A 123,745-nucleotide genomic window follows, 5' to 3' on the forward strand; every position below is an offset into this window, starting at 1 on the left:
TGGGCCACTCTCACACCACACATATGGGCAGAGAAGACAAAGGAAACTCTGATAACACCCCATCCACAGAGATGGAAGATGCACCATGTCCTTGCTGAAATTCTCCTCGAGCAATGTATGCAGAAACTAGATAAATTAGGATGGAGGCACTCAGAAAAATAAGCAATTCCTACAGCTCCTATAAAATGTATATATTTGTTAGAGAATATTTAAATTATATATCTACAGAGAAGCTAAGATATCAGAAGAAAATATTTGGGTTTTAACTATAAAAATTTTCCAAATTAACTGTTTTGATATTTCCTAACAAAACTCTTACATTTTTCTACTTGGAAAAAACTTTGTTTTTAAATTAGACTTAATATAGTTGATCTAAGCACAATCATTTTCTTTAGATCTTTATGATTTTTTTTATAAATTAATGTAAAACATAATTTATTTGAGTCAAAGATGCTTTGGACTTCCAGCTTGCAAACTCTTGTGATGCTTTATTCTAATTTAAAATAGATTTATTTTGATTCTTAAATCTATTTTATTCTAATTTAAAATAGATTTATTTTGATTCTTAAATCCATTTTCAAGTAAAATGAGAGAAGTCCTCATTTCTTCCTGAGATTGTCCCTGCAGCTGCAATTTATAAAGAATTTTTATGTAAAAAATATCTCCATCTGTGTATTATTCAGGTTATGGCTACTGGAACAATCTTGTTTCAGATTTCAAGTTACTGAAAGATGTATTATTTTATTATGCAGACAGGAACTTTTACTGAGATGCGTGCTTCAATTTCTTTTTCAGTCTTTGAGAATGGCTGCTACATTGTGTGCAAACCTGGAAGAAAGGAAACAACATGTTATCAAAATAAATCTCACTCAGCTGAAAAGAGCCAAACAGAGGTTAATCCAATTACTTAATGGTTCTCTCCTTTGGTCTATTCCTTCAGGCAGCTGTGCTTTTGTATATTCCATTTCTGTCTGCTAACATGATTCTTTAAAGTTCTTCCCTTCATAAGGGAAGAAGTACTTCATTGTTCTCTCCAAACAAAATCTTTTTCCATTATGGAGGAATAGAAATATGGTCAAAAATTATGCATATAGTGTTGAAGTTACTCCTTTAAATCAAATACTTAATTTTCATTTAGAGTGAACAGACCACTGCTCTTAAATTTGTTTGACTTGTTCTTGAGGTCAGAACTCCTACTGAATTAAATATATGGTAGGAATAACACTCAAAATTTGATCAATAACATTAATTGATTTGATTGATGACATTAATGTTTGACTCCAGTAAATACTTTACTCCAGAGAAAGTGTGATAAATAGCAATAGCAGTCAAATATGCTTAATAGAATTCCAATTTAATGAGAACAAAATTTAATAAACTGCATGTAAAAGTTTTCAGCATTCCTGCTTCAAGGAAATTGAGCGTGCTGATTCCTGCTAAGATTATTCCTCTGCAAGTTTAATGCTTAATCAGTAACCTGCACAAAGTGATAACTGTCCTACAGGGAAGGAGGCAGCAAATGAGCAGTGAATGAGATGGCTGGGACAGTTAATCTTTGGCATCCACTTGTACCCTGTGAAATAATCATTCTGCTGCCTTTAGGACATGCCAGGATGTTCATAGCTAGAGCACTCAGAACTAGACCTCCTGTGCAGATGCACAGCACTCCTCTCTCATCTTCACAAACATCCTTGCAGTGATTTCTGGCACTAGCTGAGGTGGGCATTATTTATTACCCAGTCATCCTGACTCAGTATTTCTCTCTCCCTGTAATAACATTACAATATTTATGCTATAGACATTTTTCAGAACAGCTTCTGCTTGATAGTGTATTCAGACACAAAAATCACTCTTCTTCACTGACAAACGAAAAACTTGCTTTCCCTGTGTGTTTTTGCTGTCCTTCAATCAGAGAGCAAAAGTTTAAGTTATAGCAATGGAACTAGGAATACAGAAAACAAATTAAAAATAATCACCGTAAGATCTGGGATATGGACTGGATGAATAGGCTACAAGATGGGTAAATTACTTTCTGGACCAAAAACTAGCTCAAGGTTGGGATCAAAGATTCAGACTTCAACAAAGATCATTTTTAATGCCTTGGGACAGAAAAAGGAAGTACAACAGTACAGGGTAGTAACTGGCTGGCTGGGTACTGATTCTGCAGAAAAAACATGTTAGAAAACAAGTTAAATATGAGGCAGAAGTGCATCCCTGCAATGAGGAAGGCTAACAGCATGCTGTGCAGCATTAACATGCTTACAGTAAGGGAGTTATTCCCTTCTTTTTGACACTTTTGTGGAGGTATGTGCTGTCTTGTCCCCTGTTTTGCCATCCCAGTACAAGAGGTGTGACTGGCAGAGAGGCCTGAGCAGGGTCAGTCACATGGTTAAGGGCTTACCTGGGGAAAGGCTGAAGGAAGAGGCATTTTTTAGCCTGGAGAAGAATAAGTAGAGACTAACTGCAAATCTTCCACAACCTAGAGTGCAGTTATAATAAAGGCAAAACCAGGGTCTTCTCACAGACACAACAATCACAATTTCCAGTAAGGAAAAGAAAATCACCATCAGAATGGTAAGCACCAGAACAGGTGCCCAGAGATACTTCATAAGATCCATCCTCAGAGATTTTCAATATTTCACTGGTCAGCTCCTGAGTAAAATGATATGATTTGGAAAACAGTCCTGCTCTGTGCAGGAGGCCACCTACAGAGCTTCCTCCTACCCATAACCACCCTGGGAGTCCCCCAGCCTAAATTCCAGCCCTGGTCCTGCTCTATGTTGAATTAAGTTGCTACCAGATTAAATCATTATCAAGGTCATAAAAGCTGATCTATATGGCCTCCTACTCACTGCACAGGAGTTGTGAAACACATAAAATGGCAGATGTTCCTTCAAGGACCTAGCAAGGGTGATTTACCCAAGGTCATGCAAGTCTAGAGGAGATCTGGAAAGAGAACTAAACACAGCTTTCCAGCCAGCTCCCTGATTAATCAGCTATCCATTCACAGTATGGTAGCTGCAGCTTCTACAGAAACAGGCCTGTCAAAGTGATGCCTTCCATCTGCACACCAAAATTTTTTATGTCGAAAATGTAAATCTTCAGTTTCAGCAAACTGGAAGCTTTACAAAAGAAACCCTGATGCTATGTCCAGTTCTTCTTTGTCTTTGAGTATGTATTTTTGTTCTTGGCAAAAGGTCAGAAGCATAACAAAAATGCATTCATATCCCCTTCAGCAGAGATGTTATTTTGATTCATCAAACTTCTATGATCTTAGCTGCAAACAAAAGACCATGACCAAGTATGAGAGAAACAGTGATTAAAATGATGGGATGTTTTAGAAGGAAAGGAGCAATTTAATTATTATTATATTATTTTCTATTTCTGTCTTTGTCTTCATGCAAAAGTATCATAACTCCTGGTCTCTCTCATTAGAGCCTAATTAAAACTCTCGCAGATTCACATTGATTTGCAGATTTTTTTAAGCACCTTATATTGCATCAAATATTATGGACTTATTTATACAAAAGGGTGAATTCTATTACCATAGCAATCATGCCTCTGAGTTATAGATAATAAAATTGTAGATGTAGAAACACATCTTGTAAAGAGATCAGCCAGAAATCCTGTCTATATCCAACTTGGATCCAGAGTCCTCCACAGCCTTGGTGCATTACGGAATTTTTCCTTGTTTTTTAAAAACCCTTAAATGTAAGTTAGGGCAACAGGCAGGCTGTAGGGTGTGATGAGCCAGTGTTTTGATCTGATATAGCAATCCTATGTAACTTTGATGAAAAAAAATCCATACAGATACAAGAATCCTTTTCTGTAATCAACCACATTCCTCACAATATTGACACACTTGTTCCTATGTAATATGTTGATGTGGTGAAGAAAAATCAAAAGGCTCATGCCAACAATTATTTCTAAAGTACCCATCATTTTATAGCTTCAGAGAAAAATGTCATAGGAGAAGAGAGGCTTTAAAAATTCTGCATTGAGATCAGGTTAGCCATGCCCATCATTTTGCTTTTCCCTATGTCTGTTCAAATGTGAAGTGCTGAACACACAAATATCAGTAAGTGCAAGCTGTCCCTAAAAACCTGCCTCTCTTTCAAATATATGAGTTTTATTTGACCCATTTCCTTCTGAAAAGGATAGATAAAATGCCAGAAATCTCCCTTTGTGAGAGAAAATTCCTTAATCTGCACAGGTTTTCTGCAGTAGAGAAAATCATTGCTGGCAGGGTATGCAAACATATTTCAAAGAACACCTCCATAACCTGCAGTAACAGTTAGGCTTTAAAGACAACTTGTGTTCTGTGCAGGCAAATTTGAGTTTGCAAAGTCATTCACAAGGCTCCCAGAGGAGGAGGCTAAAAGAGGAGATTCACCTGACTAAACAGCTATCTTTGCTACAAGTCACCACAGGATTCATTTCTCATGAATGGAGAATTTGTCTGCATTGTCAAAGGTATACTTTATAAAACAAGCATCTGAAAGAGATGAACTGCAGTCTTCTATTGTCTGCTAAACAAGTTTATACTGTCTAGCCCAGCCAGACCCCTTACCTCTGCTTCTGCCCAGAACACATTTTTCCATTATTGATAGAACTGGTACAAAAGTGATTCTGGTAAATACTGTAATTGAAATTTTCTTGTATAAAAGTTTTTTAGGTTTTTTTATTGAGTATCATATATCCTTACACTGCAGTTCAATGGCTTAGGAAACTGATGCCATCTTTTTTGGGAAGGGATCTTTGGATATTCCTGCTCCAGTGCGCTCAGCACTGTGGTCAGAGGGAGTTGCTCAGGGCTGTGCTCCCTTAGGGCTGGAAACTCCCAGACCAGAGCTGACACAGCTTCCCTGGGCACCCCCACCCCTCTGGCCCCAGGGGAGTGTTGTTCTATTATTTCTAGAGTCCCATATTGTTGTTCTATCAGACTTCTAAAGGCCATACCTCTTTGGTGCATTCTCATGGCTGCAGATCTTCACAGACTCCTTCTTCTGCATGCTGTTCTCACTCAGGTCAGGGCTCCTCCAAGGCTCTCCCTGACTGGCTAACCCACCCCCTTTTATCCCAGTTATCTTCATTGGTTACAGCTGCAGCCCAGTTAAGGACATCACAGCTGAAGCCCATCAAGGACAACTGGGACCTCTGGGGCAAAGCCTCTATACAGATATTCTAATACATTTCCTCTACTACAGGGGAGAAGTACGTTTTCAGCTGCTGTAGAACTGAAAGGAGACAATGCATAAAAAAGAGCTGACTTTGTCTTTCCACGTTACCAAACTTCCTAGGAGACCTGCTGAGGTACCTGGCCAACAGCACTGCTCCACCAGGGCATGTGCTCTACGTCAGGACTCATTCCACTTTTCCTGTCCAGGAGGAGGTGACAGAGAATGTGGTGGCAGTAAATCCCCACCTCACTATGAATAAGAATTTAAGCTTTTTTTCTGGTCTGACAGTGACCAAATACTGCTGAGAATATAAAGTTAAGATAAGGTTAGAGATTAGTGTACAGCAGTAAAAGCTACTATCACTTACTGCTGGTTTAACTACAGAAAAAAGCAGAGCATTGAAGAAATGTTATTTTTGGTACACTCAGCCTTCAAAAAATATGATTTTTCAGGCTGGCTTTTGATAACAGGTCTGTTTCATGCCCATTTCCTACTTTATACTTGCAATCAAAAAAGAACAGATCACCATCAAATGTATAAAAATCCTCCAATTTTAAGTCTTAGAATTATGATTTCCAGACCTGTTTTTCTAATGTGATTTGGTTAGGTGAGCACAGCAAAGTCATAAACTCATGCTGTTTTGGAGTCTTTGGGATTTCTTTCCTGTCATATTAAATCATGGCAGGGAAATAATAAACGATATCTGAATGAGTGTCTTTTGGGCAATATTACATTTGAATAATTTTCTGAGCATTGTTTCTGAGTCTTTAAAGTCATAATTTCATATTATTTATTTAATATCATGCTGGAAATGAATATTTCATGTATGTCTTTTGTGATAATACAGTATTTGGTCTGGACAGTTATCAAAACCAATATTATATACACAAAATATTTTAGAAGATTCTACACTTATTAAACTACATTCAGGTTATTAAATTCCAAATATGATATTTAAGTTCAAAATCACTGTGGTCAGGGGAAAAATAATTGAAACCATGGTTGAAAAAAATCCACATCAGCTGAAAAAAACAAATTAATTCTAACAAGAACCAGTATCAGGTTGTTTTGTCCTTTCCTGTGAGCAGGTGGTGTAAATACATATGCATATTTCCAAAGCATCCTCTGGTACAAGTACATCAAGCTCTATGGTGATTAAATTCTGAATCAGACCTTCAGGACATATTTTATCACCTCTGAGATAATTTATTTTATGTCACTTGGAACCAGCTGTAGTTTTCTTGATTCCAGAGAAAGATATATTAGTTTACCAGAAGAATTTCACATCACTGAGGTTAAAATGAAAGAGTGGTATTACATTCCTGGCAAAGAAAGACACTAATTTAGAGCAGCCAGTGACAGGACTTGCAAGATACTAGATTGTAAAGTCATCTATTACAAGGCACATTTTGTTCAGATCTAACAATTCAATTGGTTCAAAAACCATGACCCAGGTTTCCAAAATCTCAATATCTTTAAAACTGTAAAGATTAGTTTTATCTAATTTAAATGAGGCTTCATCATTCTATCTGTCCATCAGTCTCCACAATTCACTGCCGCACATTCACTAATATTAATCACATTTTGACAGATGTACTGGGGTCTCACCAAGTTCCTGCAAGTGCAGGGAAAACCACGAGTCAGGTGGAGTGCCAGAGGTGCACCAGGGGATGGAAAGGCAGGGGCTGGTTGGCACTTCTCTTTCTTTCCCCACAGCAGCAGCAGCCAGCAGTCACCTTCTCAACAGTTTTGGATCAATTGGTGCCTGTCCAAGCACCATTGTAAAGAAACAGGGTTAGCAAATGGGGTTCCTGAGGAAGATCAGCACCTTTTGATCTGTCAGGAAAACAAAGTTCCTATTCTAACCAACTGAGAAGGATTTGTAGGAAAATGGGCGGTGTAATGGTAGGGAACACAGAATGGTTGCAGAGAGTTGGAATTATGATGGTGGAAGAGCAAGAAATGCTGTGCTAGGGTTCAAGGGAAGGTAGGGCTCCTCAGTTCTGCTGTTCACAAAGAATTGAGTTCTATTGTTAAATCCTCCTTGTGTTGTGTCCTCAGGCTATCTTGCAGTCAAGTATTCCAGCCTTTCTCTGAAAACAGGAAGTTACTTTTAAGTTTTCTCATTGACAGCTAATTCCATTCTCACAGTTCTGGAGGATGGAACTTGAAAGAAATAAAATAAAATTTTAAAAAGCCACTCAAAACCAAAAGAAAAAAAGACCAAACAAACAAAAAGAAAGAAAACACGATCCAGTTTGAGATATGTGGTAAAAATCAATGAATAACAGAAAATTAAACTGGAAGAAATCTTGAGTAGGTAAGATAAACTATGCCTAAATTATTGCAAAGAGATTTTTACCCGTCTTATTTTTTAATCCCTCCAGTGACAGAGATGTAAGTTTTCCTGGGTCCCTTGTTCCAGGGCTTCACTATCTCTGCATCAACCTTACCAACATCTCCTGCACCAGTAGCTGTCACTGTCATTGCTTATGCAGTACTTCAGAATAGCAGGAAACCTCTTACCAAAAAGGAACTGATGATCATTGTAGGCCCCTAAAAACTGGAATATTCTAAAAGTTTAGAGAAAGAGAGGGCATATGTTCCTTAGCCATAATACAAAGGTCAATGATCTTTTCCATTTACCTTTTGATGACATTGGGAAGAAAGGACCTCAGAAAACCATCCTGTCAGTGATACATTTTAATACAAACATGAGTCTAGCAAAATGAAGGAAGAAGAGAAAGTTTTGCTTGAAGTTCTTACCATCACATCTACAGCCACACAAGTTTTACAAATGTAATGTGCTAAAATTCTTATCAGCTGCCTGTAAGTAAAATACTTCCTTTAGTTGGAGATCTGCTTTACACCACTTTAATCTGGGAATAATTCACATTTAAAAAGCTTTAAATTTTAAGACAGCCATATTACTTACTTTGTATTTTAGACAGACACTCGTTGACATCCTTTTGTAGAAAACAAAGTAAAGGTTCCTTTAAAGAAAACTTCAAGATACCTCTTACCTGCAGCCTCCCAACTGACTTTGCTGCCTACTATTAAGAAATTTTAGAGGTCTCATGCTATGCCACTTCTTTGAATGACAAGAAACCTGACCCAGGATTTGGGCATGGGCATATAGATATATATGACAGATTGAGACATAAAAGTAAATGTAATTCATAGCAATAAGTCCTTGTTAAAATATTAGAAGTAAAGAGGCATCTTCATGTGTTTTCTAAAGATACAGAACCATTTTGTTCTCAGGTCTTCCTTAAACAATTAAGATTGCTGCAAGTAAAACTGAACTGTGACTACTATGAAACCACTGCATTGTGAATATTTCTCCACCTGCAGTATTCTGAAGGGGAAAACATCATTTAAATGTAATTACTTTAGCCTAGGGAAGAGAGGAACTTACAAGGAAAAATCCTGATAGCTGTAAATGGGTCTTGTAGCAACATTAAAATAAAACCAAATAAATACCAAAATACCAAATAAAAAGATCTTTCTCTCACAGAAATTACAAAACTGATTTTTAAACACCATTTTGTTTTGCTTCATATTTTGAAGAGAGCACTTGTGTATGTATGTCTCATTATTTAATAGTGCGGAGATCCTTAGAGTTTGCAAAAACAGCTAGAATAATATGGCTATGACTTTGAATCTGAATTTGCAAAGATCAGTGATCTTTTTTATTGTCCATATAAATGGTGAATGTGTCAACCTCCCTTACCCTCTCCCAAAGGAAGCAGTAGCCACAGTTCCTTCCAGTGAAGGAACCTGGTCTGTGCTGGGTTCTGCTGCACAGGCACCAGTGGGAAATTAGGAGTCACACTGGCACCTACTTGGTCTGACTGCACAAGAGCCTTTAGCGAGGCAAACGTCTGCAGAGCACCACTAATTTCTACTGACTCACATCATTCTCAAGGGTCACTGCTCCCAGCCTGTGCCATGCAGGTACACAGTGGTCAGCAGGTATGGCTCTGGGAGCCCAGGTTATGTAGCAGGCTGACAGGTATTTACTGTTGCCTAACTCCAGCAGACAGAGCTCCTCTTTATCACCTCCAGAGAAACCTCTTTCTGAGACTCAGAATACAAATATGCTTGCTAATACAAACTTCATCACCACTCCCTGCCCTGTCTGGCAGCCTGGTCCCTGGATGCCAACCACTCGAGCAAGTTGCCAGGAACTGGATGGAGATGCATGCCTCCAAGCTGCCAACACACCTTAGTCCATGCTCACTGTCTGCTTCTGTTACATCCAGTCCCCTTTGTTTCCTGCTTTCACTCAGACTCTTTTCACTCAGGCTTTTCTGTAAGACAAAGTTGAGTCTTATTTATCTGAGTCAGAGGCAGTGGATTCAGAAGCATAAATCTTCATTATTTTCTTTATTAAATCTTCATCAAAATAACCAAATTATTAAAAATAATTACACCAAGTAATTATTAAAATTCTTAAAACATGTCACACCCATTTTATCAAAATTTTGACTTTTGGTGTTCTTCCAGCTTTTTGCCTGATACTGCACATGGCTTTTATGGATACAACTTCAGAAAAGATGGGAGACTCTGCCTTTATGAGTACTGACTTGTGTTCCCTCCTCAGTACCTGTTCCAGCTTCCCAGTGTCTGGAGCAGAGCCAGAATGAGCTCCTATCAGAAATACAGCATATGAGTCTGGGGGTGAGCACCATTTCCACAGTTACCTGCCAGAAACACTCAGAGCTTAAAGTCAGGATAAGAAATGACAAAAAATAGACTGAAAGTCAGAGTCATTTTGTTCTTGAAAGACCTTGAAGATTATCCAACCCTGACAGCCCTGACTGCTTGGATTAGCCAACTTTCAGAGAGCTAAAGCCTTCATGATTGTTTCTCTCTTGGACACTGAAATTACCTGCAGACTGTCCTCAGGGACCCTCCAAAGGGACGAGCATATTAAGCCACTAAGCCACTGTTTTTCTGGAAAGAGACACTAAATAAAGAGGCCAGAGGACAAAGAGGAACTGTAAATATCTGTGAAACTATATCCTGCTGGCTCATTGAAATTTTTCAATTTTGATATTTTTAAAAGACAATGCAATTACTAAGAATCATAATTCTAAATACAACTATAAAATAGCAGCATTATATAAAGAACAGTTGGGAACAACCCTGAGAATATTAGTTAGCGCAGCTCTGACAGGATCAATTATCCCTGTGTCACTCATGAAAGACATATGGCTAAATTGTTTTTAATATCTCCAGCAATTAAGATTTTACAACCACTGCAGATGCCTGTTCATACGGAGCAAATCTATGACTAGCAGTGTCACTTTCTTTTATAAGGAGGAAGTGTTTCCTAATACCCAAATTGATCATTTCCTAATGAAAACAAACCTTATCACTGTTTCTTTATCTACCAAAAGCTCGGAAAACAATTTATCCTCTCCTTTTTTGTGGCACACTTTCATATGCCTAAATTCTACTACATTGTCCCAAATATCTTCTGTCTTATCCAGATCCTGTTTTTGTAATGTTTCCCAAAGGTCACTTTTTCTAGAGGTTCTCCTGGACTCTCTCATGCCTTTCTCAAAATGTAACAAAAACAGCAATGTAGCTTGGCAAGATAGGCCTGAGAAGAGCAGAAACCCTGTGGGCTGCATTGCTGATAATATGTCCCAGACATGATGTTCACAACTACACAACCCCATTAATTTATATTTAGCTTGTGGTCCACTCCACAACACATTCTGTCTTCAAAGAACAAGTATTTCATCCTGTTTCTGTTTGGACCATTTTTCATACCTGCCATTAAGCTTCAACTTTGTCTTTCAGACTACATTGGGAAGATCTGTCTACATACCTGCAGTGTTACTTCCCTGTTCTTTTTAGCTATTAACAAGAGACTTCTGGGTTATACTTTTCATTTTCAGTTCCCAAGTACATTATCTTGTATATGCAAGACAATACGTCTTTGCTTCTCCCTTATTTGTCCTCCCTGACCTTAGTATACCAATTTTTGTTCATATTATAGTCATGAGTTATCCCATCTCTATTATGCTGTTTATTTCACAGCAGTGATGAAATTAGGGTTTTGCATTAATATATAGATGCCTTTATAGTATCTATGGTATTTAGTCTAGAAAGCTTTGATGGGTTTGCCAACTGTTCCCATTTTTATGCTTTCTAAAAAAAAACCTTTAGGGACTTGGTGGCTGCTAGGAATAATATTTTTGTATGTAGAATCTTGTTGTTTGTATTTAGCTAGGATCTTGTCACGTATCACTGCTGATGCAGTCTGATACCCCTCCTTCCTAAATCAGAAAGAGAACAATTCAGGATTATCTAGGTTGGTGAGATAATTCTCCATTTTTCTGAGGTGAATTCAATTTGTCAGTGGATCACTGAACTTCATTTCCTGCTGAAAGGACCAAAGCTCATGCTCTTGATGAACATTAGGATAGTCAAAATTTGAGTCTCAGTTACAAAGAAAGTAATTACACATGCAAAATATGTCAATTACTTATGGAAATTGCAGGTTATATGGGTACCTGTTCATTTGCATGCACAATTACCCAAACTGAATAAGAAACCATGACAAATTTAATGGGCCAATTGGGTGTGCAGTCAGGCATTCAGCTGACTCATGCCTAATTGGGCACACTACATTTTGAAATTATTTTCCCAGGTGTGTGTTTACCTTTAGCATTTTGGGTGAAGGCTCTATAGTAATTCTTTCACAGCTATAAAATTGAACAAAGGGTAGTCACAGCTGTCCTCAAGGAACACACAGCAGCACTGCCTGTAAGCTTTTTTCTACTTTTCTTCCCAGTTCAATCTTTTCTGAAAAGTATACAAGGTCCAGGCCATGATGTTCATGTTGTGATTAATCCCTTCGCAGACTCCATTCCACAGAAATCTATTAAATTTTTTGAAAACAATTCAACATCAATAGCACCAACATGCAGAGGTTATAACTGACTTTTCTCTCAGTTTTGAGATTTAAGGATTGAACTACATACACCTAATGCTTGTTCACCAGGAAATTATGCTTCTAATGAGGATGACATTTAATTCACTGGGGACCAGAATTTTGGTGACAGGAAAATATAGATATTTGTGGATGCCTGATTTGTGTGCATAAATGTCAGTTGGGTCATTACAAATCAGATACCTGCACACATACCTACTTACATTGTGAGTGGCTCTGCACATAGGCAAACTGATAGAGGTACACAGATCCACTTGTAAGTCAGACAGGGGTTAATACCTGGGCTGCAGTACAGGCACATTCCTGTTAGTCACAGCTAATCTGGCTGAAATTAGCTGAAGAAGAGTCTCATAATAAAGCACAAAAGATTTCAGGAGGAAACAATAAATGTAAAGTAAGTCTCATGAAGGTAAGTAATTGTAATTCTGTATGTATAGCAGCAGCTTGCAATAAGATTTTATGACTCAAAAATGAGACTGTGTAGAAGATCCTGTGAACAATTCTTTGGGAATGTAAGCCCAGTACACAATATTAGTTACAAAAACAATTAGAACATGTGGATTATTTTTTAAATTAAAAATGTAATTAATTTTTAAATTTAAAAATTAAATATTTTAATCAAAAAAGTAACGGAAAATATGAATAAGAAAAGTATGGTATATTATTTTTATAGAATATAAGATAAAGGGTATAAAATGAAATTAGAGGCAGCAGGTTTAACATTAACAAAAGGAAGCAAGTTGTATGAGGTATACAATTAAACTGTGAAACCTTTTGCCACAGGATGATTTGGATAGCACAAATAATAACAGGTCCAGAGATTTTTTAATAAAACTTGGAAGTTACACTTAGGTATTCTAAAATATGATGCTGGAGATGTCCATCCACTAAGCTTCTAATCTCAAGTGCCAGAAGTGCAGAACATGTAAGGAGAGGCATTCTGTCCTTCCTGTATCTTGTAGTCTTTTCCTAAGCATGAATGTTCCTTGCTGTCAGACATAGACACTGTTGGACTGTTGACCTTGGTCCATATGGTTGTATTCATAATATAGCTCAATCCTTTCCTCGGGAACTTCTATGTGCCTTTTCCCTGTCTTGTGATCTGTTCTTTTTTTCAAATACAGTGTTTTTTCTCAGGCTTATTGAACTGCAACCTAGATTTTCTGACCATCTCCCCAACTTGTCAAGATCATGATATTTAAATCCATTTCCTCTCATCTTCTCTAGTAACAATGATTACATAAAGAAATGACGGAACACAGTAACACTAAACCTTTGAAGACCTGCACAATAAAATTACCTTAAAGATCATAAAATTGACTGATGCCATATACAAGGGAATTATAGCATTTTAAAATTGTGATATAGATGTCAGGATAGATCTGGAAGATGAAACGTTATGGTTCCCAAAAGTCTATATGATTTTCCTTCTATGCGGTTATTTTGCATAATATCACTATTAGTATGGAATATCCTAAGAGTTGTTTCTGGCTAATTAAAATTTATAAGATTGGTGCAGATACTGTTCTCAGTTTGTAGGCACAAGTTAAATTAAGACAAGTTTAAAATAAATGTCTAACGTGATGTTATTTTGAATGATTTCACATTACACTTTTTTTTACACATATTACACTACACAAGGTAGATTTTCCTTCTGTTACCAAATGGTGATACTTAGAGGCACAAAAACCTTAGTGCACTGAAAGCCTGTCCTTAGGCTGAAGACCCCAGAGCTCCTTATTTTCACTTCTGGCAGTAGGGCCGGGAAGACAAAGAGCTGCTATGTGCAACATAGTGTTCCTCCCTCTGAAAAATTAAAGTATATTAATGCTAGCAAAGCCTCATGCCAAATGACAGTTTGACCAGTGGAAACCTACATTTGCCAGGCTTAGCCAGGGGGCTGCACATGCACAGGGACAGACAGCAACCTGTGCAGATATCCTCTCAGATGTCCAAAAATGGATTGCACAAAGGCAGACTTGGGAGACATCTAAACTAATCATGCAGAAACAGAGATGGAAGGAAGGAGAGCAGGGAAGAATTTAGGCACTTTATCCTGTTTTGCGCCTCTTTCTTGTCCTGTTCTGCCATCTTTCTGTCAGAAGATAAGAAGAGCCAGTGTGTTTTTTTAAAGTATGTCTGGAACAGAGGGCCTGCATAGCCACTCAAGGTCCCATTCATTTTTTTTTCAACACCATGTTGTACTAAGACCTCTCTCACATTTGAGGAGCAATGTATTCAGGGAGGAAACTGCCAGAAAGAGAGGAGAGAAAGGTATTTTTATTCCCTTCTCCTGGAGATGCTAGACCTTATGCTAACTCACTTTTCATGAACTTAGCTGAAGGTGGATGGTACCTGGTTAGAGGTCACACTCATCATTCTAAATTCCCTCAGTGAAATTATCCCTAAAGAAATATTTTAGTACCTTTCTCTTAAAGGATATTTTGATTCAGATTCTGTAACTGAGTTCCCTAAGATGACTGTAGCTGTGATCTTTTTTCTGAGATTTCTAACTTGTTTGACAAAAGTAATTTGTAGAGTCTGCCTTTCATGAGGTGTTTGATTTAGTGACACATATGAATCTTATTACAAAATTAGTCTCTTATACACCAGTAGAGAACACATTAAATGGATTAAGAATGCACTAATTGGCAGATACCCAAATGCAGCTGTCAATGGAGAGTTATACTGAAGTGAGGAATATTCTAACAGGATGATCCCTGTACAGGGATTAATTCAATAATGTTTTATTAATGCTCTCTAATAATACACAATATCACTGTTGGTAAAATGTGTGGATGACACATAGATTGTCAGAATAATGGATAATAATGATATAGACATCTAACTTGTCAGTCTGGGCCCTCTCAAACAAATGATCTTTTTAAATGCCAAGTATCTCCAGGAAAAAGCATCTGGACCGTGCCTGGGAAACTAACTATTGCATATGAAACAGGGACTTGGTGAGAACCAGACAGAATTAGCAACTGAGCATGAGATTCCAGAGTAATGATGAGGTGAAAGGGGGTTAATGAAGACACTGTCAGTATGCAAATAGGGGAGCTGAGGCTGGGGACAAGAGTGTACTTTGTTATGTGACACTGGTGACAGCATGAATACTGGTGGAGAAATTTCCAACAATTGCCACTATCTTCATACACAAGCAGCGACCTTGCTCACAGTCTGTTACTCATCACATCCTGTTTTCCTGTGTCACATCCTTTGGACAAAGCCTCCAAGTTGGTTCAGGACTAGGAGAGTGCTGTGAGCACTGGGCAGCAAAGCATTGCTGTGCCTGTAGCCCCTTTCCCTCTGCCCCTGCTCCTTTGCTCTTGGTATCAGCTCTGCCCAGCACCCCATCCCAGCAGGATGAAGCAGCAGACTCAACCCCATATCCATGCTCCCCCACAGCCTGATAACTTTCTTCATTCTCATAAAAAAATGCAAGTATTTATCTCACCAGTGAGGCCTGATGTCTGGCTGCATGTTTTTGGACATTTGGACAGGCATAAATCAGATATGCATTTTTTTCAGTAAAATATATCTTTGCACATCCATCACATTCTTGATATTTTTAAAAATATTTATGTTTATATAGTAAAACAGTAAGATAAAAATTTTATAAATCTTCAAATAACAATAACAAATCTAGACCCACAAGGTTTCTCTTCTTACTACAAACAACATAAACAACATGTTACAGATTTATGCTATAAAGACCATTTCACCCATTCCCAATGTCTTCTTTTCATCAGATTACGAGGCTGAAATAGGCATATATAAACTACTATTGTTGATTAAGAACATAACAAGTTATTGAAAACAAATCTACCACCCTTGGAGTCACAGCGCTACTGGAGATTAACATTCAAGCTGCTTAGAAAACATAGAAATGTCTAATAAGGTTTTTGATATTAAAACTTCCCAATTAACTTCCCAATAGTTTAGACTGCTCACAATAACAATTCAGATTCATGCATAAATACATTATTAGATAAATTAGTCTTGTCACTCTCCTAACTGGAACCTTTTTTCCCACTGCATGAACTTATGCCCAATGCCCAAATACTGTCTTCAAAACTTTTAGGTACTCATCCAAAAGTATACCTGCTTTCTGCTTGAATATGTAATATTTAAAACACCCTTTAAAAATATCTTATTAACTATTGAAATATCAAATTTTGACAAATAAAATAGCATGATCAGTCCTTATACTCTCATACACTTGAATTTGACAGGAAGGTTCCTTCAGTTCATCCCTATATCAGAAAAGAAATCTGACCCCTCACCAGCCTATACCATATGTGAGAGTGGGCAGACATGTACATCACACTAAACACACACTCTTTTTCTCTTCCAAAAGCAGGCAGAGGAGAAGGACCTTCTCCACCCAGCTGAAAGCGTGCCTTGCCTTCACGTTCAAAGACAGAGACAAGCACATGCAATTTATAATCACAGTGAAAACTAAAGATATATGTGGAAATAGAATGTCTATCACTCCTTAAAAGAGATGTTTTGAGTTGTCCTTCATAGCCTCCCAGTTCTTCAAGAAGCTCCATGCCATCCAAAGTGAAGCCTCAAGCTCTAGCTGCTCTTCTCATTAATCACTTTTGGAGACACAATACAAGAGACCGTGGTCTGAAGCAGAGGATTGCAATGTCATAGGGGATAGGGAAAATAATGCAGACTTTGTCAAAGGAGGGCCTGAGGCTGTAGTCTGAAGTGCCAAAATCATCTAAATCTGATATCTCATAAATTCTTCCTTCCCTTACATTTACAGTTGCTTTCCTTTTGCTTTCTTTTTTTTTTCATGAATAATGCACCAATCCTCTGGCATGAAACCAAGCTAGCTCCAAATCACACTAGGCTGATTCCCCAGAATCCCAGAGGAAGACTATGATCAATATACAATGTCTTTTTGCAAGACTTTAAACACAGTAGGACTACAACCAATTAATGTATTTTAGAGAAGCCAGCTGTCCTAAATCATTGGTAAACACAAGTCCAGAAGATTAGACTGCTGGAAAACCTATCAGTGAGGTGCAATAGATTGCTATTATTAAAGTTTCTAATGGGTTCCCATGGAAGGAGTGATTGATTTCCAGTAAAAAGCATTGGATTCACAATAGGAAAGCTACCACCAGCTTCTGTTTAAAAAGAAGGTCTGAAATGTATAAAGTAGTTTGTGTACAGCATTCTCTTTTCCTGCTGTTAATCCTTTAAATTACCTTTTAACTGCTACTGACACCATTTCTTTTTCATTCATTAGTCTTAGGTGGCCCTAACACAGAATTCTCAACACAAACAAGAAAATATCCTTCAAACCTTTATAGACAACATTGTTACCATCCAACATTTCACAGAAATGTGACTGTATAATGAAACAACATGTACTTAGATGTATAGACAATTCCATGGCTGGAGCCAGAAGAACAAGAGGGTAAGAGTTATTCCATGTGTTACAAGCTCAGAAAGTTCATGGGAACACAGAGAGAAGGGTTTTTTTTAAATTGTTAAGAGGAGCATGTTGCTATTCTGAAATAAACTCAGGCCACAGAGTGTTCTGATTCCTATTGAGATGAATACTGTCAGGCCACACTTAGTTTTCAGGCTCTCAAATTTTCTGATGCTGCCCTCAGTCATTCAGGAAAAAATAGCCAGACTCAGATACACCAGCAATACACAGACTTAGGCTCTGGTTATGCATCCTGTCATTTTTGGAGAGCCATAACATGTTGGTCCATCTGCAGCTTCCTGTGTCTGCACAGCTACCAGTGCCTCTGGCTGCTTTCAATACCCCACGGAAAAGGGTGAGTGGCTGTGACATTCACATTCTCAGAACAGAGAGACATAATTCTCTCACTCTCTCAAGATTTTTTTCTAGACAAGCACAGAGAGAAGAAGGAAAAAACAATTCTTATCCCTACTTGCTGCTCCTGTTGTTTTGCGCATGTGGAATGTGTTAGGAAGATTGTTTACCTGCAGTGATTTGTCAGTTGGATTCTGCTGAGGATTGTTTTGTTTCCTTGGCCAATTGGAAAAAGCTGTGTCCTGACTGTTGGGAGACAGTCACAAGTTTTCCTTCGTATTCTTTAGCATTCTTTGTAGTATAGTTATAGTATAGTATAATGTAATATAATATAGTTTAATAAAGCACTTGTTCAGCATTCTGAATCAATGGAGTCAGATGCCAATCATTCCCTGCATCGGGGCACAGGGATTTTTTTTTATGATTTTACTATAGTAGGCTGTTTATAGAACTATTACATTTGAGAGCATTGGATTTCCAATACTGTTTCCAACATTGGATACGGTAAATCTCCAACAGACACATCAAGACAGACATCCTAATACATTAAAAACTTTGCTGCCATCCCTTCTCTCACTTCCCTTTTACTTTTTTGCCTGCTTTAAATCCTCCACATGCAGTTAGTTGTCTTTTTAAATTACAGAGCAAGTGAGTACCAAAATAACTTTTTCCTGACTGCTGCAGGCAGCAAATAACAATCCTTCCTTTGCTGACTGGTAGGTCAAGAGAACCAAAGCTGCATCTCCACTCCGTGTTCCCATATGAGTCAATGTTCAGCTAGTGCTCAAACACAAAAATTCATTGCTCAGAGTGAGGGTCTGAGTTATTGACATCTCCCAACCAAGTTACAGGTAACTGCAATCCCAAATGAGTATTCTGAAGATTTCCTTCTCTCTATGAAAAATAGAGTAATTTTTTATCTAAACATGTGGTAAGTTCCAACTGCTCCCTTGAAATAGCTGTGGATCTCTGGGTTATGATACCTCTCAGCAAAAGGACAGTGAGACCTTAGAGTGAAGCTTCTGAAAGAAGTCTTTGGGTCTCCATTGCTGTTTGAATAGAGGATGATTTTTTCAAGGACGATATTCAGATAACCACACAAGAAGTATTCTCCAGATTCATAGGCAATGAGTCTGGGGATCCAGCAGAGGACCCTATGATTTTTGGATGTTTTTATTTTTTAAGGGAAGAAGAAAAATTTCAAACTGTATGTCAAAACTGTCAAGATGTCACCCATCTCATAGGCTAGTTTGATGTTCATTATGTGTTGAATGTAAAGAGGCACAATTTTTTAAGAGACACTGCAGTGTCTTTTATTGATCCATCAGAATGCAGATCAGTTGTTCAGGAAGCCTGAACTTATATTACTCACACTTCTGGGGACTTGAATATTCACCATAACGAAGATCAATGCAGAAAGGTTTCCTGCCACATCACAGTCCATTCCTTTTCCCTTGTCTCTCAGAAGAGTAGCTGAAGCACATTTCAGTACTTCCAGTGTGAGCTGATACATCTTCTGAAGGAGGTGAAGGAGAGGTCAGATGTGTGTGCAGCAGGGCCTCTGATGATGCAAGCCTTATTAAATGCATTTTATTAAGCAAGTATTATCCTTTAGAGACCTACCTCTTAATTACTCATAAAAGGTGAAAAAACAGTTTCTTTCATTGCTTAATAACTTGTAAAGAAACAATTCTCTTCTCCTGCTTCTGTGCAGTGCACAAGCTGTTTCAGGTTCCCATTATGCCTCCCCTGCCAGTCATACCAACAGCTTCCCCTAGCTAAGATTTCTGCTTTGGGATAGGATGAGTAGTGCTTTAGAAGTGACTGTTCCTCTTTATTGATGAGGGTGCATAGAGTTAGGTCACATGTAAATGAAGGTTGGTCAAATGAATGCCACCCATTTTGACTCAAGTATTTATTTTGCAGCTGCTCTTATTGCACGTTCTCCTTCATGTAAGTGTCCTGCAGCTGTAATTTTGCATCAAAACATCATAACAGCAAGCAATTCCCTACAGATTAACAATGCAAAACATAGCATTTGGAGCATAAATTATATGAAGAACTCTGGCTTAAGGCAGATGGAGTACCTTCCATTGTGGTACATTTAATTTGTCTGAAGAAGGAGTGGTGAGCAACTTAAGTGTCATCATGAAGAAACAATGACCTATTACAGATGCAGATCAGCAAGAGAATGATTTTCAGCTTTGAAAATAATATACAGATATTTAAAGGTGTAGGTATAATTGTAAGTATAGTCACAGATATTTGGGAACTTGTTTTTCACTGGTGATAGGAAAAACATTGATGTAACAAACTTTTTCCATATGGCAGAAAGACAGATGATTTTATCTTGAACACAGAAACAATACCCAAAATAATATGTCATACATCTGATACAATTCTGCTGTGGATGAATTCAACCACCAGGAACTACAGTCCAGCTCCTCTGAACTCAAGTGATGGCAGCCCACTCCTCCTTGTGCCACCCTTCAGATGCTCTGCTCTGTGTTCACCTCCTGTCTGATATGATTTTTAGGCAGTTTCATTTCCATCGTACAGCTTTTTAGAGTCAGGAGTGATTTAAATGCATTTTTCTCATTCCTAGCTAGCCCTCTGAATCCTAGAACTGGGATTTTGGAGAAAATAGATGACAATCAGGCAATTAACATGTTTTTTTGAGTCAAATTTATCTTTTGCGGATGTTTTACACTCAAAAGGAAGAATAGGATCTTTCTGGATAACAAAAGATGTCTTTAACATCTTTGTGGACACCAAAATTGGTTGAAGTCTGTATGCCAGAGAGATTTTCCAGATGACTTGTCCTTGCACTCTTGTTTTTGAAAATACACCACTCTCTCCTTGAAAAAAAATTTAAAAGCCACCTTTCCTGCTTTTTTTTTTACAATGTGCTCCATGAAGGAGTAAGCAGAACCAGAATACAACTCTCTACTTACTTCCCTTTCTCACCAGTTCTCCCCTCACATTTTCTCCAATGTGGATGCCAGTCAAGGGCAGTGAGAGTTAATCTCTTGGCTGCCCTTACAGAGAGCTCTGTGTTTCATAGTGCACAGCTTATCTCCTGGGGAGACGACAATAACCATGAATTCTCTTCTCCACTGATCAGAGCAGGGATTCAGGTGATTACATCACACGTAGATGTCTAAAGTCAGGTAATGTGAACTTCCCACATCTATCTTAATGATAGCAAGCCCCTGCAGCACAACAGTCTTTGAAGAATCCCAAAAGAGGACAGCTCTTACAACCAGCAAATCTCAAATCCATCACAGTGTTGGATACTTAATAAGCCTGTAGCATACAAGCTATTTTAGTGAAGGTAGGAAAAGCCATACTGGGGAAGACTAAAGGTCTGCCCAGTCCTGTCTCTGACAGTGGGCAGCAGCTGATGCCCAGGAAAGATATGAGAATACTGCAAGCAGGAACCAACGTTCCCCTGGTGAACGTTCAGAATACTTGGAGCCCTGTGTCTCAAGAGACAGTGGACATACTCCTTTTGTGTTTAATGACCCTAAATAAATAATCCTTTTATGAATATCTTTTTGGAAGTCATATATATTTTCAGCATCTACAGTGCTCTGTGGTAATGGTGAAAATATTTTAATTAGAGGGTGAATGAAGACTCATTTTTTCTTATGCATCCTGAATGGTCAGCCTAATAGTTTCATGTCTCTCATTTCTCTCTTTGCAGCCTGATAATTTCATGCCTCTTATGTTACTCTTTTCTCATGTAAGGAAAAAAAAAACAAAACATAAGACTAAAAACCACTCATGAGTTTTTAGGCTTTTATCATACTTCAAACCCCACTGGCTATTTTCAGGGCTGACCTGTCTTAGCACATTTCCTCTTCATGTGCAAATACCATTACATCATCTTTGTTATCACTCTATTAAAAACTTTTAGCTTTATTATATCCTCTCTGTGCAAGCAAGCTAAATACTTTCTAGGCTGACTATTGGTGGTAGTCAACAATGCTGCAAAGAGAATACAAATTTTAATAAATAACAAAATAACATGATGTTCTCTCTGCTAAAGTAAATTGATTTTTAGTTGAGAGCTGATCAGAAAGGAAAGGGAACCATTACATGCTGGAATAATACTTTGAGCATGACATTATTTATCCTAATGCTTTAGTTCCTCGCTATCACTGTCACTCTAGATCTTCACTTTTCCCCCTCTCTTATCTACCCCTCCATAGGGGGTAGATGGAGAGGTAGATTGGTAGATTTAGTTCCTCTCATAAATTGAGAAATTTGCTGGTTTTCACATGTGAAAGTGAAAAAATTAGAAAGTGATTCTGACACCCATATCAGAATTGTAGGATTTTGAAGAGAAAGATGCAAAGCCACAAACTTATTTATTTAACATGCACCTCAAAAGATCTGAGGTTGAGATCTTTGGCTGTCATCAGGTGACAGGGGATTTGGGAGGATGGATGAAGAGAGAAGGAAAAAAAAAACTAACCTTTGAATGGATGAAGATGGTTCTGAAGGACTGGAGGCACATACTGATCAAGTCATGACCTTCCTGAAAGGCACCTACAGCAAACAAGAGATGCTGATCCAAACAAAAGATAAAAAAGGAAATTTAGTTCATGAGAAAAGTATATGGATTTTGAAATTATACTTGCCTCATAACCAATTGTAAAAATCCCAAAGTTTTCAACACAATAAAATATACAAGTTGAAGCAGAAGTATTTTATGCCCTTGTTTTAGCAAAAACATCACTAAAAGAATAATTTTATCAAAACAAATGTATTTAAACTGTTTTAAAAAAATAAGTCTAAAATGTAGATGTCATCTACATGCTGAAATGTTTTACAACTTCAACTTTGCTGTATCCAAAATCTTCAGTAGAAAAGAGCTTTTTACACAGATTCTGACCAGACTCACTCAGGAAAATAGAGAAAGATGGGAAAAATTCATAGCTTAAAACTGTTCCTTCCTGTGCAGCCTGACTCATCTCACAGATGCAGGAATGCAAACAGGGTGGCATTAATCATCTGTGCCCTGGAATTATGGACCTCACTATCTGAGGATGGAAGCAATAAAGTTGAGCAGTGCGTTGCTTAAATTTATAGAGCAGGTGCAAGCACTAACTAAACTTTTCAGAAGACTAGTCTTGCATTTTAAGATGGGAGTTAATGACATTATTATTTTCTAGTTCAGTAAATCAGAAAGTTAATGACTTTTAGTGTCCTCTTAGGCTCTCTAATCTTATTTCAGTTCATTTGGTAAAGGAACCAATATATATTTGCAACTTATGACTTTATATGACAGAAATCAAGCAATGGAGCACATTCAATTTAAGATCTTCTCTTCCACGAGAAATTGTGGTAGTTTTGGCACAAAAGATATGAAATCAAAAAGGACATGAGAACAAAACTTCCTTTAAAAAGTGCAATGCTAATCATTCAGACTTATGATATCACTTTCATAATTAGAATAGCAGGCTTGATTTTAAAAAAATACATTGTTTTAATTTAGTTATAGATTATAAACAGACAGAAAATCAATTTTAAAATCAAAGACATTTTGAGAAGGAAAATCAAAGTCGGGTCATTTTAATCAAAATGCTCTTGCAAATAATGACTGCAAACTTGAACATTAAAATCAATACCAGTACTGCTACTAGCCTCTGGTAGTTTTCCTCACAAAATAAAAAGTCCCTTGGGAAACTCTCTCAGCTTGAAAAAGCTGACAGTTTTATTCTCTGCCTTCCCAAAATTAGTTCTCTGATGGCACTGATGCTTTTCTCCCTAGGGTGCAGCAGTTCTGTTCAGTGAAGCTATGTGACAAAAAACCCCATGGAAACTAAAACCCATATAAAGTACCACTTATAAAGAGGAGGTTTCCATATCTGAAATGCAAACCAAGGAGCTGTACTGTAACTGGTCTCTATGGCCCCTCATTATTTAATGACTTCAGTCAAACACAAACTTAATTCTGCAGTCTGAAACCCACAAATATCACTCTGCAAAGAAGCAGCAATAAAAGGCAGCAGGTAGGTGCCTTTTCATTATGTCGTGCCCAACCAGTACACAACTTTCCCTGATAGCCTTGTGTAGTAGATAAATTCTTACCTGAGCTTTAAAATGTAAATAAATAAATAATTAAACAGGAGTCATCTTATAAGTGTTTTTTTTTTCATGTGTGAGTATAAAGATAAAATTATTTTTTTTTCCAGCAGAAAATACTCAAGACAAACTGCGTTATTTGCATTTTATTGTCTCTGCAGAGGTGTAAATTGCTGTCATCTTTGGCTTTATATGGCATTTTTAAGGTGCTTATATTTAATCATTTAAACCAGCAAATATTTGAATAATGAACTGGTGGGAATAGACAGTCAAAAATAAATGTTTGTAGCTGCAGGACTGTGAAAACATCATTTGATGAATTACCTTGAAAGAGAAGAAAGGACTCATCACCTCCCTTCAAAAAAAAAAAAAAAAAAAAAAACCAAAGAAACAACAACCAAAAAAATGAAAAACCCTCACACAAAAATCACCTCATTATCAATAAAACTGGAAGACAGGAAAATAGCAACAAATGAAGATTAAAGAAATTCTTCTCTACTAGATCCATCTGCTTCCTTTCATAATTCAGGACATTAGTAGAGAAATTTAAAGGCAATGAACTTGAGAAAAAAAGCAATGATACCAAGTCACATTCCCAGCTTCCCTGAAAACCTCTGCAAGATCTTCCACCAAACATCAAGTGGCAGAGGATGTTACTCACGGGACTTGTGGCTTCAGGTCAATCTCAGTTAATGACTGAATTTTAATTAATCCACACTGCACTGCAGTTGCCTCTGTATTTTACTAAATTCTTATAATAAGGCAGTTTTATCATAGTGAGAAATTACCAGTAGGCTAAATCTTAGAATCACAAAATGGTTTGGGTCAGAAGGAACCTTAAAGATAATTTAGTTCCAAGCCCCCTGCCATGGGCAGGGACACCTTCCCCTAGATCAGGTTGCTCAGAGCCCCATCCATCCTGGCCTTGAACACTTCCAGGGATGGAGCATCCTCACCACCCTCTGAGTAAAGAATTTCTTCCTTACATCTAACCTAAATCTCTCTTCTTTTAGTTTTAAACAGTTCCCTCTTGTACAGTCACTATCTGCTCATGTAGAAAGTTGTATTCCTAGAAGATATATTCCTTTTCCCTTGTCTTTAATTCTGGAGGTTGAAGACCATCCTTCCCTAAAGTGACTGCAAACCACATCTCTTTAAGAGACTGTGTATCTGACAGATAACTTTGCAAGCATTTTTTCAAACACTCTCCTGAGAGCAGCATCATTATTCCATTATTAACTTCAGTGTGTAATTTTTTTTCAAAAGACACTATATGTGAAATGGTTTTAATGACACTAGAACAACTTAGGAGACTATTGTGGTTTAGCCTGCTTGCACAGGGGTGCACCAACTTGATGCAGCACATGTACTGAGATCCATGGCTACAGTTTTCTTAAAGAAGAAAAGAAAGTCGCATGAACAAGAAATTAAATCAAAAAAGATAAGGTGTGATGTGCCAGGACCATATTTCCTAACAAGATTATTTGTTTCTCCTTGAGGTCTTTGCTATAAGAGCATTAAAAGGATCTAATAATGATAATATAGAGCCTTAACAGAAAAAATCTAGTTGATTGTATAATGCACAGTTGTGCCTCATACTTTATTTGGAGCACTTGCAGATTTCAGGGTATATTCTTGGTTTGTGGTCACTTGATCTGAACTTTAAAAGGATACATGCATTAAAGAAAAAGAAAAAATTGTAAAGCTTTGAATATGTTATTTTCCACTATTGTATTTATTCAGAAATTAACTCAAGGCTTCATATTTCACATTCAAATTTTATAAATTTCGGTTTATGCATCAAAATCTAAAAAAAAAATTTCACTAAGATCAGCATCCCAACTGCTTCTTCATCAGGGTTAGACTTTATTTGGTGATTCTAGGATTGGGATACAGTTAAAATCAGTCTCATTTTTACTTCATTGCTCCATGAAGAAGAAATTACATGTCTGTTAAAAAAGCAGACATGTAATTTCTGTTTTCAGAGACTGAACTGAAAATTAATGCTATCAAACCATATGATTATCTGTTTTCTGTAGCATTACCACTGCTGGAGATAAAATTTAAACAGTCATATTTAAATATTATTTTTTCATTAATATTTTTTCTATAAATTTAATGGTGAAAGTTGCAAAGTTGTATATCTGAATAAAAGAGAATGATAGTGTAAAAATAATATTATCTCCATTTTGACCAGTGTGACATATTTTTGCTACACAGGCACTTTCTCAGTTGCTAATCTCCAGGGGTTTCAGCAGTTAAGCTGATGGATGATGGGAAGAGGATTTCTTGACAGCCCAGTAATCTGTCCAGAGGGGAAAGGATGCTGTTGGTCAGGGTTCAGGTACTGGAAGGGCTTTTGACTAGCCAACCATCTGGACACATCTGGAAAGGCCAAGGGCTGTTTTCCCCCAGTACTCCACTCATGGGAATGAAAATAGCACTGCCAGGAATCATGCAGGTAATGCAACAAAATACTTGATTTGCTACTGACACAAAGAATTTTGGCTTTGTGAACACTTTGTTTATATTGTGGTCAACAGACAGAGATGTGTGTAAAAACTGCCAGTACTATTGAAATTATTAGCACAGCTCCCAATTTCACTATCCACTCCTCTACCCTTCATCACTGCTGTACTACTGGGGGCTGCACCAGAGCTGTGGTAGCATGATAGGTAATTAACTCCACAGACAAAGCTTCCCTACTCCTGCACATCCTCCTGGCCATGCCACTACACTGATGGGAGTTACACTGACTCCAGTCTCCTTTTGACTGGAGGTCATGTATGAACTCCTGCCTACAGGGAGCAAAAGCATTCCTCTGCCCACCTACCTACTTTTATGGTGCTACACATCTAAAATGTCTGTGTAGCCCCAGTGTAGGTCCCCATTGCCTCCCAGGTCCCTCAGAACAAAGGCAGGTCTGGCACTCTTTCCCCCATCCTCCCCCACAGGCTGGGGTCTTCTGGTAGGAGCTGAAGGTACTGGAGTTGCTCATGAACTGCAGGATGCTCCAGCCAGCTGCATATCAGAGCCAGGCAACCTGAGCATGCCACAACATGCTGACATGTGGCAGCACAAGACGCCAGCTTTGAGGCCTCTTTTTCCCACAGAAAACCAACATTAGGGAAAGAGGTCCAGCATAGAAGGTGGGGTGGGACAAGCAGACACGCACACACACACACAAAGGTCTCACACTGAGATCACGTTGTTTGCAGGGAAAAGCAGCCTGGGAACATACAACTGGGTAGGGGTTATAACTCAGAACACTGGCATTGCAAACCACACCATTATAGGGGCTTCAACTCTGCTGTCAGAGGGATGCAAGTGAGGGATTTCCAAGGGAACAGAGAGCTGTATTGGCATGTAGCTTGTATAGTTATGTCATGATGAAATGTACCATTGTGCAGCAATGGCTTACATACTGTGTACAGCCATGCAGCACCTGGGAGCTGAGGGACTATATTCCCACATAGATGAGAACCCATCAACATTTTTTCAACATGTCGATGTAAGGAATGCATCTGCATACAGCACTGAAATTGTGTGTGAAACAGGAAGGTACTGCAGCCTATTTTTTTTTAATCTATATAAACCAAAGAAAAGATACAGAAAATGTACAGAAGAGGTGAATAAGTGTCCTTGTGTCTAAAGCAAGGCATACTACAAAAATGACATTAAAGAAGCACATAAACACATTACTGTAATTTACTGGGCCTCGCCTCTCATGGGAAAATAAAAATCTAGAATGAAATACGGTCATTCAGCAGGCAGTGCTCCAATGTCACACAGCCTGCTCTATCCTACCCTGGTTAATCTCTCCTGAGAACAGAAACATTTTGCTGAAGAAAGGGACATCTCTGTGAAGAGCTAATACCACTTCTCCCTGATGTGGCATCAAAAGAAAAGTCAATGAACACGAGACGGTGCCAGGGAACACACTACACACGAAGCTTAGAGGCAGGAGAGTAGGAATTATCTTGGAGGGGGAAATGAGCTTTTCTTGTGTTGCACCCCTGGTGATCTTCACCTGTGAGATAAGAGAGACTTCCAAGTGACAGTTCAAAATGGTATTGTAAATGTGAAATATGTTAACTCTCTAAAACTTACTGATGAGTGGAAAGCAACATTCAGTGTTACCAGACTTTCATGCTGACATGCCACTCAGTATTTTTCTTTCAATATCTTGGTAAAAAAAATCAGTTCACACAGTTAAAGTATGCCTTCCATATATGTTTTACCACAAGGAAGCCAGACAAACACTCCCATGTACAAACACGAAAATATATATGTATTTTAATTTTCATTTGGTCATATTTTATTTAACAGAATGTCATTCTTCCTCAATAACCAATGATGATTCAAAGTAGTAGCACTCTCCAAAGCAGCCCATTGATCACAGAGAACTGATGATATTTCAATATACAATATAAAGAGTGATGTTTCACAAAGTTGCTTTATCTTCAGACTTTAGGTTAGAACACAACAGACCAAAATTAACCATTTCACTAGGTCCAAGAATAAAATTTAAACTGACAGCAAGTTGTGAAAAGAGAACAGTTATTGAAACTTTGCAGAGAAAGAACATGATTAATAAACTTGTCCTGGCTTTACAAGTCTCAGACCCCCTGAGTCCTAAAAATACTAAACTGAGAAACAAACAAATTTTATCCTGAGGATACAAGCATTGTTTGTAAATTACTCCTGCAATTTAATTTTGAATTTTGATATGGTGCTTTAATATTTTCCATAAGGCTCCAAAGTAGTGCATGCAAAAAGAACATTATTCAGTAGTTACTGCTATGCAAGTACTACAGATCACAGGAGCCTTAAGGCACAGATTGCCAATCTGCAATTTTAGATGCCACCACGACTAGCTGTTAATCATTATTGTCATAACAGAGCTGTATTAACAGATTATGTGAGTGCTTTTGTATTTGCATGAGTGCAGAAGCAACAGAGTTAACATGATTTGCGCACGGCTTTCACTGGGACACGAGTACTTCCGTAATATGTTGTTGATTAAAAGTTGGGGCAGTAGTTCCTATGTGAAGAGTGACAACTAACAGTCAGGGAAGGTAACATCTTAAATCACAAGAGTTGTTTCACCTACACTTCTAGCCAGACTCTTTCTGGCTAGAAGTTTTGTATTCCTTTATGATGTGGTTGGTCTTGGTCTCATTTTCCAGCTCACTCTGTTAACTAGAGATTTATAGAAGGGAAATATTTCAAATACTGATCCTCAAGATCTACTCTGCAGATTATCAGTATGTTTGGGTTTTTTTACAGTTTTCTTCAGTTATTCATAGAATAAAGCACACACAGAAGACAGGATGCTGTTGAACACAAGAGGGTAGGAGAAGGGATAAAAAGCTGGGAATATTTTGCAGAGCACATTTCACACAGCAATGCTTAGGGTGAAAGAGCTAGAGAAGCAAATGATTTAAAAGAGCCATTATTCTCAACTTGAACACTAGAAAACTGCAAAATAATTTTTCTTATTATTGTCAGGTAATCTAAATGTGTCCCTCTGAATATATTCATAGCTTTAGAAAATTTTCATTTTCTACTGTTTAATTCCTTTTACCATTGCTGCATCAAAAATGCATGTGAAAGTCAGGGACAACCATACTTAAAGAAAAGTGATTTTACACTAAGTCCTATCAAGGATACAATGCAACCAAACCCTGGAAGTCTTTAAGTTATCATAATCTTATGCATTACTTGTAACAATCACCGATTTAATATTCTTAGGCATTAAGTGTAATGCTTAAAGTTGTCAGTTTCCTTTAAATCATCTCTGCTCTGAGTGACTAATGGCTACAATTAACATCACCAGCAGCACTGTTCAAAGACACAGGACACAGATCACCAGCTACAGCTTGAAGGCTGCATAATTAGCACAAGACACAGAGGTTTGCAGGGGAGATTCCCACACCACTTCCACTCACACCTTTCCACAGAGTAGGTGATGATACTGATGTCAGGGCAAGGCAAGCTGCAACTTGAGCAAGCGCTAAATTCTCCTAAAAATTTTTCTCTGCAGCAGGGTTTTACAGAATACGTCCCTCTCTTCTCTTCCTATGGACAGGTTGGGGGGCTCTGCCCTTCCAGCTCCTGCATGCTACATGATACCCACATCCTGAGAGCTACTGTGGAAACAGCAGCACCAGAGGCACTTCAGGTTTAGCATATGCATCAGCTTTAAACATATCCAACTGAGTTTGTGTGGGAAAGTGAGAAACATGTTATGTCTCCTTCCTGATAACAGATGTGTCATGGGGTTTGTAAGTCCTCTCTAATATTACTGAACAGGTGAAAGCCTCCCTCATAATTAAAAAGGTTAGCCAGTTCACTCCAAATACCTAATGTTGCTTTCTCCCTAGGCCTGCCACCTTTCCTTACAGCCATAGGGCTCTTGTCATTATCTCCTTCCATTACTTCTTCACTCAGGCAGGACACAGCACTTCTCATAATCCTGGGACCCATCTACAGGTGTCTCTGCTGTCTTGTTCTGACCCCTAAAATTATATTTGCAAGCTCAGCTACAGCACCTACTAATTTACGTGGTAACTCATTTTCTAAAGATTTGGGAAACTCCATTGTGGCCATACATGGTAGACCATGTGAAAAATGGAAACTCTGATCATAATGTAGAGGGGGGGACTCATGATAGGCTACTGATTAATTACTTGGAAGTGTTAATGCAAATTCTATCACATAATTTTGCCATTCCTATGGCTTTCCACTGCAAGCTTGCTTCTTTCTGTTTTTTTTTTTTTTTTAATTATTGTGTTTTATCATCTTCTATTATCTCTCCCCTTGATTTTTTCTACTCTTAAATTTTTATGAACCAAGGGACCTGATTTGAGATGCCTGCCTTTAGGCACTGCTGTTTGTTGCTGATGATGCGACAGCCTCTTTAAGGAATCACAGCCGCATTTCCATATCAAATAAAAATCCTAATTAACTCCTGCCGTTTGTCTACTGCAAATTGACAGATATGTCAATTCCCTGGAAGTGAATTCTCTACAAAAGGAAGCTTTGTCAAACCTTTATTTGAGAGGACCTAATGTGAGCCAGTGGTTCAGAGAGAACAGATCTGGCTGACCACAATCTCTGCAGACAAAATACTTTGGCCACATTTTAAAAAATGTGTACCATAAGGAATTGCCATCATCTTCCTTTGGAGGTCTCTCTATTTCCCCTGTGTGCAGTGCTTCCCCCCGGCTTTGGATTCCACAGCAATAGCTGATCAATTCATATTTTGAACTCACTGCAGAAACTTCTTTTTTCTCTAGTTTTAAATTCATACCACGCAAGTGTTAACATGTCTTTTATCAATCAAAGCAGTTTACACGCACAAAACACTGGAGGAGGAGTGACAAAAGAGTGGGAACTTCTCACCCATGTTTCAACTTCACCACTGCCCAGCACTGCACAAGTTGTTATTTTTTAACAACAAAAAAAAACCACTTTGCAAATTATGCAATCCAACAGGGGTCAATGCAGTTTTGTGTCAACAGACACCTAGGAAAGAAATAAATTATGATCCCAAAAGCTGATAGAAAAAATTTCTACACAACTGAAAGCTGAAATGCAGACTGAAAGGAATGTCCAAAGCAATCTGCTAAATACAGATTTTGACACAGGATTATTCAAAGTTACAAGGCAATATAGGACATGGGATTCTATCTACCTAGCTTGCACTTTCATTTGGGGTCACCTGAGCATGCCTCTAAACAAAATGTTGATGTTCCTTGTATAGTTAATGGAAGATAAGTAGCTTGTTTTGTCTCTGACAGATTTCTTTATGAGGAAAATTTCAAAATTCCACTTTGTAGGAGTCTTTGGATTGAACTACCTTTTTTCCCAAGAATGAGACAGAGAAGAAAGGGATTTCATTTGGAGGACATACACCCTCTTTGCCATTTTCTCAGCAGTAATGCTTAAATCTACACTCAGATTTAACTCCACAGGAAAGCAGATCACCCCTGGTTTGCAAAGGTCTCTTGGTAAGGTGTTTAAAGAAACTAGACATGAGTGAATCATCAACAAGACCTTCTTACACAGAACAGGGACACATCTCCTGTTAAAATCAGACTGGGTGATCAGTGTAATCTTTTCCACACAGAAAAATGTTTTCCATTGAGATATGTCTCTAACTCGCTGTGCTCCTGTTTTACTACCTGAGAAACGGGATGGCGATTATTTTCTCAATTTCATAGAGTGTTTTGAAGTTTGTGGACAAAAGAGCTATTCTCACCACCAGAAGTACACACTCCCATGCTACTTGCAAAATACCTTTCTTTAGAGGGACCTGATCCAGCTAGCAATGTGATTGTTTTCTTCAGTACAATGCTTTGAGACCTTTGCTGTTGTCTTTCACATTGATATTTATCTTCCAAATTTATCTTGGAACCCAATGCTGCTAATAGCTCAGCAGGACATTCCCCAGACGCAATTTAAGATTATAAAATCCAAACTCCCCTTAAAATCCCATTTTAATATTCTAAATAAAATCCTGAAGCCTGATTGGTTTTGCTTTTTTCTCTCTTGCATGCTCTTTCAAACATGACTTTATCAAAAAACTTGACAAATACATACATCAATAAACATAACAGAAACAATATAATAACAGGGATATGACCAAAACTTATTGCAAGGTGTTTTCCAAGTAATGCTAAATGGTAGTTCTTATGATGCTTGACTTTAATTTCCCAAACAGAACAGGAAAATAATAAAAGACATGAACAAAATACTGTCAGGTTACAATTTTGTCAGGTAATATGCTTAGGCTTGGCTGTGACTGTGATTAAATAATACAAAGAGCATTCCATGCAAGGTACTGAGCTAAAACATTTGAGAGCGACATTAAAGTGAATCTGCTCCTCCACATATCAGTGACCTCTTGAGGTCCCTTTTACTCTTCTTTTCTTTAATTCTGTTTTCAGTTTGTGACTAGGCATAGCATGTTTGTAGAGTGCAAAACATCTTCTTAAATATGCTATACAGTAAATTTACATTTCTGTAAAGACATCTCAAACTATTTTACAACTAATAACTATTGAGAGGAAGTCTGTGTATTTGTTGGAGCTTAGTGGGTCTGGTTACCTGTCTCTATAAAGCCAAGAGTTTATTGACATCTCTAATTACAAGTAGATTTTGGTCATGGAAGTTTCCATAATTTTTCCATATATTTTTAAACATTTGTGTCTTGGAAGAGTCATTATGTAAGAGGATATTTTTAGATCATCAAAAGCCCAAAACTATCAATTTTTACACTTTTTTTTAATTCTCCTTTTTTTTACATAGTTGGACAGGTATATCCAGTTTCTCCACTAAGTTCCTTATATTGCAGGATATTTTTATATGCATATCAGCATGCATAATTACAACAAGTTTTTATTCTACCCAATACACAAGAAAGGTAAGAAATTAAGAGGAGTTCCTCCCAAGCATGTGCATTCTGGTTTTAGCACTTCAATTCTGCTATAAAAATTAGACAGCAATTCCTATGATAATAAAGATTGGAAAAAGTTTTCAGTCCAAATTCATCTAATAAAAATTGAACAACCTATAAAGATTTTCTACAAGAAAGGTGGAACCCTTTATGTACCCTGATATGTAAAAGAGAAATGCCTTCAAAGAATAGTGAGAGCAGGTAAAATATATTTATTTCTTTTACCCATTTCCATATTCTTTTTCAATGTCACAATTGCAATTACCACTGTCAGAATTTGATTCAGCGAAATAAAAGCTGCAGCCAAGATGACCTGTAGCCCAACTCTTCAAGAGAGAGGATCTTATTGAAAAAGCAATTTTGTTCTTACTGAAAGATGAGGTCCCAGTTACACAAAATTATAATATATCCTACTTCAACTTTCTGAAAAAATGTATTCATACTCATTACCTTAAATTGGAATCAGACACCAGAAAATATTACATAAATTACAGTTAAGTGCACAAATAAAAGATTTTCAAACAAAAATTTATAAGCTTCAAAACAAATTTCAAACTTCATACAGTGGAACAGATTTGCATTTTGTGATTAGACAGGTGGTGTACTCTGAAATCAGCATTCTGCTGTCTTATACCAGTCTGGCCCATGTATGTAAAAGGATCCGTGAAGATTTTTACACATTGTGTCACAGCTTGTGTAAATGTGGAGTACTGACTAAATCCTGAAGCCCTTATAAGGAGAACATTTCTACTGATGTTTTAGTTTTATCTGATAAGAATTTTTAAATCATAACCATGGCAATACACTATTCCACTAACCAGAAGTGTGGAAATATATAACATACATTCAAAAATGGCACTTATGCGAATACTGGAGACACATCTCACTTTTACAGCATGATTTTACAAGGAATGTGAAAAATGAAACTGAATAAAAGAGTACATAAGAACTGATCATTTTTTCAAGTCTCTCAAACCACAGAAGTAGTATTAGGACAGTTTTTACTACTGACAGCTTTTAGAACAGACTGATAAGAAGTTCAGGCTCCATATCTTTCCTCTCTGCATTTCCTAACACATACCATGAAAACAGAATTAGGAAAGCAGAAAGGCAATGAGTTGTTCAGACAAGTTCCTGCAAGCTGATGGCATATTAGGGCATGCACTATTTATCAGTGCTGCTAATGACCTGTGAAGTAGGAAAACTTTATCTGTGATTTGCCTGGGCTAATCAAGGGTGATGCTGGAAGAGTCAGGGTCGTCTCAGCCCTGAGAAAAGCTGGAGCTGCCACCACAGGAGTTACAGCTCAACTCGAGACGACAGACTTTCAAGTTCTCACTCTCTGCTCTTAACCCATCTCAGCCTACCAAATCTTACAGCTGTAATCATCCCAGATGAGAAGAGGTGACCTACAACCAGTAACTTGGAAACTCCACCTATCACTGGAGTGATGGAAGAAATGTTTTAAACTCTAGCACTCGGGAGGCAGGGTTGCTGTGAACGATCACCTCCAGTGTGGTCAGTGTTTTCATAACTAATCCCTGCACTGCCTGAACATGCTCTTTCAATACCTTTAGTTATTCAGATTTCTTGCTGGGCACCCTGTGTGTCTTCCCACTCTGACAGTCAATTTAAGCCCTAATAAGAAATTACATTCTCGCCTCAGCACGCCGCTGGCTGCACACACATCAGCCAGCGCACAGAGATGACACAGCTCCTATGTTTCAGCAGATTTACCCAATCACTAGTGAAAACTGTTGCCCTTTTGAGGTAAAATGTATTTCTCTATTATGGCACATGTTCAGTATATACAGTTGCACTACAACCAAAACAAAGGTGTCCCAAACTATAGGCTGAGATGTTTGACTAAAACTTATTCATATTAATCTTTGCTTGGAGTGGGATGCTGTTGATCTATGGAAAGTTTTACTATAGTAATAATGACAGTGTCTCAATATACAATCTATAATATATCTAAGTACATTGAACAGGTATGATTTCTTGTATAAACCTTCAATGAAATATACTTATCTAACAATGTCACCTCATATGCTTGTCAGAGATTGGTAAAAATATATATATATATATGTATCCAGTCTCCCAGTGCACAGGATTCAGTGACTAACTTCTGCTGCCAGGCTTTACTTTCAGGTACTGGTTATTCCACTGTAGTTAGAGGACTAATGTCTCACTCCAAGGGAGAACAGAGTTCTGGAAAGATTCTTGATGTGCACCCAAAATGCAAGAGAAGTAACTCCAATGTGTCCCACATGACAACACCCAGATTAGGGTACTAAGCCAGGTTACTTGTGTAAATGAAAAGTTAGGGATGAAACCTCAGAGACCCATACAGCTAAATGACAAAGCTATCCAAGAGTTGGTTCCAGTTCACCTGTGATCTTTCTCACAATGCACATTGTTTATGCTAAATAGCAGTCCTAGACCCCAGTGTTATTTGAGAAACCAATTCCCACAGTTCTGAAACATTGCACTGATTACAGCATCTCCCAAGCACGTCTATTCCCTCTTTATCTTAGCACACTATGTGATCATTGCAGAAAAAAATCCAGTAGCCAATGTACTAGTTGGCTTCCCATAGGAAGGACAACTCTTAATTACCTTGGATGTTTTTCTTTGTTCAGTATGTTTCTCTCTGTGCCATCTGTGTGTGTGCATGTGAGAACACATACGTTTTCTTCTCTTTTTTATGGTGCACTTCACAGACATATTTAATAGTCACTCATTTCCATAGCACTTGTTTATCATAACTTACAAAGTAAAATTGGAGGATTATATTGTATTTACAAACAAGTTGGCACTTACAGAATAAATTATTGATTCCTTTTTTTTAATTTTATTTCATTTTCTTTTTTTTTCTCCACTTTTTCACCAAAGGGCTTCCAGAATTCAGGCAGAATAGTAACACCTGCTGCCAATATGCTACATTAACATCAGTAAATAGGATTCCAGCTGTTACACTCTTTCCCAGTGATTTTCTTGTTGCTGAGAGGCAGTGCCTTCCACCTCAGTTCATGTCCAATGCCCAAAAACTGTTAGTCAAGTGAAAGCAAGGGCTGCATGTTTTCTTCCTCATTCTTATCCATGCGTTTCAGCACCCCAGGATCCACAACTGACTGAGACCTGCAGAGGGACAACATGTTTATGTGACATTTCTAGATCAAGACAAATGAGGGTAAACCTCAGCTTTCTTTTGTTTATTTTAATTTCTGTCAGGGTTTAAAAATAAGGGTACAGCATTACCCAAGCATCTGATTATTGCAAATCATCAGGAAATACCCTCATAGAGGGATAACAGAGCTCAGTGCTGATCTGTAAATATGAGAGCAAAAGGTGGAATAAAGTAGATTCTCTCTTCAGTGAAATTTTTAAGCAGGGAGTATCCTCCACCCACAAGAGCAAACTAAGCTGTCCTCTGTAGTGACTTAAGCACTGACTGTCTCTCCAGAAGGTTATAGAGCAGTGGGCTGGCAAAGAAGGTACAATTCAGCCACCCAGCTAGCTAATCACACATTGCAATTAGCAGGATGTGTTAGCTGGAAGCACAGGTTGCTCCTTACCTGAATAGCATCTTAATTCAACAGTGCGAGATCCTAAGTCAAACCTAGGAATGGTGCCATGGTTAGCAGGATTTCTGAAGCAGCAGACAAATATATTAAACTCACTTTTCAGCTCAACTGAACAGGGCAGGGCAAATTCACTGATTATTGTAAAATTTCTCTAGATTCTCTGATTCAGTCCGGAAGCATAACATGATACCCGTGCCCTGCAACAGCCATATGTGAGAGGCAAAGAGGAAAACTGAGTCTCCAGCAAAATCAAAATGTTCCATTGAAAACAAAGCCTGGAGTGTTAAGATGGGGTCTCACACCAGCCATTGCTCAGCTCATCCAAAAGCAGCCACTTTTGGATGAGCTGAGTAACTGCAACCCTGGTTAGATGTTTCCTTTAGTGAGAAAAATCTCAAGCAGGAAATGCCTACTTCTCTTTCCTTCTGTAAAGATTTGAGATGACTAAAGAGCATGCGTACATCTCTACAATGCAGGCATTTATTTTTGATCAGTGGAAGCACACTGTGCCTGCAGCATTGCTGCAGATTTGCCCATTTAGAGGTCTACAGTGCAGAGAAAAACCTTTACAAATTCTAACCTTTCCTAAGATAAGCATATGGAGTCAATTCCCCCCCCCCCCCTTAAAAACTGACATCCTCCAGTGAAACCAATGAATAAGGCTGATGAGGTCTTTCTCAAAAAAATTTAAAGAAAGCTCACAAAAACACAAGAAAAACATCTGAATTAAAGCTTGGGTGAAAACTTTAGACTCAAGGATATTTTCTAATAATATTTATCCCATTCTCATACTAATAGCTAAAATCAAGAAAATTAAATCATTTAAAAATATTATCATCTCTCTTGTGCATAATTTAAACTTTTTAATTAAGAGTGTACAATAATACTTATCCTGAACACTAGTCAGTTCCTCAGGCAGAAAACTAAACCAGTGAATTAAAAATGCTTTTTTAAAAATCTTCACAAGGTACTGTGCCAATGCAAAGTTGATTGAAAATTTGCTGGTGGAAAGCTGCACTCATGGAAAATCCAGTTCATCATGATAAGAATTGCTGTAGAAGCAACTTAACTTCAAAGGTTTGCCAGCTAAGTGCTAAAACTGAGCCTTTTCCTTGCCTGCCAGTGACTGAGCAGACAAGGTTTCCAGTTCTCATCTGGGGAGAACTGAAGGGCAGCTGGAATGGCTGCAAACCTGGCCTCCATTCCCAGTGAGGAAGCTTTGGCCATAAATTCCCAGGGCCTCCAAAGCCCCCAGTGCCAAGGCAGGTGTGAAAATCCAACTGCACAAATCCTGATCTATGTTTTGTAAACTCAGATGCCCAAAAGCCTTGAAGAAGAAGGAGATATAGTTTGCACTCAGTTTTAAACAGAAATTTACTGTCATGCTTCATCAGCAGCAATTCACAAATGAAGGTACATGAAAGAAAAAACATTTGTTTAAGTCTATAGCTCCTTCTCTTCTGCCTACATCTCCAGATAAATTTACAGACATTACTGAATACATTCTGAGAAAACAGAGTGGGCCTGAGTCATACTACAAAGTGCCATTGCAGAGGTGAGGAACCAAACCACAGATCCTCTGCAAAGTTTATCAACACAGACACCTGCCCTGCTGGGTTAGGTGAGAAGAGGATGCAGGTCTCCAGCTAGGTGCCCCAGGATGACAGCCACGGGTGAACACAGCCACAGGCTAAACCTGATTGCTGAGGCTGCTGCAATGTTGCCAGATGACAAAAACAAGTTTTCCCCAGAGGTCTGTGCTACAGGTGGCATTAATTCCTCCTTATATCCATCATCCTCCCCCAGTCAACCTTTCATTCAAGGTGAGGGCATCCAATTCACCAAAAATTCAAGGAGATCTGGAGGAATGTCAGTGGTTCACACTGGGGGCAAAAAGAAATGGGGCATAAGAAAGAAATGAATTCTCAATAGCAGTTTGGTTTTAAAAAGACATCCTTTCAGGAAGTAAACTAATTTTTAAATGGTAAGCCAAATTAAACAAGATAATTGTTGGAGAGCTGCTAGATGCTTGTAAAATTTGTTCTAAGCTAAGTACTTTTCTTTGCCTTAGTCAACATTTTTTTGTATGTTAAAAATTTTATGGACTAACATATACTGACTGTGGGTTTAAACTGAGAGAAACAACCCATCAGCTGCTGAATACAAGTTAAATTTAATGTTTAATAAAATAGAGTTTATCTGTTTTATTGTAACTTTTCTATTCCTGCCTTAGCAGAGTCTGTGCACTTAGTACATTGAAGTCTTGGGACTTTCTGTCAGTCTTAGTATTAGCACAGTAAGTCTACTTAGTACTTTTTACATCCAGCAGCAGGGAACAAGGATTCCAGCGGATGCTGGAGGCTTACTAACTGAGAAGGAATACATACAAGGTGAAGAAATTTTAGCATATTATATAGATACAGATTTCAACATGTTTATTTTCTGCACTAGGTCTCCTACTGTGTTAGTTCAACCAGAATGAAAGAATATCAATTTGAAGCTTATACTGAAGTGTAATACTGTATGAAAAGAGTTTTCAAGAACAAGTTAAATGAGAATAAAAATTATTTGAGAAAGAATGAAGAATCTGGTCAACTCACTGGTTTTCCACTTAGTAATATTCTTGCCCAGGACAATCTGGAAAACTCTGCTACAAACAGGATACTTCAAAAAGACTTGTCACAGGCCTTGTCATATTTTATTTTGTTGCACCCTTGGATGAAGTTATTTACTCTCCCAACATTATTTTACAGCAGAAAGACTTTTGCATTTCAGTTCCTTAATTCCATCCTTCTGTCTAAGACAGCTTCTGTTGTCTCATAATTCTTGTATTATGTGCAAATCATATATAAGTGCATTGCTCACCTTTCCCCTCTCCTGGCTCTTTTTCTCTGTCCCATTTTCTCCATTAATTGTGTTAGTTACACATTTCTAGCTTCCTATATTTGGGCATTGGGGATTTTGGAGGCTCTGGGAACTTAGGGACAAAGCTCCCTTACTGGGAATTTGAGACCAGGTTTGCAGCCGTTCCAGCAGCCCTGTCGTACAGTTTCAGAACCTTTTTTAACTTCTTATCTTAGCTCATTCCTATCCAGTTTCTTGCCATTTCCCACTTTCAATAAAGTAGAGGCTTTTTCAACACAAAATCCTTAAACTTTATTGGCTTTTTTTCTTTTTTTTTTAATTTCCTATAGCAATCTTATGTTTTCTCCTCTGTTTCCACAAAAATAACTCCCTTTTAAACCACACTGTCCTTCCCAGTCTAGGCAATATTTTCCAGCCAAAATAATCTTCCTGGCTGAGAAATCTGAAAATACTTTATCCTGCTTGATTTTTCTCCAAGAGTTTCTTTCCCTTCTGTATCACATGCTGTCTCCTGAAACTGGGTTCTCAGCCTAGCATATCCTAACTTAATTTTAATAACTTTATATATTGGTTTCTACCTTGTTTGTTATTTTCTGATCCATTTCTAGGCCTGTCCCTTATAAGCTGCACTCTGACTTTTGCTGCCCTTTCTGCTACCTTTTCTATCACAGTTGTAATCTTTACTCTTTTCTCTCCTACTGCCCTGGCAAGCTTGGATCAGATTCACTCCTTCCAAGTTAATGACCTCACTGCTCCCATAGCTACTAAAGAGGTAACTAAGCTCTTCCTATACTTCATTATGAATGGTAAAATGCAGCAAGCAATTACACCGTACCTTCTCAAAGAGAAGAATATCAGCATGCCACAATCTTTACCAGACTTGAGTATAACAATTGGCACTGATTTTGATCCTGGTTTTCCTCATATTTTCTCAGGCATGCACTCACTATGACTGATGGTTCAGATGCCATAAATGTCCTGGCACCTACAGGCTGGTAGATAAGATACCAGGCAGTGGCCTATGAGGTAGAGGAAGATAAGAGCTAACATCACCACCCAGAAAGATAATTGACCCAAATTTACCCTCTGCACAGAGGCTCACTCCAGCTAGCATTGTTTCTCTAATAAGTACTGTAGGCTGAGGTGAGATAGCAGCTTATTCCAAAGACAGTGCTGCATATACAACCTATATGGCACCTCAGAAAAAAATCAACTGCACTGAGTTCACAAGTCACATGTGTAATAATCACAGCCATGATCTCTCATCAACACTGACCATTTTAAGAAAGGGGAAAAAAACCCCAATTTTCTTCCTATATGATAGACTGAACTACCTACAGCTTCATAAAGGATGAAGAAGGCAAATGTTAACCTTATGGCAATACTAGAAGACAACAGTACCTTTAACTCACCTTTTCATGGATTTGGGAGAGAGGTCCTTTTCTATGTCCTTTGCAGGAGTGTTGTAGGAGTCCGCATTGCATTCACTGTCATCGTCGTATTCATGGTCGAGCAGTGTTCTTGCCCACGTGCCCATGTCATAGGGGGGCAACATTCCTCCAAACTCTGAAGGCAGGATCTCAGGGTGTATGAGCTGATGCAGGCTGTTGAGGTTGTTACCATGCAGGAATATCTGTATGTAGGCATGCAGGTAAAAACACAAGGGTATCACCAAAACACATCAAAGTCCAAATGACATCGTCATTATTAGGAGGATGCTGTACAATTTAAACATTCTGGTTGTGTTGGGCTGGCAGAAGAAGGCACACATCATCTCTGCCTTAAGCATGGTCGTACTATGTTCATAAATCTCCAAAGTGATTAAAGCATAAATAACTTAAAATGTATTCAGGGAAAGGGACTCGGGGAGGGTAAGAACTGGTGTCTGGTAGCTAGATGGACAGAATATTAGATTAGCAAGACAAACTGCCTTGTTAATCTCTTGTCAATTGCTCTCCCTAATCCTGTAAATTAAGTTAATAAATTAAGATTATAACAAATGAATAAAAATAATATTCACCATATACAACAAGGAATATATATTGACTTTCAGCATGTAGCCATGAGTTCTATAAATAGATAAATTGTGTAGTGTAATGATAACAATGCAGGAAATATTTTCCTCCTTAATCTAGTCTTACCAATAACTTGCCAATATATGAAGTAAGTAATAAGAGCCAACCAGTGTGACTACACTGAGGGAATAGCTGATGGACTATTTGATATTTTCCATCAATGTTTTGGTAGACTGATATTCATATAAACTTTGCACTTATATATCTGTCTATTAATATGGTGTGATATGAATACTCATATTTATGTTTACGTTTAACTTTAGTGTTTCCCCTCAGAGATCTTTCATGTTCCACTTCACCTTGCAGGGACTCCTCTGGGCAGCTACACCCTTAGCATGATTTATAAGAGTTAAATTCAAAAGGCAGAAAGACAAAGACCAAATATATGCTTGTCTTTTATTGCTTACTTAAGACCACCTTCCAGTCAGCTGTGGACCCAGGAAAGTTAATATGACCATGCAAAACCAGTGATTTTCTTCCATCTCAGGAATGGATGGATAAAGGAATTTATCCTTTTGTGAAAGAACATTTATTAATGGTGAAAGTTATTTGCTTTATGGTGCCTTTACAGCTAAGTGTTTCACTTCTTAGCAGTTGTTTTATATATGCCTAGTACTGTATTTATCTGAATTTAGCTATCACTTGCAAATCTATGTGACAAATTAAAAAAATACATAATAATTCAGGATAAAAACAACGGATAAATAATAAGCCTGATAAAAAAAATATAAAGAGAATTCTTTTGGATTTGAAGGGTTTTTTTCCCAATCATTTGTTCTGCATCTAATAATTTTTTTTAAGGCTGATTTTAAATTTTATGTGCTGGTCATAACTTTCACATTTTGACACTAAGTTTAGAACTGTAAATCAATATTTAACCACCTGACTACTTTTTATAGGTATTTGCTATTGACAAAAAACGGTTGTAAAAAGTCTGAATTTCTGAAAATATATGCCATTGATTCAGGTGTCTAAATAAAAATTTAGATGCTAACTGATAAGCCTCCATGTTCAACTGCCTTGTCACTTATTTTTAATGCTGTAGCCCTCTCATGAGCTGCACTTTACTCACTAGTTATGCATATGCAGCACTTGAGTTGAAAAGGCCTCAGACATATCTGGCGCTACAATGTTCTTTGCAGAAGCTGCAGTCAACTGAGTGCAACTGAATCCTGCAAAATGGGGCTTCATTTGCATATGTATAACAGATATTACATAAAAGGCTTTGTGATCTATAGTTCAAAATCTGTAAATACCAGAGGCCTCTCAAGCATAATCTGTCAGCAAAAAACAGCTCAACACCAAGGATCATTGTGGCCTTGCAGAGTGTGTTTGAGGAGAAAAAATACTGAGCTGCTTAAGGAGCTGATTCCATTGAAAAAAAAAATCATCATGTTCTTTGTGGTGCTGTTGTACATGATGTTGATTGTATTTTCCTGGATGACAAATTTCCTGTTACAGAAATAATATCATTCTATACGCTATCACCACCAAGCTCTAATTTAATTGCACTGATGCAAATGGTACAAATTCAGTAACATCTCGGAGGCTGCTCATGCTTATGCACAGATGCATGCACACAAATTCCCTTTTATTGGTTTTCATTCAAATTAGTATTTGCAAACTAATACTACTAGATGCCAGCTGGGTATTTTAGCTCATGCTAATGTCAAGCAAAGCACACTAGGAAAGGACTATGTAGTCACTAACTCTGTTTTTAAAAGAAAGACACAAATAATTTTAACAGAAATTGAACAGAACTGAATTGAATGCAATCTTAATAGAAACTGTAATGTTGGCAGTATTTTTTTATATAACCCCCAGGAGCAAGTATACGCTTGCATTTTAAAATACATTTAAGTGCGCTGCTTGACTGTGTCCTTAAAGGATAAGGTTGTATAAGTTTCTAAAACAGTTGAAGGTACCCTGTACAACACAGATATATTTAAACATTTTCCACCAACAGCAAGCTGATATCTCATGTTAATCTACTTGACTAGAGTATGATGCATCTGCTGATGACGACTGCCAGGAAATGGACAGTTAAAAAGAAGAATACCCTTTTTCGTGTCTTCTCCTTCAGAAAGGGCCGGATAACTGTGTAGAGGGCATGGATATACCATGGCTGATTGACGAAATGTATTCCTCCAAACCGAGCTGGAAAGCTGTCCTGTGTGCCACAAAACAAATACACAAAATTTGAGCTGATTCTTAACATATGTAGCACATGCATCTAATACCTTTTTTTTTTTTTCTGAATGCCTTCATCTTAATAATAAACCTTTAACAAGAAGAAAGATTATTCAAAACGGCATCCTCTCAGTTGAGCTCCAACTTTCCACACCAAGGAGCAACACACCTTGGACAGGGTAAGTGTGGAGGAAGTGTGCTGAGATAGCTTTGCTATTCAAATAAAGGCACAGCATTTCTAATCTCCAGAAATGGTTGAAACATTTATGATTTGCCCATAATCCATCTATACAATGTATTTTTCTCTTTTCCACTTCTATGGATTTTATTCATTTTTAATAGTAACAGTCTCAACTCTTCCAATGTCATTGAAGAGTGCTAAAAATGTCCCTTGTCTCCTCCTTAAAAAGAAAGTGTAAATCTAAGCTACTATTCAGAATGTCTCCAATATTATTCATATTTCATAAAACTGAGGCTGCATTAAATATTATGCACAAACCCTTATGCAATATCCACGACAGTAATTCTTGTCACATAGTCTGAGGCCTTCTGGGAACATAAATGTAAGGATAGCATATCTGTATTGAAGCAATGGCTTTTCTTTTTTACTTGCTGAAAATCACAAGGGGCAGATAACTCACAAGGAAAAGATTCTGATATGCATTTTCAATTTCTAAGTCAAGAGAATATGCCACAGGGTTTGGCAGTTTCAGGAGGGCAGCCATTCTGTCCTGGAATACAATTGCTAAATTCCTTGTGTTGTCCTCATTTTGTCTTTGCCTGGTTGATCATATGCACAAACAATGCAATAAGTCAGCTCCTATGTTTCCTAGAGTTGCACTACTGAGGAAGGAGGAAAGAGGTGCAAACAAGTGCAGTTGATGCATGCTCCCTTTTGTTTTCATGGCTTATGTCAGAACCTTCTCAGTGAAGAACCTTCTCCTAGTTATACAGACTCCCTAAATTAATGGCTTTCATTTGAAGCTTAATTCAACAGGTGACACAGCATAGGCAGCCATGGCAGTCACTTGGATCACAGCCAGGTTCCTCACTGCAGCAGCAGCAGCTCCTGTTTGACCATACAGGTAACAAACAAGGACATCCTTTCCAGCTACACCCCCTCCTCTTCCTCCTCCTATGTGGATGCAAAAAAGGCGAATTCAGGTCTGTGCCACTGGGATCAAAGACTTAAAAGGAGGCAATCAAAGGGTCTGACATAGTGCTTTGTGCTAACAGACCTATTTTGCCTCCTCTGAAGACAAGAGAGGAGGCCCTATAGAAGCACCCAGCAGCCTCGATGTAATCTGCAAAGCACCACTTGAAGCATAGGGTCATAGGGCACACACCAACAAAATGGCCAAGAAAAGAATTATAAACCATTCCAGCCAATCAAGAACTGCCACAAAAGAAAAGCAGAAATTGCAGGAAGGAAATCTTCCATATTCCAGATAGGAATATACTTTGAAGAAGTGCAACTGCCTGCATATCCACAGAACCTCTTTAGTTCTGTGAATGTGCTTAGCCCTGTGGGAATAACAAAGTAACGAGTCACTTACTCCTCTCCAAGGATCCATCCACATCCTGTCAGGCATGCCTAACCCAGGGGCTCTTTACAGCAAGGTACACCTTGCCTTCAAATTGTAACAGCTTGCTGGATTTTCCATCAAGGAGGCAGCACCTTGACAATAACTTACAGGGAGGATGACAACCACAACACACACTATTCACATCTGGCTGGTCAGAGCACAAGTCAATACAATCAATGGTCGGTTTTGCAGCCTTTTCCCAGAAACTTTTGATTAACAGCAGCTCTGAAAGAAAACAATCCTATCAAAAGATTGCTGCAGAAGCCTCATTCTGCTAAATGCACAATTCCTGTCAGCACTAACTAAATGTCAAACAGGATGGTTAGTAATTTGACACATAATTCACCCTGATCAGTATTGTAAATCCCCAAACACCATTCTGAGGACACAGCTATGATGTGCAAAAGGTAGTAAATTATGTTCGTATCATAGTGAGCCAACAAATCCATTTGGGAAGGATAAATCACCAGATGACACCTTAACCTTTAGTTACAGGAGATAAAATTCATCTACAGAAGGTTGTGTTTATTTGGATTATCACAGCTGGTTCTCCAGTAAAGAAAACAGGTGCTCCATGCTGCATACCATGCACAAAAGAGCACACACTTAGAGCTGCAGAAATCTCAGCAGAGCTGAGAGTCACACAGAAACTGAGGATAATTTGTGAAGAACATCTCAATAGGCAAACTGGCATGTACAAACACAGATTCAGAGCAGACTGCCAACAGCATTTGTATTCTAATGTGGCCTCAGAATGCTCTGTATCTTTTTAAAGATATAAAATTTCCAGCAGACAAAAGATTATCCTTAAAAACTACCACTTTGACGCATCTACTATATTTTCTTGCATCTTGGAAACCATTTACAAGGAGGATCACAAATATATGTGGAATGATCCTCAAACAGAAGATGCCACTTGATCTTAAAAGACAGTTTATTTCAGTGTTTCTCAGAAATTCTGAAAGCATTTTCTGGAACTAAAGAAGATGGGTATTTATCAGTCTCTGTGACTGAACCAAGGTGCCAAGATTCAGAAGCAGTTCCTCAGGTGTAATTAGGACCCCCAAAAATTTGTGCCAAAAACTGGAAAGGGTGATTTGGTCAGAATGATTCTGCACTGTATACAGTGCTTAAACTAGTATTCAAAAGCTGCTGAAAGTAGATCCAAAAGCAAATCTCAAAAGCACCTGCTGAAAAATATAAGCAACTACATCTGATGGAGAAACAGGTGTCAGAAGGTTGTCTTGCTTTTCTCAGATGTACCTGATTTCCACATGGGGATTTGCCAGACAGATGGTCATCCTTACATAAACAGCAGGTAGGAATTTCTTTCAAATCAGTGATTCTTCTGGGGATTTATGTAGATTAGGTTACAAGCACAGTGGCAGTCACAACTTCCTCTGCAGACACACAGTACTTCAACAGATGAGCCTGTAACCCATGAATCACATGAATTCTAAGTAAAAGGAATCTCTTGCCAGAAAACAGTAAGAAATGGAGATCAGATAAAGTGAGCTGTGCTTCTGACTGGAAAAGTAATAAATCTGATGGGGTATTGTCAAACTGCAAAAAAGAGCTAATTATGTCTACACAGTGGGTGGATTTTTCTTCACATTCACTGTAACCTCTGCTTCAGCGGCAGAATGTAACTTTTTCTTTTCTCTGGTGAGCACAGCCTGTGACATGGCTATGCCAGAGACACAGACAAGCAGGCAGTTTTTATCAGAGACCACACACCCCCATGACACAAGGCTTGCAAGTGACAATTAACAGCTAAGGAAGAGGCACACCCCTACACTACTGTCTGCAGCACTGGGGGACTACCAGTGCACTGGCAGCACTGCAGAACGATCCCTCACTGGGTTTGCGACTCTTGTGAAATGGTTCTGTTCACTCACCGCACACCAATTCTACCCTCTCTGCCAGACATAATTTATACAAACTATCTTTACAAGCTTTCTCTCCAAGGGCCCAGCTGCTATTGCCTGCTACCACCCTTGCCACATACAATGAAGCCAGGTTCCCACTTGCCAAAACACTGCACATTCCACACATTCCACCCTGTGCTCAGCCATCGCCTGAGCCAGCTCTCAGGGTTTCACTGAGGGTCCCCTGCTCTGCTCTGGCCTTAAGGAACTCTTATGGCGCAGGCAGTAACAGCAAAACCAGTATAGGACATTTTCAACAGTACTTATGAGAAGAAAGTGCCAAATTCCTACTGAAAACCAATGTGAGTCTTAATGGTATCAGGACTGTTATCATAAAAATGACCCATCTTTACCAAATGCAAAAGATCAAAGAACTTCTTAAAGGCCACAGCATTCTTCACTCCTTGAGCATAACATCAACATTTAAATCTCTGAAGTCTAGTTTAAATGAAGCAGCCCTCCTAGGTGAACTCAGTACTGTAACCAAATTTGTTTGCACAGCTTTTAGAAGTGTAGTCTCAGAAACTGCTGAGTCCACTGTGTGACCAAAGGTGCTTTGGCAGCCCATTGTCATCACAGCCTTAAAAGTATACTGCACATCTACAGCAAACAGACTGTCTGGACACACCTTGCCACATATTAACACGAAGAGACTGCTTGGGCATGTGTGCTCTGGGGTTATTTTTGAGGGTTTCCTGTCCTTTTGTGCAGTGAAACTGTTTTTGCAGACAGTCTAGAGACATCCTTCAAAGGACAGTCTAGACAAACATAATGAATATGCTCACACCCTTTACTTAAGGCTGCACTTGAGCACCCTGATGAATTCAGGCTGTTGCATCTGCAGACAACAAGAGGTTACAAAGTCAAAACTCCAATAGCTGTATCTTCATAACAAAAATTGCAAGTTCAAAGAAAGCATACAAAACTGTTAATGTCTTAACTGTGACTTAAGACTTACTCCTCAAGATAATACATTAGTCCTCTTTTAGCTTTTCTGCTAAGTCAAGCACTTCAGGGAGAAAAAAAGATACTACCAAAATAGTATCTTAATAATGGAAAGCTCCACTAGAAAGAAACTGAAACACTCTGTCTTCTGCAAAATGCATCACAACTAAGCTTCATTTTTAGCATGTTAAAGAGAAAACTATGGAAACTCATGGAAAGAAAAGACTCTGACTAGAAGGAATAGTTCACATCCTTATCCAAGAGGTGAACTATGAGAGGAACCAAGAGTCACTGCCATCTACATCAGGAAAGGACACCCATCTTCCTACCAAACTGCAACTTCCACCAAAAGTAGGAGAGAAAAAGACATTCCTAATACCAGACTTCCTGCCAGCATCCATCCATGAGGACTTGCAATGCCTCAAACAACAAACTTTATGTCAAGACTGATCACCTACGCTCAAGACACGACAGGAACCAGTGGTGAGATTGGATGATTAGGAGACTGGAAAGTGAATATTTGGCATCTGAAAGAATTTGGGTTGGATTTTTTTAAGGAAACAGATGCTAAACACACCAGGAAGAATAAATAACAGGTGAGGAAAGAACCTTTCAAAACAAAGGACAGTGTTGACACTGAAACAAAGGAGAGAAAGCTGACCAGGAACACAACTAGATTGGAAGCTGGTAGACAGCTTTGAATCACCAAACATGCAACAAGACTGGCACCCTAACTCATTTTGAGAAAATTACTAAACTCTCAAGAATCTAAGCTTCACCTTGTCTAACAACAGGAGACATTCCTTTTGTACGTCTCTGTTAAGGTGCTTTTAAGGTTCAGATCCAAAAAAAGAAGACTCAGGTGGTGAAATTTTGCTTGACCCTGGAACAGCTGCACTAGTGATTTCCCTCTGTAAGACTAACATGCTGTTTTCTACTAGTCTGAGCTTTTCATTTTTATTACACAATGTTGAGCCATTTCTAAGACAAACAAAAAGTGCCCAAATAAATTTTTGTTACTGTGTTCAACCAAAAGGACAGTACCTAAAGGCAAATTGCATCATTCAGTGATATTCCTACAAGAAGCTAAGAAGCTTCCAATGAAGCAATTTGACTTTTGGCAGTCCTTTTCATTTCTATTAGTCATTTTATCTTACAACTCATATAGAAATATGTTAAGTTGAATGAAAAGAGAAGAGAGATGGTATCCATCCAGTAAGAATATTGCTTTTTTTATTGAAGTATCTGTTTTAATTTCAAATAGTCTTCCACCTTTCATTTCAATATGCTACTCATAAAAATTATATATTGTTTAAATTAATTAGGTGGGATTTAAAATTCATTGGACTGTATGTGTCTGCAGGCTTATATATAAATATAATTTAAAACCTACACAGATTTTGTGTTTTCACTGTTTGGATAAAGGGATTATATCACTCCAATTTTTAATTAGGTAGGCTCGATAAAGAAAGTGCTTTATGCAAAACCTTCACTTTAATTAGATATTGCTTTATTTCTTTACAAATTACCTTCAAGAGGTTTTGACCTTACTTAAGTTTTAATTAGAAATTGGAAACTCTTTTAGAAATTTTTCTTCATTTTGACAGGGGACTTGGGGTTTTGAACATTGGTCCTTGCCCTATTTGTTTAGTTTAAACCTTGAAGATTAAGGCTTTAATTTTAAAGAAGAAATTTAAAATGCTGTTTTTCAAGGACAATACTGTTTTCAACAATCAACACTGCCTCTTTTCTAACACTTAATTTGGAATGTGAGATATTAAAAACAGGGAAAGGAATGCAAACATTTTAACAGGCTAATGCTATTTTCCAAATAAGCAAAGCCAGAAAGAGAGTAAGAAGGAGGGTAGAAGTAGGTTCTTCTGTTCTGTTTTCTACCCTGTGATGAAAATTATTCCTTACAATAGACAATTATCAGATGGTGATTTCTTCTATGGAAATTCCCATAGGGAAAAAAAAAAGTCTGTTTTCCAGGCAGCTTGTGAGTGTCTTATTAGATTAAGATTACAGACAAAGAGAAAAAAAAAACACTATACTGCAAATTGCTGTGCCTAAATACAGTAGCAATACTTTCATAATACTGGTGGAATAAAAATAATGTGGAAAATTACTGTCCATAAAGGATTCCATACTCCAGTTCCTGAAGGCAGAACTCTTTGGCCAGGGACTGCATAGCAAGAGCTGAAACGCCACACCAGCATCTCGGCTTGTACCACCCCCGTCCTGAAGTTGCCCTCTTTTTGTCAGTGACACTGTCCAAACTGCCCCTGGTCTCTGCCAAACTGCTGACCACAGGATTACTGTCAGGATGCTTTTCATCAAGCAGAAAGCTTCACACAGGCCTGAGGACACATCAAAGAGGAGCATTAGTAGCTATCAGATACCACCCCCCTTCCTTGTACCTGACCACTTTCAAATATGAGCAGGTTAAAGAGCACCTGGGAACAAAGGGATATTTTAGGATAATGTTAAGATGGGGATTGAAAGAAACCAGGCAAGGCAGAAACCATAGAAATAAGATAAACGTGAGGAGCAGAAGAAATTAGCTAAAAAAGCAATTCAGGGAGAGATATCAAGATACTACTATGATCCACGAGAGAAAAACATTCATCTTGTTCCTTCTCTAGCCCCTTTTCAAAATTTTCACAGGAAGGTAGGGAAAGAGAAATAGAAAGTATTCCTGCATGGAGGACCCATATTTTACAGTCACATGTCAAGACTGATTTTAGGTGCAAACCTGAACTCAAACAGGGTAAATAAACACCAAATCCTGTATCTTCCATGTAATTTCATAGATCATTCCAGCTGACAATTTCCTAGGACTGGACCCAGCCTAAGGATTTTCAGTTCAGGATTGACTTCTGTCAAAATCTGCAAGAAGTTAATCTGAACCTGTCCAAGCAATAGGGCACACAGGTCTGCTGATGCATAAGATGAAGAAAGATCCTGCACAGAGGCAAAAATGCATGTTTTCAAATAGCACTGCATAGCTATTCAGTACCAGTAAGTTACCGAGTTAAAAGATACCATTTTTCCTACCATAATATCCACTTTTTCTCCCCTAGAAATGGAGAACTTCTAAACTGGTGCCTACAAATTTATTATTCAAAGCTCCTCCAAAAATGCAACTCTCAGTTTCAGACAAGATGCATTAAAATTGGATTAGCCCTTTGTAAGTTTCAATTTACAACAATACAATAAACTAAAAACTATAGTGTTTCAAGAGTTATTTAATGAGCCATGTGTTTCCTCATAGTATGAGGAATCAATCTCCATCACTGCAGTAAGCACTAGGAGCCATAATCATTTTAGCCATCCAATTTTAATCTGTCACTCCATGCAAATGACAGTCCTGAGAATTGAACTGAACCGTAAAATTGGAGTTATAGTGATTTGAGAAAAATCAGCTGAGGACAGCCACTGAGATCTAGAATGCAGCATAATTAAGCTTTAAATTACTGAGGAAATTGAATAACTGACTTGAGATCCATTAATAAGTATTATATTTTATTAAGAGTAGAGGTATCATGAACTATGCAGCATACACAGTTTCAAGAGGTCAGTTCCCCACAGGACAAATCTAATTTGAGTTCCATAAAGAGTTCCAATATCTTTCTCATAGTACAGAATGAAGATTTATTTCAGCCTTTCAGCTTTAAAGAAAGCCTTAGTCTGAACTGCTCAGCTACACTTTATCTTTACAAAGGTGCTTGAAAAAATATGGCTTCCTGCATGCTAACTCCAGCTTCCCTCTTCTTCTGCACTCCTGAACAACTGCTGATGGCGCACACATGCAATATGTGCCTGGGAGTCCAGGGAGTTGGAATATTGTTTGAGGGAGAACTGTCCTTCAAGTTATTACTCTAGAGGACCATAAATCATTGTTGTTGAATTCTAACTTCAGACATCAGCCCCCTGTCTTTGTAAAGCCAAAAAAGCATGGGTGTCTCTGGAGGGCAGAGACGTCCTTTCTATGGAGGAAATCTTCCAGTAAAACCAGAGATTCACAACAACTGGGAAAATAAATAGTTACATGTTTTACCATACATATCTAGGACAAGGCTAATGTGTGTGCTAAGCTATCAGGATATGCCAGTAATGAAGAAATGTGATGGCTGAATCTCTCTTAAAATCACACTTTGGAAACTCTTGAAAATTCATGTGCAAGGAATTGGGAGTTCAAAACCAGAAATGCAGATGTCTTCTTGCTAAGATAAAAGTGGAACCCATGTGAATGTATTCTCAGCAAGAGACAACAACAATAGCCTCAGCTCACATCACATGGATACCCACAGAGAAAAGAACACAACTCTGAAACTGTCTGGAATGTGGGATCTAGTGCTGGGCTTCCCAGTACACAGCAGACAGAGACATACTGGACACAGTCCAGCCAAGGGCCTGGAAGATGACTCAGGGATTGAAGCATCTCTGCTATGGACAGAGACTGAGAGCTGGGAATGTCCAGCCTGGAGAAGAGAAAACTCTGGGGAATCCCAGCAATGTACATAAACACCTGAAGGGAGGGTCTAAGAAGCTGGAGACAGGTTCTTTTCAGTGGTGCCCAATGACAGGATCAGAGGCCATGGGAACAAACTGAAACACAGAAGGGTCCTTCTGAATATAAGGAAACCATATAAGAGCACACAGTTCTAAACAACACTGATGAAAAACAAAATTACTGAAGTTAAATAGTCTTTTTACCTGGTATTTTTCAAACCACTTACTACAATTGTGGTATTTTCGAAATTCCTCACCAGCAGAAGTAACCAGTGTGATGACAGACTCCTCAAAGGCAATTAAAAAATTATTTGCTGGTAGATGTTAATACTTACACTATGCAAGTTACTCAAGCTTCTTGGCTTGGCTGAGGTCACTCATCTTAACAAGTTACTGTCAAAAATGTGCTTTGTTTAGGTGCTTTCTCCACCTAAACAAAGGCTTACCTTACCTGCAAACCATGATATTTCATGCATCACACTCTTTGAAACAGGATTACAAAACATAGCCAAAGCTGTCTGCCCAACACTAAACAAGTTCAGTTTCCAAAGGCTGGGAATGAGCTGCCTCCCCAGTTCTGGCACCCACCAGTGAGCCCACCTTTTCTGAAATCTCAGAGGGCAACACAGGCAGCTCACGGACCAGGGAAAGTCAGCAACAGTCAAATTAACTCCATTCATGAACCACACCTCGAGGAAAGAAGTTCAATTTCCTTTTTGAAACTGACAATTTGCTGCTCTGCTCTTAGCTCTAGCAACATAACAAAGAGTGGTTGCATTTGAAAATATGTCTTTTTTTTAAGTATAGCATTATTTACAAAGATATTGCTTATGCATATGTAACATCTTCAGATGTTTATAACTGGAGATTGCAAAATGTTTCTTGCTCTACTGCTAAAACCTTATTCAAATTGTAGCATCTTAAGGGCAATGCAATATACTAGAGCAGTGTAACCTACTTTTTCCACGAAGCGTAAGAATGTATGCAAAAAAGATCCTCCCTCTCTTATTGTATTTGCGGGGTTCCCAGACAAAGGAAGGAATGATAAATCTGACTCCATGTTCTTAGAAGGCTAATTTATTATTTTAAGATACTATATTAAATAATGCTATACTAAACTATACTAAAGAATACAGAAAGGATACTTACAGTAGGCTAAAAAGATAATAATGAAAACCCGTGACTCCTTCCAGTCTTGACACAGCTTGGCACTGATTGGCCAATAAGTCAAAACAATTCACATGAAACCAATGAAGTGATCATCTGTTGGTAAACAATGTCCAAACATGTTCCAAAGCAGCAAAACACAGCAGAAGCGAATCAGGTAATTGTTTTCCGTTTTCTCTGAGGCTTCTCAGCTTCCCAGGAGAAGAATCCTGGGCAAAGGGATTTTTCCAGAAAATATGACAGTGACACTCCCTCACCTTCCACTCTACTTTTCTGATTTAGCCACATTCTGATTTGCAGCCCTCTTCTACAGCATGGCTTAAATATTCCGCTTTCCTCTACTCCTGTCTCTCCAGTGCTAGCGGTTGGTGCTACCCAGAGAATTAAATCCCCAGCAGAGGGATAATGGCATATGGCATGCGTGAGTGGACTGAAAGGAAGGCAGAGAGCCCTGCTGGCTGTCTCTTGCTTCCCATCCATCAGCCCCAGAGAGGGCATTGTGCCGCACTGTCCGGTGCATCCGCGCTATTAGCGCCACAGCCATGCAGCCACCATCCACGACATGCAGGCTGCAGCTGGCAAGGCCCCTGCTGTGACCACCACATGTACCTCAGAGGGAGACTGAGATTACAGAGCTCCTCACTTCAGTGAGAGTATCATTAAACATTAAACCATAAACAGGCTTCTACCTCCGCCTAGCTGAACAGGCAAGAGTCATTCCTCAGCAACACAGGATGAGCTGAAATAAAATCAGAGCCAATGCTAATACAAGCAGACACAGTCTCTTCCAACCTATCCATTCACAAACGGATGCTGTTGTTGAGACTGTGTCACAAAACTCTTGCACCTGTACAAAAAAATAGTTTAAGCAAGCAAAATCTTTTATTAGGTATTACCAGGTGTGGGGTCACAGCAGGATGCAGATACAGACTCAAAATGCACCATGTTTTCTAGAGATAAGACATCTTCAATTGCCGATGAACAATTGAAATTGCAATTGAAACAATTGCACAATTGAAACAATTGAACAATTGATTGCATTGAAATCTAAAAGGAACATGTCAAACAGTGCATGTGTGTATGTGTATGAAAATCATTATGCCTCAAACAGAAAATTAATCTCTTAAAAAAATATTAACATGGATAATTGGGCAATATCCAGTAGTCTATTCACTTTAACATAGATTTAAGAGCTCAGGCTATGAGCATAAGACAAAGAAGGCATTTCCTATCTAGGAACAAGAATCAGTTCCTTGTGCCCTACTGGTAAATCAATTATGTATTAGAGCTGCTGCTGCTTGACTTTTAATCCACATTAGTTCACAGACCTTAAACAAATTTGATGCTACCATATTAAAAAGGGAAAGCATTAGAACAAGTTATACATAAACAAAAAGGAAAACAGATCAAGCAAGAGACCAATTAATCAGTCAGATGCTGGCAGTGAGGGGACAGGCTGCCTATTGCCAGCACACAGAGAAATGAGAAACACGCAGATAAGTTACTTAAATTTCCTTAAATGTAATTAAATCCAACCTGGAAAAACCATAAGATGATTTTTTAACACGTTTCTTTGTTAACCTTAGATTTTGGCAATTCAGACAAAGAAATTTGCCGATGTCTATATATGTGTACAGTGTAGCACTATAGATTTATAATACCTGTTCTCATCCTGAATGAACTACATTTCGAGCCACATTCTGGACATCAGACACCAGCTGTATTCTTAGCCATTTGAAGATCCTGGCTGTGCATTTACTGAAATAGACCATTTAATGCAGTACTTCAGTCAGCTCTGCTCATTTCAGAGTCTGGCTGATAAACCTTCACATGTAGCCGAAGCATTAAAAAATCTTCCATTTTCTGAGCCCAAATTCCCACATCGTTGTATCCACTACAATCTTTCAGCACTAAAATTAAAGGCAGCATGAATATTTAAATGTTCGGTGACAAGAATGCAGCAGTTAAATCTGCCAGTATACAAAATGCAAAGGCTACCTTAGAATTTGAGTTCACTGGAGGGAGGGAAGGAAGGAAGGTAGATGTAAAAAAAAAAAAATGCAGGGGGGAAATTATCTCAGAATTCTTGCTAGCTATTGCTACTGCCCCCCAGGAGCTGTAGTCTGAGTCCTCTAGGCTTGCATTTCCTTACAAAGTCAATGTTATTTGGTTGAAATATTTTTTCCTACAGTGCACAACAGTGTCTCCTGGAGACAGGAAAAGATACAGCCTAGAGGTAAATGGGGATCTGAATGCTCCACTCAACGCTGGCAGCTTTCCCAAAATTAAACACTTCCATTTTGACCTGTTTGATACTTTTCAAATAAAAAAATCTCTAGAAGGGAGATATTTTACATAAACATTTTATTTTAGTTGTTATGGAAAATTTGGCATTCTTCTTGGAAAGGCTTTGGAGTCAAAGGCTATAATGTTTCTGTTTAAATTTTTAGAACTAAAGCCTATGTTTCTGTGGATAAGAATGCAGCATCTTCGAGCTATTCTAACAGATATCATTCTGTAACTTGCTAGGATCATACACAACACAAGCTTACACCAGGATAAGGAATTGAATTTCATGCAGATCTGATATGGAGAGTTATGTGATGCAATAAATCATAGACAAGCACAATCCTGTGTGTCCCAAGACACCGCCAGCATTCAAACAGATTGCTCTGTTATTTTAAGCTGTCACACTGCTGCAAATTTCATCACCCAGTCCTGTGACTGTGACAGACCTCACCTGCAAAGTGAGGCCATGCAGAACGACCTCCAGGTGGAACCCAAAGTGATGCCAAATGGATGTTGGCACTTCAGTAATTGGTTCTTCTCCTCTGGCTCAGCTCTGCCCCAAAGTTCCAGCACAACTGAGCAGTTGGTGTGCTCACTGAAGCTGCCAGCTCACAGCAGGAAAAAAGTAATGAAGGTTCTTGACCATTTCTGGGTATATAAAGTCCCATGGTGCCAATGTAGACAGAGAAGCATTAACCTCAATGCCTTGGTCAAGTAACAACTCAAAGAACCTCATTCTGCATATCTGAATCCACTCTATACTTTCAGCTGACTCCAGCATTTTACAGCAGCATTTAACTGCCTCAAAGTGTCATCAAGAATGAGAAAACACCAGACACGACAACTTACCCAATGTAAGATGTGATCATGTCATCACTATGAATAAGAGTTTCTAGCAAGTGGGTCTGATGAGCCTGACTAACTCTGTGACATTCCAATCCTGCTACATCAGCCTGCAGGGGTGAGTTCAGGCTCATAAAAAATCTCCAAGGCAATGTTCTTCACATAACAGCTCACTCATTTCAACTCACTGTGGACTTGCCGTAGTTTGATTGTATCAGGTGTACTCCATCATTTCTAACTACAGAGCCAGACCTTTCCCTAATGAAATGTACCCTAAGAAGTACCAAGATACACAAAGTAACATTCTACAAAATCCCAAGCAGCATCTACACTGGACAATTAACAGTGCCCAGAAACATCTCCTCTCCATGGAGGAGAAACTCAATTATCTATACTGTGAAACTGTTAGAGTAAGTCACAGCCACCATCCCTCTCCCAAATAATTTGGAAGGTAAACAGAAACCAAACACTCTTTCCAAAATGACCTTTAAATGTAGCTATATGCTTAGGTTAACAAAAATAATAATAGGACACAGCCATTACAGCAGAAGGGAGCAGCCCTGGGCGTGTCTGTTTTATTAGTACATAGTTATACTCAGCAAGAAACTCAGGAAAATACAAAGCAATTTTAAATTATTATGCCTCATAAAAAATAAACATATTCCCTTTCAAAAGTTAACTATGGATTTTTAAAATTCTATCCATCACACAGATTAAACCTTTTAAATACCATTAATTAAACAGAGTGGCTACTCAAGCACTATGAGGTCTATTGTGTAAACACACAGTAAGGAGTCCTGAGAGATGATTTTGCTCACTACAGTGACCTCTACTGAATAGCTTTTTTTTACAAAAATTGATATTACACCAAATGCTTCTGTTCCTATCATCCCTGTTGAAATTTTTATTGTCCATATTCTGTACAGGTATAATGGTGACTAGAAATGGCTGCAAGATATAAACAATTCTCCATGAAAAATATGCATCATTATTACTTCCTTAGCCATCAGGTCTTCAGCATCTCAGTTCCTTTTCAACCTCACTGAAAAATGTATTGTCATTTACATTTACATAAGGTAAGTTATAATTATATAATAATAAGTTATAATAGTAATATATAAGTTCTGCCCGTATTCCAATTAATTCAGCAGGTAACTCAAAGGTTTTAACCAAGAACCCTGGGATCAGTAACAACATTTGGTAAAGGGGGAAAGTGAGGGAGAAAAGCCTAGATCTGAATATCAGTTACCAGGGAAGGACACCAGAACTCACTCACAGATAAGCAGATCTAGTGAGAGCATGCAGGGGTTTGGAGAACCTCAGTCACAGCAACAAAACTGTCTACGAGGAGCTGGATTCTGCATCAGGACCAGTCTGGGTAAAGTGATAAATCCAAAAAAAAGTGATAAATCCAAAATTTAAAAAATTCACATGCAGAGCTGTAAATGTTGATGGTAATAACTATTTCTGATAGTCTTAAAGAATAACTCGTCTGGGCTATGTGATTCTCCATTTCCAGAACAACATATCTGTCTGAAAACAGTTCTCCTCTACGAAGTATCTACTGAATGCTTTTTCTATGTAAGAGGCTCCATATGCATATAATAAAAACAACTTATTCCCTGTCATCAGTAGGGTGAACAGCACGGCCCCAGTGGGAACAGGAGCTAGATTACCAGACAAGCTGAATTCATAGTAAATAAAAAAATGTAAGCAAGACCTTGCACGGTTTTGCATTTCAAAGAGAAAAAAAATATTTACAAGCATTTTATACTTTTGAAATAAAACTCTCCCTCATTGTGTTGGTTTTCTTTGACACTAACAAAAATACAGCTGTAGATGTGTTTGCAAAAAAATTATCTTTTCTACAACACTATTTTTCAACAAGTGTTGACAGATCAATATAGCTCAGAATCAGAGCAAAGACCTTACAATATTTATTCCAATAGAGCACAAACTTTATAAAAGAGATGCATTGTTGCATGATCAGCAGGCTGTATAAAGTTTTATATAGTCCACACAAGCTATAATTATACCTGATCCCTACCTATCATACTGATACGTGCTTTTCAGTACTACGAAAAGCAGTAAACAAGTACAGATGCTATTTACTATCAAAGCATGTGCACAAGTATGTGCATCATCTACAATTTCTGCAGATGAAAAGTATTCCCAGTGAGGATCATACTGCATTGCCCTGGACATGGCTTCCAATCAGGTAGGGAAGATATTTTCTCTTCAAATGAGAGATCTGAAATTATGCCTGAAGCAAGAATCAAACCACAAGTCAAAATTTTGAAATTCAAGCAAGTAACTCTCTGTCCAACCTGGCAGGCCTAGCTTTGTTCAAATCCACATCAAATTGACACCAACTCTGATGATCTCCATGGGCAGGCAACCGCTGCCAACTCTCCAAAGCTGCAGGGCTTTGGAAGCACAGGAGGCTGCACCAGAGCTTGCAGGACCATGAAGATGGGCACAGAGAATAAAGAGAACACATAAAGGCACAGAAAGACACCAGCAACATGGATGGGAAAGTTTGGACCTCCTGCACTGGAACATCATGTCTAGCTCAAAAGGAAATAGGGTTTGGATCAGTTTTGGTGAAAGTCACCTGCACACTCACTGCAGGTAACAACTGAGCTTTTTCTGCAAGGATGGAGAGCTGCATTCATTACTTTAAATGTATTAACTAGAAATTTAATTGTTAAAACTAATTAAAGATACTGAAAATCTGGGTTTGACTCAATGTTATGTAACACTAAAGGAAATTAGATCTATTTTAGGACTCTAAAAATGAGTGCAAAACAAATGGCACACACAAACATGAGCCTCTATCCCCAGGTCTCACTTCACAGCCTGGACATCTCCCAGCCTCAACACACTCACCTGTTACCTGGGAAACAACATGGAAATTTTACTTTCTATCACCAACACCTCTAACTCTATGCCCGATGACATTTTCTTGCAGTGACAGCTCCTATTTTCACCCCTCCTGCTCCTTCTCATTAACATATAAATGCATTACAGTACATTTCATTCTAAAAGAACTTGCTGTTCACCCCATTTCTATTTTACAGTTAATGCTCAAGAAACAGGATGCCCTCAGTTACTGCCATTTTCCATCCTCTCTGCCTCCTCCTCAGTCTCCCTGATCCATGCCAACTGTCCTCCCCAAGTTTCAGTGCCTTGGGTGCTGTGGGTCATCTTTCACCTCATCACCCACAGACTTCAGCGCTTTTTCCTTGCTCACTTCACACTGAACATCATCCCTAGAGAACTCCCTTTTCCTATGAGCATTTCAGTGTCATTCCTGTGTCAATACACATATAACCTCATGTCTTCCACTGCCAAGCCTCACCCATCATTACTACTTGTCTGAAAGCTCACTAACAGCACTAAGCTCAAATTCACTCTGTTTTTATTTTTTCTAGTGTTGCAGCAATCCTCACACTGAACTCAGCCAAACTCACAGCCCTGGGTTTCTCTGTAAAGTCCTGCTCTCCTCTAACACCACTCTATCTGCAAGATCAACAGGGGTTACCAAGTCTTTCCACATACAATGTTGTGGGAAACCTGACCCTGTTATCTTTAATATCCTACCGCCACATTTTGTGCTGCCTAAAAGTTATTCTAAGGGTTGAGGTTTTTTTAATCAATATGTGTTTGATGAGCCCAGGGCTGTGAATTTCAGTCCATATTGAAAAGATCAAACCCAAGGGAGAAAGGACAAGAGCGCATTACTCACCTAATAGAAGCAAAAAGGGAAACTAGGCTGACACTATTTGAGTGACCAAATTGTGATCTATGTGAATCCTGACTGAATTCCCTTCTAAGTTTTTATTGTGTGTTGAAAAGAACATCAAGGTTCTGAACAAGGAGGGGTGAGAGAAGCAAGCAACACCTGGCCCAATATGATGCACAAATAGCAAAAACATTCATTTTGAAACCATCTGCTCTGCAGCAGAGCACGCTTCCTGCAATACAATATGTGAGTCAAAGCAGATTATGCCTGGGCTTTGCTGCAGAACATGGAACAAAGCAAGTCATTCCAAATCAGCCCCCCCATCAGACTGCGATGGATGCAAGGTCGGGAATGCCAAATAAAAAGCTGAACAGCCTGCCAGGGCCTCCATCGGCCTTACCTCAGGAAGAGGGACAGATGGTGCCAGTGACTCAGAAGAATGCCAAAAGGCTCTCATCTCACAGCAACGACCTATGTCCTGGCCCTGTGACAGTCTGTCATCCGAGCAAATGATATTTTTCAAGGACATAAGTGTGAACTTGATGCTGGTAGGAAAACATGACAGTGTTTTCACAGACAACCTCTCCTTTTGCAACCCAGGCAAAGATAATTCTATTCTGCAGTTTCACCTGTGAGCTCCTCTGTGTGAGAAGGCAGGGCCTTGGGTAATAATGCCTGGCAACATAAATTACAGCTTAGGGTACTTCTTCTGACTAACTTTAAATTGTCAAAAACCTATCCAGGAATAAAAAGCCTTGGGGAAAGCATAAAAGATTTGTGAGCAAGACTTCATAACCTTAAAGGAAATCAATCCCAACTTTAAAATGTGTAAAAATGCCCCCAAAAAACCTCCAGATTTTGCTCTTCTCTTTTCTAGTTTTTTTTCAATTACTGTATTTGCAAAATAGAACAAAGCAATTGTAGGTCTTTTTCCTGCCTCTTTAATTTTTTTTCCATTTGCAAAGTGCAAAATAATGGCTTCCAATTTCTACTGTGGGAAAAAAAAATGCTATTGCACTTCTTTTCCCCAAAAGCAGGCACTGAGTGAATAAACACAGGGAAACACTGGCTCAACATCTGGTCACATACAGGAGGCAGGACTAATTTAGGACAAACAGAACAGGGACAGAGCTTTGTATTGGTAGACCAAGACCTGGGCACAAATGAGCTGCTGAGAAGACCTGTGCTACTAACAGCTCCTATGATAGCATTCTTAGAGACAAGAACCTGTAATGACATAAGCACATTAAGCTTCATTGGGAAGAATAATTTTCTCCTATTAGACAAAATAGCACAGAATGAGACAGCTACATCTTGGACCAAAGTGCTATTCTGGGGAGCTGTTCCACAACAAAAGCTTTATATTGCACCTTTAGGTCCCTTATAACACAGACACTTCTACTCTTCCAGTCTCAGCTCAGTACACCAAGCACTTGGGGGTTTGTCAGCAACAGCTCAGTTTCCATTTGCCCTCCCAGCTCAAAAGCTGTTTCTCGAAAGACCCACCCTGCTTCACATGGGCCCTCAAGTACTCTGCCCTCTGTCCCATTCTTTTTTTCCCATGTGTCAGTCTGAGTGTGAGTTCACACATCACCTCTGTGCTGGCAGCTCATACAGAGACGTCCCCAGTGCCCTTCTGAAAAATAATTTAAATTTGCAGTGTGTTGTTCTTAGAAATGTCCAGCTAAAGCCCAGTGTAGCAAGAAAAAGACATCCTAAACCTGCCAGCCTTACCACCATTCTCAAACCTTGCACATGACAGAGCTGAGTCATTCATCACATTCAGGCCCTGTCATAGTGGATTTCAGCTGCTCTCAAGCCCCACACATCCCACCTCTGTTTACATTCTGCAAATTCTCTTTGCATGGTGTTGCTTAGACAATGTAACTGGCTGAGAAAGTGTGCTCACCAATGCAGCAAATTATCTTTTTTTTTCCAGAAACACAGAAGTGTGGCTTTCCTGTTTTTCACAGAAGACATCAGTGCTGCAGATACACATTTTTTAATCTCAATCCTCATGTCTGCTTTCCTAGCCTGTGATTTAATGAAATATTAAAGACTAGCTTATGAAAGTTCACCACGGCAACTGCTGATGTCATTGGGAACTGGATTCACAGTCAGGGCTTAAAGAAAGATGAAGACCATATTGATAATTGACAATATTTCTGACATTATTCATCTACCTAATTAAGCCACAACTCCATGCCACTACATATGCTCAGAACCAAATGAACAGAAGATGTAACACCATTAATATGCTTAGCTATTGGTGCTACGTAAAACTAGCCCACAGAAATTAACTGTTTATGGAAGGTGTAGATTATTTACTCCTTTCTTATGAAGAAGCAGAAAAACAGAATTATTCATACATGTACTTCATGATGCCATGCCTTTAACAATCCTAGTGAAAAAAGTACGTGCATTCTAAATGCTGCATCCTACACGCCATAAAATGAAGCAAGATTGTTTTATTCATTTAATTACAAGCACATTCAAGTACTGAAGGAAAGGAGACAGCTTTGCTGGTAATCATTGTCGTGTTTGCCATCCTTAGGAAAGAGGTAAAACTTTTGTGTACATACGAACACAAGAACAAAAAGCACATTCAAAGTAACTGAAGTGTACATATGTTCCCCTTCTGACTCTTTCTGAAACAAGTTACTGCTAAAATGCCTCCATGGTAGTTTGTTGCTTGCTTTATCCTTCTACAGCAGCTCAAAAGCAATGAGCTGATGGGCAGTCAGCCCACAGCATGGAGATACACCCAGTAAAGGAGAATATCTGCCACAAACCCATAACCTTCAGGGATGGTGAATAAGGGGCTGTTCAGGACTTTAGCAGATTTCATGAGGAAACAATGCAATTAGGGGAGCAAGCAAAGGCTGATTACACAGATTTAAGAAACACTAGCAATGAGTACAAACAGTTATGCTTCATGTATCTACTCTGACTACGAGGATTTTGGTGACAGGAATGAGGATGGAGGGAGACAGACCATCTTCTCCCTGCATTTAAGTGAAAGCCATGAGACCTGGAACTGTGCCTGAGTGCTGGACACACAGCCAAGAGGCTCTGCAGTTCTCCTACACAGTGTGGCTGCCATGCTCATTACAAAAACAGGGTAAGGTTGTCAAAGGAGAGCTCTTAAAAGAAGAAATTTACCGTCCCCATAAGAAACTAAAACAATCCACCAAGAAGATTTAATGGGACAAAGTATAAGAGGATGAAGAAAAAAAATACCCAGTAAGGCTCAACTTGCATGTAAGATGCTCCTTAGCTTGGCTTCATTCTTACAACCTAAAGCAAGAACACACATGGTCCAACATGTTCCCATGGATCATCAAATAAATTCATTCTTAACTGGCTTTCACACAGCTGTCTTTAAAGGCTTGTGTGCTACTTTCATTTGATACTGCATTGATTTTCTCTGAAGTTTCCCCTTACCATGGCTACCCTGATCAATTAGTGTGCTATAAATAGAGCAGTCACATTCCTTTCACTGGTCTCATTAAATTGCACTCCTGCTGAATTTCTGTGGAGAACAGAATTGGATCATACTGATAGCAATAGTATGAAGACGTCCTAGCGTTTTCCAGAGAAAATCAATTGCTCAATATTCCTAACAAAATGCTTTGAAAAGCATGACCCAATGGATCTCAGCTAATGCCCAAAACATATGTCAAACCTTGCTTGCAGTTCTGCATCTCCAAACCCCTGAAAAATAAAGGATGAGGAAATAAGTGGTTAAGAGGCTCAGGCAGCTTCTCACTGGTACATAATCCCTCATCAATCACAACTATTTAACTGCATCCCCTCATAATGGAAACATGTTGCTGGAGGTATGTAGTTAACCCATGTAATCCATGTAAAATGAATTAAGAATTCAAGGAGGAACACAGTCTCAAGGCATGCTTGGTGCCTGTCAAAGTCACCATGTTATGGTGGTGTGCTCAGTGACTAAAACTAGAGGGGAATGATAATATGTGGTGCTGTGGTAAAGCTCAGTTACTGCAGCAGATGTGTGACAGCTATGATTTCAAAATGTTAATCTTTCTTTTCCAATGGTACATCTATATAGCTTTTAAAAAATTTGTTTTAGAGATGACAATTTAGTCAATGAGATTGATAAAACCAAAGAAGAGGAAATATAATTATCTACTTTGAAACACTTCAAAATCTAAACTGAAGCGCAGTTTTTAGGTCTGTCTTCTGCCCAACACCTTGCTCTATCCCTTCATAATTATCCTGTCTTCTCCTGACATCCTTAGTGTCCCCTTTTTCCCTTTGTTAAGCACTATCCTTCAAAATCTTTTCCATCTTCCTTGCAGACAGAATCTAGATTTTCACCATATACTCTTCTGCAGGTTGAAAACCCCTCTTGCAAAGGCTGGGTGTATAACTGCACTTAAACTACTCAATGTATCCAGTGTTTCTACATGAACTCACTGTGTCTGGAGCATAATCCATGGGGTTTCTGCGTAAAGACCAGAAAGATCCACTGCAGATTTCAGAGGACTGGCTGTACCCTGCAAAGACTTTCTGAGGAGAATGCTGGAGGACTACCAGTACTTGATGATTTACCCTGGGTTCTTTATCCTTTGCACGGTGGCCTTCAGCCAGAAGATGCAGTACTCTACATTTATATTATACTATTTAATCTATACTTTCAGCCAAGTAGCTTAGCATGAGATGAAGGCAGGTCCCAACAAACTCAGAAGCTTTTGTAGGTAATAAGGCACAATCAGTGCAATGTCAGGTAAGAATTAATGAAAGCTGCAGTTGAAACACACCTTTAGGGAGGCTCTCCCCTGAATCAAAGCAGAAACACCTTCTCCTTCCAGAAAATGGTTTCAATGGTGGACACGGCCAAGAGTTGAAATGCAGCTCTCAGAAAGGAAGCCCTTTCTGAGCCCAAATCACTACTACCCAATCCTTTTCATTACAGAAAACACTGGGAAAGATAAAAAGCAGTATTTTCATTTTCCACATAATAAGAAGAGATATTTTTTAAGAATATATTCTGACTTTTGCAAAATATGCAGGAAAAGACTGCAGAAATACTTTTCGGGGAAGGGAGCTTTTTTTTTAAGCATATTATCCACATTGTTGTATGATATTTTAGAAAGAATTAATACTTTTTTCTTCAGAAATAAAATTTTCCTCATTTGTTATATACCTAAACTTTCAGCTCCTGAACCCCTTTAAATCACTTATTTAAACAGTTATGCCTATTAAAATTCAAATAAAAATTGAATTTTCTAAATTGTTTTATGATTAGGAAACATGAGAGAAACCTTTACTAGCCATATAATTTCAAATTTTTTATGGTGCTTCCCCCAGAGAAGTTTCCCCACAGTTGTTTTCAAACAACAGTGAATTATGACAACAGTATTCTTCTTGCACAGCAATCATTTATAAACAAAGTCAAAATTTTGCTTATAACCAATGGCAAATTGGATTCATAAAAAATAGTTGTCAGAGGAAGTGAACACTTGCTAAGGAATATAAACCAAAATTACAAAAAAATACATTGTATTGTTTTGTGAATGGAGCACTGTAAGATTTTGCAGAGGCACCATCTGCATGGGCAGTATATGCAGAAGACACTAACATAAAGACAAGTGTGCACAGCCTAAGAATATCACAGAGTATTTATTAGCATCATGGAAAATAAAGGTTAGATTTGTTTCAGAAAATAATTACAAAATTATCTAGTGTGTACTTTTGAGGTAAATGTGAAAGATGCATATATAAAATGGATTGATAACACAGGTAAATTGAACACTATAAAAAAAACCATATTTAGGCTCTCCAAATAAAGAGGATCCCGCTGATTTCCACATCTCAACATCTCCAATGCCAAAGAAGTCAGAAGGAACATCTCCAGGTCCTGATTACAAATCGCTGCTGCTGGAGATAGGTACTGCATCAAAACCATTCCCTTCTATGCGTTACTGAGAGTCACAAACCAATTCCTACTTTGGACCCAACAGCACACAGTGAAATAGCAGAGGGTTTTATAGGAGTTGACATTTTGAAATAGAAAAATTAGGACTAATGCCGAGAGGAAATATGAAGAGCAAGAAGTCTTAGAGAGGTTTCAAAAGAAAGTGCCAGACTTGCCTTCAAGCTTTTAAATTAAACTGTGGGAAGCACTAGAAAATATAGTGCATGGGATAATCTTGCCTTAGCAGGAAGGTGAACTATGATCTTAAAACATGTCTTCTGTCTCTAACATTACAACTTACAACAAATTAGTTTTATTTCTGAGTGACCTTACAAGGAAGACTACTATTTATTCCTTTTATTACCTTAAGATACTGAAGAAAAGAGAAATATTTAGACCTTGACTGAGAAAAATTACTTTCAAAAATAAATAGATATCCTGAAGCTGAGGAATGGTTATAATCATATAGTTGTTGAAGTGTGGTTTACCAGAGACAACAGAAAGTCATTCACAGTGACAAGAATTAATTGCCTATACTGAGTTTGTGCTACAAGCCCTTCATGTTTGTGTCACCTTGGTACTGCATTCATTTTTCAGCCTAATCAGAGCAATTAAGTCACTCTCTTTAGTTAATGCATATAGATTCAGTTTCCTAATAAAAAGAAAAACAGAAATGTGGATAGCATTTAGCAAAAGCTCAAGAAAGAAGCAACCCCGATATATGAGTCTCTTCTATTTTCCTTCTCTCAAGATACAATAATTTTATCTGGATGTTTTTCTCTGTTGACAGAACTGATGGAAAAATGTAAACTATGAGCATGTTCATTGGTTTCTACACTAACCACATATACTTTGTTGAGCAGAAGAGAACATCAGATTAAAAAAAAAAATCTTTTTCTAGATCACGCCTTTTTTTTTTTTTTCTAGATAATTCTAGTAACATCCTCAAAAGCTGCCAATGTCTCCTGCCTGGGCCCATGAGGGGCGAGTCACGTGTACCAAGCAGGCCAGTTCTGGTGTGAGGAACTAAAAGGAGAGTTTCCTTAACAGCCTGGTGTCTAAAGGACTCACTTGGCATGTGAACAGATCAGGACTCGCTCTCCAGTGCTACTTTCATGTTATGAAGAGCAATGGGAGCACTGGTTAAAAGAAGATTTGGAGATGAGAAGTTTGAAGGTGATTGGAAGCCAGATGTGGAGAGCATTTGGCCAGTGAGATCACAAGAGGCTGAAATCTCCTAAGGAGTCTCAGAAGAACTTAATGTGCCATGCAGTCATCTATGGTGACTGAGGTTTTGGAGGATGCCATCAGAATAGAGATAAAAAACACCCACATGAGTGAAGACTCCTACAAAGTAAGACAATGTCAGCAGGAGTGGATGGAGGAAGTGGGGAAACAGTAGGACTGTGGCAAAGCCTGCTCAGAGCAGAAAGGGCAGGAGGAATGAGGAGAAGAGTCTGTGCCAGTTATATCAAAGTGTCTGAATAAAAGCCAAGCTCCCCACAACTAATCACGCCTTGCTTACAGCAAATATCTGCAAACCACTGGCAAAGTGCCCTCTGTCTGTCTTTGTTCAGGTCCTTATGGAGTATGACAACCTACTGCAGGCAGATACTCCACCAGCTCCAGTAGCAGTGTTTGGAGGGTGGATATTTAACTCCATTAAGCTTCCTTGCAGCTTTCAGTAAGATGCTACAGAGCAGAGTTTCCTGGGGGGAAAGGAGATTTTAGTGTGCTACTGCTTCTCATTTCTTTCAGAGGTAGCAGCCCACATGGCACTGTGTGCATTCAAAGAGAATCTAATGAGAAGCTCTTAATTTAGCCATGCTAGAATTCAGACTCCTGGCTTGGGTGCTCAAGATCAAGACTAAAGTCTTGAATCCTCCTGATCAAAAATAAATGTCAGCTGGACTCCAAATATATAAACTGTGACTGAAAATCAGACCATAGCCTGTCACAGTAGGCACCCCAAATTAGGAAACACTTAACAGTAACCTTGCAGTGGAATTATTCTCAGCTGGGGATAAGAAAAATAATAAGAAAAAAGGATTATGGTATCCCCTCATCTTAAAAGTGTGTTTGTGAGAATACATAAATCAACAGTCAGAAGGCATTCAACCATTTTTTTCATGAGCATCATAAAAGAATCTAGCAAGGGAAATAATTATTCTGTCTTCAGATTACAGTTTAAAAACTGGGACCACACTGAATAATGTCTGTGTCTACACAGACATGCCTGTTTGTAGCTGAACTCGAGCTATGGTCATAGAGTCCTTCCTCACCCAGCAGGTCAAGCCCATCCAGATAGCAGGCAAAGAGCTAGAAATAACAATCACTTCCAGTCTACCCAGCTTCCACAGTAAATTGCTGCTAAGCATTTTTATGGTCTTCTTACAAGTAAGGAAGACCAAGTGTAAGCAAACTCTTCAAAATAACAAGCTCTTAGGAAAAATATCCCATTAAATATCCCATTTAACTGCTGTTGCTACGGAACACGAGTTGAACTGGTATGAAATTGAGCTGTTTACAAGCACATCCCTCTGTTCTCTGGGAAGTTCTGGGCTCAGGGGACACTAGCATCTACAAATAATTTAATTCTTCGCTTAAAAAAAAAACTGAATTAAGTTATTTACTACACTTCCTAAAAATGGAAGATACTCCCATTACAAGTTTGAGTCTGCTACTTTTTAATGTTCTGTCAAGCAATATGTGAAGTGTCAGGACCCTGTTCTCAAAAAATGGTAGAGAATTCAAGTACTGAGTGAGAGGGGCGAACAGTTTTAAGTCTGGATGTAAAAACATTTAAAGCTCTATTTTGTGCTTTGCAGCTCACTGCTAGCACAAACTGTTCCTCCAGCTCATTATTAACAATCTCATGCACTGCATGGAGCATGTGACCATGTAATTATATGAAGTCATGATACTGTTTCCAGAGGCGTCCTTAGTTCTGGAAGTTCCTGTCCTAGGAATCCTTGGCACTGCAGCAGGCTGGTTGCATAGGTGTAGCCCAGAACCAGGTGGCAAAGTTTAAGCACTCTGTGCTTGTTGAACCAAGCCTAATGTTCAGCAAGATTCCCCGCAAGACCCTGTGATAGAGCTCACACTTAAAGAAAATGGGAGCAGCAAGTCCTGTCACTGTCATCACCAGCCTGTACATGGTCTGTGTCTGGTACTTCCACCTTGCACTGCTGCAGCAAATCTGGCTGGGGATATTGTTCCTACAGCTCACAAGAACAGCTGAGTGAAAGACGTTTTTGAAAGCAATTCTAGCTGCAAGGATACTGCCTTCATTTACTTTCTGGTTTGCTTTCATTTTTACAGGACTGAGTTTGTTTCAGCTTATGAAGCCTTCCTCTGTTACAAAAAAGAAAAAGGACACAGTTAAAAGACCTGCCTTGTGCCCCATAACACCATCACTGTTTCTCCCAAACACCCTTGTCCCAGAGGTAAGAGTCTTCTGTCTTCTACAATGATGCTGAGTGTCCACATATGCTCAGCTCCCCATTTAAATGTGTATCATCTCTTTTCCACCAGCTTTTTAACTAGAGGAGAAGCATTCACATTCAGCCAACTACACACTTTTACAAAGCATTGAGATGTACAGCCTGCCTGAGTAAAAACATGCATGAAAAAAATCTGTCATGCATGCAACTACTATTATGCACTAAATAGAAATCCATATTTAAGGAGGAATTAGTGGTCCAGGTTTTAGAATACTAAATATCAGTAAATGCAATTCATGCATATCTATAGTGTTTCATTTTGCAAAACTCAATTATAATTACCCCCAAAGCCGTCTATCAGAGTTCATAATAATTCCAACTTTCAATATAATTTTCAAATTGAATTTTCAGTCTTTGAAACTGTTTTCACCTGCCTTATGAAAAGATTGCTGTCTTAATAATTAAAATAAAAAAGCTTTTACAAGTCCATAAAGAGGTTTATGTAAAAAAAGGACTATCACCAAGAAAATAATAACACCTAGAACTCCCTCCCTCTTTCTTCCCAGGAGTTCTCAGCTAGGTGTTTTGGTAGCAGGCGTCAGGCCAGTGCCAGAAACAGTAAAACAAAAGGCAGGTTTTCAGAATGGGCAAAGGAGTGGAATATAAAAAACTTGATTTAATCATGCCATACCAAAAGTCCACCTAGCCTTATATCCTGTCCTTAAGAGAGGCCAAAACAGAGAGCCTAGAGCAGCTACAACTTGGACAACATATGTGATTATTTCCACTCCGTATCCACCTCATCTCCAACTTTGTACAGCCTAAGGAATTCTGAACTTTGATTTCGTTTTTATATATTTACCAATTCTCAGTTCATCTCTCTTTTCATTTTCCCTAAACACAGCTATTTAAGCATCCAGAATTCCTTATGGCACAGAGATCCACAAGTTACCCAGATGTTGCACAAAGGTGTTTTACAAAGAGCCAGGCCTCCTCCTAGTATCACCTGATGATGCTCATTTCTTAAAATGTAAATAACAAATAACTGCAGCTTGTCCACTCTCTCCAGCCACCCATGATCTTTTTTGCATCCTGGTCTGACCTCCCCACCCCTATCCATAAGGGACCCTGCTTTAAGGAGGAGGTTAGATTTGCCAAGCCTCTGAGGTCTTTTCCAAGCTGAATGATTCTATGGTTTTACAGATTTCTGTATTTTCCCTCTACAATTTTTCTTTTCCATCCAGATGAATTCCAGCCAATTTAATTATTCCTTATCCAGAAACCATCTGATGCATTCTGCTTTTTGCTCAGAGTTCATCACCATCTACCAAAATTTAGGACTCATTTTCTTCAGAGCTTTTAAAAGTTCTCTCTTCTATGGGAAAAATAGCTGAAGCACACAGATTGCAACCCATTACTGGTGAAGGAGGCAAAATTTTGTAAAGTTTTTGAAAGAGACCTTATAAGGCACACAGGTATTGAAGCACACAATGCTGTAACATTCCCTGCTTGTTGCCATCCTATTGCATATCTTCCATACTGTCTCATTGATTTCTAATGGGCAGCTCCTCACAGCACTGACTCCTTTTTCTTCACAGCACAACCAACAAACTCCAACTCTCTCCTCACCCAGCTAACCCACTCTTTTGTAGCACTCGTCTTCTTATTGGACACAGCTGTGGCCTGTTAAGGGCAGGCCTGCTCCTAATCTTTGGTGATTAGTACAGCTGCAACTCCTCAGGGGTGAGAAAACCTTCTGCACTATCTTTATTTTCTTACATTCTATCCCTCCACACCTGCCTTCAGGAGCACAGCTGCTGAGTAACATGAGTGTCTTCACAAGCCCAAAATCGGTGATTGGCTACAGAAATCAATGAATGGGGAAAAGTGGGCACCTAAAGACTGGAACTCACAAACATCCACATACTAAATGCAGTAGGGAGAGTCAACACAAAGTCAAGGCATGTTCCAGCTCTTAAAAAATAATTTCCTTCTGTCTTTAAACTAGGTAAAGTGTAGAACCTCTAAGTGCAAATTCTCTTTCTCAATGATGAGGAGCAACAGGAATGCTGTAGGAACAAGCATCTGCAAGGAAGTGTTGTTTCTTTTTTCCAAAAAGCACACAGCCAGTGTATGAACTAGGAGTGGAGCATCAAGAGCCCCAGCTGAGTGCCCCCACCTCCACATTGTTTCCTTGTCTACCAAAACCATTTGTCCTACAAATCAGCACTGGCCTACACTGCACCAATTGTTTGGTACAGCACTGTTGTGATGGGTATGCTAGAATTTCACATCAGATTACAGACAATCACTGTCCTGTAAGTGTCAGGATCAAAAGTCTCTTTTCCTGGAAACAGCTACTAAGGAAGTTTTCCTAATTTATACAAGTAAGTTTGAGGTATGATTGTTCTTTCCACACTCCCATTTAACACATATGCAGACAAAGTTTATACCAGAACTCATCTTCTATACAGTAGAAAAGTGTATATTTACTTCTCTTACTTTCAAAAGCAATTTCTTAAACATTAGGCCATTGTGAAAAGCCAAAAAATGCCATAGCTTGTAAAGCCTTTGGTACATATCATATTGAGTATTCTGCTCACTATGGAAGCTAAGCAAATATAAGGCAAATTCAGTAGATTTCATTCAGGAGGCAAAGGGATTTGGTTAACATCAAATTCAGTGGTCACTAATCCCACTCTCACTGTCCTCTTCTGCCTAAGCAACCCAAATATTTAAATTCTTCAAATGGTAAAGTTCAGCATCTTGAGCCCTGTTAAATCTTATAAGCCAAAGCAAATTTCATTTCTCAGATTAAATAGAAAGTATTTACAAAAATCATAAATAAATAATGTGTCTGTGTTTTTCTTGTTCTCTTTCATTCTACCTGATTAAGCACTTTTTACTTTGACATCATCAAATGAATGATGTTTTCGCTATGCATTTTTCTCCAAAGTAAAAGGCAGTCATTAAAATGCCTTTTCCTTCTTTCTGCTGAAACATTTCACACCCACTTCTGCATCTCTGCAGTAAACAGTACTGAAGGCAGTGGGCACAAAATGGTGCCATATGTGCTGGCCACCATCAGCCTTGGAATATTAGAAACTACAAAGCTGGGGTCATGGGCAAGTTAAGTAAGCCAAAGGACTTCTCCTCAATTCAGTCATGAACCAATCAATGGCAGGAGAATGCTGAGTCTCAGAGCCCACCTGAAGTTTGGTAGGTCACCCCTCATATTTTCAGATGCAATTAGTCACTGCAGCTCTCTTCAAAATAACCATTTCTGAATAATGCCCAAGAAGAAACACCACTATTTGAAAACAAAGACTACTAATGCATTTGCTCATGTTCTAAACCAGTAAACAATGGCTAACTTAGAAAAAAGCACAAAAAAGAAAGCAACTTTGAAAGCAATAAAAGGAAATGCAGCACTTCTAGAGCACAGGTCTCTCTGCTGCCTTCTAAGGTAGTTGAGAAGATGATGAAATCACACTGTTGCATAAGGAAACACAGCAAAATGAGACCTGAGATCTTTGTCTCATGTTAGTACCCTTCTGTGTGCAACAGCAGGCTGAATACTAGTTGAGCCATTTCATCAGTTCGATCAAAACTCCGTATTACTGCTGTACAAGTTTCTTTAGAAATCTCACTATCACAGTGAAAAAAAGTTCAAAGGTAAGGCCGTTATTTTGCTTTATGAGTAATAAAAATGTATAAATTATAGAAACATTACAGAAGAGGAATACATGTCCTTCTAAAAGCAAGGCACACTGCCACATGAGTGAATTAGATATTTTTAAGCATGGCAACTCAGGCTTATGTAGAAAACAAGTACCTTAGTTTCTCATTTTAACAAGAATAAAATACCATGGGAAAGAGGTGCGAGTTACACAGTATCCTTTTCACCAATGTGCCTGTGCCATGTAAAATGCAGTTACAATGAGCTGAAAAGAATTTAAATCACTGCATACTCAATCCCAGAGGCTGCTGCTCAGATTAATCCTGACCCAGAAAAAGAGCCAAGCACATGCTGAACTTTGAGTAAATAAATAGTCCCAGCTAATCGCAGGCCATACACTTTCATGACAAATGATCTAGACCCTGTCCCCAAAAGAATCAACAAAAAAAAACCAACCTGGCATGGCATCAGCAACCCCTATTTCATTAGCCCTGTGCATAATTACAACATGAACTGATTGCTTCTAACTTCCTGTTGCAGAAGCTACCATCTGAATTTACAGAAAGACACGCTCTTTGGAATAAAGACAAAAAAATTACCTCATATTTATAGCAAGGAAAGAGCCTACACATCAGGAGTTACTGCAGTTAGCTGACTGAGTTCACACTTTTGTCACAAGCAGCTTGCCTGTACACCCACACGTTAAGGTGTTAATAGCCTTGCTATTCATAAGTTGTTGGAATTTTGTTTTGCTTCGGTCTTTTTTATCAACCTAGATTTGTAATGAACTGCAAAACGAAGAAGAATTGGGCAAAGAAAGAAAATAATAATGGTACCTGAAGGCCCTCTATGGCTAATCTAAGCATGCTTGGTGTGAGCTTGGAGGCCTGCTTGAAAGTGAAGTTGCTCCAGTCTATAATCAAAACAAATCCATTCACTTGCAGCTCTGGGTCTTCTATCATGGCTTCTAAAGAAAGAAGTATGGCACGCAGAATATCCACCAGCGTGTACCTGAGAATGGGAAGAAGAGATTTGGTTAGGAAAGGAGCAACAACCACAGAGGTGGAGAAGTTCTGACCAGTCTCCCTTTGTCAAAAGTTTAAATCAAAGATTGCAAATGTGCCCTCAGATGCACCTAAAGCTGGGAAATCTTCAAAAACTCCATTACTTGAGCTCATCTTCTGGAGCAGGATTATGTACCTGTAGACCATCAGCCAGCCAGAACAAACTACAAGAATGTAACACATCAAAAACACATTTGAACTTCTCTGTAGTATCCTAAGCTGCCTTAGTATCTTTATGTGGAATTGCATTAATAAAAATAATTGCATTGTCTGTATAAGAACTTCTACACAAATTGTATTTTTCTAAAATCATAATGATACCAAAACCTGAGACTAATACTAGAAGTGTAGATACAAAGTTTCCTCCTATATTTTCCTAACTAAATGAAATAATAGGTCCTAAAAAATTATCAACTAAAATTGGGAATTTCTACATGCTCTCCTTATCCTACTCTCTGTGTAATTTTTTCTCTTAAATCCACAAGTACAGAAGGCTGGTTATTCAAGGATCTTAAAAGCAGAAGGTAACATACACTAGGGCTTTGAGGTGTTTGTCTACTGAAGGTGCCCCTGCTCATGGCAGGAGAGTTAGAACTGGATGATCTTTGAGGTGCCTTCCAACCTAAAATATTCTAGGATTGTGGGATTTTATAAATAGTTACCAAAACAGACATCAATTTGCCAGTCCACACACACAATATCAAATGACACACTAGAAAGTTAAACCTGTAAAATATCAGAAATACAAATATTCCAGAATGAAATGAAAGAGTTAAATATTCAGTGTACAGATATTTTTAAGCAAAGCTCTTTAAATGCCTTCCATGATGACATCAAACAGAGGTTTTCAAAATTGTGAGTCCCCTAGAGAATTCTTCACCATTCTGCGTATGTAGCAAAGAGCATGTGTGCCTACTTAGAAATTAAATTAAATTATACTGAATTTGACTTGCTTTAATACAATGAGTATACTGCTCTGTTGTGGACAGAACTGTATTTTGAAAATATCTGCAAAAGGAAATAACACAAATGAAATTAATCTGTTGTAGCTGACTCCTCCCATCTTTCCATCTTTGTTTATTTAGCCAACTAAAATTCAGTGAACTTCCCAATTATGCAGTCACAGGAAAGGGATCAATAAAGGACTCTCCTAATGTGTGAACAGGAGAAAGTGTGTTTTCTCCAGAACACAAAAGGGGAAGCATTAAAAGTAATTTTATAAAAACAAAATTCTTCTTTTCATTTTGGAGATACTTTGTTTTTTTATTTTTGTTTGATTGACAGGGATAAAATTTTTCATATTCACTCCTTTGAACTTTTCTGAGATTTAACTCTTTTCTAATGCTTTACTTTTATGAGATCTAAGGTTTACAGGAAGTTTCGAATGCCTTGGTTGGAGGACAGTTTTGACCACAGCTCACACAAGGAATAGACATTAAAAATGCTTAAATTCTAAAATTAGCCTCAACCCTACCTGACATTTAGGTTGTCCCATTCAAAAGATCTCATTCTCCAGAAGGGCTCCACAGTGCAGACCCCTACATTCTGTCCTGGAATAAGGGTCCCAAGTTCCAGATGTACATCTCTACTGTCCTCCCTAAGGAGTTTAAGGAGACTTCACGTGCCTTGGATTAACAGCTTCCTAGTGGCACAAGATTGCTAGAAATCTGGTGCATCAGACATAAAGATTCTTTGTTTATGAGGCCAGTCAGCTCTCTAAGACTGACCTAAAAATGCTTTTTTTATGTATACCTAAAAGTCCAATACAAGACGTATACACGTAAACAGAAATCATGTGTTTAATTCACTTAAGTAAATGGGAAAACTGTCAGGCAGCAATAGGAACAGGATTTCAGCTGCCACAGAGAGTAAATAAGAGTCACAGGGCTGGGTCTCCACAAATCTGTAGCATATTCACTACCACCATAACTCCTATTGTAGGTCTAGTGTAAGAAATACAGTCCACAACAACAATAATATTTATGTTTACTCACTGAAAATAAGAGAGAAGCTCTGCACAAAACAGGTCCAGCTAAAAGCAATCAAGAACATTTTCTGCCAGAGGGAGGTACCTGAACTATTCTCAAAGTCTAAAAAGCTACATCAGGAGTACACAGGGACATGGCACTAACAATCAAGCTTCCCACCTCAAATACCCTTCAGGGCAATTAGTTGAAGAAAGGAGTTATTCTTCACTCTGTACTGGATCTCTTCTCTTGGTTTCAATACCTTACTTAAGTACACTGCAGAGCACCAGAGAGACAAATCCATTAGTGAGTATTTACTTTTACTCTGAACACATGCTAAGGTGCCAGAAATTAAACCTGGTGTGGTAGATGAAATCTCAGGTGATGCAAAATGCTGAGTATTGAAAGTATCAGCTAAGCAGCTCAAGAAAAAACCCATTTGGGTTTTGGTTGAAGAAACTGCACAGAAGCTTTCACATAGCACAGAGTTATTTGTGTAAAGACTCATCTTTTTAATCCATTCCAGCCCCATGTTGTCTGACATTTCACCTCACTGCTACCACTAGCATGCACAGGCTCTGCCATAAAGCACTCTCCACCTCTGGCTGGACTTTGGGGAAATCAAAACCCTACATAAAAATGAGATGTAAAAAATTACTCTGTATTTTGTTGCTGAAACTTCTGTTCCACACTGAAATTACATTCCATACAGATACAGAAATACGACCAGTCAAAAGTGAGAAAAACAGAACAAGCTAGTGAGTGTGAAATATATTTGGTCCAAGGCAGCTTTGACTGCCTTTCTACTTTGAAGAAAAAGAAAAAAGAGAAAATATTAGCCCTTAATTTGAAGAGACTATGGTGTACAGTTGGAGGGGAAGATGGTTCGTTTTATTCTTACCAATCTGTGCTAAGTAAAAACATGTAATTAAGGAACAGCAAGCCACACATTTTGCCCTGGCACCAGTTTTCTAATGACTTGCCCCAGTGCTGTCAGATATGTGGGGTGTGCTGGGCCCAACTGGCTGCAGTGCATGTTCTGTAGCAGCCTGAAGTTCTGCTGTGAATAAATAAATCCTAATTTATTTATGGCTAAATCCAGTTGCATTCACTTGTTTAAACAGACTCTTATTGGACATATCGTAGCTAGCAAGATATTACTAATTGCTAGGATAATCAAAACTCACAGTTAATTTAAATGTATTTAATACCTTCTATTTATAGAACCATGCTTAATTCAGTGGAAAACTTGGTTAAGTTTTTTAGTTCTGTTATTAATGTGAGTAACAAATGCTGGAAATATGTTATCACATATATAATGCACTCTTAATATTCCTCTTTTATGTGAGTGCTAGTTTGAGACTGACTGAAGCAGGGACTGGTGTGCAAGACATACTCTGCTACCTCTTAAAATTTTTTATTCAGGTTGACTTGAAAGTAATAGAGCCTGAGAAGGTGTGACAAGTTAACAGCCACACTGACACTGATTCTTTCAAATGCTTTGGGACAACTACCATTTCTACCCCAACAGTGACACAGCTTTTGAGGGAAATGCCTCACTGGGGTCTTTATTTGTCAAGAACAGAAGACCTCAAACAACTTACTGAGCATCCCACTCTCTTGTAATTTAACAGTGGCAGCAATTTCCCTTCTACAGAAAAGAAAAGTTATATGAGATTTTTTTTGTGGAACATGAACAGATTCAACATATTTCCAAGGATTTCTGGGGAAAACAGTCTGGAAGACATGGCTGTCAACTCTTGGTACTACTTCACCAGGACCTTTCACCTTTACCTCTAAGTTAAGTGGTCTATGCTCCTCATGTATGCATCCACTGTGACCTCTACCAGGCCAACATGAAGAGAAGAAACAGGGAGAATGTACAGATGTCTCATGTCAAACTCATCTGTGTCAGCTGTTTTCAATACTTTATGCCCTTGATGATGAGTGGCATCAGCCATATCATCTGTTTAACCAGATTCTGGTTCCAGTCAATTCACTTTTGCCCTGAATAACAGATAATCTGATTCAGCAGAGTTACCCTACTATCTCTATGGCTGTTTGTCATGTCCTCCCTAAAACAAAGAAATTTGAAGTAATTTTGAGAATTAGGACTGAATGGAGTGAATCTGCCTCTCAGGATGTGAACTAGAACAGATAAATAGAAAGTCTCCTTTGCTTGAATTTCAGCCATATGTCTCTTGAAGGTCTGAAACAAATAAAGAATGCACAGTCTGTGTTTTAAGCTCCTCACCATTTGGACAAGAAAAGGCTTTTGTCAAATGAGCTCTTGTGCCACTGTGATTTAAAAGAGAAAGCTGGTCAAGTCTCTGAGCCATCATCCCATCTCTAAGGTACTGTTCTGGCTCAGTATTTTTAGAATTTCACCTAAACAAGCACCCTCAAGATACACAAATGAGTACTTTGAAATGGTGCCTCATATCTCCTTGGTTTGTCAGTCTGGGTACAGATTTGAATGCTGAGCAGATGGGGGATTGAAAGTTCTCTTATGGCTATTCTGCTTAAATAGTGGCAGCATGCCCTGAGGATATCTTATTCTAAATACAAAAAGCACCACCACTGTTACAAAAAATGCAAAGAAAAAATAGAAATAGTTTCAAGTATTTTACCAGATTAGCTTTTAGATTCAGATTTAGTACCATTAATTACGCCACATATTAGCCCAGTGGCTACCAGTCACAGCCACAGATGAAGATTCAGCTGGTCTAAAGTTTACATTGATAATAAAGCTCCCTAGCCAAAACCCCTACAGTCTAAATACAGGTGATGATAGGCAGATAGGGATACCTGGGAAAAAACTAGGAAACAATAAAACAGCATCAGTCAGCAGGAGTAACTGTAGCAAAAATGACAGTGTTTAGTTATTAGTTATCATTTGGAAGATATAACTTCCAAACAAAAATTGACTGCTAAACAGTTGTGTTTTTTACTGTTAATATGTTGCTACTGTTAGCATTGCTATTTATTTTGTCACACTGCCTCCATCAGAGTTTGAAAAATACCTTGCCATCTTACCTGTTGTGAGCTGAGGAGCAGACCAGTCCCCTCATAGCTACAGAAGTTACATTTTCATTTAACAGGGGGAAAGTTTCTAGCACTTGTGCACATGAAAGCCTAGTTTTGAAAGCAAACCTGTGGACTCCTCTTTGCCCTGCTGTAAACTGTCTGATGCAACAGCAAAACCAGCAGTAAATGAGTGCAGGGGATTTCCATGTTCACTGAGGATGGTGTGAGCTGACTGGGTCACTGTGACACCCACAGAACTAGGTACCATTTCATTTTTCTAATGCACTTTTTAGGGAAAAACCTGATATAATTAATACGAGAAAGGTTTCAAACACATAGCATAAAAACCGACTGATATTCCTGGGCAATGTGTGTCCAGGTGCCAGGAAGAATACACAACACCATGCATGACAACAGATCCCTTGAAGCTGAGAGCTGAAGTTAATTGCACTATTAATTGAAAAAAACTTCACCAGCTGGACACATTAGGAGAAAGGGAGTCTTCAAATGCACATAGACACTTACAAGCCAAATGTACTTAAGAATCAACAATCTGGAAGATAAGAGGGAAGGATGATCCCTCCCTGAGTGCTATCCAGCTTCCTGGCAGGAATGCCACTGGCCCACATTTTCCCCATAGAACAGACAGGGTGGAGAGTTAGTCTGGGTCACACTGAAAAGCTGCTGGGCTACTGAGTGCATTATCTTTCACCTTTCCTTTTTTGTTTGTTTGTTTTAAATACATGTCTTATTGGGTTGTTCAGATGGCAGGACATCTGGTACAGTTTTCAGGCCCTGCTTTAATTTAATGATTTAACATCTAGTACACAGGCTTGTTTTACCACAGAAATTTTTTGCCTCCCACACTTTTCTTTCTAATTGGAGCTATGTAAATCATAGGCTGACAGTGCTATATAAATCATCTCTAGTATGTCTGCTATTCATTTAAATAACAAATTGGAACTTTTTTTTTTTAATTGTTACATCCTGGCCATAATAATTTGCACATATATGATAAAAGTGGGGGTTTGCTGTGCTCTATTAACTTAGTTTATGAAGCACAAAAGAGCCTAACCAGACAGGCTTCAATAAGTAATCTCCTATTGATGCTGTAAGAGGAACACTGGGTTATGTACTGCAATATCTCAAGTCAGTTAAGGCATAAGCCTGAGACATATTGCATAGCAGCCAGGCATAAGTTCCACAGGGCTCCCCAGGTTCAGCCACTGAGCATCAGATAATGGAAGGCCCTAAATTAATTAGAAAAGAAAGTGACCTAGCTCCATTCCCAGACGTGTCACTGACTTGTCATGTGCCTTGGAGCAAGCCACTCCCCGCAGCTGGGCTTCAGCTCTCTCTGCTTTGTCTGAGTGGTCTGTGTGAAAACAAATCCCTCGCTCAGGAGGAGAGGCGTGCCATGAGCATGCAGGGCTCAAAAGCAGTAGGCACCCAACTGCAAACACGTCCATTAAGTACTCTAGTGTACCCCAGCCACTTCGGTGTCATAGCATAAATAATATTAATCATACAGATAGGACTTCATGAAAAAAACCACAAAAAATTCATTGCTGTGTCAGCTGAGCCCATGTACTTTAAATATCAGCATATTCAACATCAAGAAGAAAATAAACCTATTCTTTCTACATGGCATTTATTATTTTAAATGCTACTTTATCTCTGCACTTGAATTCTTGGTATTCTTTTGACTAGGATCAAGTCAAGTAATATGACAAGAGTCCCCCAAAGCTTTAGGATTTTTCCATTAATAAGAAACAACAGTATACAGTAGGTCACGCTACCTTTAACATGGGAACTTCTTCATCATAGACATACAACTTAATAAAAGTCCTAAACATGCATTTCTTTGCTAATTCTTCCTTCAGGGATTTTTAACAGCTTGTGGAGTCGTTTTTAAAATTAAAAGTTGACCTGGTCCTTTTGTGGGAAACAAGGAAGGAAACATACTCACTGAGCCCTTAGCCTCATCATCACTGCTCTTCACTCAGCTTTTATGCTTCATCTGCTAGATAAGCAAAGCAGAAAAAGGACACTGGCCCCAGCTCTGCATACATTCATCCACCCTTTCTAGTCGCTACCCTGGCTGTGGGCAGTGCCAGACAGCTTTCTCCTAGTCCCAAGACTCGATGTCATGGGTTAGCAAGGGACAGGAAACTTCTCCCATAGACAGTGTGGGTGTGGCTGACGTGTCTGAAGGAGACGAAAGTCAAGGTGGGCCAGCATCCCTCTGGACAGAGACCTGTCCAAAGGTGTAACACCATCCAGGGCAGGGAGCTGTGGGAATGCTCCCTGTGATGACAATCCACACAATCTGCAAGAAGACAGCTAAACAAACACCTGAAGGGCAAACAAAAAATGCCTCTCCCCCAGATTTTGTCCCTTCTATCCACACTGACAGTTAGCCTGAGCCCCCCCCCCAGAGTTTCAAAGTAGCTGAGCTGAGGATACCTGCACTGAGCACTCAGCACTATGTTGATGGCAATAAGGATGGCAACTTACAAGATTCTAAGTTTTCTCACTAAAAAAGTGAGAAATCAGATCTTTAACCTCTACTCTGGTTGGGAGCCGAAGAAAACAGTGCAGTGCTCACAGAAGCAGGTTTTAAGAGTTTAAATGTTCTGAAATTCAAGCCATTTTGTGGATATAATTTTAGACTGCAGGAGAAACTGAGCATGACACCCCCACAATGTATTTAGAATACACAAATAGTGTGACATAATATCAAGCCAATTGCTAAAAAGGGCCCTCATGTGAGACAGCTCTTGGGTCACCCCACTAAATCATCTTCAGGTTAGAGCCCAAAAAAAAGATCAGAAAGTGTTCTAGAGACCAGTCTCCAATTTGTTGTCAAAGCTTTGTGTACTCGGATTATTATGCAGAGAATTGACATTGGGAGCAGCAAGAGTGGAAAAAGAAGTGGTTACAGAAACTTCCATCCTGGCATTTCTAGGTGGCTCAGGAAGAGCTTTCTTCAGCTGAGGAAAAGGATTCAGAGTCTCAGCTTCCTGCACAGGCAAACTTTTCAGCTTAAAAGCCATACTCCTGTTCTACACACAGCATCTCCCACTTTTTCCCATGGCGCCTGAGCAGCTCTGTGTGTGCTGAAACAGGAAGACCAGCCGAGAGTGCAAGCAGCCTTTGTCTGGGGGATAAGCACATCATCTACGTGCCAGCTCACTTCGGCTGAGGGGAGGCAGAAGGGTGTAAACCTCCTAGCAGACAGTTGAGAAGAACACTCCAGCAGTGTCTACCTGCCTCCCAAAATTCACACACCAAAGGATGAGCTGCTTGAAAGGGCCCTAAGCCACAAATCGTGTTTCTCCTTTATTCTCTCCCTCTGCCTTCCAGGCTGCTGCCCAGCCCCCTGTGGGCAGCACCGGTTGTGTCCCTGCTGCCCACCCTCTCTCCCTCTGTGCTGGCACCGCTTTCCCAAGCATTGCCCGGGGAGAGAAGGGGTTGATGTGGGCGAGTGGCTCTGCTTTTACCTGCTCTGGTCCCAGTTGGCAGCAAAAAGGACGAGGATCTTCCTGCCGTAGTGGTCCAGGTTGGCCAGTCCGCCGGGGAAACCATCCTTCAGCGCTTGCTTGATGCCCGGGTCTGTGGCCTTGAAGCTCTTAAACATGTCCAGGTTCTGCTGGCGATATTCAAAGTATTGGGCCAGGAGGCGAAACGCCTCGAAGTGCTGAAACTTCCTGGCCCGCAGAAACCGCAGGATGAAGGCATCGTCGGTGCGGAGGAAGCCGATGTCCGGCCGGGTGATGACCATGTCCCGCACCTCCTGGATGTCCTGGTGCAAGGTGTCGGGGTTCTCGTTCAGCTCCAGCCGGGCTTTCTCCAGAGTCTCCGGGGAGAGACCTGCCTGCAAATGAGTCATGGCGCTGCCCTCCTCCTCCTCCCCGGCTCTGCTGCCTGCGCTCCTCAGCCTCCCGGCCGCTTGCCTCCCGGAGGCGGGGTACCCCGGCACGGCCGGCCGCCGCTCCCCCGCCGCGCCGGGCCTCGCCCCGCCGCTCCCCGGCCCCGCCGCCGCGGCCAGTCCGTCCGCCGAGCTGCGAGCGGCTCCCAGGCAGCCGGGTCCCGGGGGGGGCTGGCAGCGACACTGCCCCCGGGCTGCTGGCGGAGGCGCGTTATCTCTCTGACATAGCGCCCTCCCCGCCGCGGGGTCCAACGCGCCGCATCATCCCCGCAGCCGGTCCGCGGAGGCGCCGAAACCCGCCGGGAGCGGGGCTGCGAGCTGCCGGCTGCTGCTCAGCGCCCGCCCCCGCCGGTGCCGCTGCCGGTGCGGATCTCGGGCAGGGCGGCAGCGAGGAGCCCAGTCGCTAGGCAGGGCGAGCGGCCCCCGAGGATGCTCCCCTGGCCCGGGGCTGGCAGGGGAGATGCCCTCCCCGGAGCAGCACCATTTACGTAAGATCAGCGCTCACCCCGCTTCAGAAGCGTCTCCCTGGATTTGAGGGAGGGTTGGGAAGGAAAAAAAAAAAAAAACCAAAAAAGCTCCACCACGACCAAACTGAAAGAAGCCAGCGAGGAAGAGGAAAGCCGATCCGCAGGTACTTCGCCGGTACTGCTGCCGAAGCGCGCCTCCCGCTCGCCGGCGCGGAGCCCGGAGAGCCGAACGGAGCCTCGGCCTGGAGGATGCTCGTGCCCCCCTCCCGCGCCTCCTCCGCTCCCCGCCCCGCTCGCAGACGGCACCAGCCGGCGCGGGGCTGCCCGCTGCGCGGCCCCGCCTTGTGCGCGCCCCCGCTCGGGCCCGCACCCGCTCCCGCTCGGGCGCGCTCCCGCCGCGCTGCGCCCCCGGCCGCGGAGGCAGCGCGGGGCTGGCGCTCCGCCGCTCCCCGCACCGCTCCCTGCTCCGCTCCGCCGCTCCCCGCTCCGCTCCCCGCACCGCGCAGCGCAGCCCGCGGGGCGCGGCGGTCCCGGCGGCGGAGCCGGACGCGCCTGCAGCGCCGGGGCTGCGCGGAAGAAGATGGTGGTGATGGTGGTGGCCCGGTGCGGGGCGGTGGCCGGGGGGATGCGGGGCCAGTGGGGCCACGCGTGCGCCCCCACGGAGCGTCCCGCGGGAGTCGGACCAAGCGTCCGGTGTCGAGGTCGTGACAACAGCGAGCTATTATTGTTCATCAAACGGTGGTTTTCTGAGCAATCCTCTCTTGTGATCGAATTTCCTAACGTAAAGCACCGTGATCTCAAAAATCTGGGACTAAAAAAAGCAGCCTCTTTTGTGGCCTCGTGTTGGAGGCGGCATGTCTTTAGTTGCTTTATAGTGCGAAGGGCAAAAATATCTTACTTCTGTGTGCAGAATATTTCCCTGAGGAAAGATGTCTTTTTTCATGCAGGAAAGTTTGATGCTGCAATCTCTTTTGGGGAAAAGTTTCCACTGAAAAGCATTTGACCTTTGTCTGTAGGACTGGACCTTCCCGATGCAAATGTGCCTGTGAAAATCAACCTTACACAAAAGACATGGCAAACATGGGAAAGCCTGCAACATGTACCTCCTCCTCCTCCTCCTCCTTCCTATGGGAAGGGCAGCTCTTTGGTACTGCATTGGGCTCCTTTCCCAAGGTGACAAAGCCAGAGCACACAGGCTGAATTACTGAAAAGGCACTGAGGCCGCTGCTCCATTCAGAGGGTATACATGGAGAATGCACCAGAACAAAGTGTAGGATGGGTTCTCAGACAAATAGCGAGGCTCACAGAAACATTTCAGTGATAGCTTGAGTGGGCTGCAGGCCAGTACCAGGTGCCTGGCAGCAGGAGGGAGCCCTCTGCAGTGAGGAAGGTCCGAGCAGTGAGCAAAGCTTCAGTAGCAAAATTGGCATTCTTTTGGAGGCTAAAGAGAGTTTTTTGGGGTTTACTGGATTTTGTAGGAGTTCCTGCGCTGGGATCAGACTTCCCATGTCCTAGTTTAGGGAGAAACTTTTGGAAGGACCAGTCTAATAATGCCCAGTCATTGTGCCCCAGCTCTGTTCAATCTGAATTTCATTATGTGATTTGAGATGTCTCACAAGAGAGAAAGATATGCTATCTATCTAAGGACTGAATCACTCTCTAAAAATGCTTATTTCTCTTTGTCTGATAAAATGACTTTAAATTACCCCCCTTTTGTAGATGTGATTCATCTGGGTTGATACCTTTTTCTTAGAGCAGTTATTGCTCCTGAAATAGTTTGTGCACTTTTTTTATTATTTTCTATTCTGAAATCTTCATTTCCCTTTGCTCTTACTATCTTCCCCTACATTACCTCCTCAGAGAGCCTTTCAGAATAGCAGTTCCCATCACCCCTGTGGAACAAACTGCCAGACTTTTCCTGCTATCATTTTCCATTTCTGATGCTTCTCCTCTGCCTTTTCCATTGCAACTAAGCTAATAAAAGAGTAGGTCATGTGACGAGTGCCATAAATTCACTCGGTGCGAGGCAAGCCGCAGGCATCCAGTGTCTGGCAAAATCAAGACCACAATGTATCCTGTCTGTGACCTTGTAGTGGGTTCACGCTGGCTGAATGCCAGACACCCACCAAAGCCACTTCTCCCTCCCCCCCACAGCTGGACAGGGAAGAGAAAATATAACAAAGGGTTCATGAGATGAGATAAGGACCAGGAGAGATCACTCATCAAATACTGTCATGGGCAAAACAGGCTTGAATTAGAGATATTAATTGAATTTGTTGTTAAGAAAATCAGAGCAGGATAATGAGAAGCAAAGACCTTCTCTGCACTCTTCCCCCCTTCTCTCCTCCTCCCCCAGTGCCACAGGGAAAAACGGAATGGGGATTATGGTCAGTTCATCACACATTGTTATTTCCACTGCTTAGGGAAAGGAGTCCTTTCCTTGCACCAGTATGGGCTGCCTCCCACAGCAGACAGTTCTCCATGAATTTCTCCAATGGGAGCCCATCCCACAGGCAACAGTCCTCCTCAAACTGCAGTAACATGAGTTGCTCTTCCACAGGGTGCAGTCCTTCCAGGACAGGCTGTTCCACTGTGGGTCCCCCATGGGATCACAAGTCCTACCAGAAACCTCTCCAGCATGGGCACCTCTCTCCGTGGATCTGCAGGTCCCTACCAGGAGCCTGCTCCAGCACAGGTCTCCCATGGGGTCACAGCCTCCTCTCAGGCATCCACCTGCTCCAGCATGGATCTCCTCCATGGGCTGCAGGTGGATTTCTGCATCGCTCCATGGGCTGCAGGGGCACAGCCTGACTCACCATGGTCTGCACTGTGGGCTGCAGAGAAATCCCAGCTCTGGTGCCTGGAGCACCTCCTGCCCCTCCTTCTGCACTGACCTTGGTGTCTGCAGGGCTGTTCCTCCCACATATTCTCACTCTGCTCTTCTCTGGCCTCAGTTACAACTGTGCAGTGACTTTTTTGCCTCCTGTAAAATCTGTTATCCCAGACGTGTCACCAACATTTCTGATGGGCCCAGCCTTGGCTGGCAGCATGTCCATCCTGGATCTGGCTGGCATTGGCTCTGCTGGACATGGAGGAAGCTTCTGGCAGCTTCTCACAGAAGCCATCCCTGTAGCTCCCCTGCTACCAAAACCTGGCTGTACAAACCCAATTCAGAATTCTATAAGCCAATCCTTAATCTGCTTTAGTTTTGTTTTGCAAATGAATACATAACACATATATTAGATTTTCTCCTTTACTCCAGAGCATACATGCACTGAATAGACAAAAGAAGAAAGCTAGCCAAAATTAAAAAGTTAAAAATTTTGACAGGAAAGGCTATTTCTAAAGGTTCTTAATTTAAAATACAAACAAACAAACAAACAACAACAAAAAAGGATAATTTATCTGGAAACTTTCATTATTGTTCCATTTTTTGGTTTTCCCCATTTTGACCATATTTAAGGCAATCTTACCATTTTTAAAATTTAAAAACGTCCAAGAAAACACAGGAAAATGTATGAAGCAAGAGAATAAAGAAATATTGAAGCCAAATGAATTAAATTAATCAAAAACTCTCCATTTTCTATACACTTACTTTTTAAAGACAGATTCAGTCTCCATAAAAATTGATTTAATCATGTAACAATTTGTAAATTTTACTCTGCTGTTTTAAAATAAGATTCGCTGAACTTGAACAGCATTTCAAGAAAATAATTTTGGAAATGAATTGTTGAAAGACATATCAAAATACCCTCATGGAGGTGGAAGGAGGTGCTTTAGCCAGCTCTTTCCTGAAGTGAGTAGATTTAGGAGGTGGACACTATGAAAAGCACATGTAGCAAGGCAGCCTGAAGGCAGAGTATGTGAAAGAATAAGATATTGGTCATGTTCTATCTGAGCCACAGACAATAATAATTTTTTTTCAATATTTTGAGATATTGCATGTAAACACGCAAAAGATCTGGTTTAAATATAAGTAACTTGGTAGAAGGAATAAAAAACTCTGTCATCTCAAACCAATTAAATAGGATAATGAAAAAATATGTGCTTTCCAACATGTTACCCCACCTGAATCATAAGGGGAAAAATGGAGCCACCTATGCAATTAGATGCAACCTACTGATGGCAGATTGTAATTTATTTATTGTGCACATGCACTTTTCCCTCTGTAAAACAGTAGGGGTGTCTGACTAAATCCATTATGTAAATCTCAGCATCTTTTCACTTGCACTTAGAAACTATTATTTTTCTTTGAGGCATTTATAGTCACTTTTGCCTGAACTTGATACAATTAAAATTCAAGTGCTCTGCAATTCTACAAGCACTGTAGTTAGGTACCTGATTTGAAATGAAAAACAAATAAGGCACAAAGGTGTTTGTGTAGGTGTTTGATATCAGAGATCTTAACTCACATTCAGAATTAAATTGTTTAAAATCAGCAATAGAGCAGTGTATTCAGGACCAAAAATAGAATGCAGAAATAAAACTTAGAAAAAAAAAATAATGTTGGTGGATAGGAAAATAACTGTATTAAGACCAAGGCTGCTACCACACTTTCTCTGAACTGGTTTAAGATCCTACACAATTCTTGCTGTTGTTTTTGATTTAGAGTAACATTGTCCTCAGCATTCTGCTCTGGGCATTCCTTCAGGACAGTTGTTCACTTAGGATCTAATTTCCAAGACAGTTTGTCCTACATAGCTGTGATATAGCTAAAGAGCTGAGAAATATATTTGAAAGTACATATAACCAGGAATGTATATGCTCACATCCACTCCTCTTCAGCAGCGTTCTGTGGGTACAAGGACATTTGTGTGTCCTTGAATCTTTTGAAAAGTGCTAAATACAACTTTGTCGAAAGCACCTAAACGACACCTAAATCAAAACCAGCTAAATTCAAAGTCTAGGTCCCATTTTCAGAATCAATTTAGAAACTTAATTCAAACATTTTAAGAGCATAAGAACAACTATAGGTGGTCTGAACAAGCATCTTTGTCAGTTCATAGTGTGCCTCCAGAGTGATTTAATGTGGATGCCTCAGGAACAGTACCAGCTAATGTTAGGTTCTGTGACTCCTGAAATATTTAATTCGGTGTGAGTTAATCTTTGAAGTCTTGCTGTGACTTAACAAGTTCCTGTACTACAACCGGGACTTGGGAACTGATTATAAAATCATAGAATGACTTGGGTCAGAAGGAATCTTAAAGATCCTCTAGTTCCAACTCTCATGTCTTGGGCAGGAATGCCACCCACCAGATCAGGTTGGTCAAAGCCCTGTCCAATGGGCCTTGAACACTTCCAGGGATGAGGCATCCATGATATCTCTGAACAACATGTTCCAGTGTCTCATCACCCTCACAGGAGAGAATTTCTTCCTAATCTAAACCCACCCTCTTTCAGTCTAATGCCATTACTCCTTGTTCTATCACTTGTGAAAAGTAATCCTTAACCCCTGTCAAAAGTCCCTCTCCAGCTCTTACAGGCCCACTTTAGGTACTGGAAGGCTGCTATAAGGTCGTCCCAGAACTTTAATGATCTCGTTCATGACCTTGTCTCACTACAAATAACTAATAATTCTTTGCAGTTTTAATGTCAGTGGAAGCCACTTGAAGCTGAGGATGAGCTCAGATCCATTCTGTAACTAGGTGAGTTACAGGAATGCAGCCCTGTCTCGGAGCATGATGGGAGTTCTTTACTTAAGCATATTTGTAGAAAATGTCAGGATGCTTGACCTAGAAAGTCCCATTATATCTGAAACAAAGGAACTTCTAGAACTGAGCTCTGTAGGAAATCTGGCTGCAACTACAGATGCCAACTGGCTGAAAAATTGGCTTCTGAGAACAAACTAGGCATCTGTCTTTTATTCATCATCATAGGTCTCTAACAACATAGGATAAATAGCTTTACAGGAGCCAAGGCATAGCATCAGACCCTAATCAGAGAAATATTTCAGTATGACAAGCCTACTCACAGAATCATAAAAAAAATAAAACTGGAAGGTATTTTAAGAGATTGCCTAGTTTATCTATCCCCCATCCTGATGGATGTTTGTCTGAATGGCATTTAAAACCTCCAGCAACAGACACTCCACAGCTTCTCTAGACAATCTGTCCCAGAGTTTCACTATCCATTCAGTACATTTTTCCCAATGTCGGGCTTATCTATCACTTGCTGCAATTTAGCCCCTTTTTTTTAATCTTATCTACTGTAGACTGACAGAATAATTTTTTCTTTATTTAGAGACTGGTATAAAGTCTAAGGTAAAATCTCCTCCTTTTTTAGTTGCACAGCCTTTGTTCTGGCCTTTAAAACACCTCAGATGTACATTGTGAGGGGATGGTGTCAGGAGGGCATTAACATCCTGGGAATAGCATTTGGATGGGCTTTTGTTCCTATCTACAAGAGGTCATTACTTTATTTATGCAATCCTTACTGCTGGGGCAGATGGACTTCCAGAGGTATAGTTGTAAGTAGCAATAATTAATCTGTGATTTAGAAAATCCGGCATCTCACAAACAGATGATACAACTTTTACTTTATAAAAGTAAAAGTTTCACCTGGCAATATTGCCAACACAAATATCTTAACTGCTGTATTAATTTGGAAAAAAAAAAACTAAAATAAACAAACCAAACTTAGGTAACTGCAGGATTCTATCAAGCAAGTTCAAACATCAATTTAGTGTTAATAAAAAAGGTATCTGGAAATGTAATGAACTTCATTGTTATATTAATAACACATTAACTGGGAGCAAAGCACTTAGACATATTTCACTGCTACAGAAATTTGCATCACAGAGATATGTAGGGAATAAAAGATAATGAATTCATAACTGAGCCAATGCTTCCAGTAAGCTTAGTCAAACGATGAGTTAGGACACTAAACATTCCATAGTTTTGGTACCTAATTAATACAGAATGCTGAAGAATGCTAAGGTTGGAATAAATGTACATTTTATTAAAAATGTATGAATGCAGTCCTGGAACAAAATTATTCATTAAATCATTTTAATGCAGATATGAGAACGACATATAAGCCTGAAAATCTTTCAGTGATGAGCTGTGCCTTGGGTTTCTTGAATTCAATATTCAGACTTGCATACCAAAGTAGAAGGTGATCAGTTTTGTCCTTGAACACATCCCAGCACATGCATCAGATGGATGAGAAGCACAACTTCAGATGAGATGTAGAATGACAAATCTCAGTTCTTTCATTGAACTGGCATCGCCTATGCCAGAATAACTGCAAATTCATGTAATTGAAAAACCAGGTAATGTTTGGTTTGGCTGTGCAAAGTGTGTGTGTTTGTGATTTCCATGTGCCTCACTCAGTTTACAGCTCAGGAAGCTGAGTGCCTTCCAAACTGGTATCAGCTGTTTTCTTCAAATGCTGATGGGAGAAATGCTGTAGCATGGATTCAGTGCTGTGAAGGTACTCAGAAAATTCCTTTGCCAAATCTGGGGACATGTTTTCTTCTGTTATAACTTCAGTATCTCCAGCTTTAAAATCTCCCTTTGAATTTTCTTTTAGAGTAAGTTATAGCTTTCATCTGACTGGAAATGCTACCTTTGTTTCATAAAGAATGGTCTTCTGTTTCTGAAAATCCAGCCTTTGAAAAGTTCTCACTGGGTTTTTACTCTCCCGACTTACTTTTCTGTCTGTCTGTGTGTTTTTTTACCTATTTATCTTGTTTAGAGCTTATTTTCTACCAAACAAGTAAGCATTTCCTATTACATCCTGGCTTCAAGCTCTCATTTCCTGATGTTTCTTTACAGTATTTTTTTAGTGCCTGCTTTGTCCACATGGCCAGGTAACTCTGTAGTGTTCCTCACTGGATGTCTGTTTTGCTTGCTGTGTGACGTGGATCCCTGCTGGCACACACAGCACGACACATTTTATCTCTAGAGGTGGCACTTTGTACCACATCATACTTTTTGGTAATGCACACAGGAATTTTTTTCTCTTTAACATAGCACCTCCTGAAGGATACTTTTCCCATGGTGTATAGTTTCATAAACAGATCCATAGGTACTTCTTGGTACAGTATTATTCCTAGTGTTCTCTGGGCAACCTTAATTCAAGTCATACCCACTGCAATAATGATATATGTGACTCTCCCAGTTGCAAGCTGGATGCAATTTCTGACATTAATCCTACAGTATCACCACACCATTTCTGGCACTGTTTGATCCCCAACATCTAGATGCAATAACAAATCTGTCATTGTTGAATTGGTTACAGCCATTGATCAGATTACTTGGTACAACCTGCAGGTGAGCTCTTGGTAAACATTCACATCACCCTTTCACACACAGCAGCTTTAAACTACCTCCTTTCTGTAGAAGTCGATTATTTTCATCTACTACAACAATACAGTATGGACAGAAACATCCATTCTGATCTTAAAGGTCATAATTTATACCCTTTTGAAGGACTGAGTTTGTGAATTTGGCTTGATTCTGTCAGTTACTTTGAAATATCAGAAACTGCTTGAAAGCAAAGCAATTGAATAAAGCTGAAGTCAGCCTGTTCTGTGGCAGCATTTTCAGCTTGTTCAGCAAAATGTACCTCTACTCCATCACAGCTCAAATACTTCAGTCACAAGATAATGTAACTACCATAAGCTCTCTTTAGTAATATAATTTCATTAGGATTTTCTAGCTTTCTCCTTTCTTTCAAAACTTAGTACATCATCCATATATTTTGTGATTTTCTATTTTGTTTTTAGAAAATATCATGAAGGATGAAGAAGCTTTCTGCCTTTTAAATTTGTCTCTAGCCTTTTTTCCTTTGGTTAAAAAATTCAGGCTGTTTGAGAGCTTCATCTATTTACTAAGTCAAAAAAACAGATTGCACCCAAAAGCCATCGAGTGGCAAAATTGCCTTCTGCTGTAACTTGTCTCAAAATAAATGGAGCCATTGAAAGTCACTAAACCAGAAGGGGAAGAAAGGTGGCCTTGTTTTCTAAACTTACACACATGGAGAGCTTGTTGTCACAGCATCTTACAGACAGTAATGGTAGCAGGCAACAAAATTTCAGTTTTCTTTGAAAACACTGATGGAAACAGGTCAATGCTAACAAAAGTAGACACTTTAGGTTTTGGAAATTAAGTTCATTCTGCTACTGCTGCAAGTGATTTGATTTTAGTACCTTAAAAATGCCACTTAGGATTCAATTCTTTTGCCAAAGCACAGGCATTTAGGGTCTTTTGAGATGGCTTCAGTTAATAGCACATGGTCTCCAGCCCAGCCCTATGCAGGTGCCATCTGTATCTCAGGGAATCTCAGTTGGTGGTGGACACCTGCCCCTTGAAAAGCAAATTAAGGACTATTTAATAGCAGCAATGTAGGTTTGCATGTTTACTTTCAGTTCAGCTTGAACACTTAGCTGTCTTCTGGCTGTCAGACTGTAGAGCTATGGAATGGTAGGAGGGGAAAAGGACACCTACACCTGACCTGTTAATTAATGAGACAAGCAACTACTTTTAGTTTTGCCTAAGTCTAAGGTGCCTTTATCACTGAGAAATTCAAAGAAGGACAAGTAAAGAGCTAGATGGCTGGCAAGCATTTTTAATAAACTCCCAAGATCTTTCCAGGCACTCTTTGATTTCTGCTAGAGGCTAAACAACATTCATAGGTTGCATGGCTCACCTTTTATCTCTGCAGCGATTTTGCCCAGAAGACAGGAGCAAAAAGAGCTGGGGCTGCACTGAGGCACACAGACATATCTGCAGCAACAAAGGGAACCCTTTTTGTTGAACTCAGACCACACAGGGAGAAACCCCAACATTTCTACAGTTGTTCTGGGTGACTGAGAGACCCCTGGGTAGAAGAGATGCACTTCCAAACAGCTGAGATTATCAGAGGACTGAGCATGTTCAGGACTGAGAGAAGATATTGTGAGCTCATTTCTCTGCCTCCAGTTGGAAGTGTAGGGAAATAAATAGAATCAAGAGGTAACACCATGGTGTTTCCAGGGCTCAGCAGGCTTTGCCCTCACCAAGGCTGTCTTGCACTAGTAATACTGAAGGTGAGATACCTTGCTATCTTCTCTTTCAGTCTCACCAAGTTTACCAAAGAGCCTAGAGAGGACCTGAGCCCTAACTCATTAGGTTCTGTAAATAAAAATAAAATACAATCTGCATTTTACCAGTCTTTTTTATAGCCATAAACTTCCCCCAAGCCCTTTTCCACCTCTCTAAGTTCTTTTGAACACAGGTGTTCTTTTCTGACTTTTAGTTCTCAACTTTTTTCAGTGGATTATTTTAGTGAGGTGATAGCAGCAAATCTGGAACTAATTTACTTGTTTTCACACATCAGTGCTATGAAAATACCGTACTCACATGAAGTCTTGGTCCACAAAGTCAGAGGGACTTTTCATACTGCCTTTGAGAAGTAAGGGAATTCACTCAGTTCCTAAACTTCTCTAGGAATACTTCTTGCAACACAGCTTAGACTAATACAGCAGTCTCCATCACCTTGGTTGTCTAAATCATAATGTTCCTGAAAAGTTTGACTGTCTTACTGTTGATAGTGAAATAAAAACAATTATATATATACCACAGTGCTAACTAAGAAACCTACTGCTAAGGAATTGGCAAAATTCAGAGAAAGGTAAAACCTGAATCATCAGATTAAATGAGCATCTTCTCATTTAATATTTTGATATTTATTTATATAATAGTTTGACTATTTTGTCAGAAGTTCATAGAAAATGCATCTGAATGGATAGAAAGTGGTACTGATGAAGCAGCAGGTGTACTTCCACAGGTTCATTGCCTTTCAAGAAAATGGGCATTGCATCATATAGCACTTTGTTTCTTATAGCACTTGTGAAGTGATACAAGTGCTATATGATACTTGTATAACACATTATATCATACAGCACTTTGTTCATTGGACAAAAGGCATTTGATTTTCTAGCACCATAGAAGTGTTAAGTAAATCTTTGAATACCTTAAGTCAGAATGCCATCAGATTTTAAACTATCAGGAACACAAAATGAGTCCAAAATATGCCCATGCCTGTTGTAAGAGAACTTCTCAAAATTAATTCTGAAAGTACATTTGGCACAAGCAGCATTTCTGACTTTCCTTATACATTTTCATAGTCTATGGCATAGAGGTAAATTTCAGTTTAGCACAAAAGCATTCAGCTTCTTAGCCGCCACAAATGTTAATGAGAATCTTTTGGCTAAACCTCTTCTTGCAAATTGGAAAGTTTACATTTAAAGGTCAAAAGGTTTCCATGGCATTTGAAGGCAATGAAACATATTCCCAGGGCACTCTTTATTCTGCCACAGAAAATCAAGTTGCTGAGACTCAAAAGTCATCCCAGTAGCATTTCTTATGGTTTATAAGGAACAGAAATCTACACTGGTTGTTAAAATATCAGGAATCCAGCCAGATTCTCCTGCACTTTACTCCAGAAATAACCACAAAAGCAAACGGAGTCTGTATAAAATGAGTGATACAGAAGCATTTCTAAGCTTGCAAGTTTGGGTGAGGTACACGGGTGGTTTTGAACAAGTTTCTACCTGCCAAGTTTGTTTCTACTGTGAAGTAATGGCAAAACCAACAAAAAAAAAGAAGTCAAGAAACTCATTTACACTGTAATGCTGTTACATACATATAAGCCAAAAAAAAAAAAAAAAAAAAAAAAAAGTGGACAGCCCCTAAGTGGTTCTGAGATTTTTTGGGTGGGGTTTTATGAAAATCATTCTTTAAACCTCCCAAGTAGACTGTGTGGAGAAAAGGATGACACAGAAGTCTCTCTGCTCTCAGGAGCTGAATGTGTCCTATAATTTGAATATGGCCATTTATCTGGTTCTGTAGGATTTTTGGTAATGGGCTTCAGAAGAGTGGTGAAAGACATGCCATAGTTTCCTCTTCAGAGAAATAATTACTTTATGACAGGTAGCTCACATTTCTTGCCATTTAACACACAGCAACCCTCCAAAGAAGTAGCACTCTGTCCAAAAGGATTGGAACAAGAAATGCAATAGCATCTTCTCGATTACTTTTTCACAACATTATCCCACAGAATCTGTCAGGCACAGATTTAAAGCTGTTTTCTTCAGATAGCTGCAGCAGCAAATTGGTTCTGTCTTTCACAACTTTATGAAAAAGAGTTACAAAAATATAATTCTCCTAAAGGTTCCTTACCGTCATCTGTATTGTATGGCCACATGCTGTATTAAAAATGCTAACGTTGCCTGAAGAAGGAGGAAAGAAAAGTAGATAATTGGATTTTCTTCTGCTTGTCAGGAACATACTACTCAACACCAGGCACTGAATGGAAGAGATACCACTGTTTGGTAAGTCATGGTAATTGAACAGCTGACCTAAAAGGGCATTTGACTGTGAACAATAGGTATCTGTTAAGGGTTATCACTGCTCCTGATTATCAAAGCATAGAAAAAGTCACAAATGTTTAAGAGGAGCAAGCACTTTCTTCTGTTATCTGAATTTTTATTCATATAACTACACTAACCTTAGAAGAATTACCTGTGATTTATAGTAACCAGAGATAAGAATCAAGACAAAGATTGCTTCTTTAAGTTAGATATGTGTCCCATCTATTTCATGGGGCTATTACAAACTAAATGTAATAAAACTGGATATGTTCTGTTTGGGCATAAATCTAGATTAAAGACAAACCAGAACATGTTCTTGATGAAAATTGACACAAGAGAAGATGAGCTGCATTAACTGAATGTCTAAGGTAATAAATGGTGGACAATGCTGAAAATGCTCCTTCATCAGCCAGATAAATCACAAGTGTAAGAAATCTTGTTCTATCCACTAGCATTCTTATATGGATCCCTTTGTTAAAGTTTGGATAATGAAAAAATTTCCTCAATAAAAGGCATAGTCCATTCTCCAACAACCTTGTACTCATGATGAGGAACTTGAAAAATAAACCTTTTTTTTCTGTTCTTTGCATTCTGTTGATGTAAAATTAGGCATTTTTTTATTTCTTTGTAATAGTTGCAATAGTTTCTACTGTGCCTTTTATTGAAAATTGTTTGAAATGTGCTGAAATATATTTCATATATTTTTATCCTGTACTCCTTTCTTTTCTGTGTCACTAACTCTCATCCCATTCATCCCTTTTATTTATTGCAGTTAGACTGGTGGCTTGCACAGGAAAAGAAGGAATGAAGGTGGAGGAAAATTAAAAGAATGAGAAAAGGAAAATTGAGAAGAAAGAAAAAGAAAATGCATGAGTCAGTGTTATAGTGTAAGTTAATTAGGAAAATAAAGGATCTTTTTAAATAAAGTGCCTCATCTCCTGAAAGATTTGTCAGCTGTATTTTCTGAGGTCATGTCACCCCAGTTTCTCTGTTCTGTGAGTCACTATCATAAGTATTATAACTATCAACTGCAAAAGGCAGTAAGTTCTGGGTTAGGAAAACAGAGCACACCTGTCACTGGCTAGGCTACGTGGGATGTGCTGCCATTCCTTCTGTGTAGTAGAGGAAATGTATTGTACTTGAATATCTGTACAACTGTTAACAAGTAAAAGCAAAGGGGGAAACATAGTAGAGGTGGCCTTTGAGTCCTAGCAAAATGCATGTATTGTACTTGAATAGCTGTATAGAGGCTTTTCCCCGGAGGTCCTGGTTGTCCTCGATGGGCTGCAGCTGTGATGTCCTTAATTGGGCTGCAGCTGTGACCAATGAAGATAACTGGGATAAAAGGGGGGCGGGTTAGCCAGTCAGGGAGAGCCTTGAAGGAGCCCTGACCTGAGAGAGAGAGAGCAAGATGCAGAAGAAGGAGTCTGTACTGTGAAGATCTGCAGCCATAAGAACACACCAAGGAGGTATTGGACTTTAGAGATCCAATAACAACAGTATGGGGCTCCAGAAATAGAACCACAACACTTCTGGGCAGCACATCCCACACCAAACCCACTACACCATGCAAGAGGACTCCAGTTTAAGACAATTGCCATCATAGTGATGGCTGTGCTGAAGCCAGTGGCCACAAGGAAGTGTCCCAGAGCCCCTGATCGTCATCCTGAGTGGGTGGCACCATTTGCACTCAGACTTCCCAATAGCTGAGTGCTTTTCCAAGTGATCCTCTCCTTTTCAGAGTGATCAATTACTTAGTGAAAGCCAGTGCCAAAACTGTTGCACAGAATCTGAGCTACTGCACTCTTTCTTCCCTTGTGCAGCTCCTTCCACAAATGTTATATAATAATAATATTAAACTGACACATAACATTAGGCCCATTAGCATTATTCTCACAAAAATATGTGCCTGCTCTTGGTTACCTAGAAAAGATCCCATTTGAGATTGCTGTGGCTACTCAAGCCAGCTGCTTCTGACTTCCAGGGTGTGCTAGCTCTTTTTACCTAGTAGGGACTATGATTTCTCCAATTTTACTCTGAATTTGTATCTTCAGTACTACAAGTTATTTATATGACAAGCTTACTCAAGTGAATTTGATTTGCCATTGAAGTGTTGAAAATAAACTTACAGATGTTTGGAAAATTAAACCTGACCTTTCAAACCTGTGGAACATCATACTTTATACTACAACTGCTTGCCATGTAAGCTCCAGCTACTGATGATGAGTAAGCACAGATAACATCAACTAATTTACCGCAGTGCTCACAGAAGCATCATTGTTTCTTTATTGACATCTACTTTTATTTCAGTTGTTTTTTTCTCTATGACATATCTGCATAGACAGCTGACATATCCACATCAGCATTTGTGACAAATGGCAGTGAAGGTAAGTTGCCATGATAGGAATGTCAAATGGCGTGGACATAGATACAGAATGTCAGCTTCCCAGTTCTGAAGTGGAGAGTCTCTGTTTTAAAATAAAACTCACTCAGAATGACAAAAATTCAAAGGCATATGTTAGCTAAATGCTGTGGTTTGATTTAGTTTCTATCAAAGTCAGTGGTTTATCTTTGGATAGTTAGGCCTTTTTCAGAGTGTGCTGATCTGTAGTTCCTTTGAGCATTACTGCTTGGACTTAATTGGCAATATAACTGAATGATCAGGGTTAGTGATGCCAGTGAACATTTTTTTCAGAACAACATAAAGCACTTGGATCAGTAACACTAGAAATTACCTCATCAGTAACTCCCCAAAAAAAAAATCTTTTTTTATTATTATATAAGAGCACATATATGAGCTTTCATGCTCTACAGATCCTGTGTTTCTAATACAAAACTTCAGAATATCCCTTGTTGCCTCTGTTTTACATGCTAGTGGAATAATGGATTCTGTATTAATCCTCTAAAAATGCATATTACAGAACCCTCCTGACAGAAACCAGAGTCAACCTTTAGCCCACTGAAGTCAGATACAGTCAGATTGATTTCAATGAACACTTTATTGTATCCTAAACACACATATGTCTCAGCATAGCTATGAAAGTACTTGGAAATCAATTAAACTTTTCAAGACTTGAGGAGCAACCTGGCCACTTTCCCATGATTTCTCTTTTCAGTTTATGTAGTAGTGGGAGGTCACGGGATAGACTTGACACTTGGCATTTTCTTCTTCTTCTCTGTGTCTTTGCAGAATTATGCCTGACACCCTCAGGCTGTTGCTGAGGTGTCTGCAGAGGGCAGAGCAGAAGAAATGAAAGGTGATTCTGGCAGGCAACAGACTCCTGTTAGTCTGTCAAAAGAATTTGTGCTTTAGGTATTTTTGCCACCATTCTTGTCAGCTTCAGGTTGGCATCTTTGGAGTTTACAGAAGTCCTTGTCAGAATAATACAAGCAGAATTATAGAAAGAGAAATGTAGGAGACAATGCAAAAGGAGAGACTTAAGATTAATTGCAAAACTGCACTTTTCCATTTCAATGTTTTTTCTGCTAGCTGGTCTCAAGCTGACACTTGACTCTTGTAGGTGTCCTTTAGCACAGCTAGGTTACAGAAGTAGAGGGAAAACTGAGGGAGGAGAATTTCTTGGGCATCATGAGGAGTTAGGCTCTTTCTCTGTGCAGAGAAATTAACTCTCCTTGGAAAATCTTCCTGAAAGCATACAAGCTAGTTAAGTGGTTTGGGGTTTTTTTTGGTTTTGTTTTTGGGTGGTTTTTTGGGTTTTTTTTGGTGGGTTTTTTTTCTTTTTTAGTACTTCTAGAATTTTAGATTATATATCTATTTCATGTCCTATAATGTGCTTGAAATCCTTCTCTTTTAGAACTGTTGCAATGCTCAGTAGGCAAAGAGTAGATTATCCTAAGCTCCAGAACATTTGAAAGGGACCAACTCTAACATTCTTAATTTGTATAGGATTCTTGGGATTTTTCTCAGCACACACTATTTCAAAGGCAGTACCTCTTGAAAAGACAAGGGCCTGATACAGCTCATAATCAAGATTCTTAACTCTCTTCTCAAGGTAAATGAGCTCTCATACAATCAGAGGAAGATGAATGCACAGTGTAAAAGTGATTGCAGCAATGCTTCCCCATGTTCTTCCAAAGTTTTTGTGCTAAACTAGTCAGTGAAGCTTTAAATTGGATTTACTTCAATCTTTTTCAGGCAATATTTGGAACACTTTCTATGATTTTGATCAATTTAGAACATGTATATCCTTTATGTGGATACATAACATAATATGTAACATTTTGTATACCCAAAGTGGCTCAAGGATACCATTCTAGATCGTGGTGCAGCCCAAGAACATTGAGGAAATAAGTTCTATGCAAGGAGATATAGTTGGGGTTTTTATGAGGACACATTTGCATTTCATCTGGAATCAAAACCTTCTGGACGCAGAAGCTCCACTCTCACTTCTTGTCAATATTGGTCAATTTGCAAACATCAGGGGAGCGACATAGCTGAAATACTACTGCAGGACAAGAAGGAGGAGCTATATTTAGATTCTACCTACTGGAAATGAACCACTAAACAATGTTTCTGTCTATAGTCCCATCTTGAATGCCTGTGACTTGTTGGGAAGAGAGGTGCACAAAGGCCGTTAGTGGCCTCTTCTTTTGGAAAGGGCAGGAAAGATTCATTGTATTACACAGCAAGTAACTCATGTTAAAACACTTGTCATTTCTAGGAAGGAACTTCCATATGGGAGAGTTTTGCTGGCCAAAACAGGGCTCTGGTAAACATGAGAAGGCTGCTACCAAAGTGCCTTATGATCACTAAAAAGAAATGGAGCAGTATATTTCACCTATACATTATGGAAATAAACAGTAATATCGTGAGGAAGGATAAGGTGGCATGGGTAAGTATATAAAACAGATATGACAAAGACAATGCTAAAAGTTTTTTCAAGAGGGGTTGAGGTTTCTTTTTTAGTCAACAGCATAGTACAGTGGTGTAGTGAACAGTGGCACTCAGTATAATTCACCAGACATTTTCAGTAAGGTAACTAAACACACTTATATGACTAGTGGCAAATAATCAAGAAATTTTTATAGATTGGTCCAGGAAATCACCAAATGACATTGAACAATTAATTTAAGCTTATTAGTTCTGCTCAGATGTCCAAGAAATTAGATACCTCATGATCCTGTCATATAAGTATTTGCCTCTAGCTGAGACCAAGACCCTGAATTATTTTTCTCAAACTATGCCAATTTGATACAGCTTTTTTGGCAATTTGCTTTATCAAAAATGTAAAGATGCTAACTAGTCTCTTATTGACTCACTTCTAAGACTTGTATTTTTCCTGTTTTCAGTATTTTTCCTTCTTTTTTTTCATCAGTCTAGTCTATATGAAGATAGATGTTATCTGTAAGCCATGCCAGCCTACAGGCTGAAAACCTGTGTCAGAATGGGCTAAATATGCACACTATTGCAATAGGAGTTATTAAGATGCAAGCAAAACATATCTCTGTATCACTGTTCATACACAGCTGAACAGTGCCAGAATCAAAGTTATCTTGTTCCTGAGGTTAAAAAAAAGGCAGAACTGCTCTTGATGTGTGAGGACCAGCATAGGGAACATTTAGGCAATGCTGAACATGCACAAGTCCATTTTCCCATGAACACTGAGGAAGGTGGCAGATGACACCAAGAAGCCACTATGAAAGCCATAGCAACTGGGAGAGGCTTCCTGAGAAGTGGGAGAAAGAAAATGTCACTTCTGTCTTCAAGTGGAGCAAGAAGGAGGCTTATGGGAACTAAAGTGTTTTTACCATCACCTCTCACCTGGGGAAGGTGCTAGAGCAAATGAAATAATTTCCAAATATATTTGAACATGATTGGGCATAGTCAGCAGGTATTATAAAGGGGTCCTGAGCTTTCTGGTCTACCCAGTCCTGTTCTGAGCCAAGGGGCTGGGGTAGATGATATCCAAAGATCCCTTCCAATTTCAGTTATTCTGTGATCCTGTGATGTTTGCTTTAGGATGATATTAATTCCCACAAGTCCTACTTCCTAAGGAGAATCATAAAATTTACTGTTCTAGTCTTACCTTGAAAATTGAAGGGATAATCCTCAGGGGTTATTTCACCTGAGTAAACTTTAGTTAAATTTTTCAAAGAAAGCATATTTCATAGCTCTGTCAAAAGAGATGTAGTTAAATATATTCTTTTAACAACTTCAATAAAGAACCTCCACAAAACCAAATATGAACAGGGAAGAAAATCAGACAGTAATCAGCAGTTCCACAGAATTCAAGGAAATAAAGACATCCTGTAACCCAGTCTAAAATCTCTTTATGTCAGGAAATCTCAGAAGATACTCAAATGTCATTAAGAGTGAGACAGCTTGCTGAAATCTACAGATCACATTTTCTCAGACACGATTTTTATTCTTCTTCATGTGATTTTTGGAAGGAAGTGTAATTTCTACCTGTGATTATTCTCACATTGACCAGAGACACTATTTTAGTGAGCACGATATTGGAGACATTCTTTACGTACTACTGAGAGAGCAGACTTTCGTTAGCTCAGTCTTATTTCCCTCTAGGTTGCCCTTGGATTGCATCCATCTCTCCACCCAGTGAGATTTAATATTCCAGCTTTTGCAACAATATCTAGAATTACGTGGTGAAAGCCCCACAGTCTTACAGTAACCTAGTTCATTCCATTCTATCTTCTGCTCCTCTGAATTGATATTTGTCTCTGGAGGAAATGAAAATTGAACATTACTTTCCTGAAGGCAAGTGGGTTTTTATACATTTTTAAACCGATCACAATGGTTATTTCATTACTTAAACATTCAAAGAATGCAATAACCATTCCCCTCTGAGAGTCACAGCTACTGCTGCCCCTTCTCTCCCCATTCTTCCTGCTGTTAAGGAAATTACACAGGCAGGTACTCCAGGCACTTCAAAGTGAGTGGAATATGGATTCTTGAGTAAGTTGGATGTTTATAAAAAGTTACATCTGAGAGAACTGGAGATAAAAGTGTGCAGTGGCCATGGGCCTCAACCTGGAAGCTGAGAAGTCTAGCAATACCTAGTTTTCTATGGAGCATTGATGCTCCCAGTTCAGATGTAGCTTCTATACCATTTGCCTTTTCAAACCCGTAGCATGACTATGGCACTACTGAGGTCATCAGAGATGCCCTTTGAAGCCATGGATTGAGGGACTGACCTATAAAACATTTCACCAATTGTATGGTGTAAGGTGATGCAGTTGGGATCAGCTCTAGGTCCTTTACAACACTGCTGCCAAGAGATCCAGGTACACTGGTGGCCCAGGACACCACTACTTCACAGACCAGCCAGAGCACCTGACTGTGGGTTCTCAGGACAGACCCTACTCCTGTGGCCTCTGAGAGCTGGAAAACCCCAGCCAAAATGCCAGTAGCTTGTTGGAGTCCAGGCGCTACTAGTTCACTCCCCAAATATACGTTCCACAGGAGCCTGCCTGCTTACACCTCTCTTTACCCTTTAGAAGGCATAAAACCCACAAAAGTTTAATCAGCCCTTGCACAGTCTCCCCTGCCCTTTAGTTTTTTGGGGTTTTTTTGTTCTCTTGCCTTACCAGTTGCTGGTGATCATTCCTAACCATGATCCCCTCACTTCCCCCTTTACCAGATTCTATCTGCTAGCACATGACAATGGAAAGCAAATTCAATTTCCCAAGGTTGCTTAACACATTGGACTGCCTGCAACAAGAGACTGATTTTCTGGAATTCTGTCCTATCATAGTTAATGGCAAAACCCACCACAGTCAGCCTAAGAGAGGATCACACCTATTTAAAAATGAAACAGATGAATGTTTTTGATGGAAAAAAAAAGGGAATACTATTGCTGTAATGCTTTGTATCTTTTGTATTTGTTGTAAAATGCCTCCAGGATTCCAGAGATCTTGCAATTATTAGAGTAGACAACAGAATATATTTATGTGTTGCTTGGAAAGAGGAAGGTTTTCTTTACTTTTATAAATAAATCTTCTGTATTTTTGACACCTGCAAGAATAATTTCCCTGGTTCCACACATTACAATAATTTTTGCTTCCTATTAAACCTTTGTCTGCATTAAAACCCACTCCATATAGGAAGCTAAATATAGTTAAGAATCAATATTATTATTTTAGTCCTATAATTTTAATTTTTAAAAATTGGCAAAGTGCAAGAATAGTTTTTAAATATTGCATAAGCAATAATATAACCAAAATCCTAGAATCATAGAATCATTTAAGTCAGAAAAGACCTCTAAGATCTTCAAGTCCAACCATTAACCCAGTCCTGCCAAGGCCACAAATACACCATGCCCTTAAACATCAAACACATGCATCTTTTAAATACCCCTAGGGCTGGTGGCTCAACCACTACCCTTAGCAGCCTGTCCCAATGCTTGACAACCCTTTATGTAAAGAAATTTTTCCTAATACCCAACCTAAACCTTCCCAAGCACAACTTGAAGCTATTTGCACTCATCCCATCCTTCGTTACTGGGGAGAAGAGGCCAACCTCCACCTTGCTACATCCCTCTTTCAGGGAGTTGTAGAAGAGTGAGTGGTACAAATGCATGGTGCAAAAAGTTACTATGATAGGAAACACAGCAAAATGTGTTCTGCTGTTTAGACAGATATCCCTGGGATTCAATCCGCTTAACTTCAGCCAATCAGAAATGTAAATCTTGCCTAGAATAGCAGTCTAATCACAGGGGGGAAAAGAGGCTCCTCCAGGCAATTCACCCACTCTGTCCTGAGATGGACATCTAAGGCTAGGTCAGCTTTTGGAGAAGGTTCTCTCTTGCTGCCTTTCCTGCTGATTAGAAGGAGACCAGACAATGAGCTTAGGTGAGATATTGACCTTTTAGAATGCGATTAGGTGAAATTAAGCCCCCTCTAAATAAAGTCGCATCTTTCCCAGGGTTTTCGTGTTGTTCACGTGATAGACATTGTGCATGTAAGTACAATAGTAAGGCCAAATGCTAACAACTTTTTACATGGGATTCCTCTCAGAGATTGAGTGGGATTTCCATCAAAACCATTGGAAAAGAGGCCACTGACTCTGAAAGCATACTCACTATAGCTCTATTTATTATTAGGCTCCCCTAAGAGCAGCAGCCTCAGGTTCTGAATTTTCCCACTGTGCATCCATCCCAGCTCGCTCCTTCTCCTTGGTCTTCCATGACTACCAAAATAGCTGTCAGGATCTTTTACTTCAGGTTATGAACATTGCAGCCAGAAAAATATATTCAAAATCCAAATCCTTATTGATCCTTTTAGGTATTGTGAACACTAATGATTTTTGTTTGTAGCAAGTGCTTCTTTGAAAAGAAGCTTCAGGGAAAAATACAGCGCATTTACATACAGACTTACTTGAGAAAAACTGCTTCTCTGTATCTCAGGAAAAGGGAGCTGAATGAGCTGTTTTTATGGTAGAAAAAGTAATTACTGTTCCCTGAGCCAAAGTGGATCTGTCTGGCCTTGCTTGCGGTAAAGCTGGACGCTGAAAACAGTGCTCAGTCTTTAAGTGCTTGTCTTTAAGCATGAGAACATCCTGGAAAGAACAAGCAAACATCTTTTCTTACAAGCAAGCATCTTTTCTCAGAGACACGTGCTTTTTTTGTCCCAGCTCGTGCTTTTTAGTCCTGTCAGTTATTAAACGAGCTCCTGAGAGCTCGAGGGTGGTTTGGCTGGGCCAGCCCATAGGTCAATATGCCAGCAGCATGCTCTCCTTTGAATTCCCCAGATTTCACTGAAAACACAACCAACAACTTGGCTTTAAAAGCAATGCTCCAAGGTACTTCCCCTTGGCTCTCTCAGTCTCATCCAATACATTCACCAGCACTTGCTCTTACTGCAATTTTGTGTTTCGTTCATAAAGTCACTTTGCTCTGACTCTGGTTTTTGTTTGCAATTGTCAGTCAGGCTGATGCTTTGAGCCTTGCAAAGACATTCAATATTTCAAAGCAAAGGTCAATGGAAAAAGCTGGAAGGGCCTTAAATATTCTTGTAGGCTTTGGTAGTCACCAGGTGCAAAAGAAGGACTGAAAAAGAACAAAGAAGATGCTTTGCACACAGATCTGGAAAAAAGAATCTTTAAAAATCCAGAGGTAATCTAAAAATTGTATTATTCCAAGAAAGAGGGCAGCACAAGATACTTGTCAGTAAATTTAAATTACAGGTTAATGGAGGCTGTGACTGTGGGTTCAGCAAAAGCAGTTGTTGACATTGTCAGTGCAAATGAGAGATGACAAACAGGCTACGCTTTTAGGGAAATGGTTGCAAGAATGGGTAATGTAAGCCTGATGCACAGGAAAAGAATTAAAACAGCACAGCACGTGACTTTGTCTGGAGCAAAAATTTAATGCACAAAATACTGTGGTGATACAGTGGATAATTGATTTCTTTGACCTCATTTATTGGCTGATATTCTGTCAAACAAAAAAGAATTTGCAAGGACATTTTAAAAAATCATAAGTTAAATAGTTAAGCCAATCATGCATATGGCATACACAAATGTATCCCAATATCACTTGTCTTTCAGCATTTCTTGTAGTTCCAGGAATGTGAAAGACATTAGATAGAAGACAGCTCCATTAATCTTCCTTCTGAAGCATTGTATAAAAGTACAAGTGGTTTTAAAATGGAAGTTACAAAGTAATATTTAGCTTTTCTTTTTTCTTTATCATGAAGTCCATGAATCCTGACAATGAGGGACACCACAAAAAAAAATTCTGCAAAAGGAAAGCAATTGCCTTCAGAATTCAAACTGTCTTATTTCACAGTGCTATATATGAACCAGGAGAGCTTGGAATTGTTCCCATAGAGCAAACCAGAAAAATAGCTCATGTATCTTTTCCTTCATGTAAAAAAGGGTTCATATTTATCAGTGTCTTAATTCACCATTCCAAATCAAAATCGTAATGCTAAACACATCCCAGTCTGTAGAGATAAATTTCCTTCTAAATTTAAGAAAAAATTTGGAAACTATGTAACATTTGTCTTTTTCCTCACTAGGCTAGATAAAAAAGCGCAGAAATTTAGAGCATATCAAATTACAGTGGCTCTTCCTGAATCCAATGGCATATTATGAAAAAAACCATGACCTCCATTTGTAATTTGATTACAGGAAAACAGAGATGTAGAGAAAGCAATTTGTCATAAGTGGCTGTTGATACCCTGCAACTAAATGCTTGGTAGGTTGATTTTTCTTTTGGGGGGGGGTGGGGGAGGGGGGAGTTCATTAAAAATGGATGTCAAAATGCTTGGATAAAATCCATATTTTTAATATATTTCATACATATGAAGGTGCAATTCTATTAGTTTTTACTAAATCACTGAGAGTTGCTCGTCAGTGGTTTTGAAAATATTACACACAATGTCCACCATAGTACTATCAATGAAGCTGCATTATTTTGACTGTGTGTTTAAATTCATGTTATGATTTTGTTGAAAATCATAATTTTTATTTAGGATTTCATATGAAAAGTGCTTTTCATGAACAATCTCACATCTTAGTACACTAGGCAGTGTTTTGTTTTTACTTAGGGAAATCTTTTTCATCCAACTACAGCTATCTGGCTCACAATATAACAATAGGATATATTCTTTTACATATGTGAGGATCAAAATACAGGTATTTGAGGATTTTTTTTCTGGAAAGCCCCTGAAGATTATAAAGTGAAATGAGTACCATGACATATTCAAGTTACATTCTCTTTTTTACATTTCCTAAAGAACAGTAAGTGCCTGACAATTTCTTATCTTTATAGTGTCTCAGCCATAAAGCTTCAGTTAAATTATAGTTTGAGATCTGAACATTAATATGTTAATTGCCTGAACATCACTTTTTACATATAATATGACAGCTACTGAATAGCACAAACTACGTATGTATACTAATGCACTTATTCTTGGATTCTTGTATCCTTCCAATTTTGTGAATATCTTTGAACAGAAACTGTTTATTTTTAGCAAGAACATGTTCTTCTACAGGTCCTGCTTGTTTAGGAAGGTATTGATGTAAATGCCACTTGGAGTCCTTTCAGTTTCAAAGAGGTTTTATGAGAGAGATTTTAGAAGTCATGTATGCTGCTCTGTAGATTAAAGTTACATTCATTACAAAATAAAGGTTTGTGTGCTGATTGACAAAGCTCCTTGCAAACTTTGGCAACTTGTACATGGGTTTAATTGAACCTTGCTTTTATATCTGTGCTGAATAACTTCTAATCCTATCAATGCTCTGTGCATCCCACATGGTCTAAAATAATCTGTAGATATTTGACCAAAAGCATTGCTGCAGTGAACAGACTTGCCTTTTCTTTGTTGTTGTCTTCCCCTCTGCAAATATGTTCCTTCTCTCCCTCTTTTCCTCCCATACAAATCCTCCAGTCTTCATTTTTCTCACATTAGAACTGCTCCTGAATGCAGCAAGCGGTTGCACACAAAGAACATTGAAAATAAGAATTCTTGCCAGTCCAATAATGACATGGCTCTGGCTCTTGGACCAAGACAAGAATTACCCTTTTAAAATCCACCATCTCCATGAAAGCTTAACTTTGGACAAGGAAAGAAAAATATTTTTTCTTATACTTGGTGACAGAGAAGTAAAAGAATTATCTCCCTCTGCTGCACATCTCCAAATATTAGCCTGTGAGAGAAAATAACCCATTTTCAATATTCAGTGCTTCAAGGTAAAACACCTGGGACAAAACAACCCCACTGACACAAACACAATATGATTTATTACCACTATGTAGGAAAGAGATGCTGTGTCACAGTATAGCACTGTGAATGTCATCCCTGCTCAGCAGCAGTCAAAAAATCCCCAAATAAGGGGATCACAGTTTATGACAGCCTCACATCTTAAACACTGGGTACACCCCACATACACAGTATAATAAAATGCATAAGTGATTTTTAAAAGGGGACAATAAAAGGCAACAAACCACAAACAAACAAGACCATGACCACACAGTCTAGAAAAAAGGCAAGTGAAATAAAGCTTTTTTTTAATCTAAGTCTGAAAAAAACAACCATTGAATCTTTCAACATAACAGCCAAGAATGCACAATCTACTGATTAGACAACAGCTGCATTCCATGCATAACTAAACTGGGGAAATCACTTTCAGTGTCAAAATTAATAATGGGCTTAAAAGTAGAGGAATAATGGAGGGCTGGGTTAATTTGTAGTTGTTAAATGTAATGTTCTTAATAAAACCTTAAAGAAAAAAACCCTGCCACAAGAGGCTGGAAACTGGGAGAAGAACAAGAGGGAGAACCCTACACATTTGCTCAGCTCCAGAGCATCAGATTCCTGTTATTGAAGGAGTCAGGATTTGAAGCTGGACAGTGCTTTGATCTAAAGGAGCAGGGTAAATATTGCACTCTTGTGATAACCCATAAATAACTAAGGGCTTCTGCTGAGACTTGTTTAAATTCAAAACAGTATGTAAAGTAGCCACCTGCTTCCCTTTTCCCAATAATGGTTCTGGTGACAATTGGAAGACTCAAAATGAGCCAGATTATGTTTTATGCCTTCCCCCAGAGGCCCTTCCTTCTCAGTGCAATCGTACTCTGCAGCCTGTTATGATGTTCCCATCTGTCTTAGTCATTGTGCAGCCAAGCTATTTGTATTTAGCTCCTTAACCTTTCTGCGTGAATCAATTTCTCTAACTTGATAATCAACACTGTCTGGCAGAGAATGAAAGTAAATCTTGGATTTAGAAATAGGGCTTCAGACAGCAACTCCTGAATCAAGAGATGCAGAAATTCTCTAGGTCCCTTGTACTACCTTTGTTTGCATAAACTTGAATACTTACAGGGGGAAACAATGAAGCAAAAAGGATTGAACATGTTTGGAAAAAAAATTGGGCACTGTATAGGAAAAAGCACAGAAAAGTCTAATAGCAAAAAACAGGATTATGATGTGCTTTACTCTTTCCTGCTGTATTATGAAAAAGCATCCATCCGTCTGTCCATCCATCCCTCCATCCATCTCTCCATCCATCCTTGCTCCTAACATCCTGTTACTAACTTTAATTTTGACTTTGACCTAACCAAAAATATGGTTGTAATATTCAAATAATGTTCATTCAGTGAACATGTACACTCTAATCAGTTATAAGGGTTATCTTGTTTAGCACTGCGCTGCCAAGAACCAAGAGCTGCAGCTTTCAAGAAAATTTTGGAATCAAGCTTAAAAACAAAGACATGCAAATGAACTAAAAAGTATCTGTCACTGCCCAGTAGTGAGAGCAGCCATTTTTGAAGCACTAATGAAGCTCAGTAGCTGATACAGTTGCTTCTTGACTTTCCCAAGCATTACTTTTCCACATTTACATTCTTAGCAGTTCTCTGTTGAGGACTGCTTTCAAAAAATGCAAGTAAAAACTTCACGCTGTTCAGTTCCAAAATGAGTTAAAGAAATAGCATAAAACTGCTCTAAAGCAATTTGTTGTGTTTGGAGCAAGACCTCCTCATGCTTGCCTTGCCATGGATTATTTGTCTAGATTATGTTCATGGTTGTCTCAGCAGCTAATGTAACAAGACTCAGGGTGAGACCTTATGGCAGGAGAAGTGATATCTGTCACAGGTGGCACTTGCTCATCTTCTCAAGCTGAAACACTCACAAGAATCAAGAGGAATGTGTCCGGAGGAAGGTGTATGTTCAGGATTTCTTGTGTGAAGCCCAGGGGGAAAGGAAGAACAGTGACTGTGGGTCCTCACTCTGTTCTTTGGCTTCCTCTTGAAAAGCAATGACAGGGTTGGGTTTGTCCACACCTTTGAAGGCTCCCTTTAGGAGGCAAATGATTATTACTGTGGGGTCATTCATCTCATAGCATCACTGTCCACATCCTCCATAAATCTTAGACAAGGTTGCCAGGCTCTGCCTTTGGTTGCTTCCTCTGGGTATCTTTTTGGTTACCATCTGCCTTTTGGTTTGGAAGGAGAGAGCACAAGAGCAATGTGAGCCTGTGTGTAAAATTTGTTCACTGAACAAGTTCAGCCAAAAATCAGTACACAAACATCTCGGCAGAATGAGGGCTAAACAGCACAAGCCCATGCAGGGGGTCTTGTCTGCTTCTATAAATTGATCATCACATTGCTGGAACTGAGAGACTCTACAGAAAAACCTACAAGGTGTCATGCCATGTTCATTACCCCCAAATGGAACAGGAACGTAGAAGACTTCATGCTGTGTTTTTCTGTCTCTCAGACTCCCTCACTCAGAAACTGATGACATTAAAGATAGATATCTATATATCTATATCTATAATAAATAAAAGAAGTTTAGCCCAAGAGGAATCCATCCTTATTTATGGACTCTTTCACTCAGAATAAAAATAATGATTTGATCCCACCTCACACAGGTGTCTCATCCTTTTGGAACAGGCAAAAGTTCTTGTATTCTGAAGTGAAAGAATCTTTTATCCTTATACTTCTCACTCTCCCAGAAAATCAAAAGGCTGTCTTGAATTGTCAAGACATAAAATCCATTTCAATGATAGAATTGACTGAGTTGGGGATGTGAAAACTGGCTTTACTTCACAACATACTATGCTGAAAAGAAAGTTGGTATCTGCACATAAATCAATGCTGCTACTGCTGCTGGTCTGTATTGCCTTCCTCTCTTATAATAGGATCACTGCCATAATCTTGGCAATTTTACCTGGATATTAATGGCATAATTAGTTCTTTTTTAATGCACAGAATGAATTTGGAAATTAATATCTATTACTAGGAAGCATCAGTGGAGAGAGGTAATTTAGCTTAATGCAGCCTTCCTGAACTGTATTTTCTGTCACATTTCATATCACATAAACTGCTCAATAGATTCATTTTTCCATTTACTTCAATATTAGGAAATTTTTCCATTAATAATTGTAAGTCTGATAAGAAGAAAAGATTATATGAAGACCAAAAGGAAAATAAAGAAATAATTTCTTCAAGATAAAACCAAGATGAAAATTTAAAACCAAGATGAAAATTTAAATCATAATAAACTTCAATGACATTTTGGGCATAACAAAGGAGGAGAAAAATATGTATCATAGCCCACCAAGCAAGGAGAGGGGGAATTTGAATAAATATGGATTTATAAAATAGCAGTTTAGTAATTCAACTTGTGAAAAATTACAGCTTTTAAAATTTCTCAATATTCTGCCTCACTTGCATTATTTGAACTTTCATTTGCCATTGAACAAACAGCAATATATTAATGGACCCATAAATATTTTTTCAGAATTATTTTAAGAAGCAAGGATAAGAAAAATCATTAAGTATTTGATGACAGTTGCAATATCTGCCTGATTTAGAAGCAGATCTATTCCCAGGAAAATACAGAGAGGATGGCAAAAAGATGATCAATAAAACTCGGCTTATAAGTATCATATGAAAGAAATAAAATGAAGGTAACCAGATTTGATGGATTCATAAATTAAACTGCAGGAGGAATATTTTTTTTTATTTCTCTTGAGTTTTTATTCTACTGAAAGAACAAAACCAAAACCAAATTAATTAGAAACATTTTAAAATAAAAATTTCACCCTGTAAAGTCCAAGGGCATTTTATCACTCCCTTCAGCTGGGATGGATTATCATTATTCTCAGCTCTTGCTACAACTGGATCTTTATCTTTGTGGACGTAAAAAAATTGTTGACACAATACAATTCACTGGCAGATCTCTCAACAAGTTTTCCGTCATTTAGCCATGTTCAGAATAGAAAGTACTGTACAGTGCTTCACTTGCTTTGCAGTGGCAGAGCAGCAGACAATGAAAATGGCACTGTGGGTGGGATGAAGACATCTGTTGTTGTTTCATGTCATTCTGCCCATGTAGCTAGGTTAGATTAAAATTATTTTAGTCAGAGATGCATGTGCTTCAAATGTATTAACATTAAGCCGTACACTTTATTTATTCCAGTTGTACTGATAGTAAAACCTGAGGTAGGAAAGTGGTGTGACACTGAGCAAATTAGAGCTGGGAAGGAGTCAGAAGTTGGTTTCCTCATCTATGGTATACCCAAGCTTCCCAGCTGTTTCATACAGCCAGGCCCCAAGACACCATTTTCTGGGCACTGCTGATTTGTTGCTTGGGCTTTTTATTTGCCAAAGGAAACATGCTTGTAGTGCATGGCCTGAAATGTTACACAATAATTGACCTATAAAATTTTTTTGTTGCACATTTTCTTCCTCTCTGCTTTTATTCTCTTTATTTAACTGACTCTTCTTCAACAGAATGTCTGAGCATCTTCTTATGAACAATCTGACCCACAAAATAAATTTTTTCCTACCTCTTAAAAATAGCAAGATTTTCTTCTTTCTGGAGAGTACAAGAAATTTAATTTCTTTTTCAAGTTCAGGGCAATTTCATTTGGCTGCTTTGGTTCTCAGATAATTCATAATTGACTTGGAAAAAAGTCAGATTCAGCTTGGATCTAATCCACATCACAAGAAGCAAAATCACAGCTGACACTCTTGTTAGCAAGTCAGCAGAGAAACCCAGAGCCTGCTTCTATAAACATTAGTCAAGCAGAACTTATATTCTGAGTAATTTATTGTTAAAAATTTTGCTAGCATGAGGGCACTCATGAAGTTGAGACATTGCTCCTTTGAATGAGACCCTATCTGTTCCCAAAATTACACCAGTTTAACAGAAAAAAAAGCTTTCTGAAGCATTTTTGTTCATTGCTTATGTAGGAGTTAAGAGGTTTTTTGGTTGAAGTAGAATTTCTTCTACTTAGAATAAACATAAATTAAATAATCTGCTTTCCACCTGATTAAAAATGTTCACAGTGGTTTTTGTATTAACTTTAGCTGTAAATAAATGAAGGTAAGCTAAGGCAGAACCACTTCTTCACCAGAAAGGTTAATTGTGCCAGGGAAAGGATGATGCTTCACCTTGTGTCTAATCAAGGCACTCTCTTGATAATAAGCTCTCATTATTCTTACTTAACCTGCAGGAGAAACTGGAAAGTCAGAGTTTATGGTGTGCCCAGCTGATGAAGGGATTGCTTTCCTTTCCCTGCCTGGCGCCTGGGTCTGCTGCGCAGTTACACAAACTCAGCCACATCAGATGCCACAGGAGCATATGTGCAGCACAGGTTGGTGCTGATGCAGCAGGCTTAAGCTCCTTATCTCCCTTCAATCCATGCTGCATGCTATATCATTCATGTTTACTCATTTTGAAATGTAGAATAAAAAGCCCTTTTTTCAGTAATATTTCTTCTTTCCTTCCCTCTGCCACTTTTATTGCTCTGTCCCTTAATTGCTTTCTTTCACCAAAGGTTTCCAGGTTTCATCATGCCAGTAAATAAATTATTTCCATTTATAACTCCAAATAGTCTGTTCATAGCTGTCAATGGCTAATATACTCATTCATATCCTGAAAGGGCCCCACATCAAAGCCTAATTAACATTTACTGAGCAGAAGAAAATTGTATGGAAGAAGCAGTTCTCTCCAGCCTGTGTAATACATGCTTACTCATTTTTCCTTTCCTGGATTTGTGTCCTTTACCCATATTTGAATGGATTTGTTCTGACTCCCTTGGCTTTAGGCATGGCACATACAGACCCCTGTTCCCCCCCAGCTTCCTGTGAAAGGCATCCTTCTGAGAGCAGTGAGCATCCTAGTGGTATGGGAAGGCTTCCCACAGGTCTCAAAGTTCATTGTGAGCAGACATGCAGAGCCATGACAAAGCTACATTCCTGTCTGCTCCCAAGCTGTACTCCTGCTCTGCTCCTCCTGCTCTCACAGTCATATGTTTGAGTAGAAAATTTAGCAGACCAAAAAGTAGTTTAAAATTAAGATCTCATTTAATAGAAGAGGAACCCCTTCTCTGGTGGTTCAGACCATTTGAAACTGTCTTAATTCCATTCTGGGGGCCATCCCTCTCTCTCTGCTGCAACAGGTATTCTTTGTCTCCTCTGGCAGTGGACAGTAAACAACCTAATATCATATTCTAAACATCCCAGAGATACAGGGTGCCTCTCATGGGGTAAATGCATCAGCAATCAGCATGCATGCTACCATTCAGCTGAGACCTTCCCCACCTGCACAGGTTCTCTGCTTGGGCCATGGCAGCTGGAAACTCGTCCTGGCCCCACTCCCACCCCTCCCTAAATCTAACCCTATAGAAAAAATTCCTATAGGAACCCTATAGGAAAAAAAAAACCTATAGGAAAAATTCTCTCAGTATTCAATAGGGGAACAATGCAGCTGAGTCTTCAATAATTTGGCACTAATCTCATACTAACACTCTTTGTTGGAGGGGTCTGGACTTTCTGTTGTGACAAAAACTTTCCCAGACTGAACTTTGTTCTCCTGCCAGGTTTTTTTGTTTGTATTTCATTTTTGAGAGTGGTTTACCCAGAAGAATTGATATGTACACACACCCACTTTGCTCTTTCACAGTCAGAATTTGTCCATGTGAGTGTGAGAAAACTCAGCAATCTCTATTCAGTTTCCAGCACCAGAACTACTTTGGCTGAACATTGTGGAGGCAAAACCTACAGAGAACTTACTCACTGTCCAGAGAGCCCTTAGAGCAGCTTTCCAATACCTAAGGGGTCTGCAGGAGAGGGGGAGAGGGACTTTTCCCAAGGACATGCAGTGATGGGACAAGGGGGAATGGCCTCAGACTGAAAGAGATTAGATTTAGATTAGGTACTTGAAAGAAACTCTTTGCTGCGAGGGTGGTGAAGCACTGGAACTGGTTGCCCAGAGAAGTTGCGGATGCCCCATCCCTGGGAGTGTTTAGAGTCAGGTTGGACAGGGTTCTGAACAGTCTGATCTGGTAGATGTCCCCACCCATGGCAGTGGGGGTTAGAACCAGATGATCTCCAATGTCCATTCCAAGCCAAACCATTCTGTGATTCTATGAAATTAAGACCTTTCTGTGAGTTTCAAAGTTGAAACTGGTATGCACAAGAGAGACTAAAAATTTCTACTGAAAGAAGTTAATGCCCTTTGGAATGAGGTAATTATTATATATATTTTAATTCTAGTAGAAGAAGCTATATTAACAGAAGAATTTCTGTATTATTTTGTCATTTAAAGATATCATCTTGTCTTGCTTCAGATTGGAGGGCACAACCCATAAAATGGCAAACAATAGATGAAAAGTTCATTCTTGCTTTTCAGTGACACTGATCATTGAGTTGTCATAAATCTGTGAAGTGCAGCTCTACTTTCTTCATGAGCCTTGGACCTACTGTTTCTGTGGCACAATTATTTAGTGATTAATTTACATAGAAAAAAGGAAAAATTAATAAAAGCACTTGCAGCTGAATTTTGTCATTCAAAGGTCTAATCCCAGAGTGATTCTCTTTTCAATTGTTTAGAAATTAACTACTTGGCTTTTTTAAGATGTAAGAGTAAAGAATTTTTTTAACTTAAAATATTTTGTCAGGTTTTTCTTCTAAAATAATATTAAACCAAATGTAACAGGCAGGTTTTTTAATTATTGATTTTACGACTGTAATGTAGTGAAAGGGTTCTGTTTGAACAGATACTTACACAAAAAAATATTTCCCATACTGTATTTAAATAACTCAGGCCAGAATCATCAGTCTGCATGTGACAGTGCTGGCCACCAGTGCACCCCGTCTCTAGGGGACTGTTGTAACAGGTGTTACTCAGGCTTGTGTTGCAAATTGCTTGTTTAATTTGTAAGCTTGAGCACCCTTCTGCCAATAAAGCCTTTGAACAACAAGAGCAGAAGGGCACCCTCTCACAGGAACATGGCAATACCCCAATGCCCCACAAACAAAATTTCAGTATGAAGCATCGTGAAGTCAACAAAAAATTATTTTAAAATTACACTTTTTTAATTTTCCTAAGTGGATATTTACAATAACAGTTTACATATTTCCTTGAAGGCTTAAATTTTAATAGCACACTTCGAGAAAATGGTATCAAATGTATTCCAGGGAGGGGATTAAGGTACAAACGCAGAAGGGAATAAGGCACTTGGGAAAACTCTGGGCAAACGGATTAAAACAGGGATTCATTTTCCCTACTTCCTAAGGTACTAACCAAACTGGTTGTCTAGATTTCCTGTGTATGGAAAGAATACCCAGAGGGCAATTCATCACAATCTGTTTAGGAGTTTATCTTAGACTGAGACAAAATAAATGTGCTCTGAAGGTATCCTTTCTCTCCATTAACTATAGGGGAACTGAAAGATGTGGTTTAAATTAGCCATACAGGTTTTTGACAGCAAAGTGAGGTGAGATATATGGCTTGCAAAGTAAAAATGGGAGCAACATCAGCAGCTGAGAAATAAAAGGAAACTGCAAAGGGCCTTTGGGGTAATAGGAAAAATGTGGAAGATGGGAAATAACATAATTAGGTAATCAAGTGGGGTCACACAAAAGGATTTGAAGAGCAAGACAAAATGGTTTCACAGCAACCAGGTGAATCTGACTGGGCTGTCATCCAGTATAAAAGAAAATAGAGAAAGTGATTAGGGAAAAGCTTTGCAATAATAGCTGCAAAAGTTGCTCTGCTCAATGCATGGATACAAGAGTCTCCTGTATGGATGCAAAAGAATTGCCAATCTTTGGGATATTGTGAAAATACAAAGGGTATTCAACAGCAGTGTCTTCAAAAAATGAGAAGGCGCTGAAGGTGAAAACGGGTTGCACTTTTACTGTAGTGGAGATAAAAAATATGATATGCCAAATTGAGTGAGAAAAGATTTTTTTGTCTTTGAACCAGATCTAAACATTACAAAGAGGAAAAAGTCCATTGCATGTTAATAGGGATTTTTTCTGTTCACCTTTTGGGGCAGAATTGCTGGCTGAGATATTAGAAATGAAAGAAACATTTACATGGAAAATCTTCGATCATAGACTACAAAAGGGAATCTATTTCATTGAAAAAATAAATAAAATCTACATGATTAAATAAAGAAATCTGTAAATCTGTTCCTTGTCTATGCATTATACCACCTAGTCTTAACAGTCTGACTGTACAATTAATAGTCTCAGTCTGTAATATAACAATAAATATTACATAATCCAGACAAAGAAAGAGCAGATATGATTCAACCAAATCAGAATAATGAACTGATAAATAGCAAGTGACTGCAAAATGGCTTCCAAGGCTGGCTCATTTGGACAGTTTGAGAAATTGTACTATAAAAGCCTGTGGTGATCATCAATAACCTGTGTTATCTGAAATCAATCACAGGGTAACTGAAGGTACTTTTAGAGGAAATCACTGCTTTATGACTCATATTTAACTAAAATATTTTTATATTTTCCTTGCCCATCTTCCCAGCTCAAAATCTGAGCTGCACTTCTTTCTGTTTTTCTAGGAATTCATCGAGGACTCCTATTTTTCTCTGTGATGTTTTGACTGCATTTTAAGCATAAATATTATGAATCCTTCCCTGTCAACTTTTGATTTACCAAACGTTTGGCCAAGTCAATGAACACATTAAGCTCACTACATAACACCAGATGGCTTTATGGGCTTGTGTCCTCTCCTGGGCAAATCCTGCTGTCTTCTCTGAGCATCTGCACGGAGCCACAAGGGATGTGTGCACTTTTCATTCATTCAGCTGGGTCACTCATCATTAATATTCGGAGGAGGAAAGGAGGTGTCAGACAAGAGAATTGGTTCTGGCTTCTGTTAGCACATTGACATGTCAATCATCCACCCTAGAGGCTGCCAGACCCAATTTAGAACAAAAGTAACTGCTGGGCTGAGCACAGCACAAAAGGAGGCGAGGTTTCTTTGTGTTAACCAGTCCCCACACAGCGCAGAAACGCAATTAGAGTCTTCCTCACAAGCAATAACACACGAAACCCAGTCACTGTTGGGATGTACTTTGAGATAAAATCTCTGACCCCAATCACGTTAGGAACGATCCTGCTGCAATCATAGGGTGTTCTCAAACTGAAATTGTATTTAAAGTGCCTCTCTCAGGAAAGTGGTCCGACCCAGCATGGTGATAACTGGAATACGTTAAATTCCCTGCAATTTCTTACATGACAGCTTTGATCACTCATAAAAGGTACTGTTGTTTTCTAGATTAATACAGTCACCTTTAAAAGAAAAAACAGCAGAAACAAATTAATCCTTAAGCTGTTTGATCCCAGTGCAATTCCCCAGCAGCTGCATGTGCAATAGCCTCCTAGTGCTCCCTACTGGAGTCCATCCAGCATGCCTCCTGCTTCCACAGGCAGCTTTCAGGAAAAAAGGTGGGTATGATAGCAAAACCCACATGGGCTGAGCTGCTTGGACTAGGAAACAGGAATTCCAGCTCCATGAACCCTTCAGCCTTGTCTTCCAAAACTTTGATTTTTTTTGGAACTTTGAGACAGTCAAAACAAATGTAAGCATCAGCAATGAGAGCATTTGCTTTCACAGTTCATACCTGTGTACCATCGAGGGGCAAAATTTTCATTTTGCTCTGGTAGGTGGCTTCTCTCTCAGAAGATGGGCTAACATAGGACAGCTTTCTAGGGACTGCCTTTATAACAGCAGATTCAAACCCCTCAGACACTGGGATCTGAATGTCAAAGTTAGCTTCTTCTCTGGCCTCAGTTGAACCAACAACTAGGCTGCAAATATTCTGTTGAAGGTTAAATATTTATTGTATTGATCAGCTCTGTGTGTAAAATCTTGTACCCCCCCATTGATATTCAGATAAACATTTTCTCAGGACAAGGCACATGTACACCAGTAAATCTCTGTCAGAATCAATAGACAGACACCTTTCTATGCCAGCGGAAGAATTGGTTTATTTAGTTTTAATATAAGGTTGTCAAATACATGTTCTTTTCCCTTATGCTTGCAGCCATCTGCTGTTTACTACATGTCACACAAGCAATCCACCCTGAACTGCTGCCTGGGTCTGAATGTGGGAAATCTTTCACCTTCAGCATTTCTCATAACAGATAGCCATTGTTTCATATACTTAATTTATTTCCTCAGGAAAATAAATGGGAAAAAAAAAGTCTATCAGTGTCTTTAATTCTCTTATCTCCTTCAGCCCCACTGACTGTATCTGACTGCATCATGAGAGATGCATTCTAACTGTGGCCTGGTTTCACAGTGAAGTTTTATGGCCAGCTATATTTAACCCAAAGTATGAACCCCATGCCTCTATTTCAGATCCTGTAAAACAAACACAAAACATCAGCAGCCAAAGGCTATAGCCAAACTGCAGGAGTGGCAAACAGTGACAGCAGGAAACAATAAACTACTTCTCCTTTAGCTCTCATAGCTATATATTACTAATGCTGTTCAGAGATAAGTGTGTTTGAATGGCTGCAACTCACAAACGGTGAGAAGGAAGCCTGACCTCCCTACTTATGTAGCCACCCTGGGTACAAGCAATGAAATGTTTGTCTTTGCCTCTTACTTAGACTGGTACTTTATCTGTACAGATATTTTGATATTCAAGTACCTACAGACATTGTTGTATGACTGACTACACAAATTATTCTGCATCTCAATAATATGGTGCCATGCCCACAGAAAAGAAGAGTAAAAAAACAGTGATTTGATGAACTTTTAGGAGTGCATTTTGATCATCAGCATAAGACCATTTCCCTTTTATAATCTAAGAGACTAAATAGGCAGCACAGTGGCACTTTTGCATGCCTTAATAAATGTTACTATTATGTAAATTATATTATTCCTACCATTAATATCACCTTCAAATAGCATGTTCTTGCCTATTTAATGTACTGTTGTAGTTTACTGAAAGAATATGGCACACAAACTCTGGCCAAAATATCAACATCAGTGAAGTACATACCATGGCTAAAGAAAGAGATGCAGGGGATCTTTTGTGCTCTCTCACAAATGGCCAAGTCATTGTGTGTGAGTCCAGCATCCCTTCTGAAGCTAAATGATGTGAGGGACCAAGGAACTAATGTTCACACCTTTTTTCTCAAAGATGTATCTTCAGAAAAATGCTGATCTTTCAATACTTTAGACAAAAATATTGTGAAGAGGAAATATGTATATCTTAGGTCAACCTGAAGCCAAATTTCTCCACCACCTGTCACAACATGAAGAAAGGAGGCTAATTCAGCTCAGAATAAGTGCCATCACTGATGATGTAAACATTTGTATGGCAAGTAACTCAGGGTGCAGTTATGTTGTTATACATGTCAAAGCTATGTTACAAATACACACGTTTAGATAGCACATCAGAGAGGAAGAGCACATCAGTGCTAACCTGTCAGAAAACACAGGATCTCTCTTTGCTCAGCAGAGGTTTGCTGGGTTCATTTGTTCTCTTGTGTCCCTCATCTCTAAAACTGAGATGAATGCATTTTTTTACAGATTAGGGAGATATATGAGGACCTTAGGAACAATATGAATAGCATTGGTATAAATATCTTTTCACTGAAATTGTTTTTCCACAAGGAATGTTGCTGTTTCAGGATAAAGATGCTTGAATTTTCCACACACTGACAGCATTTGGATTAATAACACTGTGTTTTCTTCCCCTTGTTTCCATCAACATGATTTTTACATAAGACACAACTGGTCCCTCTGTAATTCATCTCCATACATAGCATTTCCACACAGAACTTTATGAATTCAGAGATAAATAGTTTGAGAAGGCCGTCTGCTCTCATTTGCATCATTCTCTGTGTGCCCTCTGATCTGAGGTTAAGTTTAGCAGCTGCCTAATACACAGTCCCAAGACTGAATTATCTCTGTTACTCATGAGGACAAGATCTCTTCTCATTATGAAACATTCTGTCTGTTGCAGGACAGAGGAAAATATATACACCAAATGGAGGGATGAGCCACCATTATTGTTCACTCCCAGTTTTAGGAAGTTTTTTAAATTTAAAAAAAATGCATACAAAAAGAAACTTTACCAGAGTACTGAAATAGTCAAGATTTCTGAGTTGAATTTTAAACAATGGAGTATTTTCTAAGAAAACTCACACCAAAGCATCCAAGAGAGTATGCAGTATTTAATGTTGAAGACATGTTTAAGAACATGTCCAATGGAGACTCCTCAGCCACAAAACAGAGCTTATGTTGAGCAAGCAAGGATATAAAGTTTAAAAATTTAAGAAAATTTATACAATACTTTGATTTTCAGAGATTAAAAACTGGATATATTACAATAATATTGAAAATAAAATGTTTCTTGTTAAAATCAGCTATAAGTATATATAGGACTAACAAAAACACAGCTTCTTTCAGTGGAGGTTCAAGAGAAAACTGTCTCCGAGAAGACTATGGCTCTTGATTTTTGATTAAAGACACAGTCACAGCAACCTACATCTCCATAATCTCCAGGGTAGATCAATACTCCTCATCATACTGCTTTATGCACATGCTGAAATTAAAAAGTGCTTCTTCTGCTGGTGCAAATCTCAGCAATCTCTTGTCATGGCAGCCTTGAAGAACATGATCCCCCAGCACTTTGCTCCCTAGCACAAAGCAAAGAAGCCAATCAGCCTTATGTGGCACAGTGCTGAGCTCCAGAGTGAGCTTTCTCAGCTGATGGTCCAAGAGCTCTTAACCATGATTGGAGGCTATACTCACAAAGAGATTTAAGGCTAAAAATTCCTCTTCAGGTGCTGGAGTTAAGTTGCAGCAGCACTCACAGTTGTGGCTACCACTAGGTCTGAGCCCACAAA

At 39.1% G+C, this 123,745-nt stretch overlaps 1 protein-coding gene across 1 annotated transcript; it reads right to left on the reverse strand.

The window, feature by feature from the left end:
• Positions 1 to 28,322: 28,322 nt before the first annotated feature.
• CLVS2 (clavesin 2) lies at positions 28,323 to 85,035 on the reverse strand. Its single transcript, XM_036381380.2, has 5 exons — positions 83,881 to 85,035; positions 75,156 to 75,330; positions 44,102 to 44,212; positions 41,380 to 41,600; positions 28,323 to 36,656 (listed from the first exon to the last, which is right to left on the reverse strand). The coding sequence occupies exons 1-5, from the start codon at positions 84,267 to 84,269 to the stop codon at positions 36,569 to 36,571; spliced, it is 984 nt and encodes a 327-aa protein (XP_036237273.1). The 5' UTR covers positions 84,270 to 85,035; the 3' UTR covers positions 28,323 to 36,568.
• Between the last annotated feature and the right edge of the window lie 38,710 nt (positions 85,036 to 123,745).

This window comes from Molothrus ater, chromosome 3, assembly GCF_012460135.2.
Source record: "Molothrus ater isolate BHLD 08-10-18 breed brown headed cowbird chromosome 3, BPBGC_Mater_1.1, whole genome shotgun sequence".
Classification (NCBI taxonomy): Eukaryota; Metazoa; Chordata; class Aves; order Passeriformes; family Icteridae; genus Molothrus; species Molothrus ater.

Coding starts and splice junctions, on each gene's coding strand:
- CLVS2 (XM_036381380.2), bottom strand. CDS start 84,269: ATGACTCATTTGCAGGCAGGTCTCTCCCCGGAGACTCTGGAGAAAGCC. Junction 44,213..75,155: donor TAGCCATAGAGGGCCTTCAG/GTACCATTATTA, acceptor TGTGGCACACAG/GACAGCTTTCCAGCTCGGTT. Junction 41,601..44,101: donor AGGAGAAGACACGAAAAAGG/GTATTCTTCTTT, acceptor GCCTACATACAG/ATATTCCTGCATGGTAACAA.